This window comes from Myotis myotis, unplaced genomic scaffold, assembly GCF_014108235.1.
Source record: "Myotis myotis isolate mMyoMyo1 unplaced genomic scaffold, mMyoMyo1.p scaffold_m19_p_8, whole genome shotgun sequence".
NCBI classification, from domain to species: Eukaryota; Metazoa; Chordata; class Mammalia; order Chiroptera; family Vespertilionidae; genus Myotis; species Myotis myotis.
The window spans coordinates 57,692,393-57,836,571 of NW_023416390.1; the positions used below are offsets into that span (position 1 = coordinate 57,692,393).

At 38.6% G+C, this 144,179-nt stretch overlaps 1 protein-coding gene across 4 annotated transcripts; it reads left to right on the plus strand.

Annotated features, from left to right (window-relative positions):
• The first annotated feature begins 32,580 nt into the window (after nucleotides 1-32,580).
• LOC118661540 (cytohesin 1 interacting protein) lies at nucleotides 32,581-104,023 on the plus strand. Of its 4 annotated transcripts, XM_036319642.1 has the most exons (9): nucleotides 32,581-32,651; nucleotides 34,022-34,139; nucleotides 82,279-82,328; nucleotides 82,549-82,603; nucleotides 86,969-87,071; nucleotides 87,288-87,381; nucleotides 90,538-90,607; nucleotides 97,972-98,038; nucleotides 100,930-104,023. In XM_036319642.1, exons 2-9 carry the CDS (start codon nucleotides 34,137-34,139, stop codon nucleotides 101,391-101,393), a joined length of 906 nt encoding a protein of 301 aa, XP_036175535.1. In that variant the 5' UTR covers nucleotides 32,581-32,651; nucleotides 34,022-34,136; the 3' UTR covers nucleotides 101,394-104,023. The 4 variants fall into 4 exon arrangements, with proteins under 4 accessions (XP_036175535.1, XP_036175536.1, XP_036175534.1 ...); XM_036319643.1 differs by lacking the exon at nucleotides 32,581-32,651 and having other exon boundaries at nucleotides 33,982-34,139; XM_036319640.1 differs by lacking the exons at nucleotides 32,581-32,651; nucleotides 34,022-34,139 and adding an exon at nucleotides 74,458-74,724.
• The last annotated feature ends 40,156 nt before the right edge of the window (nucleotides 104,024-144,179 follow it).

A 144,179-nucleotide genomic window follows, 5' to 3' on the forward strand; every position in this document is an offset into this window, starting at 1 on the left:
CAGAGTTAGCTAGCTTCTTACTGCCCTTCTAATTCCAACAGTATTTCTCTTCCTGTGCCAAAACTTCTTTCATGATGGTATTTGTGGTTTAGTGACACAAGACAAATTGAGGTTTTTTTTGTTTGTTTGCAGAATCATAATGGATCTGCATGAACTCTTAGGACAATACCCATTGATGTTTTTTCCATTGAGCTGTCAGAGTCACCCTATTTGTTAGACAAGTACTAATGTTTTCTAAAAACATGCAGAGGTAAATCAAACATAAAGATCCATTGTCAGAAGATGTCTTTAAGATGCATTTCAGAGGTCCCTATCACTTTTGTGCATACACATTTAGAAGGAAAAGAGCAGAAAAGGAAGAGGAAACTAGGAAATACCTTGAAAAAAATTAAGAAACCCTTAAATGAAGTATAACAACCAAATTCCATAGAGGGTATCAGTAAGTATAAATAAACATTTCCTACCCTTTCTAAATGAGTGAGTGAGTGGGTGCAGAAGAAGGCTCATGATAATATTGCCTGTATTCTACTTCCTGTGGCGATACTAGTAGAAGTGATGAATTCTGAAAAATACATAGAACATTAAATATTTCCTACAAATCTATAATTCTGTTTTGGTGAAGGAATTTGGTGAAGTTTAACATGGTATCTTCTATTGTCCTAAAATACTATTTTCTAAACTCTGTTCCTTAGAACACTCTTCTACTGAGATGATCCAAGACCAGAAGGATTGTTTGATAGATTCTTAGAATGTGATTCCGCACATTAGTGTGTCGTGTGCTTTGATGGGTCTAGCAGTAAAGAAATGTTACTTGGATTTCTTTAGAATGGATTTCCCAAATTATTTGACCATGGAACCTTTTTATTAAGAGGAGGGCAAACCTTTTATTACTCCACATTTCAATGTTCTACAAATCACAGCTTGGGTAACAGTGTCTGAAAAAAAACAAATATATATAATTTTTTTTCACATAGACAACACTGCAGTGCTTATAATTTACTTATCTGTGGACATATGTTACTGAACCCTTCTTCATTTGACTGGGATGATATATCAAAGCCAAAAACCTGGCAGCTGTAATGTGTATATACTTTCACTCTCACTCACCCATTCCTTAAATAATGTGGGGCATCCCATATCTTCCTTGCCAATATTGGGCCCAATAGGGAAATTAAAAGATAGATAGGTTCTGCCCTCAGGGATTTTAAACTCTAACTTGAGAATGGGAACAGACATGTAGAAGTGTGGAGGAAGAAAGCAAATTGACAAATAAATATAGCACAAAGTAGGATGTTTTGAGTTCTATATGACAAGATGATTTGACTTCCACATGACAAATTAGGATGTTTTCAATTCTGTATGGCAAAGTAGGATGTTTTGAGTTCCATATGACAAATTACTTTCAATTTGCAATACAGGTAGAAACATCTTTACTTGGCTATTCCAGACAATCTAAATAATATGTGAACTTTTAAAAATTGCATATGTGAAGGATTTTTTAAAAAGCTTATGTGAAGGGAGTAATCTTGCTCATGCTTGTTACCTTCATTTCTCATAGATTGTTTCTGCATATATGAGAATGAAATTATTTATTTACTATGGTTGTACTATAGTTTCAAATAAATGAGGATAACATTTTCTGTTTTACTCACTTATGTTGGGTGAATATACTTACGTAATTTTTAAGAAAGGCTGTTTTAACCTCTCCATTTTCCTTGTCATTATGTTTATAATTTATTTGAGTGTGTCCAAATATAATTTCAGGTTTTTATTGGTTCAACTTTCAATTCAGAAAAATCTGTACATTTTGAGATTTTTTTTGTTTTTATGTTGGCTAACTAGAACTCCTAACTCAATAGTTTTATATTTTAATTACCAAGTACATTATTTTTAAGAAAGGGGGTAGATTAACAAAAATGATTAGAAAAATTAAAAGTTCTAATTTTTCTTAATTCTCAAAATTATAAATAGAAAATGCTCACTTAAAAATAAGGTAAAGTTTAGAACATTAAGCAAATTTACTGTATATATATATCTATGCTATAAAACTTTGTTTTTTGTTTTTGATGGAGTCTTATTGTGTAATATTTATTTCTTTTGAACTGTGTTAAAAACAAAAAATATTGATCTTTGATTCAAAGTGTCATTGTTCTTTGCTCCTTTTAAATATTTTGTCTTTGAGTATAATATAAAGCTTGAGAAAATGCTATTTATGAAATTTCAGTACTGTATAAAATAGTGAAGGAATATATATATGCAGCATCACTCCCTTAAAGTAAGGGAAACAATATTTGTTGACAATTATTTTAGCATGAACTTGTTGCCTTATAATCTTTGCGTGTAATTGGGTACAGACTCGTGTGCTTTCTTCTATGTCTAAAATATTTGGCATGTAACATCAAAAATTCTTAATTTTTGTTCTGACTTGAAAGTTAAGTGAAATATGACTGTGTCATGCACTATTTTAGGTGTAGCACTTGCTTTTCGTCTTTATACTTTCAATTAACTTTGCATTTTAAATTCCATGATTGTATGAAAATAGTATCCTGATTGCAGTGTCTGAAGACTTAAAAATCAGGTTTTAATTTAAAATGAAGATCTTTAATAGATTCATTAGAAGTCCCATAATAATTTAGTATTGCTTTTACTTTAGTAGAATGATTAAACAAAACAAAGGAAAACTGCTGTGCTGGAATTTTACCACCATGTGACTTATCGGGGGCAGAGAAAACTCAGGGCTATCTTTGAATTTACACAACAGGATGAGGGCACCTACTAGCAAATCATCTGAGAGCAGGGAGCCCACATTTGCCATTATACAAAATCCAGCGTAAAATTGCTTGGCAGGGAATAGTGTTTGGTTAATTATTTAAAATAAATATGGAAATGTATTTTGTTTAAATAAATGTATTTAAAATATGGATATTTTATTTCCCACCAGGAAGTTAAGAAAGTGGACGTAGAGTATCAAATGAATACAGTTGATGGCAATTGATGTTTTCAATATTCGTTCCTTTAAAGAAATTTACAAATATACCATTTTAATTTACTTGGAATGTTTGAGAATTAGTATCTTAAAATGTTATTGTTGTGCTCTTTGGAGATATTCTAAGTATCATTTTTCTTGGGAAACATACTACTTTTATGTGTGACAATGCTTTGCATTAGCCCTCCATAAACTAAGACCTAATGTGGACTTTATGTCCTATTTAGTGAAGAGCATAATCTTCCTGCTCCTGAGGGCTTTTACTAAACAGAAAAAATGTCAGTTGGAAAATGAGAAAATTAATCAAAGAGCTAATGTTAAAAAAATTCTATAATACAGGCAGTTTTAAAAAACATTTCAATGCAAATTTTCAGATATTTGACTTTCTTTTTTCCCCACTAGATTTTCTTTTACATTTCATTCTTTTTCTCACCTCCTTTTCCCCTCACTGTCTTCCAAAATTAGGTTTAGTCTCTAATTAAAAAACCCCACACTAGTTATTATTTAATTTAATCATCCCAGTACTTATTCTAATGATGGAGAATCTATCGCTGGTCTAAATTATTACAGATGTGTCACAGACAAAAACAAAACCAGAACTTGCGAATCATAAAGGATGTAAAAGATTTTCTAATTCAATTCCCATATTTTTATAAATGAAGAAACCAAGGATCAGAGATGCTATTTATTAGCAGAACTGAGAGCCCAGTAGGGACACCCACCATGGTGCCCTACTATATCCAACATTTATAAATGAAAAAATAACGTGCATCTAAACCTACCTTGAATGTGCCATTTGATAGTGATGATCAAATCTTACTCTTTATTTCTGCTGAAATAATTTGCTCACTCATGGTGAGGTCGGTGAGTAAAACAAAAATGGGCTAAGGAAGAGTTTTAAATAGCTAGGTAGTGCTGAATAAATTTTAGGAATTGTGAGAACATGGAGTTTCTTAGTGCAAGTAATGATAAGAGATGCTTCATAACTCTCTTTTTCTCTCCTTTCTCTAGGATTGCTGTTTCTCTTTATGCATTGGAATGGGAGTGAAAGATGATTTGGTAGTTGAATTTGAGACAATATTGATAGCATATTATCTTACTTCTCTCCTAGTTTCTCATTAGTTTATCTTTGGTATTCATCTTTTTTTATTACATTAAAAATTTGTATTTCCTCAATTCTAAACACTCTGTAATTCCTGTTCTAGTAGTTCTAGCTCCTGCCAGATTGCTGCAAAATATTAAATTCTAGTTCATTTCCACAATGACTAGTGTCAAGCTCTTCTACTCTTTTGATCCTAGACTGGAGAAAATTATTCAAACTTAATCTGAGTTTCAGGTTTTAAAATGTCCTAAAAACAGAAAGTGAGATTCAGATCTCAAAAAAGGGATTTTGGATTGCTTTTCAAAGTACTAACATTAATTATACTTTTGGTAGTGTGACTTTTCTTGTGCCTAAGAGCACCAAACTTCTTGACAAGATTTTACTTTCCCATACCCACATGTGAGAGGTTGCATCTCATGCTTTCTCTAATAATGTTTCACTCGGCCTGATGAAGAGGGTGTTTGTTAAAGGCGGAGTGACTTTCTTTTACACTTTAAAGAAGACTATCAGTCTACTTATATTCTAGCTTTCAGCTAACATAATAAGGAATGTGTCTACAGGTGCCTTAATGCTAAAGTCCACTTAAGAAATAGTGACTTGAGCAGAGAATGTGAAATCTATGTCCCATAATGTGATTGCTAATGTTATTTCTGCATACCATTGCTTGTTTTGCTTTGGCCATCTTTTAAAGTTAAGCTATTATACCATATGGTTTAAATACAATATTATATTGAAATTTGGTAGTAATCCCCATTTTAATATCTCTCTAATGAGGACTGCCAGGGTACTTCTTAATTTAGTTGGGAGAGTATCTCATCCTAGATTTTAATATTTTCAGATAGGACTATATTTTCTTATTATTGGTCCATGTTATCCTACACAAAGTTTTCCTCTCTAGATCTAGTAGTTTTGACTGCAAGATGCTTACCCTGGGTTACATGCACCTGAATGGTAAAAGAGCCACTAGGAATCTGAGTGTATTGGGAAATTAGCCCATGCTGATGCCACCGGAACCAGCTGGGCCTGTGTGCTCTGCACACACACTCTCAGGGGCAGGTAGGGGCTGAAATCCAACCTGCAACTGGCTCCTCAACTCAGAAATAGTTCTATATTTTTCAGAAAAGGGCCCTGCTTATACATCTTCAGAAAATGAGAATGAAAATTTCTAAGTGGTTTTGGCATCTGCAAACACAATAGAGAACTGAGAGGAAAAAAGACATTAGATTTTCATCCTAATATTCCCAAGACAGCAAAAGACAGTGTATGATTTACTCTGTTGATTAAGATTTTCAACTCAGACATTCTGCACCAAAATACATGGACCCTAATTTTGATATCTGTGAGTTTTCATTCCATTTGCAAACATATTCATTGACTTTGCCTATAAAGGGGCAATTACATGCCTAAGTTCTGATTAGTGCAGGTATAGAATGAGACTTACCAATGTCCCCATTTCCTCCAGTAGGCTAAATACAAGCAATTAGATTTTTTTAAAAAAATCCAACTATTTTTTCCCCTTTATATAAAGTAAGGACATCTGAGCCAAAATATTAAATTCCAGTTCATTTCCACAATGACTAGTGCCAAGCTCTTCTACTCTTTTGATCCTAGACTGGAGAAAATTATTCAAACTTAATCTGAGTTTCAGGTTTTAAAATGTCCTAAAAACAGAAAATGAGATTCAGATCTCAAAAAAAGGGATTTTGGATTGCCTTTCAAAGTACTAATACTAATTATACTTTTGGTAGTGTGACTTTTCTTGTACCTAAGAGCACATTACAAATGTCAAAACCATTGCAGTTTGACACTGTGAAACATGCCTTGAACTCTTGAACTACTGTGAAAAAAAAGCACTGTTGTAAAGACTTATTGTAAGCTAGCTGATGTTCTTAAGTGTGTAACATATAGTATCTTTTAACAGGCCCAAGTGAACGTATATAAGAAATATGAAGAAATAGGTCTTGAAATGAAAATTGGGCAATAAATGGTGGCAAAAAGTATGCAGGTGGCAATTTTAATCGTTGCAATTAATTGTTGAAGCTGAAGAGAATTCCAAAGAGAAATGAATGATATTCAGGTGTTTCATGGATTTCTAGTCTGTGGAAATATGTATTTTTTTGTTTAGAAATAATATTATTTTAAATTTAGAAAGAACTCAGTGATAGCCTTCATACCAAAATGTTTAGCTTTACTAACAGCAAATCATAAAGTATTTATTTTAAAGCTTTTTAAATATAACTTTTAGCTGCTTCCTGATGTAAATACTTATTGGCCTAAATGTTATATTTTTATGTATGCATTTTCTGAAAGTTTATTGTTTTGTAAAGTGGCAAAGATAATAAATTAAGCACTCCTTGCACTTGTTTCTGTGAACCATATAGAGCTCTATTTTAAATAAAATGAAAATGTGTCATCTTTTGGTTTCTATGAAATTATGTTCTATCATTTAAAAATTATATGTACATTTGCATGCATTATAGGGAGGGGGTTTGGAAAATTGAAGAGTTGGCCCTTGAACTTGGCGTCCTTCCTTCCCGGCAGAGACACTTTCTTCTTCAACAGCCCCTTCTCTAGAGGGCACGTAGGATAATAGATTTTGTTTGATTTTTCTTGTATAGTAACCATTCTTTGCATTTATTTAAGCATTTATTCAAAGGCTCCTGGGTTGGCCTGCTCTCAAGTCTAAAATAGTTTCTTTTACACTTAAATTTCTAAATAATCACTCGTTCTACCAGTGCCTTAGGCACAGGGAACCTGACCCCCTCTCTGCCTTCATTTCAGGTTTCCCCCTACCTCCAGCCCCAACTGCTTTCCTGCCTCTTTCTGTCACTGAACTTGCCATGCATGTGCCTGTCCAGGGGATTTGCTCTATTTCCTCGGCCTGGAATATTCTTCCTCTGGATATTTGTATGTTACCTCTTGTCACCCTTACTCGATAGAGTAGCACCCTTTGTCACTCACTATCCATTAATCTGCTTTCTTTTCCTTTATAGCACTTTGTATTAACTATTTTATCATATATCTTTTAGTATATATTATCACAGGGACTAAAGCCTTGAGCACTAGAATTAGGAGTTTTGCACAGTCAAAAATACTCTGTGCTACTCATGGCCCTCCACCTCTTCCCCCAAAAGTCTGTAATAAACCTTAAGAGAGAATTATAAACCCAACCAAGAATAGCTTAGCCAAATTTCTAGTGGCTTTTCCAGAATAACATTATGAGAAGATTAGGTTGTTTGGTTTATATTTTCAACCCTACAATGATTCTCTCCGCCCCCTCCCCAGCCCTCTGGAACTTAGCGTAAGAGAGAGGGAGCACAGTGTTGGTTTTACTTTTGGTATGGGTTCTTCAGTTCTTTCCTCCCACCCCCAACCCCCATTTGGGGGCAGTTCTGTTATTGTGTTCTCATAATCTTGCATTAAGTGGGTACGAACCAGATTCACAAGCCAGATATTCTTGCTCAATAGTCCTGAGGTCAGGTTCTCATCTGGCTGCATTTAGCTTCTTCTTGGGGTTGTAGGGAAAGGGCAAATATTTACTTCATGTCAATCTAGATTGTGAAATTTATGCATGAAATAAAACAAATGCTGTAGATTCAGCAATACCACTAGTAGTGTTTTTTTTTTCCCCTTCAGTTGTAATAACTTTTCAGCATTTTGATTAACACTAAAGTGCAGAAGTTGGTGAACATCACATTGTTGACATAGTTTACCTATGAATGAAGTTGAAATTGAAGTTACTTTTGTCCCCTTAGGATGACTCCTAGAGATTGAGGGAATCACCAAGTCCAGGCTGTTTTACAGTGTGTCCTAAAGTGAGATTTTTAAGAATACTTGAAAGAATAAGAATTGAAGGGGGAAGAAGGAGGACATATATAATACTTTCAACAATAAAGATTTAATTAAAAGAAGAATACTGTCTGACTTTTAGAGGAACTATACATACGGTGCGGTTAAGAATAGTTATTAAAACTTTTATTTGACTACCTTCTCTAAAATTTATTTAATGAGAAACATTTTTCAATAGAGAATTTTTTTGTTAGCACTATATCTAACAAAATTGTAATTACAATCACTTGTTTTATTGTGAAAACAGATTAAAATTCTTTTCCCCTCAAATATTAACCAATAGATCTTTATCAAATATTGCTACTAAGTGCTTAGTATAACCGTCATTGCCGGTGGTGCTAACAATAATCTCCCGCATTTAAGAAGATAATCTATTTAGGAAGACAAGTCATAGGGAAGAAATTATTAAGGCTGATTGTGAGTACAGATATTGGGGTATGAGTTAGGTTGGAAGATTCAAGAAAATGAACAAGTTGAAGTTGCAGGTTAGGAAAGATTTTTATAAGTGTTATGTAGACAGAAAAGAAGTCCCTGATAAGAAAAATGTAAGAATGCTCATGGCAGTGAGTAACCTATAGGACTAGAATGGAGGGTTTTTATAAGGTTCAGATTATAGCATTTGAATTTAATTTGCCTTTGAGGGAGACTAAAGATTTTACAGTAGCAATGATAATGTGAATTTGGTGTTTAATAAAGGCAGTAAAAGTTACCTTCTTAGAAGATTTATTAAAGAACCCTGAAGATTCTACCCTTACTTCCCCCCCCCCCCGCCGCCCCCCTCATTGGTGAATATTTGGAGATAGACAGCAAGTAAGGAATTTCAAGATGAGCTGTACATTGGGGTGAAGTAGGTGTCTTTCTATGGTGCTTTCCCCCTACATTCTAGTGTGTCTCAAAAGCAAAGCAAAATATATTCACAAGAAAGAGAAAAAAGAAATGAAAGATTATTAGATTATTAAATACATGACCCAGAGATTTTTAAAGCACACGCACACAGAGAAAAAAAAAATCATTTAAAAAGGTCTACCTCGTAATTCCATCTCCGCCTGAAGAAATTCCCAGGTGCCACTGAACTGTGCGCAGTAAATCTTAAATATAATCAAATTGGATTTAGAAATACTAATGGTGATTTCACAGAAGAACCCTTGCTTCAGCAACTTAGGAAATTACACTTGATTTTCTTTTGAGTGTTACTCAATTGTGCTTGAAATTGTTCATTTGAACTCTTCTAAACAAGAAGCAGGTGGTTCAATGTGGGTGCTATTTAACATTTACACAAAACATTCCAAACACAATGCACTTTTGCCCTTTGAATGTCATCCAGCGTTTGCTGTCCTTTTTTTGCCGGTCGATTTGACCTCACTGCATCCCTGAAAGGAGAATCAGTTCAAAAGTAGTTACCTGCTAGGGAGCATTAGACTATTTTTATAATCTTCCAGCTAAAGCTTTTAATGTGGCAACTGCTGGTTACTGAAGCATTTTAAGAAAAAGGAACTGCTGAGTTTGCCTTTAACTTTTAAATGGAGAAACACAAGGTGACACAATCACATGAGATATAAATGAACCAGAACAGGGAAATACAGCTTAGTTTTCTGCACGAGAGCGAAAGCAAGACTTTGCAAAAACACATTTCAATTCTATAACGCAATCTGGATCTTTGCTTTTACATAATACATGAACTAGTTCATGAAATCCACTTTTCTCTAAGTCAGCTTTTTTTTTTTTTTTTTTTTTTTTTTTTTTTTTTTTTACCAGAAACACATGGGTGATATTATGAACCTCTTACTGAGAATCCACTTGCTGCAAAGTAACTATTAAATACCCCAAATTTACAAACAGGTAGGAAGATGAATTTCAGAAATACACAGATGTGGCTACTTCTTTGTTTCTTTTTTCCTTTCTGAAATAAACTTTTGTAGAAGTAGGGTACATTCTCTGTCCCTATCTCCTCTCTGCCCACTCACTCCTCGATCCACCACAATTCACCTTTTGCTCTCATTGCCCCTCTAAACCTTGATTTCTCTACACTCACAAATGATATAGCCTAGTGCAAGGAGCATTTTACTCTTTTCTTATTTAGTCCCTCCAGGATTTTTGACACAGAGTGTCCTCTCCCAGAATGATTTTTTTTATTATTTCTGAAATACTACTTTCTTCTGGCTCTCTTCCTTATTCTCTTTTTCTCAGTGCTCTTCACCTATTTCCCTTCCTTCCTTCCTTCCTTCCTTCCTTCCTTCCTTCCTTCCTTCCTTCCTTCCTTCCTTCCTTCCTTCCTTCCGTGTGTGTCCCTAAAATGCTAATCTTTACCCAGGATTGTGTCTTTGGCTCTCTTCATCCTAAATTTCCCTTTTTGGTGACCTCATCCACTGTTTTGTCTTTGACAAAACTACATATTTGTTTCTGAGTTCTCTTCTAAGATCCAGTACTAATTTTCAATTGCTTCTTGATTTATCCACTTGAATGTATTATAGTTACTTCAGACTGGAATGTCAAAATGTACTTTTGTGTGTGTCTGACTTCTTTTGCTTAGATAATGTTTTTGAGATTCATTCATGTTGTTGGATGTGTCTGCAGCTTGTCTTTTTGTATTTCTGAGTAAAATTCTAATGTACTAACATGTTACAATTTGTTTTTATCAATCATTTGTTGGATTTTTCCAGTTTGAAGCTATTTTGAATAAATCTGCCACAACTATTCATGTATAGGTCTTTTATGGATATACATTTTCATTTCTCTTGAATAAACTAGGAGTGCAATTTCTAGGTCATATGGTAAGTGGCAAATTATTGTCCAAAGTATTTGAACCATTTTACACTCTTGCCATCAATGAGAGTAATAGTTGCTCCAATTTTTTTTATTTGAACCTTTCTAGTGGATATGTGTAGTGTCTCATTGTTATTTTAATTGCATTTTTTTGTGATGGCTAATGATATTTAGCTTCTTTTCCTGTGAATATTGACTCCTATACTGTGAAGTATATTAAAATGTTTTGCCTGTTTTTTATTGGTTTGTTTTCTTATTATTGAGTTGTACATATTCTTTATATATTCTAGATACAAATATTTTGTCAAATGAACTCATTAACTTATGTCCTTCAAGACTAACCTATGCTCATGCCTATGATCCCTCTTGTTCCACCCCCAAATCAAGTTGTACTGTTTCTACTTCCTTAGGCTATCTCTCTCTCCTCTCCAACTTTATGCCACCACTGTTTTAATTTGTTTCCACTCCTATATGTTTTCTCCCTTTCAGATAACATTAGCAATTGTTCTCAATAATAGATACGATGGCTCTAAATAATAAAAAAATAGGATGGGGCAAAACCTATTCTCCTTCTTTCCACTTATCAGATAGGAACAAGCAAGTTCTACATATTTGACCAATAGGTTCCTGGGAAAAAGAATATCTTCCCAGTGTTTTGCAGTATTTCCCCTTTGCAGATATGTTGTCCTGGCTATTGGAATCAGTCTCCTGAGCCCAAATCTAATTCTACTTACTCATAGTTTTGTCCTGAGTTGTCCATACTCTAAATGGTTTCTATCTTCTCCTATTTATTGAGATTTGATTTGTGGACCTGAATATGGTTTATCTTGGTGAGTGGTTTTCTGTGTGCACTTGAAAATATATGTATTCTGTGGTTTTTGTGTATTGTGTTCTATAAATATAAAGTCAAGTGGCTTAGTAGACTTTTTAAAAATATATTTTTATTGATTTCAGAGAGGAAGGGAGAGAGATAGAAACATCAATGATGAGAGAGAACCATTGATGGACTGCCTCCTGTACGCCCTTGACTGGAATTGAACCCAGGACCCTTTGGTCCACAGACTGACACTCTATCCACTGAGCCAAACCAGCGAGGCATTAGTAGACTTTTTAAGCCTTTTTGTCCTACCTGATTTCTCTGTCCTATCAATTACTGAAAGAAGTTAATTGTGGACTTGTTGGTTTCTTCTTTCACTCAATCAACTTTTGTTTACATATTTTGAAGTTCTGTTTCTTTGATGTATACGTTTGTAGATTTTATCTCTTTTTTTAAAAAAAATCCTCACCTGAGGGTATGTTTATTGATTTTTAGAGGGAGGAAGGGAGAAGAGAGAGGAAGAGAGAGAAATACCTATGTGAGAGAGAAACATCAATCAGTTGCTTCCTCTACACATCCCAACTGGAGATTGAACTCGCCAACCTAGGCACGTGCCCTGACCTGAAATCGAACCCTGAAACTTTTGGTGTTTGGGAAGATGCTCCAACTAACTTAGTCACCCAGCCAGGACAGATTTTATGTCTTCTTGATAATGAATCCCTTTATTCTTATGAGACGTCTGTTGTTATATCTCATAGTATTCTTATTCTGAAGTCTATTTTTTATGATATTAACAGAGATACTGCAGCTTTCTTATGGTTAGTTTTTGCATGGTATATATATTTGCATTCTTTACTTTCACATATCTGTGTCTTTATATTTAAAGTGGAGTTCTTAAAGATAGCTTATGGTTGAGTCTGATATTTTTATCCGGTCTGATAATCTTTGACTTATAAAAATTGGAGTGTGTAGACAATTTAATAATTATTATGTTTGATTTTAATTTCTGCCTTGCTATTTTCTGCATGTGTTTCAGCTGTTGTTTCCTTTTTGCTATTTTCTTATCTTATGTGGGATGAGTTCAGTATTTTCAGTATTCTAATTTATTTCCTCTATAACTTAATAGTGATATCTCTTTTCCTAGGGATTGTTCTAGGGTTTACAATATGAATTTTTTTATGATAAATGTTAACTTACCATAATCTACCTTCAAATACTATTGTGTCAGCTTATAAATAATATAAGAATTTTAGGAAATATATTTTTATTTTCTCCCTCCTGTCCTTGCTTTTATCATATAATTTACTTTTATATATGTGTAATTTCACAAAATATTGATCTAATTTTTACCATAAACTGTCAATTATATTTTAAATGATTAAATTAAACATTTTGTATGAGGACTATTCCCCCATTATATTTACTATATACAATGGTCTTTATTTATCTGTGTACTTTTGAGTTTTAATCTGATATTATTTTCTTCAGTCAGAAGATTTTCCTTTAATATTCCTTATATGCCTCAACCTTTGTGGTGGGGTTCAGGATCTGAAGGAGGAGCCGACGCATAAATGAAAATGCTATACAAGAAATATGAATTTAGGAGGCATTGGGGGCCAGGTGGAGCCTCTTTCTTAAAGAGACACACCAACTTCTGGCCTGGTCCACTATTTATTTACTTTAATACACATTTGCCCTTTAGCAATGCATACAGGCATATCAAAGGTAAAGTTTGGTAAACAGTAAAAGGATTATCAGGTTAGGGAATTTTCCTTGAGCCACCACTTCTCTCAACACTAACCATCTGTGCTTAGCATCAGACCTGCTAATGCACAAGGTCCATCGGCCTTCTGTGTTCCTTGGTGCACTCTCATGACAGTATCGGTAAGTGGTGGCTTCCTGCACTTATACAGTGCTCAATTTTCTCAGCTTTTGTCAATGTGAAAATACTTTCATTTTTGAAGAATATTTTTACTGGACATAGAATTCTAAATTAACAAGGTTTTGTTTTTTTTGTCAAACCTTTAAAGGTGTTGTTTCATCATCTTCTAACTTGTATTATTTCTGATAGGATCAATGGTAATTCACATCTTCCTTTGCTTGTATTGTACCCTTTGTTTGCTCTCCTAAGATTTTCCCTTTTCACAGGTTTTCAGCCATCTGATTTTAATGGACCTAGTGATTTTCTTTGTTTTTATTTTACTTTTGTTTTTATTGAACTTTTTGGATCAATGTGTGTATAGTCTTCATCAAATGTGGATATTTTCTCTGGCCCTTAAAATTTTTTCAGATTTTTTTCTAGCCCATGAACTATCTTCTCTTTTAAAGGAGCTTTAAATTCATGTATATTAGACAACTTGATAGTGTTATATTGTAACTGAGATTATATTCATTTTGTATACTTCTTTTCTTCTGTGCTTCTATTTGATTCATTTAGATTATGACTTCAAGTTCATTACTCCTTTCTTTGGCATTTTCCAATCTCCTGATATATGCTTATACTGAAGTTTTTACTTCAAATATTGTATTTTTTAGTTCTAGAAGTATCATTTGGATTCCTTTTGCATTCCTCTAGGTCTGTTTCTTTTAACTGCTTTTTCTCTTATTTATGGATTATATCTTACTTCTTATTTGCATGTCTAATAATCTTTTATTAGATGTTAGACATTGTAGATTACCTTATTAAGTGTCTGGATTTTATTTGTCATCCTTTCTGGAGTGTTAAAGTTAGATTTAGAAGGCATTTAAGTGGCTTGAAGAATAGTTTTATCCTTTCAAGTCTTATTTTTAAAACTTTGTTAGGGTAGGCCTAAAGTAGCCCAACTCTAGGGTTAATTTAATCACATTATAAATTGTGGCCTTCGTGAGATTTCAACTGAATACCCCAGATTTAAAATTTTTTTTTTAATATGTATTTTATTGATTTTTTACAGAGAGGAAGGGAGAGAGATAGAGAGTTAGAAACATCGATGAGAGAGAAACATCGATCAGCTGCCTCCTGCACATCTCCTACTGGGGATGTGCCCGAAACCCAGGTACATGCCCTTGACCGGAATCGAACCTGGGACCTTTCAGTCCACAGGCCGACGCTCTATCCACTGAGCCAAACCGGTTTCGGCTACCCCAGATTTAAATGAGATCTCTACAGTCTGCCTGGTCAGTACTCAAACATCTCCTAGTCCTGTGAGAACTCTGGGAATTTTCCAGTTTACAGCTACTCAAAAATTGTTCTTTGTCTTTTTTCATAAAGATTCACCTAAGTAAGCAGTAAATTTTGCTAAATGCTACTTAGCATTTAGCAGAAGACTCAAGGGTACCTCCATGCAAACTTTGGAGCCATTTCTCTGTGAAACTTGCTCCTGTTATGCGAATATGAGTTATCTTAGCTTTCGCAAACCCAACCTCTGTCTCCTTAACTCACTGAGACTACCATGCTTACCTTGGTTCCTCCTTTTGCCTTACAATCCTCCAGGAAGTGCTTCCAAGGAAAGATCCTGGACCAACGGTGGGATGCTGGTTTCATATATTTTCCTTGTTTTAGGGATTATATTCCTGTGTTTCCTATGGTTGTATGTCTGGAGACTATCATCTATCTATCTAACATTATATATAATATAAAATGTATAATATCCCATGTATATTTCACATATCTTTTTCACACTTAACCTGCAGCATTGCACATATATTTTGTTTATTTCAGATTTTTAACTATTTATAGCAGGAGGACAATTATTGTATTGAGAGTCTGTCTTGGATGGAAACAGAAATTTGTTTTTATTGTTAAAGCTTTTACTATATTATATTTGTTTTTCCAAAAAAACTTGGCTATTTATGTACTAGGTTTCTAAGACTCAATCAAGTTGAATGCATCAGCACAAGTATCTAAAATAAAATATTGGACACATTTAACTGATTATAATTTACTAATAATGTAAAAAGTTCCATGTATTTTCCTTGAAACTCTTTACAGAGAAACAGGCAATGAGAAAAAGATCAGAAGAGCTTCAAAATCATTTGCTCATATTGAGGAGTTGGTATAGACCAGTGATTTTCAACCTTTTTCATCTAATGGCACACATAAACTAAATTACAAAAATTCTGTGGCACACCAAAAAAATTTTTTTTGCCTTTCTGGCAAAAAATAGGTATAATTTTGATTGATTTACAACAATAAAATAACAATAATAGTAATTAGCTACCCTTTTTGTTCCAAAGTAACTTTAAAAAAAATCTGGTGCCTATACTTGTATATAAAGATTTCAGGTACCAAGAATTAAACAAGCAGATGCAACCTTATTATGCGGTGTTACCAATAAGATGCAACTCTACTCTATGACCTATATCTTTATGGTTCAATATAGGGCATTCATGCCGGATCCTATTGTTGCGTTGGCTGTTGTCATTTTTTGATTTGACAATGTAAGGGAAAAGAGGTCAGTGCCCCTGACTAAATAGTCAGGTACTGAATGTTTTAAAAATTCTTCTGTCACACTTGTCCCAAATCGCTGGTATAAACAGATGGTGGGAGATGTTGAATGATAATAGCTTTTTAGGGATGGATTACTTCTTAGCAGTGCAAAATCTCCAAAATACCTCCTGAAATGTTAAGTTTCATTATAGGCATAGTTTGAACATAATATTTTGTATGGCACCTAAATTACTTGCATCTTTAGTGTTATAGTTCTCTATGAATTTTGCAATTTTTACAAAACTCTAGAACAAAATCAGTATTATTCTAAATAAATATAGGTAATTATACATAATTTTGACACTTCTATCTTATTTCTAGCAGTTACTTTTTTTTTCCTCCTCTAGAATAGTGGGATTGGAGTACTAGGTGATGAACATGCTTCCTAATATGGCCCTAATGCTCCCCTTTATAACTATTACTTTTTCTTCTTTTCCTGATTGTGGGTATTCTTCCATTTTTCACTCTTTGTGCTCAAAAAGAAGCAGATAATGAGAATTGATTTAGAAACAGAAAATAATTTTGCTTCATTACTTTCTCCAAGGTTTGGTCACCTAGGTGCTCTGGCCAAAATAATCTAGCACAATTGACATGCAGCATTACAGGAAATAAGTCCATTTTCTAATAATATATTTGTAAAGCATTGTACTCTATGATATATACTACAGCATTAGTTCTTAATCATATTTTTCCTAGTATTTTAAGAATCTGATGGGTTCTATTCACATAAAAAAATTATACACACATATATATGAGATTTTTTCATTCAATTTAAGGCATCTTTAAAGACCATGAATTTACCCTATGTTAAGTTACTACTTTGGATGAGGATAGAAGGCAAATGTATGTTTTTCTTGAGGCAGGGAGCTGACATGTGTTGAGCATTTGTTTTTGTGTTTTATTTATTTATTTATTTATTTATTTATTTATTTATTTATTTATTTATATTTGTTTTACTTTAGCACCATTTATTAAGTGACCTCAGCTGTTATAGCTGCTATGTGTCATCATGTTTTTAAACATAAAATGCTCTTCCAATTCCTCCTGTCAAGGAAAGAAGGATTTTCCAAGGTGCATACCAGTAGAACAAGGGACTCAATGATGACAGCTTCAATGATGGTGCCATTCTGAGAGGAAGAGGGTCATGGCACATTCAACTGTGGCTTCCTGAGGTTTGACAAAGGAGGCTGTGGAGCATTTTCTCTCTCCATGTAAATTATTTCATTTAACTCTTTTGAGGTAGACTGTATTTTCTAAATATGGAGGCAATAATATTTTTAGTCTGACATGCTCTTCCAGAAACTTGCTATTGCTCCATCTGTGAAATATATTCCTCCCGCACTTGATCTTATGGGTCCTGTGTGACTGTCTCAATGAAAAGAATGTGGCGAAAGTGACATACGTGCCTTCTGAGGCTGAGTCACAAAAGGTAATACATCATATCCTGGCTCACTATTTCCCCCAAAATGTTCACTCTTGGAATTCAGCCACAAGTTGGAAGCTCGGGACACATGGAAAGATCATGTGTAGGTATTCTGGCCAAAGCCCCAGGAAAGATCTCAGCCAACAGCCAGTGTCAACCATCAGGCATGTGAGTTAAGAGGCCCTCAGATGATTCTGAGACTCATACATAGGTTTTAATTCTACCAACTGAGGTCCCAAACACATCATGGAGCAGAGACAAAATGTGAATTCAGTCCTCAGTCTTTGAGCTGTCCCTGATAAGGCTGAGGTAAGCAGAGATAAGCATCACCCAGAGTCTTCCTAAAATTGTGGATTTCTGAGCAAAATAAATATCAATCTTTTAGGCTGTTAAGTTTTAGGGTGGTTTATGGGCAGCTGTAGGAACCTGAAACACATTTTGATTTCAGGAGGTAAGTGCAGCCAAACTCAACCTAATACATGTGGTAGCAGCTTTAGGACCAGAAGGTAGGAGGAAATGAAAAGCATCTTTACAAGATGGTTATTGAAATCTTAAAGGGGTCAAAGAAACTATTAGAGGAAACTTCGTGGACCATTAGAAGGTTGTTGGTGAGGACTTTAAGAGAATAAAATGGTATTGAAAGCTAGAGGAGAGGGGACTCTTATGTAGTGATGGAAAGTTTAGCAACAATGTGTCCTGCAATAAGGTAGGAAATGAGAAATATACCTATTTCTGAGCTTAAAAGATTTGCAGAAAGAGGATTGAACGCGCATTGCTTTCTATCTGCTTCTAGCTTCCTGTAGTAAAATATAAGGAAGGGATATGAGCTAAAGATGGAAATGTTATATATAAAGTCTCCAAGACTTGCTGGGTTGGAAAAGAAAACTGTTTCTCATTCCCAGCCTCTCCAGATGGCAAATGATGCTAAAATTAAGATATGGCTTCTGAGTAGAGATCAAATCCAGAGTGCTGTCAGGAAAACATGTCTAAATATAAAACCTTTTGTTAAGGCCTCATAAAGTTTTAAAATAGTGCCTTATAGACCATGTCAAACAGACAAAAGGCCCTCCAAGGATCTTAAGGGGTGCTTCACAAATTCCTTTTATAAAACAATGGAGTTTCTAGGAATCTTAAGGTAGGTGCTCTTAAAGAGGGCTCAAGTTAGAAAGAGGCTTATCTCAATAGGATTTGGATATACTGTAGTTGTTTAACGGGGTGGATTTTAAATTGATTCATAAGAAACCCACAGAGTGTTTAAAGGAATTTTTCTCACCTTCTACTGAAAAGGATAGAAGAGACAGTACAAAACTAAAAGAGGTCTTTTTATTCCCCAAAGTCTATGAGCAGGTAGCAGATAAAGAAAACCACTCAACTGCAAAGATTACCTACATTTTATGGAATTGGAAAGATAAGTTAATGGGTTGAAAGAAGCCAAAAGGCAAAGAGCTAGGTAGAATCCCTAGGTAGTAGGGCTGAGCCCAAATCAAGGAACTGGCAATATGTACCTGTCTGTATTTAAGAATTGGTATGAACCAGTGATGGCTACGTTTCATCAGTTTTCCCTTTTTGAATGTGAATACATTTAATGATTATCCTCCATCTATCATATCTTTGCTTGTCAGGGGTTTGTGAAATATTTGAAAAATCTTTTTTAGTTCACAGATCTACATATAAAGAGGAACCACAACCAAAGAATTTCATCTGATTTAATGACAATTTCCTGGACCTCAAGCCTATGCCTGTAGAGCTTAGGAGATGGGTGATGGGGAAAAAATTAGTGTATTTTGCATGTGGAGTAAATGTGAATTCATGTGACCCCAAAGTGGATCGTGGCAGATTTTAGTTCTAAGAATAGCGGAAGCAATACTTTTGGTCCCAAATGCTCTTCCAGAATGTTGCCACTCCTTTATTAATAGAATTTATATTTCATCCCCTAAAACCTGTGTAGTTCATAGTGACTACCTCAAAGAATAGAATGCTTCAAAATTGATGCTGTGTGGCTTCTGAGGCAAAGAGCATATAATGAAATAGGGCTTCCAACTATGCATTCTCCTAAAAGCTTACCTTTGGAACCCCATATCTGAGGAAGCCCAAGATACTGGGAGAGATCACATATAGATTTTGGATGACAGTACCAGCTACGGTATCAGACAACACCCAGAAAAACTCCACACTTGTGAGTAACTAAGCCTTTACATGATTCTGCCCCCAGCCTTCAAGCTGCCCCAGTGACACAGAGTGGAACAAACAAGAGCTCTCCCTACCAGACTTTGATCAGATTATAGAATCAAGAATAAAATACATAAGCAAATTTTTAAGCCAATAAATTATGAGTGTTTAAAATAATACAGGAATAGATGACTCAAACAACCACCAAGAATATTGTAAGATAGGTATGCTTGTCTATTGCGCAGACAACGAAATATGCTAATGGCCACACAGAATGTAAGTGGCAGAGGTGAACTGTGGATGTGAGGGTATCTGAGTTCACAGTTTGAATTCTTTCCACTCCTTGACCCACTCCTGAAAGAGGGCTTAGGTGGACCAGAAAGACCACTAAGCGCTACCCTGAGAAGATTGAGCCCATAAGACGGAAGGTGGGATTGTAGCCTGCCAGAAGTAGAGGGCTTTTTTAAAAACAAAACACACTTTGAAGTAAAAAAAAAAAATCTATGGTCAAATTCTGTCCTTATATTTGTGAGCTTTGGTGCAACCTTGAGCAAGCTACATAATTTCTCTGTGTACAAGTTTCCTCAATCGAGAAATAATGATATATTATGTCTTGCAAAATAGTTATATTTTAATTTTTAGGTTATAATTTTAAATGGAAACAAGAGAAACTATTATTATTATCTTTATTTTTTAATATATTTTATTGAGTTTTTACAGAGAGGAAAGGAGAGAGATAGAGAGTTAGAAACATCGATGAGAGAGAAACATCGACCAGCTGCCTCCTGCACACTCCCCACTGGGGATGTGCCCGCAACCAAGGTACATGCCCTTGACCGGAATCGAACCTGGGACCTTTCAGTCCGCAGGCCGACGCTCTATCCACTGAGCCAAACCGGTTTCGGCTATTATTATTATCTTAATGTGGTCATGTGAAAGTCCTGCTCGATTATGAGTGGCACACATCCATTGCTCTCTGACCTCTGATCAGATGTCAACACTGAACTTGACCATTGTCCCTTTCTCTTTTGAAATCCTGCTGCCATCTTTTCCCCTAGTTTCAGACACTCACTGCCCTCAGGGCCTCTAGCTACCAGTTCCTCTACTCCTCAGAACAGCGCTTGACATCTCCTTCCCCTTCCACACTATTCTGCCTTGACTTTCAGCTAAAATTGATTATTTGTTTAATGACATTCAAGTGCAGATGAGCTTTACCCTATAAGAACTTTGACTTTAAAATAACAGCTTATTAACTACCATGAAATCTCTAATTGATAGAATTAGTGGGAGAGAGACTTTTGTTCAGAGAGTTCTTTGCCTACTCTTTCTTTCCTCCCACAATAAGCAAAAAATAGTCCTGAAAGCTACTTTGTAACTGCTCTGCACCCATTTTGGAAAACACTGTATAGGGTGGGGCAAAAGTAGGTTTATAATTGTTCATATGGGAAATAATACAATAATAATAATACAAGAATAAATTGTGTTTTGTGTACTCACAACTGTAAACTTAATTTTGCCCCACCTTGTATATCCCAACAGGGCCCAATATAAATGAATTTGTTGTCTTGGGAGAGAACTAAGGTTGGCATCAAAACACAAATCATGTGCAGCGTTGGTGGTATAGTGGTGAGCATAGCTGCCTTCCAAAATGCAAATCAACTTTTTTTAAAACTAGAGGCCCGGTGCATGGATTCATGCACCGGTGGGGTCCCTTGGCCTGGCCTTTGGGGATCGGGCCAAACCTGGCTCTCTGACATCCTCTGAGGGGTCCCAGATTGCGAGAGGATGGTTCTTGGGTGATGCACCCCAAAATCAGGCTCCCTTCTCTCTGGTTCTGGGTACATCACCTGAGAACCACAGCTGCCAAGTCACTACAGCTCGGCAGCTCCTGCATTGAGCATCTGCCCTCTGGTGGAAAGTGTGTGTCATAGCTACTGGATGGAGCATCTGCCCCCTGATGGCCATTGTGCATCATTGTTACCAATCGGCTGGTCATTTAGGCTTTTATATATTTAGATTGTGACTTTCTTCTACCTCTTACCCTCCTCAGATAGTGGACAGAGTTAGGCGGACAGAGTTAAGGATCCTTACATAGCAAGTGCTTGTTGTAGCTCTCATTTAATGCCATCACCTGCTTGTGTCTAACGGTCTGGATTAGTCAAAGTTTATTTTCTTAAAGATATACTCACTATTAGTGATGATTTGGAACCAGTGAGATAGAGAGAGAGAAAGAAAAGGGTAATCATGTTGTTCCTTTGACTATAGGTAACTTCATTCCATTTTGACTGACACTGAAGCATTCCTCTGTGCTCTGCTGTGGAAGCTCAAGAGGTAGAAATTACAGAGAATAAAGAGTATAACTATAATGTATTTTGAACAGGCATTTGATTAACTCTTTAGGAAATATGCAAATGAGATTTTTATAGCTCAGGATAAGGAGGGAGATGAAAAGAAATAGGAGTAGGTAGTACTTTTATCACATATGTTTGTATCCATCCATACAACCCCCCCATACATAAAATAAAACTTAAAATGCATAATTTGATAAATATAAAAATATTTTATAATAAAAATATTGAACAGCTTCCATTCAAACTTCTGGCTCTGTTTCTAGTCAAGATAGAATTGTCCATTTTATCACATTCTTTTTAGATTTATTATTTTGAATTTTCATTTTGTTCAAATGCTTTGTCTTATACTAATTAAACCTGCATTTTACCATGGTAGCCTTCCATTTTTCTTAGCCTCAATCCAGTTTCCTTGAACACTAATTTCTGTGTCCAGGGCTCATGTCTTTATTAATGTCACCATATGGTGCCAGTACCCATTCTAGTCTCAAAGTTCCTGTGTCTGGCTGTGTTTGGAATTTTCTGGGAAGCTTTTAAAAATTACACATTTCTAAAGTCTATACAGAGCTGCTGCATCATAATGTTTTTCATATCTGTCTCTTCCTTTCCATTCTCATTACTTTCACAAAGTCCAATCTCTATTAGCTGGCTTGTTGCAATGATGTATTAATTGGTGTCTCTAACTAGTCTCTTGTCTCCCCAAGAATGCCTTTGCCAGATTAATCTTCCTAAAATAGTACATCCCACAAGTTGTTTCAATGTTTAATAAACATTAATGGGTCCTTATCGCCCTCAAGAAACAATCAATTATCTTTAGTCTGACATTTAAGGCTTCTACAATTTATCTTCTACACACCTATTCAACATACTCAGTACTTATAGCAAATAAGTCTATGAATCTTTCTGTTTCAGTTTGGGCTGCATAAAGCAATCTTGTTATAAAATGCTTTAGGCTTAAAAAATAAACATGTGTTTTCAGTTTGGAGTGCTGAGAAGTCCAAGATTAAGGTGCTGGCAGATCCAGTATCTGGTCAGGGCCCTCTTTCTGGTTTGCAGATCCAGCCTTCTTGCAGCATCCTTATAAGGGCATTAATCCCATCATGGGGCTCTACTCTCATGATGTCACCTAGACCCAATCATCTTCCAAAGGCCCTATCTCCTAGTACTATTCCATTGGGTGTTAGGGCTTTGAGGGAGACATAAACAGTTGGTCCATAACACCTTTCTTCTTATTAAAAGGCATTCTTCCTATGATTTCTTTGAGATCATAAATTCTTTTAAATTTATGTTGAAATAATTTCTGACTTACAAAAAAGTTGCTAGTATAAACAATTCCTGATAACCCTTCACTCAGCTTCCCTGTTAACCATTTACCACATATTCTATATAATTCTCTCTCTCTCTGCCATATATAATATTTACATTCTCTAAACACAAGGATATTCTCTTAGATAACCAAAATAGGAAATTAACATGGATACAATACTACCCTCTAATCCACAGAAAATGAAAAGATAAGACACTAAATGGAAGAAAAGACTGGCAAAATATATATATCTGCAAAGGCATTGCATTGACAATATAAAAAGAACTTTTATAATTTAACTATAAGAAGATAAATGCTCCCCTCCCCACTGAGCCAAAAACTTGGACATCTCACAAAGAAGAGTGACAAATAGCCAATAAGCATAGGAGAAGGTACTCAATATTAAAAATGCAAGCCAAAGCCACAGTTAAGATAGTATTACACACTCAATAAAATGCCTAACAATACAAAGTCAATATAACAACCCCAAGTGTTACAAAAATATGGACGATTGGAGCTATCATGCTTATGGGTTATAAAATCATTCAATCACTTTGAAACTGTTTGGCAATTTATTACAAATATAAACGTAGATTTTTCCTATGATTTATCAATTCCACTCCTCTTTACTTATCTAAGGAAGATGCAAACATATGCTCACAAAAAGATTGTACAAAAACACTCATAATATTTTTATGTAGAAAACCCAATTAGTAGAAACCCCCCAAATGCCCAGGAATAGAAGAGTTCAATTGTAGTACAGCCATACAATGGTGTACTATTCACCATAAAAGGAGGCTTTATATAAGGAATCTCATAGACATGATGTTGAGAGCAAAAAGCAAGACAATTATATAAGGAATCTCATAGACATGGTGTTGAGAGCAAAAAGCAAGACACAAAAGAACAAAAGTTCTGTGATTTCATTTATAGTTCAAAACAGGCAAAAGTAATCTGCGGTGCTAGGTGGCAGTGCTTGCCATGGCAGAAAGAGTACTGACTGAAAAGGGTCATGAGAAATCATTCTGATGTGATGAAAATGTTCTATATCTTCCTTGGAATGTGGGATTTCCAGCTGTGTACGCCTGTCAGAGTTGCTTGGCTCCTGTGTATTTCACTGCATCGATTATACCTTAATAATAAGTGTAAAACAAAAGATGTGGGTGAGACCTGGCTGGACAGCTCAGTTGTTTAGAACATCATTCCAATAAGTCAAGTTTGCAAGTTTTATCCCCGTCGGGGCACATACAAGAATCAACCACTGAATGCATAAATAAGTGGAACAACAAATCTATTTCTCTTTCTTTCCCCTCCTCCAGCTCTGTTTCTCTCTTCCTCTCTTTAAAATCAATTTAAAAAAAATTGTGGGTGGGTGCAGTGGAACTCAGGTCCACTAGCAGTGAAACCACTAATGTCTCTAGATGGGAAGGCTTGAATGGGAACAGAAATCTCCAACATCTAGGAAGGAGAGTGAGTCCCCTACAGCAGGCCAGTAGGACACAGATAACAAGGGACACAGATAAACTTTGGTGAATTTGTAGGGATGGAGTCAGTGGAATAACCAGAATTCAATTATCCTCTGTCCCTTCTATCTCACCGCAGGGCTTGCCATTGGATGACCATTTAAAAAACCAGAGGGCATGGGAACTTTGCCTATGTAGTCCTTATAGGTCAGCTTCTCAGGACACAGAGTGGGGAGGAGAAGGAAGGAGATTGGGTCCAAAGGGGAAAACGGAAGATATTTGGCATACACTTTGTTTTTACACAGCTCCAAAGCGCATCACTTACTTGTATAATGGTGGCTTTGCCAAGATATTGTATACATTGAAGGGGCATAAATGGGTCGAGGGTATATGAAACAGAATAGAAGCTGCTTAGAAGTGAAAGTGAGCATATGATGGGATAAGGGACAGTGCAATTGTGGTAGGATCAATAGAATGAAGGGCCTGATAGAGTCAAAGGATGATTGGAGTTGGAGTATTAGAAGGGATTTTTGCGAATGAGACTATGGAAGGATTTAAGTTCATAGTAATAAAAGGTCAAGTATCTGTCCATGGCAATTAGTGGCTAAGGTGACATAAGAATAAAAAATAACTGAAGGAGAGGAAACAAAGTAACTAAGCAACCAGGATAATGGAAGGCTTATCTGTACCTATACTGAGAGCATCAAGAATTATTGCAGGATGCAGAGAGCTACAGAAAGATAGGAGTTAAAAGTGCCAAAAAATGATGAGAAATGGTGAGGGGGAGGGCAACAGATGACTGCACAAAGGAGAAAATGTGGGTGGCATAGTCTCTGAACTTGAGTCATCCTTGATACCTTTCTCTCTCAGCCCCCTGAGTCAACCAACGATTAAGTCCTGTCAATCTATTGCACCGCTCCAGTCACCAGCCATTTAAAAAAGTATTTCTCACTGTTTCAAAACATTTGTTTTCTAATTGGTCTTCCCGTAACTACTCTTGCCAGTCTGCTTTCTTTGCTGCAGACACAGTGAACTCTTCTCAGTAAATTTGATTATGTCATGCCATCTGCCTTATCTTCCTCTAATTCAGCACTTAAATATTTTTCAGTGGGTCTCTACTGCTTTTAAGATTAAGAGCAAAATCCTTCAGGCCTAAAAGGACCCAGATGATCTGGCCTCAGCTCTGCCTGTTTAGTCTTATCTAGCAATATATTCCTCTACCACCTCTCTGTGCACCAGTCACACTATTTCTTATCCTACCCTACTCCAGGGTCTTTGCATGTGTTGCTTGCTTGGTCTGGGATGCGCCCTCCTTTACCCCCGGGTGTTTCACCAGGTTAATTAGTATCATCAGTGAAAACTCAGTTCAAATATCACCTGCCTAAGGAAACCATTCCAAACATTTCCAAGACTGAGCCTATGCTATCTAGACCCTTCATATATGGAACAGTATGAGTGCTTCTTATGGGAGACGTTCAAAGGACAATCTTATAGGGGACATGTTTAAAATTTATGTTGGCTTCTCCTTTGTCTGGGGTTATGCTCAGCTGGTTGCTGGGATAGGAGGGACTAATTCACATGAGCAAGAGAATACACTTAAAAAAGTCACCAAAGAAGGCGGGTTAAATGGCATGGTTTTGGACAGTGTGTAACGTTAGCTGGCACTCCCTCAGATGCAGCCGTTAGAGCCTGATTCTGATTCCACTTTGAAGAATAAGAACTGGATTTTGAGCTGCATGCTTTGCTTCAATGTGAAACACATTCCACTGGATCTAGACCTGCAGGGGCGCTGCAGTGTAGGAAAAGTGCAGGGGCTCCAAGTAATGACACCACGTGGTAGCAAAAAGCACCAACAACAGTGGGCCAGTTTAGAGCTTGAAAACATACCGGTTCTGGTCATGTTTGCACAACTCCATAGATTTACTTTAAAAATTACTGAATTGTACACTTAGAGTGTGTGGATTTACTAGTGTACCTGGGTAAAGGAATGGAAGGTATCAAAAATGATATCAATTCTCATCCAGACTCTTCAGTCAATTATGTCAGAACCTTTGGGGGTAGGGCTTAGACACGATAGGCATTAAACGCTCCCCAGGAAAATTTAGCAACATCTAACAAAGATATATATATATATATATATTTGCCTTCTGACCCAGTAATCCTGTTTCTAGGAAGTTATTCTGAAGACACACACCTCCAGCAATACAAATCTCTCTCTCTCTCACACACACACACACACACACACACACACACACACACACAAACACAATGTTTTTTCATTGGAACATTGTAAATGCAAAATATAGGAAACCATCTGACCACCCATACACAGGAGAGTGGTTGACTAACTATGGTATGTGCACACAATAAAGAGTATATGTAGCTATAAAAAGAATGAGGAAAACCATTCCAAACCAACATATAGGGGTATCCAGGATCTACTTTGATGTGAAAAAAAAGAACAACACGAAGTGCCAAAATATGTCTATAGCATGGCTCTCTTCAAGTATAAATGACAGATATAAGAAAATAGGCATATATATGCTAATTTATGGAAAAAGGGATATGGCAAAGATAAGTTAGAAATGAATGTAATTGGTTATCCACAGAGGTGGGTGGGAGTGAGTGGAAAAAATGAAGAAGTGAGAATGGGTAGAAGGCATGAGTGGAGACATTTCTTTAAGCACATCTTTTTGTACAGTTCTGAGTTTTAGAATCAAATACTATTTCAGACATTAAAAAATAGATAAATAATATTAACCAGAATGTGTGGGAATGTAAACAGAATACAAATGGTAACCAATGAAACTAACTGTACTAGAAATGAATACCATAACCATAATAAATGGGATAAAAAAGAAAATGATAAACCTAGGCAATATTGGAAAACAATATTTTGAATATATTCTACAAGGCCCAAAACAACAAGACTGCACAAATAGTGCACACTTTTGAGTAAGTTTGCTTTTCACAGAGATATGTTTTAATAATTGTTTAAGTACCTTATGTATATTGCAAATTTGAGTGAATGAGTAAATAAATTGTATATAATCAGAGCCAATTTATCACTGGCAGAGAAAGGAGTTACAACTGAGGAAAGAGGGAGACTCTCTGAACTCTATGCATTAGAATGGAAGGTATCAGTTTTAATTACTTATATCTATCTATCTATCTCTCTATCTATCTACTTACACATCTCTACCTATTTGTATTATATCTCTATATATGTCTATAATACAAATAGATACAGATGTGCATGCATTTGTGTATATACACATGTATATAATGCCTCATTATATACATGTGTACATACTTAAAAGGCCTAGAAGCCTTTGACACCCCAGCAGCAATGAGTATACCCAATACCCAGAACTCATGTTCTAAGTACCACTTTCCAGTAAAAGGCTGAATCCAGGCCTGAGTACAGAAGCCCAGATTATCTTGTGATGCCAGAAAGTAAGTATTCAATAAATGATGGGAGCATATTAAAAAGATTAGACACCAATCTGTAGCAGCTCACAAGTGCCAAAGCTGGGGCAATTTGAGCAATAAAATAAACAATGATAATACTGGATTATAACCCATAGAATAAAATAAGTATCTGTGAGCCTGTAATGATAAAAATAGAAAATTGAATAAATAAATAAATAAATATAAGAGAAAGGACTGCTCTTCTTACCTCAGGTCTTTTCTCCTCACCAGGCTTGATTACTTCAACAGTAAAGAAAGGCCTTTGAAGTTTTGAGACATGATTTTCAAATTGTTTTAAAGTGCATGTTGTTGTTTTGATTACAATGAGTAGATTGTACCTGGTATGTTTGCCTATTTTTGTAGGCCTCTTTTCTTTAAAAGGAAATCTGTATATAGTGCCCAGAAGGATACATAAATAATACAGGTAAAAATTAAATTGCTTCCATCTGATTGGGGGAAGGGAGGGTTGAGGGAAGGGGAGTGAGTTGGGAAATGATGCAGAGCCTGACCAACCAGCCACTCTCCACCCAGATGCCAGCCAATTCTGGAAGCCTTCTGGTACCGATGACAAAGTTCTTGCCCGTAGTTTGAAACTCTAAAAGACTGCTACAATTTTTCTGCCACATTCAAAAGCACTGGTCAGTTTCTCTTTAATCATGATGAAAAATCAGATAAACGCCAAATGAAGAACATTCTACAAAACATTTGACTAACTGTAGCATTTATGCTTGCCCCTTCCATTTTGCATTTACCATGCTACAATCTGGACTAGAAGGAACCGGCTATATCTTTTAGATCTAAGGCCTAATGGTAAACCTTCACCTCATAGTTCACTTGCTAGGAATTCACTTGGTGAAAGTTTTATGATCACTGGGGCTGGGATCTCCAGAAACTTCCTGGAGGAGGTGCTTCTTGAGTTAGCCCTAGGGATGAAGACAGGATTTTAATTAGTGAGCATTGAGTCATTAACCCTTATTAGTGGGGGCTGTGCCCTGTGCCGGGATGACAGACCAAGGAGGCCAAGCAATGGGGAGCCATTAGGAGCTCTGAAGGACAGAGAAGGATAGCAGGTGCGGGCTGAGCTTAGATGGGGAACCCAAGACAGGGCATGTGAGTGTCAGCTGTGACCTGAGATGACCTAAAACCAGAAACAGAAATTCTTATGCTATATTTAAATTAATTCCCCAGTGTAGACTCCTCAGCAAGATATGCCAGAAAGATAATTGGAATTGGCTAGTGTCCAGGTATCTTCAAGATCAAGTGCAAACAAAACGTAGGCAGCTTCAAAAGCAAAGCTTTTCCTGGCATTTCCCAGGACATGCCACACACCCTTATTCTCAGCTCAAGCCCGCATCTTTTTTTCAGATCCAGGCGGGAAAAGGATGACTGCTGTAAAGTCAGAGCACTCCACCAGGTAGTCGCTCTGGTTGGGCTGGCAGCGCCAGCCAGCCGGCTGTTGGTGGGAGCATCCTGCCCTCTGCTGGATTTGGCAGAAAGAAGATTTTGCATTGCCTGCTAAGGAATTAATGAAGGGCGAAAGTTTGGAGTTTTATCTGAAAATAAACATTTGCTTGTATGTGGATCAGGTCTGATTAACCAGGGAATGCATCCCCTAAATGACACATGGATTCTTAGGGGATTCCCAGTATCCAGGAAAAAATATTTTTGTGGATCATATATATACTTCCCACTGAAGCGGGTGCAAAATATACAGAACCAGCATTTTTTAAAGAAATGTAAAGAATCAAAGCTGCATCTCTAATAATTGTTAAAGTAATCACATAGAATGATGTGATAGAAAAAACCTTGGGGTACTATTAGCTTGTGTTTATATATTATATATTATATATGTGTTTATATATTAATTCTGCAAGACTCTAAGTTTGCCTGAGACAAGGTTTCTTCATTTGTACAGTACTCTACCGACCATAACAGGAGACTATGAGGGTCAATGAGCTAATAATGCTTGTGAAAGAACTTCACCGCGCCCATTAAAAGTGTGAGGTTTAAACATACGCGCTGTGCATGGGACGCATATATACGGTGTACACAAGTTCATAAAAAGTACAGAGCAACATTGTTCAATTGCTGACTTTCTGAAAATTTTTTGGGGGGTAAATTTGGGAAACATATCAGTATTTCAACTTTAGAGAATGAAAGGAACCTTCCTAGACACATTGAAAGAAAGCAGGATGCCCTTAAAATAATTTTTGTAAGAGGCTCCAGAGACAGAGCAACTTTTTTACTGGGTAGTGTTTATCTTCGACTGCCTATCATTACGCTCTGTACAACCTGTAAGACCATCTATATTTTTCAGTTTCCAAAAGATAAAAACGGCGAACATGGAGTCTAAGGATAATCTTTCCTAGCAATCCAGTCCCTCCCTTTCCTCCTCTCCTCTTTGTTCTGGGCCCTACCCTATCCCTCCCTCTGTTCTCCTCCCTTCGGATTTGAAAGCAGAAATCAGAAGCCTCGGTTAGCATTGCCCTTGCTGTCAAGCTGAGCTGTTTCTTATCTCCTTTACCCATTCAGTAGGTCTACTGTTTTCAATGCTGTTATTACAATTGGAGTAGAATATGGTCCCAGCTCTTGAGCTATTGGCCATTCTAAAGGTGAAGAGCTCAATGACAATGGTGTTGATATTAATGTAATAGCTCTTTAATTTAAAAATAGATGTTTTAACTCAATAATTTATTGAATTGCCTTTATTCCCTTCCTTAGCAGCTCTGCTTAATAAAGAGGTTTTAAGCATCCCATTTGTGCTTCCATCTGCAGAGTCAACCCAAGTGCAACCCATCCCCTTGCCAGCCTCAGTAAGTGCTTTATTGATGCTCTGTAGAAAAGTCAACTTCAACGAAGATTTGAAACTAGACACTGAAGATACAAAGGAATAAAATGTGATTGCTCTACATTAAATATTCAGGCTTTCGTTAGATACCTATGTAAATAAATATGATAAGCTAGTGGTGTGGGAAATGGGAAGATGTCATCTGATCTTGAAGAATGAATACTTTTCCAGGTGGACAAACTGTGTGTGTGTGTGATTGTGTGTACCTGTGTGTGTGTGTGTGTGTGTGTGTGTGTGTCTTTGTGTGTGAGCGAGGGAGCAGCCTTCAAGGAAGAGAGTATCAAATAAGCCTGATATAGTAAAAATTATAAAATCTGTAGTGGCTAGAGTACTGGGGAGATGAGGCTGAGGCTAGCAATGTAGTTTGGGGCCAAATGAAGATGCTGTTTAACTGATAAGATATGGAGCTTGAATTTCACTGGTATGTATGTTAACCAATACACTTGAGTAGTGAATCAATATAATACTTCCATTTAATTTAGTCAGGGATGTGTTTATTAAAGAGGGAAGTTGAACTTTAGATGATGGTGTAATTTCCTAGGACTTTTAAAATATGTGCAAATTTCTGAGTGAAACTGTAGCAGCCTGGGTTGGGGTAGTGACTCCCAGAACATACTAGAATCCTTATTAACATCTTTAAAACATAATAGCTTAAATCTCTCTTGATTCATCAGAAAGTCATGCATTTTTAAAAAGCAGTCACCAGCCTGGTCCAGTTAATCGTAAATAAAATGTCTGGAGTCTGTTGCCTAAGGAGAAAGATGTAGAAATGGCATAAGTCACTTCCTGCACCTGACCTGTCATTTTGTCACAGAAAATAAAAAAGAGGCCAGGAAAAAGACCCCTGGATAAAGGCTCTCCACTTCACCAGACATAAGCATGTCTGATAAATCATTTTTTTAAAAGCCAGGTTATTTACGTAAACTGCTTGGCATGTTATTTCTGATCTTAACTCTCCTTGTCCAGCCTAGTAATTCCACAAACATTTCAAAGGGACAGGATTACTCACAATCAAGCTTTGTTTGTAGCATCTTAAAAGAAAGCACTTTCAAAATATTTTTTCTTCAGTGTGTTTGCTCAGCACTTAGCACATTATAGACATTCTAAAGAATAGGGCACATTCCATTAAACAATTAGGACCAAAATAAAGTGTAAATGAGTGTAGTAAGCAGTGTAGCCAAGTGCTTAGTACCCTGTCTAAGGGGTGAGCAAGTGGGCATGGCCTAGTGTGGGAGCCTGTAGGAGCACCGACCTTGTCTGTCATACTTGCTCTTTTAACTGCAGTATCCAGCACATAGTACGTGCTCAATAAATATCTGAGGAATTACAAAACAATGAATAGACTTGCTTTCCTAGTGTCTTTGCTTGCAATGGTTATCTGAAGGGCGTCATAAAGTAATAATTGCTCTATGACTACTTGGCCTCATGAGTTAATGTTTGCAAAGTGCTTTGAACTCCTTGGGAAAAAGAATGGTGTTTTTGTTGGCACCCTATCCTGTTTGCAGTGGCACAGACATTACTCCTCCTTCTCTTCCTCCAGCTGCCCATACTGTGCCCTCCCCCAGCTCCGTGCTGGGCCAGGATCTTCCAAAGGGCAGCCACATCGCTCTCACTGCCTTCTCCAGCCCTGCAGGACAGGTAAGGACAAAGTACACGCCAGACAGATTTCTTTCTCAAGAGACGCTGGGGAAATGGAATTTAGGAAGAGCTTAATGATGCTTAGAGGGACTGCTGTAGAGAGGAAGGAAGGTTCTTGGCCAGGCCTAGAAGAAGCTATTGGGACAGACAGGCTGATCTGTGAGGACACATCTAACTAAATCCTGGAGGAGAGGTAGAGGGTGTTATATGGGCGATTGTGAGGATGTGCCCAAACAGCTGGTCTCTAAAGTGCATATGGTTATACACCCCTAATACAAAACCTCGACTCTAACTGGCAGAAACTACTGCAGTTTTGTTAGAAGAAACTCCTAAGACAAGCCAGATTTCTTTCAAATGGGCAAACATTTTAACTACTGTGATTACATTCGCCACAGTTTTTAAAAAATATTTAATGATGGCACACAAAGGGGTTCTGTCTCGCAATAATCATAGGCTGCAAATTTTCCAATGTATTTATTACTATAAAAATTGCTTTTATTTTTAGGAACTTAATAGTTAAATAGTTTAAATATGATTTAGAAAAATAAAAGCTGTTTTTCTATTTAAAATGGCTGTTCTTTACGAACAAATTCAAGAAAAAAATTTTCCTTTTGAGGTTCTATTAGCTTTCAACGGATCATGCCTAAGAATTATTTCAAAGGAATGCGCAGAGAGCTGGTTACAGGCGTGGAATCATGCAAATGACTATCGGTGGCAGATCTTGCCTTTAAGGCAGGAACAGGTCCTATTTTCCACAACTTTGAAGTGACTTGTTTTCTAAACCAAATCATGAGGCTTTCTGTGTGTGGACTTTTTCACGATACATATTTATATGCTGGTTGCTATACATGTGGCAAATTTGCTGTTTCTATAAATTGTTTCTAGACTGGCAATGAATGTTTTGTGGACAAAAGCTAACATGGTTTTCTGTTAAAAAGATAGACCATGTAACTGGTGTCTATTCTGTACTTGCTATTAATCTGAAACCAAGATCAAGCACAGTGAAATTCGTAGTTAGATCATAGTAAGCAACATTGAAACTCTGAAAGATTAACATGCCCATAAAAACCACAGGTGAAACATTGATTTGGGAGTGACTCCAGATAAGAAATGGTTTATTTTTCCACTTGATTCATTAGAGAATGAGGAATCCTGATTTTCCCTCTGTATAGGGCTTGTGAATCACAAAGGCATTATTGAATTGTTGTTGCTTTTTTTTCTCTTTTATTTTAAGGTATTTGATACTAGACAGTTTGTCCAAGTCCTGCAATAAACACATGGGAGTGCCCGTGGAAAGGGGAGGAGGGCAGCGTGAGTTGGGGTGAGATCGAATTTCCTTTCCAGAAGGTCAGTGTCCTGTTGCATTGCAGGGCGCTGCAAACTCATTTAGCACAGAAGAGGCGAAACCTCATACCTTCTGGCTGGGTGACTAGGAATCACTGTCGGTGATTTGCCCACTCAATTCCATTTGCCAACTAAAGTTCTATGGTAAGTGTGGGTTTGAAACGTATGGGTTGATTCTCATTATGCATTACTGTTATTTTCTTTGATGTGGGGGAGTGGAGGACATGAACACGTTCTAGTGAGTATTGCATATTAAGAAGAATAAAATATTAATGGAATTATTGCTGGAAATTCATTATTCAAATGTTTCTTGAATAAGCTGGTTTAGCTTTTAGGGTCCCCCTCCCCAGTGTTCTGGACTTCCACTTGTGTTTTTATTGTAGTTATTCTTGTTACTAGGTCTCTTCTTACATCATAGCGTCAGTGAATTTAATAATGGGTATTTCTTCTATCAGGTCGTATATTGGGTTTGTGACAGCCAGACAATTTTTGGTAATAACCAGAAAGGTGTAATAAATACAGGCATGTGATATCATTGAAAGGAGAAGGGGAAAAAGACTGGTCAAGAAAGTGAAAGTTTCTTAGTAAAAGAAAAAAGAAGGAGTTGGTGAGAAGCCAAGTTTAAACTGGCTAAGCACTAGAGCTCAAACATGATGTTCTAATGAAGACAGCGTAAAGCAGCTCATGGAAATTTACTCTCTCTCGCTCTCGCTCTCGCTCTTGCTCTCTCTAGAATAGGTTTTTTCCTTATCTACAGCTACACTAGCATTTCTAAGACTAGAAATCCTGTCCTTTCAGTTCTGCATTACCTGCTAATAGACAATTGATAAATATTTATTGATCGAAAAGCTATCTCTTTTTGTAGCTGCTACCAAAAAAGGTCATCAAACTAATTGCTTTGATGTGCTTTCTATGAGATAGGCCAGAACTCAGCCAGAGGCAGCTGATACTTAATCAAATAAATTGCAGCCAAAGGTGAGCTGTGAGCTTATCACAGAGTATTTTCTCAAAGCCCTATCTTGTCAGAGTCACACTTTTGGGTTAGACCACCAGGGGTCAGCGCGTTATTTCCAGGAAAGTTTTATTAAAGGACACTTTCCGTGTCAAAGAAGAAAAACCAAAACAAAACAAACAAATAAACAAAAAACCTAGGGCTGTGGATCTCAAACTTTTAAGCATGAAAAGTGCTCAGGACTGGTTCCTGAGACTTATTGCTAGGGATTCTGATTCAAGAAGTTGGGGGAGAAGTGTCCCTGGGAATTTTTATTTTGTCAAAGCTGCAGGTGTTGGAGGACCTCACTTTTAGGAAAATGTGTGGGTTTTCTCTAGCTTGTTTATCTCATGAGAGGACTGTAGGCTTGGAGCCCACCAGGAGCCTGGCTCTCAGACTCAGATAAGCTTAGATGAAGAGGCAGGGTCTGTCACAGAGACCTGGGTTTGGATTCCCTGTGGCTTTGCACAAAGTACTTTTCTTTTCTAAGAGACAGGTTCCTCCTTTTTATTTTTATTTATTTATTTTTCTTTATTGTTGAAAGTATTAAAGGTGTCTCCTTTGTTGATTTGTTTTTCCCATTGACGCCCTCCATCCCGCAACCACCCCTCACAGACCTTCACAACCCTATTGTCTGTGTCCATGTCCTATATAATAAAAGGGTAATATGCAAATCAACTGAATGGGGGAACAACTGGTTGCTATGATGTGCTTTGACCACCAGGGGGCAGGTGCTCAACACAGGAGCTACCCCCTGGTGGTCAGTGTGCTCCCACAGGGGGAGTGCTGCTCAGCCAGAAGCTGGGCTGATAGCTGATGATCGGGTGGTGGTGGTGGGAGCCTCTCCTGCCTCCATGGCAATGCTAAGGATGTCCTACTGCCAGCTTAGGCCCACTCTCCGTGGGGAGTGGGCCTAAACCATCAGTCAGACATCCCCCGAGGGCTCCCAGACTGCAAAAGGGTGCAGGCTGGGCTGAGGGACCCCCACGCCCCTGAGTGCATGAATGTCGTTCACTGGGCCTCTAGTATGCATATAAGTTCCCAGGTTAATCACTCCCATCCACCACCCACCCATGCCTTCGCTCTGAGATTCATCAATCTGTTCCATGCTTCTATGTCTCTGGATCTATTTTGTTCATGAGTTTATTTTCTTTCTTAGATTCCACATATGAGTGAGATCATGTGATACTAATCTTTCTCTGGCATATTTTGCTTAGCATAATACTCTCCATGTCCATCCATGCTGAGAGGAGAACCATACTGCCTACCTCATGGTGTTTTGCCAGTGAAAATGGGGTTCTTCCATGATGTCACAAGAAGAGCATTTTAGGGACCCATGCACGGGAGGATGGGGTGTAGCGGTAAGATTTATTGAAGCTGTAGCAAACACAAAGGACCATCCCTGATGCTGGTGGTTTCATCCACCACCAGGTAGCTTAGCTCCATCCCGCTGTGGAAGAAGTCCAGCTTTGTCTTCATCAAGCCCAGAAAAAGGACCAGAGTCCAGAGATGTTGTCCCACTACCTGGCATCAGCAGGGCATATGAAGCTGTCGTAGTTCAGTTTAGTCCATGCCAAAGCTTAATTCAGCCCAGTCTCTGTCCCCACCCCTTTCTGGATAGCTTGGTCTCTGTTCCAGGCTGTGCTTGGCTGGTGCTGAGCTGTTGCATGGAAGCCTTTGCTTGGAGCCCTGCTTGGAGCCCATGCTTGGGTGTGTGTAGCTGCCAGGCCTGCATGGCTGCAACGGACCTGCATTTGAAACTGCGCAGCTACTATGGCGAGAGAACAAAACCACACAAACAGGCCAACAAGGAGGTGCTACTGAGGGGCCCTCGTTAAGCTTTGATTATAATACCTTAGGCTTGGGAAGGAGTAAACTTTCTTTCAAACTAACCAATCTCTTTCCTGCCTCTTGGCGGGCTTGTATTAGGTCCTCCCCCTATCCAATCCAGTCTTTTTTCCAGGTTAGATTCCTCCCCTTTTGGGTTGCCATCTTGGCTCCTACTGTACATGCACCCAGCAGAGGAATTTCCTCTTTATTATTTTCTCTCCCTGGGTAATCCTGGATAGTGGTTGGTCCTGCCCCCACAACCTGCTTTGGGGATTAAGTCCCCTTGTGGCAGGATGCGGTGGACCCTGGGAAGCCTGTGAATGTTATAGCTTCCTAGTAAGCCAGGCTTATGTCCGATTGAGCTCCCTAGTTTATTATACTTAATGTCTAATTCCCTTTGTTCCCTTACTTTATTAATAACCAGCTACCTATGCTAACAATGGGATTGAAAGAAATAATGCATACAAAGCACTTAGCGGAGTGATTGGCATATAATAAAGCACTTAGTAAATGGTAGCTCAAGGTGGGAAGAGAAGGGAAATGCCGGTGACAAGCCCTCTGTAGCTAGGAAAATGGTTGCAGACAGAGCCAAGGTGTGGCTAACCAGGAGGTTAGTTCTTGGATGTGGGGGTCCAAGGCCAGTGTCTGAACATAGGTCCTGGAACAGAAGATGAATATACATGAGGATGGGAGACATACTTTCTCACGATTACAGATTTTCCCCAAGAGTGGTAATGAACAACCCAGATGGCACAGTTAATTGGAATTATAATTGATTCCCAAATAGTATTTAAGTCAACAGTTTAATTGACTTTCCTCAGGAAAACTATAAGAACTTCTAAAAGGGAACAAAGTGGAATATATCAAATTTGGTGATTTGTTCATATCTGCCACCCACACTACGTGGAGTGACGAACGAAGAGAAAAACGATCGAAGGAGGAAGGGAACAGGGACCACGAATCAAATAGACTGCAATTAAATGAAATTTCCTTGTCTGGTAAATGTCAGGTTGTACTGAATCCGCTGGCTGGCTTGCATGTGGCTATTGCCAAGTGCTCTCCCAAGATGAAGCCTAAAGAGCAAAGGAAAGGGGGCTGACACCTTAGTTATCTGCCTTTCTTAAAAGACAAAGATGAAATTAGATGAAATTGAGCAGCACTTGAATGCTGCGACTGAAACAGCCAACAAGTGTATAGATGTGTGTGTGGGGCGGAGAGTGGGGGGGAAGGGGGAGAAGGGGGAGGGTATGAAGGATGAGTGGGGATGTAGTAGGATCAGACTGTCTTAGGCTAATCATGTAGCTTCTTTGGGCTTTCCTTTCCTAAGTCACCTTCTAGTCCTGAGACATTGTGGTAAGGTACTGAAAGTGGGCTGAATCCCAACCCTTTTGTATTTTTCTCCCTACACTAGGGTATCTAAGTTATTGCCAAATTCTAACTATTTTGAGGAATTTTATTTACCCAAACTGTGAATGTTTTAGTGCTATGGGTTTATATGTTTGTTGGTTTGCATAAACCCTGATTTTAACTTAAATAGATTTTTACCAGAGTTGTTCATTCTCTGGATAAATAACCATGATAATAGATGGCAATTTATATATATAAAAGTCTAAGCGACTGTTACGACCAGTTGACCAAACGACTGGTCAACCTGTTGCTATGATGTGCACTGACCACCAGGGGGAAGACACTCAACGCAGGAGCTGCCCCCTGGTGATAAGTGTGCTCCCACAGCCAACCTCCTGCAGTCTGTCCCCCTGACCTGGCCAGCCTCAATTGGCCCCGATTGGGACTGGGTGAGACAGACCTGATCAGCCCCGATCACCGGCCAGGCTGAGGAACCACACCCATGCACGAATTTGTGCACCAGGCCTCCAATAATAAATAAATGGTAAAGAAACAATGCTGATAATAGTAGCCACCATTTTCTGAGCACCTATCATTTGCTAGGTATTGTGGGGGTTAAAAAATATTAATGCTTTTTCTCCCACCTTCTACATTTTTCTGGTAGGGCTAATCATCAAATTAACAGAGGCAGATTAACAGGAGAAAATCAGTTTTAATATATGTGATATTGGTGGAAATGGAGTTCTTGGGAGAATGGGGTGTGGTGGAAAGCTTTATTGATGCTGTTAAATTGAGGGGGTTTTCCTGCAAGTTCCTTTCTCTGTCTGTTCCACCATGGAAAAAGTCTGATTTTGTCTTCAGCAGAGCCAGAATAAAAACCAGTATCCAAAGTTACTGTTCCATAGTAAAGTCATGCCCAGTCCAGCATCTGGCTAGCTTAGCTTGTGTTCCCAGCTGCAGTCATTTGTGTGAGGCGTCGACACAGCTTTAGGCCATGTAGCTGCTTAAGGCCACATGACTATGGAGAGAGAATATATGAACACATAGGCAAGTGCAGGTCACAGAGCCAGAGGAAAAGAGCACACAGGAGCAGGAGTGAGCAAGAGAGAGAGAGAACTCTTTGTCTCAGGATTTTAACCTTCCAAGATTTTGCACATTTTTGATGGGCTCCACTCCTAGCCAATCCATTGTTCCCCAGGCTAGATTGACAGGCAAGCACTTTCTCTATATCACCCTGACTTCACTGCACATGTACCCATCTCCCACTTTGTTCAATCTCTACCCCCAGTGATCTGCAGAGAATAGACTGGAGGTTCCCTGGGGAGCGTAAAGCTATAGCTTCGTGATGAAACTGCCCCGATGACCATGCTTATAATGTCTGGCCTTCCCTTCACCCTCTTCCTATTATTAATATTAATAAACTAGCTAACTATGACAATAACACATATACGTGGGGAATTCACATAAGCATGAAAATTCCAAAGACAGTGAGGCCACATGGGTATATAAGACATTTTGGACAAAGGAGAAAAGGAGGGGAATAGGGTCTTATTTCAGAAGTGAGAATGGGCAATTTACAGGCAGTTGAGGAATTGGGGGACATACATGCAAGAAATTTCTTACAAGGCAACTCAGAAGCAATGGGATACAGGGGGCATCTAGCTCATAAGCACCTGCCTGAAGCCTTCCTCTTTAACATACTTAATTCAAGTTAGTCTGAGGTGAACATCCTAAGATCCCGTTTCTGGAGCAATTTTTTCTATCTGAATCTCTTGGGCAGGAAAGTGGGGAGGATCAAAGTTTCCCTTTGAGTTCCGCTTCCCAACGAACAGCTTAAAAATCAACATGCCAAAATGGTGGCAAAATCTGTTTCCTCTCAGTAGTAGGTTTGCCACTTTTCATCGGCAATCCTCACACTAACCTTGTTAGGAGGCACTCTTGTGGCCCTTTTCCATGAGGATATTGAGAGGTCACAGAGGTAGCAAATAGCAGTCAGGATTTGAATCCAGCTTTTTCTAAATCCAACACCCATGTTTCTCCACCTCTAATAAGACATCAGTCTGCTGTGCTGAGTGCATTCATAGGAATAATCTTGTATAGTTTGCTCTTTAGTTCAGGGTCTCCTAACTATTAATCAAAATTACAACGTAATGTGTCCTCCTCCTTAACTTTTCACTTGTGACCACTTTAGTGGAACACTTTTTCCTAATGGAAATATCATATTATTTTGTTTGCTTTGAGTAATGAGTTTGCTGACTAGTCTGAACTTGCCTGGGGCTTATACATGAGAGTAACAATTATTTTTTCTCCTTCAATTACTTAAGCTTTGTCAAATTTCCCTTTCCTTAGGCAAATACAATAATCTTTTGGTCCTTTTTTTTTTTTTAACAAAAAAACTAATTCTGTGTTATAAAAACTCAATTTCAATCCATTTAAAACTATCCTAACTGACATCATAGGTTAGATGCAGGATTTGGGGATCAGAAGGAGAGGGGTGTGATATGTTCCCCTTTTGGCTATTACAGTTTGGGGAGATTTGGGACAGGGACAAAGGGGAAAAAAGGACAAGTCTCTCACATTTAATAGTCCTTCCTCTGTGTAAGATTTTGACTTTTTCCTGGTTCACATGGACTGGCAAGCTGAGGTCCTCAGTGGTTGGCATTTGCATGAGTTCTTAGCACCCTGGGGGCATCCCCAAGGCAGTCATGGATGTGGGAGATCCAGTCCAGAAAGATCTTATCCATGTGAACATCCCAGCCTCCTGCACCTGGGTCTGCTCATTCAGCAGCCTGCCCTCATGCATGGAAAATGGCAAGTTAACACCAACCCGGCCACTGTGCCTGAGTTCGCTCAGCCCATGGACAGAGGTTGTGAGTTGCCCCAATGGTTGTGACTTCTTTCCCATGTCTCTTTTTCTCCTTAATTCAGATGGGGACAGGGTAAGGCCACTGCATATCAGAGGTCAAAGCTGGAAAAGAAATAGTGGCATTCCCTTCCTACAGGCACCCCTCCTGGCTTTTAGATGGGCTCTCTTGGCAGCCCCCCAACCCCCATACTTGGCTCTGCTCTGGCTCGGTGGTGACAGGTGTGTCCTTCGGGGAGTGGATGAAAAACCTGCAGCATTGCTCTCTTCCACCCTCACCAAGGCCACCTCACAGTGTTGCTGATTTTCCACTTCTCTTCCCCGGTGCCATCTCCTTTTAGACTCCACCAGGGAAGGGAAGGGAAGGGCATGGTCTGGGTGACCATTGAGAGCAGCACAGCCTGCTCCCTGCCCCATAGTAAGTCTGAAAGAGGTGACAGTTTCAGCTGTTAGTTCTGTAGCTTCTTTACCCCAGTATTGGGGCCCTAATGCCTAATTCTGGGGTTACAGGAAAACTTGCACTTAATAGTCTGTTACACTTGTGCACTTTGGGAGGCAAAGTTAATTGATGTGAAATTTAAAACTTATTTGTGAGAGACACTGTTAAGATAATGAGAAGACATGCTGGGAGAAAATACTTGCAAACGATGTATCTGATCAAAGACGTATCTAAAACATATTTGCCAAAACTTGAAAGCAGCCACGGTGTCCTGAAGTAGGTGCATAGATAAACTGTGGTACCTACAAGCAATGGAATATTAGTCAGTACTAAAAATAAATGAGTTGTTAAGCCATGAAAAGACATGGAAGAACCTTAAATGCGTATTAGTAAGTGAAAGAAGTCCATTTTTAAAGGCTACATACTGTATGATTCCAACTTTATGGCATTCTAGAAAAGACAAAACTATGGACACAATCCAAAGAGTAGAGATTGCCAGGGGTTAGGGAGAAGGAGGGATGAACAGGCGGAGAGCAGATGTTTAGTGCAGTGTACATAATCTGTATATTACGATGGTGGATATTTCATTATACACTTGTCAAAACCCATGGATTGAACAACACCAAAAGTGCACCTGATGTTAACTATGGACTTGGGTGATTATGATGTGGCAGGGTAGGTTTTTTGATTAAAATGACTGATGTGGGATGGTGATAGTAGGAGGGGTTTTGCATGTGTAGGGGCAAGAGGTAGATGAAAACTTGGTACTTTATGGTCCATTTTTCTATAAACCTAAAACTGTTCTAAAAAGTAAAGTGCATTAGAAATTAATTTATATTAAAATATTATAAAAAGTCAAACATAGCCAAAATAGAGAAATCTATTTTCTAAATGGATAACAGATTGCTTTACTTTTTTGCCTGGGACCGAGTGATGTCTTGTTATATGACTCCATCCCTTGGACGGGGAATGTCTGTCAAATGATAGACATGGTTCGTTCTTCTGTCTCTTCTCTGTATTTTATACTCGTAGATAAAGATCCTGAGATGACTGGGCAGCAGCACAGGTGGGTGAGTAGAGAAACTTCTTCCTGGAAGCCTTCTCCTTGGTAATGTAGCTCCCTCAGGGCTGCACAGAATTCTGCATCACATTTACTGTTGTGAGAGATGCAACTCTGCGGTGACTCATTATTACCTAAAACACAGGAATCCCCAAAAGTTGTGATTCTGTCTTCTTAGAACACTCTTTTCTTTGTTCACAATTTTAGTCTGTCTTTAAACCAGGTAAAAGCAGCAGAGAAAGACAGAATTGTAGCTGGCAAGTTAGACATGGTATAGTTCTGAGAAATTTAACTACTTGAGCAAAACTGGCATTTGCCTATTATGTTATTCTTTCACATTTAGTTACAAACACCCATTCAGGGCCTTGGTCTCTCAGACTATCTTCATATCAAAACTAGAGGCCCGGTGCACGAATTCATGCACGGGTGGGGTCCCTTGGCTGGCTGGTGATAGAGGCCTATCAGGGTGCCAGTTGGCAAGGGGGAGGGGGGGAACTGCAGGAGGCTGGCCTCCATGATCAGGGCCTGGGGGGAAGGGCCGTAGGAGGTTGGCTGTGGGAGTTCACTGACCACCAGGGGGCAGCTCCTGCATTGAGCGTCTGCCCCCTGGTGGTCAGTGTGCATCATAGTGACTGGTCAATGGGTCGTTCTAGTGATTCCGGTCCTTCAGTCGTAATGTTCACTTAAGCTTTTATATATATAGATAAGAAGTTTTGCACAACTGATAAAGAGCTAATATTTGGTAATTTTCTAGCTAGATATAAAAAACGTATCTTTGGGAGATGGGTTATAAGTGATTTAAAGTTAAATTTATGCATTTTCTGAAAAGTGTTCTTATAATGGACATGCACTTTTTATTATCAGAAAAATAATATATTTTCATTTGTAAATGAAGGTTTCCTGAGAGAAAAACAAATAAAATATTTATGAAAAATTTTTTAAAGATAAGATTATAAAGACTTACCTTATTAATATAGGATAATGACAATAGTAGTAATAGTTAACTTTTCTGTGGCACTTTCTATGTGCCAAGCACTCTTCTAAGCTCTTTATTTTATTAACAAATTTTATCTTCACAGCAATCTCATGATTGAAGTAGTATTGGTATGACCATTAGACAGATTAGGAAACTGAGTCATAGAAAGGCCATGACTAGCTCATTGTTAGATAGCTAGTAAAGAGTAGATTTGAAATCTGAGAACATGCACCCTGGTTCCATAGTAGAATTCTTAATCACTCTACTGGGTGCAAAAGCCACAATAGTAAGAACAACATAGTACTAGCTAAAGATCAGAGCTATGAATGCAATAGAAGTAAATAGACTGTTCAGTTCCTGTAGAAATGGACCCTCAGAGACTCCCAAGCTTGGCCTGGGGTGAGAAGATAGCCAGCTAGAGAGGGCAGTGCTTCCATTTCAGTAGACTGGCCCTGGCCTTCACTTGCTTCTCCAACCTCCTCAGCTTCCCCCACTCCTACCTTGTCTTACACTGTGCACCTCTGCCCTGCACTCCACTCAGCCACCACTGCAGACAAGCGCTCCACCCTCCACCTTCATTTCCCCCACCACTGCAGCCACCGCCAGGCCTGTTGCATAGAGCCTACCTGTATGCCAATAAACAGCAGCTGAAATAAATGAATGAATGAATAAATAAATAAATAAATAAATAAATAAACAAATGAATATGCTGGCCATAGAAACTAGAATACAGAAAAGTTTAATAATGAATAAAACACCATAAGTCAATGAGCTAGGGCATGGGTAATTTTATAATGGTATTTGGGGAAATTTATTATTCAGATAAAAAAAAAATTCAGGTTAGTGCACCGCCCACCCCCCACCCCTCAAGTGAAAATAATTACCCACTTTTACTCCAAATAGATTAAGGAGTTAAATAGAAATAGCTAAGCCAAAATATCTTGGAAGAAATATAGATGAAGATTTCTCTGATCTCTGGATAGAAAAGGACTTTCTAAACTTATAAGCAATTAAAGAAATTACAGAAAAAAAGGTTGATGGAAAAAATAAAAAAATTCTGTATGTCATAAACAAAATGAAAAGATAACTAACACATTTGATAAATTGTGATTTTAAAAATACATATCTGTAAGAAAATCAAAGAAGAAACAGAAATGGTTAACAAATACAAAAAATACCCTATTTCGTAATACACAAAAGACAGATTTTCAAAAATCAAATAAAAAACAAAATTAAGGTAGTATTTCTCACAGAGCACATTTTAATAAAGATTTTTAACTGGTATTAAATAAAAATTGTCAGGCATTCTGTAGTATCAATGACTTAATATACAACCCTTTGGCCCTAACCAGTTTGGCTCAGTAGATAGAGCATCAGCCTGCGAACTCAAGGGTCCCAGGTTCGATTCTGGTCAAGGGCATGTACTTTGGTTGCAGGCACATCCCAGTAGGGGGTGTTCAGGAGGCAGTTGATCGATGTTTCTCTCTCATTGATGTTTCTAACTCTCTATCCCTCTCCCTTCCTCTCTGTAAAAAATCAATAAAATATATTTTAAAAAATATACAACCCCTTGGCCAATAACTTAGCAATATCTATCAAGAGCATTAAAAGCAGCCATATTTTTCAAAACAAAATTTTTTACATAAGGATTGATCCTACAAAAATGTTGACAAAGATTTATATTCAAATTTTCATCATACATTATTTCTAATGCTGAAATAACTTGATAGTTAATAAAATTGGATAAGTTGAATAACTAGAAAAGATGATATAGCTAGCTATAGGATGCACTATTATACCACAATTAAAATCATGTTGTGAATAGTTCTTAGTGAGAAAAGAAAATGCTTATTAGATAGCAGTTTAAGTGGTTCAATAAAGGATACATAATTATTTAAGCATAATTGTCTCATCTAGTTAAAATTAGTAACAATAAAAAAGGACTAGAAGGATCATGACAAGTTCACAATGGCTATTGGTTGGTGGTGGAGGGATATCAATATTTTACAAACTGCCTAAAACAAATAGATAATAATTGAGAAAAACTTATTTTGAGTAAGAAAAAGTGAATACAAGGGCTAGGTAGCTCAGCTGGTTAAATAATTGTCCTGATATGCCAAAGTTTCGGATTCGATTCCCAAGTCAGGGTATACACAAGAATCAACCAATGAATGCATAAATAAGAAAAAAGAAAAGAAAAGAAATACAGAGGACAATACAAAAACAAAATTAAAAAGTCAGATCATTGAAAATGGTGAGGAGCACATGGATATGATCTCATATCTGAAATTACAGCAGAGCCAGGATAGAGCTTAAAACAGATAAAAATATTACAGCAATTAATGCCTTGAACAGCACCTTGAAGGTGTTATGGTCAATAGAAAAACCTAAAATGACAGACCTTTGCTTCTTTCTCTACATTTGGGAAGAGATACCCCTGGTAAATGTTGATAAAACCTGTGTTTTTCTAAAACAAACCAGTTCCCTACCCAAACTCACATTTTTACAGATGTCACATGTCACCTCTAAAATATCTGCTTAAGATGTTTCAAAGGAATGAGTCTTGGAATTCAGTCCCTACCATTTTCTCCTTATTTTGAGTTATGAATTTTCCAATTCATACTACAGTATACATTTTGGGGAGTAGGGAAAGCAGCAGGAAAAGGAAAAGTAATTTATTAATTTGTGTTCTTTTTTTTTTTTTTTATAGTCGAAACATACAGAAGTTTCCAACTCTTCCTACCCTCATCTGAATTGCATTTCCTAAAATGTCTGAGAGGGGTTTGAAGCTCAAATTATTTTCTTTAAATACTTTCCTCCCCTGGGAATTTGGATGCATTTATCTCTCCCCTGTAGGCTCTGCTCCATCGCCAGGAGAATTTATGTCCCCACAGTTTTAGTTCTCATGTGGACCTCTTGTTTTAGAGTCGAGCCCTTACATACTTCTTCTCAGGGCACTGGATCCCTGGTCCACACGGTCAAGTTTACATGTTCAGTTTCCATCTTTTCATGCTGTGCCAGAGTAACATTTTTAGAATGCCATGGAATCATTGCATGAGTTCTTAGCACCCTTCCCTTTAGAAAGGGCCTTCCCTTTAGAAAGTTGGAATCATACAGTACGTAGACTTTAAAAATGGACTTCTTTCACTTACTGTTTACTCGCTTCCTGGCCTCCCTGGTACGAGCCGGCTTACCACCACCTAATCCCATACCCCAACAGTGAGTGACCTCGGGGAAGCACGATAGAAAATAACATTATTTTATTTCCTTCCTTTTCAGGAGATATCAATGTATTTTGGTTAAATCATGAACATAACTTTTATGTCTAATAAACTTGAACAAAGTGTAATTAAAGCTGTATTTTCCATTGAGTCATCATCTAACTGTTTTATGTAGAGAGGAGCATTTTTTTTTACCCCTCAGTCTCAGTAAGATTCCATGGGGTTCTCCATCCAACCAAGAGATGTGATTCTGGTTGTTGGCTCCACAAAGCACGATGTCACCGAGTCCCAGGGCATTAATCATCATGGCATTTGCATTGTTTTGCTGCTTTGCTCTGCTGAGCCAAGAGATGATGCATATGAATTCACACTCCTCCACACTTACCTTTCCTCTCCCATCTCCACTTTCTCTCTGAAGGCAGTTTTGGCTGCCACCAAATACTGTACCCCAAGTGCCAAATTTTCAAATGCAAATGGCGTTTTTCCCCATTTACAGGAACATCTTGTCACCTGGGCCAGTTCATCTTTCAGTGGGTACATACCTACTGGTAGTACAACACTGAGTTTGGCACTGCTCCACACGGTAAATATAGACGTCGCAACTAGAATTGTGTAACGCTCATGTAAAATTGGAAGGCCCATTGGTGGGCTCAAATGCCCCGGGGGTCACGAAGTCTCCTTAGTAGTGTGGAGCTGTATCAGCCTGGGATTTTGCTCTGCATCACATAAGCCCCCCTCTTCCCTTTTGGAAACCCTGTTGCTAAGAACCTCTGCTGTAAACATTGTCACCATTGCTTCTACCTCTGCATTCACTCATTCAGTTAGCAAATAGAGAGAGAACACCAACCATTGCCAGGCATTCTGCTAGGTGCTAGAGATACAAGCAAAAAAACGAAGAAAGAGAGCCTGCCTTGAGGGAGCTTACATTCTATTGGAAACTACAGAAAAGAGAGAGCCAATTACAATATGGGGGGACAAGAAAACCCCCTCGTGGTGTGGCAGGACATAGACCTCAAGAGGGGCACTTAGATCGGCCTTTGAAAAGGGTGGTCAGGGGAAGTTGCCTGAAGAAGCAGTCTAGAACCTGAAGGAGAGAGGCCTAAGGCTGGGTGGGTCTGATGCCTCATGGGAAGCACATGAATGATGCATGTAACACAAGCACACACTGGGATTCCAGAAGCCCCAGGATAACACAGCAGTAAATCACCCAAACCAAGCTTGGCCAGGCTCTGGCAAGCAATGAAAATCACTCATTTATGTTTCTGGTGGTGCTTTGGGTCATTAAATTTTTGAGGTGTGTTTTGTGTTACTTAATACAGGTTAAACATAAAAATATATAAATAGTGATTTCTTTTTATGAACAAAAATCCTGAATGTGCTTTGCTGGGTCCAGGGATACTTCTAGTATCTTACTGCAGATCTAACTTTCCTGGAGGTTGGCTCAAGGCCATAGAGTGCCCTCTGCGAATGGATCCACACTGTGAATAGCCTCCTTAGAGAGAATGTGTGTGGGCACGGCTGAAGTGATGATGCCATCTCTCCAGGATGCCTTCTGTAGGTTCTCCTTTGTTCTGCTCAGAGGCAAACTTCACTGACTCAGATTTCTTGAACCTTAGAATTCAAATGCCTTCCACAACCACTCTTTAATTTGATCAGCCTGTAATATCCCAGGTCTCAACTTGCTTCTCTCTTTTCATCATTCTTCTAATAGCATTCCAAATAGCTTCACTAATGACATTTTTACCTATAATCCTACTTCCACTTATACTACCACTTGTACTATTACTAATAATACCACTACTAACCACTATCACTACTTCTACTACTAGTACTGCTACTATTACCACTCCTATTCTTACTACTACTACTGCTATTGTAACTACTACTACTACTTCTATGGCTATTACAACTACTACTACTTTTACTGCTACCATTTCTCCTCCTCCTTCTCTTCCTCCTCTTTTACTTTCTTTTTCTCCTTTTACCACTACTACTAATGTGGGTGTGCTTTTTTAGTGACTATATTCTAGGCACTGTCCTAGGTATTTTTTCATATATCTTCACAACAACCCTGCACAGAGATATTATCTACATTTCACAGGTGAGTTTACTGAGGCTCAAAGAATTTAAGAAACTGAGTTCTGCTTTCTTCTTGTTTTGTCCTCACATGGTAAAGAGAGCAGAGAGAGAGGCAAGCCCTCTTGTGTTTTCTTATAAGGGCACTAATGCTATCTTTAGGGCCCCCCCCCTTATGACCTGATTACCTCTCAAAGGCCTCATATCCAAATATCACCACAGTGTGTATTAAGATACAATACATGTATTTTTGAGGGACACAGTCAAACGAAGGGTCTTCTTGAGGGCAGGTGGGTCCCATGTAGGAGAAACCAAGTCTGTCAGACTTCATAGTCAGTGAGTAGTGAGGAGGACAGAGTACTCCATCCTAGGGCAGAAGTGTCACTAGGCATTCGTTTTCTGTTTGTTTTGTTTTTGTTTGTACTATCTTCTGGGTATTTGTAGTTATGGGCTTAGAACCATTAATTCTTGGCACAAAAAATTTATCTTCAGTACTGTAGTTAAAACCACCCATCTTGGGGACAGAGAGGAAGGTGCTTGGAATATCAGATCAGCATTATTAACATCAGCAGTTCCTAAGGAACCCTGCAAATATACTGATGCTTTGGCATGCTCCAGAAGTTTTATTATTTTTTAAAAAACTCACCTTTTAGTGAAGCTATTAAAACTTATTATCAGATTCATAAAATAACAAAGAACATATAAAAACAAATTTAAATTTTTACTCTCTGTTACCTAAGGGGCTGTGTGTGTGTCTGTGTGTGTATACACACACACATACTTTGACAACAGTTAAGAAAGTGTAGACATGCCTTATCTGGAGGGAATAAAGTTAGAGCAGGTGTTGAATTAGTTTTAATAAGATCTTTGAAGAGGCACTTAGAGTGGTGGAGAGAGAGCTATGGCCTGAGAGATTAAGAATGGGAGGTGTATTTAGCCACAGGCCATGGGGTGGTAAGGCTCTGTTTCTTGTTGTTTTGGAATAAAGTAATGCCAACCTCAGTGCATTTCTCTTTTTCCCTTCACCTTCACTGAGATACAATTGACAAATAAAATTGTAAGATATTTAAAGTATACAATGTGATGGTTTGATAAATGTACACATTGTGAAATGATTCCCCTCATTTTGTTAATTAACACATGCGTCACCTCATAAGGTTACTTTCTTTTTTTTTTCCCGGTGAGGACATTTAAGTTCTATTTTCCTGGCAAATTTCAGCTGTACAATATGGTGTTATCAACTATACTTACATGTTATACATTATGTCCTCATACTTTATTCTTCTTATACTGAGTAGCCTTCTTGTTGAAGCAACTCTTTTGCTAATGGTTTGTGATCAAAGGCCACTATAAGGTAGCAAAGAGAATCATTGACTCAGTCTTTTCTGAACATGGCCTTCCACTTTCTTTTCCAGAATGTTTCTAGTCTAGACAGAGACAATGAAAACGAGGGAACGTGGCCTGGAAGAGGGCTGGAACTGACTGTTGCATCATATTATTCTGTGTACAATTATTTTTTCTGGTGGCTTTAACCAGGTTTCAGAAGTCCCAGCTAAGTGTTGTCATAAAATTGTTGTAGGTAATTTTTCCCCTTCAAGAGATAAGCATTTCTATACAGCTCATTAGGCATGCTTTATGCCCTATACAATTCTATCCAATGTATAAGTAGGAAATTCAAGTATGCAATTTGTGCACTTCATATTCATTACACTTCATATACACATTTGTTCATACTTACTACATAGTGAATCTTGGAATCAACAAGATTTTTCATCATGAAAAATTTTTATTGATTTTATTGGGGTGACATCTACACTAATAAAAGAGAAACATGCAAATTAACCATCACTCTGCCACTCTGGTACACCCACAAGACACACCCACCAGCCAATCAGTAGCGAGTATGCAAATTAAACAAACTAAGATGGCGGCAGCCATGGAGCTGGAGTGAGCAGGAGGCTTAGGTTTCCCCCAGCAATGGAGGAAGCCAAGCTTCCCGCCTTCGCTGGCTGGTCCTGGGCTCAGCTCAAAGCTACAAGGTTTCAATTATAGAAGATAAATAAATCCCAGATACCTGCTTCCAGCCCACCCTGGCCTCCACTCAAGAAGGCACTGAAAAAAAGAAAAAAAAAAGAAAAGAAAAAAAGGAGAGGCTGGGAGCTTGGGTCTCCAGGGGGCATGACCAGCCTAAAAACGGCCATCAGCCCCTCACCCAGGCTGGCCAGGCAACCCAGTGGGGACCCCCCACCCTGAAGGGGCTGTGGCCAGCCGCAATCAGCCATCAGCCCCTCACCCGGGCTGCCCACACCCCCATGGCGTGAGGGTCTCTGCTGGGAGGCTTGGCCAGCCTGCAAACAGCCCTCAGCCCCTCATCCAGGCTGGCCAGCCACTCCAGTGGAGAGTCCCACCCTGAAGGGGGTGTGGCCAGCCTGAAAATGGCCCTCAGTCCCTCACCCAGGCTGGCCAGGCACCCCAGCGGGGACCCCCACCCTGATCCGGGACAAACCAGCCGGCCCCCACCCATGCACTAGGGCAAACCAGTCAGCCCCCACCCAGGCACCAGGCCTCTATCCTATATAATAAAAGGGTAATATGTAAATTGACCCTAACAGCAGAACCACTGGGAATGACTGGTCACTATGACACACACTGACCACAAGGGGCAGACGCTCAATGCAGGAGCTGTCTCCTAGTGGTCAGTGCTTTCCCACAGGGGGAGCTCTGCTCAGCTACAAGCCAGGCTGATGGCTGCCAGCACAGAGGTGGTGGTGGTGGGAGCCTCTCCTGCCTCCTCAGCAGCGCTAAGGATGTCTGACTGCAGCTTAGGTCTGCTCCCTGCTGGCAAGTGGACATCCCCTGTGGACTCCCGGGCTGCCAGAGGGATGTCTGACTGCCAGCTTAGGCCTGATCCCCTGGGGAGCGGGCCTAAGCCACCAGGTGGACATCCCCTGAGGGGTCGCAGACTGTGAGAGGGCACAGGCCGGGCTGAGGTACCCCCCTGAGTGCACAAATTTTTGCACACTGGGCCTCTAGTTGGTTAATAAAATTGTACAGGTTTCAAGTGTACAATTCTATAATACACCATCTGTTCATTTTATGTTCACCACCCAAAGTGGAATAAGCAAGATTTTGTTTGTTGTTTAGTCAACCTCTTGGTTTATTCATTTTCACCCAGTTTATATCAATAGGCTAAATTTTAATAAAATTCATCAAGTTAGCTCTTGACCACATTTAGCATGATTCTTCTTGTCTTTGGAAGACTTTCATTTTGTCATTGTTGTTCAAGTCATTGTGAGTTTAAATAGATCTCTTATATTTGAGAGACTGGTATCATCTCTAAGTTTAAAAAGGGAAAATGGAGATGTAAGATTATTCCTAAAATGCCATAAATTTGGATGAGGTGAAATGCCTGGTACATAACAAAAAAAAGCCCCCACAAACATCAGGTCTAGCCACCTTTAAGGAGCTGAACTAGTTCACGTTTCTAAGATACTTGGGTAAATTAAACCAAACAGGAAAAAACAGAAGTTCCTGAGTCAGAGAGGAACTGCTCATTAGTCATTTGACTTTGCAAACAGAATGATGATGCCATTACCCTAAAATCTAAAAACTTAAGATAACTCATTGTCGATTATGAAAATCCTATGGCTATGCTCTTGCATCATGAATCCCATGAGCAACTGCCTTATCCATTTTTTAGATCACTCCAACCCTTCAGACCTCTAGAACTAGATCATGTTTTTACCAACTTTTTAGATGATGGGACACTTTGGGGAAGATAGCTTAACCTCATTCCATCTTTTGAATGATGTACCCCATTCTATATAATTTGAATGGGAAAACTATACATGGGAACAAATGGACAGACAAGTGTTCCTTTGACATAATAGAGACAGTGCTCAGTTTCTCAAAATGCAGGGACAAGGTAACATTACGTGCGAAAGCAAACACTGATCTCTTTGGCCTCCTGTGGATGGCAGCCATGTGTAATACGCAGACCACTGTCACGCCCAATGAAAACCATGAAGGGGAAGCAGAATGGAGAAGTAGGCATGAAGGTTTTAATTTAGTGGTCTTGTAGCATTTTGGAAAATATAAGTCAGTGTGGTATTTGCAGAAGTTCTCACAATGTTATCAAAGATGTCATATACCCTCTCTTGAAACATTACCTAAAAAATGCTGGTTTCTTTTAATCCTTAAATCTAGGGAGGAAAGAGAATGTTTCCCTTTCTAAAGCAACAGTCCACTTCTGCCCCCCTGGGTCTCTGGGTCCATATGCCATGCCAGTGCTCAGGAGCTTGGGATTTCTTAGATATTTTAATTAACATTTATTGAATACTTAGTATTTTTCAGGTACTTCTATAGCACTTTAATTTTCACAAAAAACCCTCTGAGGTTGGCACTATCTATATACGTATATAAAAGCCAAGCAACCAGAACAACCAGAATGACTAGAATGACTGGTCACTATGATGTGCACTGCAGTGGGCCAACTGGCCCAATGGGCATCGGGCAGGCCAGCCAACCTCCTGCAGCCCCTCCATCAAGCTGGCCCCATCCCCATTGGCCCCAATTGGGCCAGCCGGCCGTACCTCACCTGTGCACAGATTCATGCACCAGGCCTCTAGTTTTTTATACAGATACTAGAGGCCTGGTGCATGAAAATTCATGCAAATAGGGGGTCCCTCAGCCCAGCCTGTGCCCTCTCACAGTCTGGGACCCTTGGGGGATGCCCACCTGCTGGCTTAGGCCTGCTCTCCAAAAACAGATGATCTAAAAGAAATAATCATATCCTTGGGTAAGGATTTTTTAAAAAGGTAATGGTTGCATGAAAATTCACTGTCAGTGGGGTTGAGAAGACTGGGGGACTCCAGTGTCTGCCACCCCCCAGCTGAGCTGAGGGGACTGGGCACCACCATCTTGTGGCTGCGTGCACCACCATTTTGTGAGGTTGTGACAGTCAATTAGCATATTGCCTCTTTATGATATAGGACAAAAACAGGCACAGAGGGAGACAATGCACTGGTCTCAATAACTGGTATACTGTCCCCATAGGACACCTGAAGTAAGTCCTCATGTGGTACCTGCAGCATTTTTTTAGCTCTTTCCCTCTTAATCTATAATTATTTTAGAAACTTAAACTGATTTTGAAGTTACAGAAGTACATGTATAAGGTAAGGATTAAAACATACAAACAGGTAGACAGAATTCTTCCATTCCTTATACCCAAGGACTACTCCACAGAGGTGTAACTATTACCAGTTTATAATGTATTTAGAAATAATCTATGCATAAACCAGGCTATATACACATATGAATACATATTTATTTTAGCTTGTGGTTCTCTTAAGGATTTGTTACACCTTGACATATTATAGTCATTTTGTGAACGTGATTATTTCCCTGAATTGACCATAAGTTCTCTGAGTTCATGCTACATATACTGTTCTGCTTAGCTATTATTAAGTAACAAATGAGCCCAAGACTTAGTGGCTTTAACTAATGAGAACATTTATTTTGCTCAAAGACATGAAATTTGGATAGGGCTCAGTAGGAACATCTCATCTTTGTTTTACTAAGCATCTGTTGGTGGCTCAGAGACTGAAGGTTCAATCATTCACATTTGTGGTGTTCAATGCTGCTTTCAGGGGGACCTTGAGTGAGACAGCACCTAGCACACCTATGCATGGTCTGTCCATGTAGCTGCTTGGCTTCCGAAGAGCATGGTGACTGGATTCCAAGCATCCCAATGGAACTGGGCAGAAGCTCTATTGCCTTTTATAACTTACCCTTGGATGTCACATAGTCTTATTTCTGCAATGGTCACAGGCTTACTGAGAAATCCATAGGGAGAAGGTATATCCCAACTCTTAAAAAATCATATGGTAAGAAGAGCATGTGGGTTGGGCTATATTGATGAAGCCATCTTTAGAAAATACTATTTGCCACAGTATCTTTTCATCTTGGGCTCATCTCTCTACTGTCTAGCTTTGTATGGAGTAGATGCCCAATTAATGCCCAAAGACAATTAATTGTTGAATGAGGGTTAGGAGGAGGTGGCTCTCTGTACTGAGCTAGGATAACAAGGGAGGGGAGATGGGGCTCATGCTTGGGAAGACGCTACTGGGTATCTCAAAAACAAGATCCAGGATATAAAACCTCACTGGGCACAATTGCTAGGGGTGGATAGAAAAAGTGTTCCTAAGCTATTCCCTTGGGGTAGCTAGCAGATGCTTTGAGCTTTCTTCTCTGTCCAAGAGGTTTCTGAGAAGTGCCATTTTGATTGCAAAGGGGAAACGGGCTAGCACAATACTGGGTTTCATGTGAGCAGGTGCATTGAGACTGCATCTTCTAAGAACCACAGTCAGCACTAAAGCCCTACTCTTTTCTAGGGAAGCTCACCTGAATTGCTCACACGCCTTTATTGTGTGTTTGGCAGTGGGTTAAGTTAGTATGAAGGTGAAACTCTGGGTAGAAAAGATGAAGGTGGAGTGTGAACTTTGTGTGCTCTTAGATTTTATGGGCATACATATCATAGGTTCCTATCAGAGCAGGGCCTGAAAGGCTGATAGTATCGATGTTGGTCCTCTGGGTCTAAGACCAGGTCTCTAGCACCAGTGGAGGTTTGGTATAGAAGAATTCATCTCTTGGCCAAGCAAAGCAAAGTAAGCTATACATAAGGGAAGGGTGGGGACAGAAGGGAAGGTCCTATTCACAGGACTTGTCTCAGAACTCATTCCTGTTATGTCTTGTCTTTTTTTTCTGGTTTTGTTTCTCTTGTTTCCTGAGTCAGTTCTCAAGCTCCTCTGCTCACTAGACATTGATTGAAACACTTGTTCTCCTATGGCACTGCATCACTTAAACTTGATAACCCTTGCCATAGCCTGTGTGGCTCAGTTGGATGAACATTGTCCCATGCACCAAAAGGTCATTGGTTTGATTCCCTGTCAGGGCACATGCCCAGAGTTTCAGCCTCAATTCTCGGTAGGGGCCATGCAGGACACAGCCCATCAGTGTTTCACTCTCACATGTTTCTCTCTCTCTCTCTCTCTTCCTCTCCTTCCTCTTATTCTCTCTAAAATATCAATAAAAACATATTTAAAAAACACACACCTGATAACCCTGAATCAGACCAACTGGCCCAAGGAATAGTCTCCACCACACCTCACCCCGCCACGCTCGCTTACTGCAATGTGCATACTCTGTCTTCTTCCATCGGGTCTTACATGAGTCATTCGAGCTCCAACTGCTCTGCTTTTCTTCCCGTTTTGTCCTGATAGAGTTAGAGCAAACACTCATTAAGATTCAGTGATGATGTGTTTACAGAGCTTAGAACCAGAGATACAATTTTAAAAGTGCTTGTGTGCACGTCTTTTGCTAATATTTATGGCTACTTGTAGGAGCTTTCTGTCACATTGCCTATACTGACTTCTCCACCCAAGTGGGTATTCATAGTGTTTCTTAACTCCATTTTCCCTTTAGTTTAGTTTATTATTTTTAACATTTAGGCTGCTTTATTTTTATTTTTTTAAAAAAGATATTATTTTTTTTTTAAATATAACTTTATTGATTTCAGAGGGGGAGGGAGAGGGAGAGAGAGAGAAACATCAATGATGAGAGAGAATCATTGATTGGCTGCCTCCTGCATGCCCCCTACTGGAGATCAAGCCTGCAACCCAGGCATGTGCCCTTCATCAGAATCAAACCTGGGACCCTTCAGTCCGAAGGACAATGCTCTATCCATTTAGCCAAACTGGTTAGGGCACATTTAAACTACTTTAACTCATTACTTTTGAATAGGTCATTAAAGGTCAACCTTTAGTTGCATACCCAGCACTGTCCACATTCCTCCCCTTCTGATAAGATTAACTGGTAGAGTATGACGTCTTATGGGGGTTGCCCAAAATAGGAAGAGGTAGCAGCTGAAACATGACTTTCATGACAGCCTTTGGTGTTCAGGTCAGATTCTCTTACTGGACATTGGTCTGAAGGGTTGGTCAGACACTAAATTATCTAATCGAGTTCAAGGTGTACATTTAGTGTGACTTTCAGAACTGTTGTTTTTGGAAAGCTACAGAATCTTGGTATTTGTTAACCTGCCATTGTAAATGTTTTCTGTAGTGTGGAAGAAAGCAAATATAAGATTTTCCAATGTGGTTTAATTTTGGGGTCTTAGAGTTTGAACACGAGCTTGACTACTGTTGTCTCAGTGAAATAGCTTCCTTCCATCATTGCCCATGATATCATCATCCGTCTGTTGCCCAGGATGGTTCAGAATCATCAGCTCTGTCTCCCATTTCTCCTTATACCTAGGAGTCACCAAGTCCAATTGCTTAGCCATGTCCAGTGCTTCTGGTTTCTCTTCTTTCCTTTTCCCCTCTCCTCACTAACATTGCTTATTCATAAGTTTCTGGCATTAGTAAACTGTAGCTCTCTCCCCTACAATTACTTATAATCCACTGCCAAGTCAATTTTCCTAATTTTTTTTATTTAGTTCACTTATATGTCACTGCTAAAAATATTAGTGATTGCCCTGTGATTATTTTTAAAATTTAGTTTTATTATTTATTAAATTTTTGGGGTGACATTGGTTAATAAAATTATATAGGTTTTAAGTGTACAATTCTATGATACATCATCTGTATATTGATTTGCGTGCCCACCACCCAAACTCAAATCTTCTTCTGCCACCATACACCTGACCCTGGTGATTATTGAATCATGTCCAAGTTATTGAGAAAATAGGGACCCTTACCCATCCAGCCCCAAGAAGGTGCTTGGTAGTCATCTTTTACTTAATACCCCACCCTCCTGAAATACCAGCATTTTAAAATCAGTCTTTGATCAGTTATCTTTGTGTTCTCTCCTCTCCTTATACTCATTTCTATGTAAAATGTTTATTCTCCACTGGCTGCCATATCTAACTGTTGAAATTCTACTGATTCTCTAAACTTGTCTTCCTCCTTCAAAGGCAACTCTTGCCCCCATCCCATAGAAGAAATCAGTCTGTATTCTGTCTTCTTGAAGTGCTTTGTGAGATTTTTTTCTTTTTCCACTTTTAAAAAAATTTATCTTTATTGTTGAAAGCATTACATATGTCCTCCTTTTTCTCCCCATTGACCCTCTCTACTCAGAACCTGTCCCCCCGCCACCACCACCACTATTGTCTGTGTCCATGGGACATGCATATATGCATGTAAGTTCTTTGGTTATTCTCTCCCCTCCCCCACCCCACTCCCCACCCTGGCCTCTTTGTACTCTGTGGAAGTAGGCAGGCTGATCTCTTCCTAGACTCATGCAGGGCAGAGATGAGGTTTTAATAACTTCAGCATTGCTTTCCCTTAGCCCAGAGCCAGATATGTAGTAGGGCTTTAGTAATAGTTATTGTTTTGAATTTAATTTTTACAGATTCTCTCTGGGAAAAGGTTACATTTAACTCAAACCATTAATTCAAGGTTTTTTGTAAAGGGTGTAAAATTGGTGTGGTGAAAATGTATGATTGGTTTGGTGTCTAATTACTCTGATTATGTTTTCTAAATAAAAATATTTAAATGTGATTTATTATATTTAAGAGATATAATTGTTGAAGGACACTAGGACTCTTTTCTCAAAAATTGGAGCAGGAAGAGATTAACCAAAGAACTTATATGCATATATGTATAGCCCATGGGCAGACAATAGTGCGGGGCGGGGGAGGAGGGGTTGAAGGGGGACAGTAGGGGAGAAAAGGGTACGCTTGTGATATTTTCAACAATAAAGATACATTTTTAAAAATTTGATGTGCAGAGCTTGATCTGTGTATTAGAGCTTCTTAATTCTAACCGCCCTCATACACACAAATAGTAACACCAATGGTTGTTTACCCAATGTACTGCCATGAGAAATCTTTAAATATTTTGGTTTATATACCTATGCCTTTATTTTCCTCATCTTTTTTAGAGGTAAGCTCTATTATGTGGTACGTTTATGAGAAGTGAGACCACCAATGTGTCTTTCCATCTTCATTTGTACTAACAAGATCCAACTAAGGTATAAGCCAGTCTGAGAATTAGGGTCACAGAAATTTGGGTATTAAAGACATGAAACTGCTCTATTGAAAAAAAAATTGTTCTTCTTGTAATTTGTTGCCCCAAATTATTGTTCTTCTGTATTAAAAGTTGTAGTGTTCACAACTGATTCTCTTTGCACCCTGTAACAATATCTAGTTATCCTGTTTTCAGTTTTGAATACTGTCATTTTTCCATCACTACTTGCAGGTCATATATACCCCTTTTCTGGTGTTATTCATAATGGACCTGCTTTTCAGTCCTCACTACACATACAACTACTTCTTTTGGGCACAGATCTTCCTTTGAAGCCAGTGGGAGCTTTGTTGCAGATGAAATATGTGCAGGAAGGGAACCGTTTCCCACCTTCCTCTCTCTCTGACCCTTTCATCATGTGTAACAACGTTTTCCACTCCTCTGCAGATAAGAATCTCTTTGTGAATTTTCTATATTTAACACCAACTCTACTGTTAAGCAACATCAGCCATTCTCACCACATCCACCCAGATGAAAAGTGAGCAAAGACAATTAGGTTACTCTGGCAGGCACTGTGACCCGACAAACTGATAATTTTTTATAGTATCTTCCAGTCCCCGTAGATACAAACAATGTGTTCTCTTCTGCAAATGTTGGGAGGCAGAGTAAGGCAATTTTCTTTGTAGCACCTGTATTTTTAAAGAGAATCTGATATGTTTATTTTGTCCATGCATGCTTGGTCCTTTGCTTGACTTGTTAGAGCTAGAGGGGCGCTTGATGATTCTAAATTGTTATACACTCAGTGCTTATGTGCAGTCACTGGAATTCATCCAACCCTCTTTGCCTCTATGCCTTGCCTAACTTGGTCAAACTTCAGGAAAAGACACTCCACAAATTCCTTTGATGAGGCATGCTAGCGTTGAATGGTCTTTCCTTTCTGGATAGCACCACCTCAAGTAGTCACTTGAAGAACAATAACCAGCTTGTTCTTGTCTGGACCTCTGACGGTGTCAGTCATGTCCTCTTTTAGATAAAACACACGTCAGATCAGTCCTCATGCTCTGCCACACCCTGTCATTCAAGTCTTAGCTTCCTCCTGATTTCTTCTCTGAATCTCCTTCCAGGTACCCACAGTCTATGAAAGGCTAAAGTTGGGCTTTTCTTTACTCTGAAGTGTGTTCTCATATTTAACCTTTTTCTACATAAAATAAGCTCAGTGGGGGAAGTTTGCTTTTCACCAACCAGTTCAGCTCTACTTCTAGTTAAGAAATTCAGGGACCAGGAAGAGATACTCCTCTGACAAGTTTTAATGAAAGGACAGCCTTAGCCTTTAATTGGAGTGTTTTCATAAGCATGGATTGAACACTTGAGGCAGACAGTATATATTTTTAAATATTCAGTTATGAATTATTATGAATGATCTAAATGACCATTCCCCTGCCCAGTTCCCCAGAGTAATTTTGTTTTGGAGTCAATTTTTTTCTTCTAATTCATTTAGAATAATTATCTACATGTCCTTGTGTGTAAGATGAAGCAGAAGAAGGGGATTGTCCCAAGCATGTTTTTAACTCTACTCATATTTTTAAATTTTTGTGATTCTAGATAAACTTTGTTGTGGATATAAAGATGACTTGAAGGGATATTTAACAGAAAGACATGAATTGTACAGTTAATAAAATTTGGTTCAATAAATTTAATTTAAAAATTTGGAGTCAAATTCATCTTTCTCCCTCTGAGAGAGTCTTCACATAACTCACCTTCTCCTCCTGCTGCTTTCCTTCTCTTTCCCCCTTATTTTTCTCCTCTTTCTTCTTATGCTCTTCTTTCTTCTTCTTTCTTTCCATTTGATTCTTCAAGAGGAAAAAAAGACAATTTTTAAGGACGTTTATGTAATGACTTCTCCAAATTCCTATTGTAATGTAGACCGATATTGAACAAAAAAATCTGTGGCAATGTCCATGTGTGGCTTTTAAACTGTGCTATTTTTATGCTAAATTAACTTTGCAATTCCCTAGTTTCCCACCTGAGACAGCAAGGGCTCAGGAGAGAGAATATGTATTGGAGTGTGAGGTCCTTTCCATATCCATAATATTTTTCCTTCTCATGAGGAAAGGGCATGCTCATCCAGTGTGCACATTTAGTACAATGGATTTTTATTGCTTTAATATATTAATTTGATTTCCCATTGAAATTCCAGTTACAGTGATTGCCTCTGTATTCTATCTCCTCTTCTATCTTACCTCAAATAATCAAACACAAAAAAGTGTCTTATATTTAGAACAGACACAAAGAAAATCAGTATTTCATCTAGTGTTCTTTTATCTCGGACTTTTTTCAGATACCTATAGAATGAAACCTTTTTTTTTTTTTTTTTTAGCTTTCCTATAATTATGTTTTAATATTGAGGATTTTTTCTTGTCAGAGTATATTTCTAGCAATTTAGTAAAATGTTGTAAATCAGTCAGAGTCTTTAAAAAATTTGTCCTACCAAGACTGAAATACGTTCCTACATATTCATGTTTGAATTGATGGGTGGATGACAGCAGTAGGCAGAAGGATTGAGTACGAAACAATTCTGTGTCAGGCTTCAGAAATCTTAGCAATGTGATCTGTAGCAATGAAAAGGAGTAGGGAAAGAGCAAAAACAGAAATATGTATGAGAATTTGGTCTTAAGTAAGAAAATAGCAACAAAGAATTATTTTTAGTCGCTGGCCTGGTAGCTTTGTTTGTTAGCATGCCATCCTGATATGCCAACGTTGCATGTTCGATCCCCAGTCCGGACACATACAAAAAGTAACCAATGAATGCATCAATAAGTGGAACAACAAATTGATCTCTCTCTCTCTCTCTCTCTCTCTCTCTCTCTCCCCTTTCTTCTTTCTCTTAAATCAATAAAAATAAAAATTAAAAAAATTCTGTTTACTAAGGATGAGCAGAAAAATAGTAAGGTTAGAGAGCTGGAACTTTCGATATCATTATGGACAAATGAACTGATTATCTTAAATTTTGTCGAAAAGTTGTCTGTTATCTGGCATAAGTCATGTCGAAATTTTAGAGATTTCTTGAAAGACCATAAAACTGATGGAAAGGTTTGAAGGCTGAATTTATGACACAAGATGAAAAAAAGGCAAAGTGGTTTCTAAAAGGTAGCATGGTTTGATGGGAAGATCATTGGCCTGGGAAATAGAAAGCCTGTGACACATTTTACATTTGCTCCCAATGACCATGTGTCCCCAGGCAAGTTGCTTCAGTCCTTTGTGTCAAATTGTGCCTATCAGCAAAATGAAGGCATTATATTGGGTGATTATTAAGGTCCTTCAGCTCAAACTTTATAATAGCTTTTCATCTACTAGCAATATAGAATGAGAAAAAAAAATGTGCAGAGTATGGATCAAGTTCACCTTGGTAAGAAAAAAAGAAAATACTTTTTAAGCTAAGGATAAACCATTCAGAATTGGGGGAAATTTTATTTAATCTACACTGTTGACATTTGGGTTTAATTCTTATCTTCTTTTCCTTTTTTTTGCAAAGCCCATTGTATCTTGCTTATTCTAAGCAAGTGTTCAAATACCAGCTACATAAAAGAAAAACAAGTGTGTAAATGGAAAAATCAGTGCCAAGTACAATTTCTTCTAGGGAGTCCACTGGTTTCCTCTCAGCCTGCCCTACTTAAAAAAATAAAACCACAAAAACACCTGGTTTGCATGCCAATTTTGTGTGTTTCTTTGTAAACCTTGTTAGAGATTTTGCAAATAAGTAGAGAAAGAGGAAGAAAAATAAAAATGATAAAACTAAATAAAATTAACAGGTTGACAGTACTTAAAAGCAAAATAACACAGAATTGCATTCCTGTCTGCACCGAATCATTCAGGAGCCCATGGAATCAAGTAAAACATTAACTACGACTCACTTGGAGAATGACAAAGAGGACCTTGGGTTTGTTGAGCAAGGACTCGATGATCTTCCAAGTCCCATGCAGTCCAAGGTTCCAGGACATGATTCCTGCCCGCAGGGAAATCACATTTCAAGAGAGGAGGAAAAGGGAAATTTACACAAAGCCAAGGTAGTTCACCTGAAAATGACAAAAGCTATTTTACCTCCTAGTGTGTCTAACCACTCCCAGCATCCCATACACTGGGGAGTTCCCTGAATTAGCTTTTTCAGTTGCTTGAGAAAATGAACCATATCCCAAAAGCTAAACCATTAAGCAAAGGATAGCAAACAGCAAGTAAGGAATACAGTGGAGAGTGACAAGTGCATAATGGTATGCATTTATAAACTATTTGCTAGTTAAGGGAATTCAGAGGCACAAGTATAATAAGTCATCAGTTTGTAGTAATTGAAATACAAATCAAAGTTAATTGTAGTGAACACTATTGCTCATGTTATCTCTGCATTTCAGAAAGACTATTTTAAAAACATTTCTTTTTAAAAATCTGCTCTAAAAGCCAGCTAGGAAATTGACTCTCTCAGCCAGGGAGAGTTGGGAGTCAATAGCCTGGCCAAAAACAAAACAAAACAAAACAAACAAACAAAAAAACCCACCATGTTGCAAACCCTGTTTTCTGGAGTGAAGAGGGAAGGAAACGTTCCCTAGTAGGTTACGTAACTGGTGTGTGATATGCACAGAATGCTTTGCCAGGTGTGTGAGTGAGATAAAATAAGTGACAAACACACTTTGCCCTTATGCTAGCTATTATTCAGAAAGATGAAATACAGCAGCCTGAGAAAGACTTGGGAATATAACAATCTGCTTCCCAGGCAGTGAGTGGAGACCTCCCTGATGATGGAGTGGGATATCACATCATAGACAGGAGCGACAGATCGACACAACCTGGCTTTTCCTCCATTCAGTGTCTTAGCTAGTGGCTAGAAGCCAGTGAGTGACACATTTTCCTGTCTCTTCCTGTAGAATGGCATGTTTTCTCTTCCCTCTTTCCTGGAGAATGGTGGTGCTGCCTTTCTCTGACACTGCTAACCTAAAACTGTGGTGTTTAGGTGATTGCATGCACTCTGGCGTGCCTCCTCCCTATCCCCAAGAATATTTAACATTTGATCATTTCCACTTTGCACCTGTTCTACTTGGTCTGAACCAAGCAAGTTGGTCAGGGATAATGGCTGTTTTACCTTCTAGTGCAACCCTAAAGATGCCCCATGTCCGAAGTGTTCCACTGAATGCGCATGTGAAAGAGTTTGAAATAAAATTCTTAATGTCAGTCATTTTTATCTGCTTTTACCCCCTCTGTGTTACTCAGTCACTTCCATGTGACATCCAATTGACAGAAATATCTGCTCCCAAAATCATATTAATTTACTTGACATATATATTTTACTAAACCAAGATGTTATTTAAGCCCATGAGGGTCACAAATATATATAAAACGGGGTTCCCAGCCTAATAGGAGAATGCCATGCCCCAAAATAACTAAGATATATGGCAATGTGTTAAGGGATTAATGAGTGGGGTAGATACTAAACTGTATAGGAGTTCAGTAGTGGCAATGAGACATTCCAGCTGCTGTCAGGGAATGCCTCACAGAGCAGTTGGCCTTTGAGCTCAGGTCTTAACAATGGAGGGAATTTCAATGAACAGAAATTGGGGTGGGGGTTTTAGGAAGAAACAAAGGTGCAAAGGTTTGACAATGTCAGGCATATTCTCAGGAGGAAGGCTACTATATCTAGAAGCCTCTAAATCAATTTACTTAGATTAAAAGCTAAGACTAGAGAGTTAGGTATGAATTACATTATGGGTGATTTTGAATGCAAAACTAAGAAGTTTAAGTGTAATTCACTAGGCAGGACATATGGCATGATTAGATTGGAAGAGTTGGGTTGTCTGAATATAGGGAAACCAGTTGCCTGCAATTGTGTTGTGTTGAGGGCCATCCCTGGGGCTTGGAAGATGCAGGTGGTCATGGAAAGGAGGAGCCAGATGTGGGATGTTCTAGCGGCAGAAGGAACAAAACGTGAGGTCCAATCAAATAGAAAAAGAGAAGTCTGAGACAATAAGAAGGGAGGCTGTGCTCTGCCTGACAGGACTGGCTGGGCCAGCCTGGTTTAATGTGTGTCCACCTGGGGACATGGAGGGGGCTCTTCCGGGAGATGAGAGCCCTGACTGCATTTCTTCACTTCTGATGCACATCTTCCCACTTTATATTTCCGAAATTGGGATGCTCCTTACGACCTATGGGTACGTTTAATGTGGAAGTTTTTCTTAAAAAAGTAGTAGCTAGTAAATTAATGGTGCATGTTGCTGTGATGGCAACTTATCATCAAATAACTAAAGTATAAAATGTATATTATTATTATTTTTTTAAAATATATTTTATTGATTTTTTACAGAGAGGAAGGGAGAGAGATAGAGAGTTAGAAACATCGATGAGAGAGAAACATCGATCAGCTGCCTCCTGCACATCTCCCACTGGGGATGTGCCCGCAACCCAGGTACATGCCCTTGAGCGGAATCGAACCTGGGACCTTTCAGTCCACAGACCGACGCTCTATCCATTGAGCCAAACCGGTTTCGGCAAAATGTATATTATTATTGTATTAAGTTTTCCTTTCAAACTGCAAATTATTTTGTACAACTTACAATTAAGCCAAACAATCCAGTAAACATAAATTACATTTAAATATTAAAAACACAATAAATATTATTCATCAAACACCTGCATTGCCCAAAGTAAAGAATCACTAGGAGAATAAATCAACTTCCAGAGCTTTGGGCAGATTATGAATGTATTCATCAAATGCTTACGGAGCAGCTTTTATGAGAAAGTCACTCGTCAAAGTGCTAGAGGGATACGAAGATGAACGACAAAGAATTCTGTCTTGGGGTGGGAGTGGAGGAGGTGAGCTCACAATTTATTAAGGAGGAAAAGACAGGTACACATGATTTTAACAAGGCCCAATATGATCCATCATAAGAGAGAGCACCAAGACGTGCTTTGGAGGGTCTGAGGAGGTGATGCTCAGATCTGCTTGGAGGTATCAGGCGAGGCTTCATGAATGATGTGGCGTTTAAGCTGGGCCTGGGAGAATGGGTACGATGTCTACAGATAGAAGTGGAGCAGGTAAATCCAGATGAGCAATGTGTGTGGACAAAGGTAAGAGGTCGGAAAAGACCATGTGCATTCAGGAAACAACCGTCCAGGGGTGCTGGAGGGCAAAGTATGACTAATAATAATGATTACAGAAAGCATTTATTGAGCAATTACTAGGTGCTGAGTAGTGTTATGTTTTGCTTGGTGAGATGTAGTATAATTGGTCCTGTTTTATAACTAAGCACAGATTAGTTAATTTCCTTGGTCAAAAGCTCAGCTGAGCCAGTGTGCCTTGCTCCTTTCACAAGCAGCGTCCAGGGAAAGGCGCATGCACAGGGATATGCAGCTGTGGAAGGAGGCTGGACAGAGGTCAGGGAGGTGCTGTAAAGGAGTCTGAAATTTATTCTGTAGCTGAAATGACAGCATTCGCTGGACTTGGAAGATGATGGCACCACCCTTTTGGTGTGTATAATGGAATCGGATAATAATGGTCTTTAGAAATATAGTACCCAAGGAGTGTAGGTAATGTGTCCAATTATAGCATCCTATAGGTATCTTTTAAAACCCTTAAATTTTTATAAGACTTTACATTCTTAATTTTTATTTTGTTTTATATGTTATCTATTTTGATCCTTACAATGGTGTGGCATTTCTCCCTGTATATGGAGAAATGTACCCTAAATGGGCACTGACTTTGACAAACCCCTAGGGCTGGTAGGTGGTAGAGCTGGGGAAGGAAACAAGACCTGGGGTCTAGATCGATGCTCCTGTCTTTTACTCAATCCTCTGTTCCTTTTACTGGTTTTGTCTCAACTCCTCTTTGCAGTCAGAGGTGTGAATGGCCACACAAATGTTAATTGCTAGGTTCGCTCAACACTGGAGAGCAATGCTCCTAGGTAGAATTTTTGCCTGACAAAAGCAATGGACCATTCTCTGGTTGGCATAGGCAGGACCACATGGTCAAGTACTTGCCCAGGGAGGGAGTAGCTCCCGTACTTTTCCATTGGTGAGGGGGGAGCAGTCCTAGCTGGCTGCCTCTGGAAGCTCACATGGCAATTTCCCCAGGCCTCTGTGTTGGGAACGAGGCCGACTGTCAAACTACCTCAGGTTAAACCCTTCATTTTACGACCTTTTTGCTCCACCACCTCCCCAGCCCTCCCCAGTTTATTAGTAAAATAAACTGTGTACTGGGCTAAAGAGAAAGTATCACTGATTCCGAATTCAGCACAATTCTTTGTCATATACAGGGTATCCCCAAACATGCATACACTCTTTAACAGCTGATAGCTCAGTTGATATTTCCTTTTATTCATATTTAACCCATTGGAATTAGTAATTAGTCTAAGTGTGTATACATGTTTTGGGACATCCTGTATTTGTACATAAAATTTCAATACTTGTTATTTCAGACCTTCCACTGTGTTTTGAATCAATAACCAGACCAAAGAGGTGCTGAATAATCATCTATTCTTGAGATTGACAACACTTCCCACCTTTATTTTTGTCATAAGACCTCTAAATGTAAGGAAGAATGGATATTGGATGAGTTTCCTAGGGCTGCGATGACAAATTACTACAAATCTAGTATCTTAAAACAACACCCCTCTCCCCCCGCCTCCCCGCATTGTTCTAGAGGCCAGAAGTCTGAAATCAAGGTGTCAGCAGGGCCATGCTCCCTCTGAGTTTCAGGTAGACTCCTTCCTCATTTCTCCCCAGCTTCTAGTGGTGACCACCAACCCTTGGCGTCTCTTGGTGTGCCTCTGCAAAGCTTACAGTCAAAATCTGCCTGTCGTTACCTTGTGCTATTCTTGTGTGCCTATCAATATGGTGTTTTCCTCTTCTTATAAGGACACCAGTAATATATTATATTGGATTAGGGCTCCCCCTAAGACCTCAACTTGATTCCACCTGCAAAGGAAGGTCAAGATCATGGGTGTCAAGAATTAGGACTTCAACATATTTTGGGGGAGGCATAATTCAGGCCTTAACAGATAGAAACCAAATAACTAGCACTATTCCTTTTCTTAAGGTTAAATGTATACAGATCATATGACTTTATCTAGATTGTAAACTTCTTAGGGGTATGAGGAAGGACAGTGTGACCAGGATGTGGTATGATAGATCATAGGAATTACTAGTACATTCAGGACCTCAAACAATAGGCTAAGTAAAGAACTTGGATTTTATTCAAAGGCCAGGGGGAAATCACCTAGATAGCATGTGGGTGTTTTGTTGTTCCAAGTATTTACACAAAATTCCAGTTTCAAACAGGTTTCTTGCTTTCTAAGAAGTTACTTTCCAAAGTCCTGAAGCTCTTCCTAATTTTGTTGATGGCACTGCCCAGACCCATTGGGCAAGTCAGTAAAAGCTGATCACTGAGGGTGACGCAGGGTGTTAGCTAAGGGAAGTGGAAGGAGCACTGTCACTTGTTTATCTTAAATTTTGATGAAAGACTTGAATTTTGAAATGGAACTGTGTGTGTGGTGGGGGAGGGCAGGGGTAATAAATGGCTAATGAGAAAGAATTCAGCAGCTGAGAACTGCTATTTTAGAAACAGTGGATTTCAACAGAACGAACCAATGTCTTTTACCTCCATAAAATTAGTGGCCCATAATTGTGTTACTCTTCTTTGCTATACTATTTTGTGGACACGTCAGCAATCCTTTGAGGAGGAATTTTAATTGGTTGGAAGAAAATGACAGGGAGATCTGAAAGAATTACATAAGAGGATTTAAAAATCCCATTAAGCAAGATCTTTGGCTATAAACAAACACCAAACATCCAGTCGATAAACAAATAATTATCATTAGTAATCATAGAAAGAAGCATGAGGACCTATTATAAAAATGCAAGATAGTGCTATCAACAAAATGTAATTGGTTTTCAAAATGTTTTTGTGATTTATTGATACTTTTAAAGTTGACCAAATAATATATGAATGCACACTTATTATAAAAGGTTTGAACTATATGTAAAATAAATTTTGAAAGTCTTCCTTCACACTCCTCCCCTATCTTCCACAACTCCTCCAGAAGCAGCCACTTTTAACAGGTGGATGTAGATTTGTGTTGTCTTTTTTATCTATACATGTTAGTGTACATATACATATGTGATCTTCCTTTAAGAAGAAGGCATAAATGAGATCATATTATGCACATTGTTCTTCTCTCTTTTCCTTTACTTTGTCTTAAAGATCTTTATGAAAATAACTGTTTATTTATATTTCCTAGTGGATGCAGAGTATTCCATTGAATTACATTATTATAAGCTTTAGCCACTTCTCAATTGATATACATTTAAGAATCCAATTTTTCACAATTACAGTGCCACAGAAGAATTCTGTGCTGTTGTCTGCACATGTCAGAGTACTTCTGTAGGGTAAATTCTTAAAAGTAAAATTCCTGACATGCATGTTTTAAATTTCAATACTGTCCAATTACCCTACTAATAAAGTTTTATTGATTTATAGTTCTACAAAGTGCTAACATCCCATGTACTTGCAACTTCATCAACACTGGAAATCACCAATTTTTATTTTTTGTTTGTTTGGTGGACAAAAATGAGTGTCTAACTTGGTTCAAATTTCACTTTCCTGATTACTAATAAGTTCAAACATTATTTAATAAATGTATTAATGATTTCTATTTCTTCTTTAAAATACATTTTCATAGCTTTTGCTCATTTAAAAATACTTTTCTACAAAATATATTTAAGAACTATTTATATATTATGGTCTTTAATCAATTGTGTATTACAAATAATTTCTTGCTATCTGTCACTTAGCTTAAACCTATGATGTACATATAGCTTCTATTGACCAGAAGTTTTTAATCTTTATGTTGCTAATCATCTCTGGATATTTTTGTATTTTTAGGAAGACCATTTCCAACTTAATCTTACTAAAATATTATATAGTTTCTGTTATTATTTTATGTATTTAAAATTATGTTGGCATTTAACTCTTTAAGCCATATTGACTTGATTATTATAATAAATGACTATGACTTAATTTTTTCCAAGTAGGTGCTAACCCTATTTATCAAAAGGTCTATTCTTTTCCTAATGAGCTAAAATAACTTGGTGATATAGTAAATTTCTGAATAAGTATATATATATATATATATATATATATATATATATATATATATATATATATATGTTTTGTGTTTCTTTATTCATTTGACAATTTCCATTTATCAATACTATTTTTCTAACTTTTTCTTTAATCCTCATCTGAGGATATGTCTTTATTGATTTTAGAGAGAGAGGAAGGGAGAAAGAGAGAGAGAAACATCCATGTGAGAGAGAAACATCAGTTGGTTGCCTCCTGTATTCGCTCCAACCAGGGATAGAACCCTCAACCTTGGAATGTGCCTTGACTGGGAATCGAACAACACTCCAACCAAGTCACCCAGCTGGGGCTATTTGTCAATATCCTTTTACTGACTTATTCTACTTGATAATACAGTTCTAACTTTTGTAATATCTTTTGATGCCCAAGTAGGGTAGTTTTCTCAATGTCCATCCTCACCTCCATCCCCTACCATTATTATTTTCAAAAATTCTTCTTGGCTAGTCTTATGCACTTTCTTTTTCACATAAGTGTAAGAATATATATCAAATTTTATTAACCAACAAGCAAATAAACAAAACCGGCAGATATTTTGATTCACAGTACATTGAATATTTTAGAAAATTGGGGATAATAGACATCTTTCACAAGAAGGACTCTTCTCATGTGGGAAAGGATGTTTCTTTCCCATAGTCTGGACATCCCATAGAATGTTCTTCATAAAAATCTTAAAAACGGTAGTTAGGGCCCTGTCCGGGTAGCTCAAGTTGGTCAGAGTGTCGTCCCAATAAGCCCAAGTTACAGTTTTGATCCCTGATTAGGGCACATACAAAAATAAACTAATGAATACATAGGTAAGTGGAACAATTAGTGTTTTGCTCTCCCTCTCTCTCTCCTTACCTCTCTCTCTCTCTCTCAAATCAATATAAAAAAAGGGTTTAAAAATGCTTGCTAGGTTTATTCCTGTTTTATGACTTTTTGGTTATTTTGACAGTATTCCTTTCCTCTATTATTATAACTCCTTCCTTATCATCATTGTTGCTGTTTAAGAAATTTATTTATTTTTATATGGGTCCTTTGAATTCTACACTTAGAAAAACTGTCTTACTAAGTCTGTTCTTCAGGGGAGTGTCTTGGATATTCTAGTCATGCAATCATATTACCAACAAGCCTTACAGTTTTCTCTCTCTCCCTTTTCTTTCCCCCTTCCCCCCCGCCCCCCAAATTCTATACCTCTTATCTATGATATAGAACAAAACAGTGACAGGTGGTGAGGGTTATTGTCATCACTGCCTTCTCACTACTATAATGGAGACACATTTCAAAATTCAGGACAATATTTGGTGGGTGTTTCTGGCAGATAACTTTTATTATGTTAAAAATATTTCCTTCAATTCCTAGCTTACTTGGGATTGTTCAAAGCAAAGAAAAACATTTTTAAAAAGTAAAATTTTTAAAAATACAGTTAATGATGATTCTATGTGATAAATGCATGACATGAAAGTATCAAGACATTTAGTTTTACATCTAAAAGAAGGCTTGAAATTACATAAGTGGATTCCTGAAAAGCCAATCTAGATAATCTATTTAAGGTCCCAGATAAAGTCAGTTCTTAAGCTCTTGGATGATATTGTAATCTACTCATAGGTCATGATTTGACTGCATTAAACTTTAATAGTTCAGAAAATTGTTTCCTTGTATATGTGTTAACAATATATGGATATGATTTATTGCTAGCTATTATTTATATTCGGTTTAAAGCTGTGTGTGTATGCTGTTTTAAATATGTATGTCACCTCCCCAACCGAAGGACTATGCATGCATATAAGCATAACCAATGGACTCAAGACACTGGGAGGGAGGTGAGGGCATGTGCTGAGGGGTAGAGGAGGCTGGGGGGAAGGTCAAATGGAATAAATAAATAAATAAATAAATATGTATGTCACAACTCTAAACTAGTACTTGGTTTGTATCTACCTTGGGATTTCTAATACAGGGACTTCACAACCTCTGTTTCCTTATTGTCCTTTCCTGTGCTAGCTACTTTTCAGAGCCAATCCTGATCATAGAGTTTAGTTTACCTTTTTCTGAAAGACTACTCCTCTATGGGAATTTCTCTGAGAGTCCCAGTAATCCATCCTGAGTGGGGAAGATGGAGACACCCTTCCACCAGCCAGTCACTCAAATAAAGTGAGAAATAGGACAAGCAGTCATCCCAGTCTGTGGGCTCTCGGGGATAATTGAGTCTACCTTATACAAATTCAAACATAAAATATTCAAATATTATCTCCATGACTTTACCCTATTTCCTACATGAGTCCAGGTAGCTAAATAAAGGTTTTTCTGTGGAAATAAAGGCAAAAAGCCAAAATAAACAGAATAAGCAAACCACAAAACAAAACCTTGTAATATTCCAGGAAACTGAATAAAGTCTTCTTATGCAAATAAAGGCAAACAGCCAAACCAAAATGAACAAAAACTCAATAACTATCATAAAATCAGAAGGACAGAGAGGCATCCTTATTTTTTGAGTAACCACTGACTCCCACGTCTACCCTAATGAATAGATGAGTCGGGCTAATGGTAATCCAGAAACTTCAGACACTGGCTCTGACTGCTTTGCAAGCATACCTTGGTGAATGACAGCTAAGATTTTCACATGCATTTTAGCCTTTAAACCAAGCATGTCAAACTTGAAGGCTAATGTGGGCCAAATAAAGGAGGCATGTGGCCCGCAGGCCACGAGTTTGACATGCTTGCTTTAGCCAGCGGTTCTCAACCTGTGGGTAGCGACCCTTTCACAGGGGTCACCTAAGACCATCGAGAAACACATATATAATTACATATTGTTTTTGTGATTAATCACTATGCATTAATTATGTTCAGTTTGTAACAATGAAATTGGGGGTCACCACAACATGAGGAACTGTATTAAAGTGTCGTGGCATTAGGAAGGTTGAGAACCACTGCTAGACTATATGGTGGATGAGGCCATGAGGTGCATTTGGTAATGGATAGGGCAGCTCATAGAGCATTAAGAATCGTTTTTCTTTAAAGTTTTTCCTTTAAATTCTTATTACTGTACACAAAAAACTCCATGGTAATTCTTTACTTTTACAAAGTGATATGTGTGGACTATTTTATCTATTCCTCACTAAAAATTTTTATTTTAGAATGTGGAAACTGAGGTTCAGAGAGTGTATTAGTTAGCTCACACTAATACCATCTGTAATAATAAAAGCGTAATATGCTAATTAGACTGGACATCCTTCCGGACGACCTTCCAGATGAAGCCCGGGCTGCAAGGCAAGCCTGGGTCCCGGATGCCTGCCTGAGGCTGGAGGGAAGCTGGTGCTGGAAGGAAGGCCTACTCTTTCACGAATTTCGTGCATCGGGCCTCTAGTAATACCATAATGACAATTACCATATCCTGGGTGGTATCGACTTTGGCAATTAACTATGCCAATGATAAAGCACTGCTCACTCTGAAGATTTTACTATTTTTACATTTCACAGGTTCTGCTTGAGCAGAATTCACCTTGCCTTCCATTTTAGTTGAAAGACTTCCTAAATTCTACTGTTGACCCTCAAAATGATTTCAAAAATCGTAGTTGACTTTTTAGACTATGTAAAACTTCTCTTTTTTTTTTAATTTTTGTTTTGATTCTTCGTTCTATTTCCATCCCTTGCTCCTCCTCTGAAACCAGTTCTCTCAAAACACATGTCCCCAGCCCCGGCCGGAAAAAGCATGTGGTCTTGACTACTTCACCATGGTGCCCTTGACCCACATGCACATGCAGGGGCCATTGGCAACATTCTTGTGCCACTTTGGTTGGCCTGTCACCTTACTGCCCTCTCCATTCCTCCCAAGGCCCACTTGCTGATGCTGCAGCAACGTCCACTCTAAAATATAGCCAATTCTGTGCTCTACGTGTGCCGGTCTTCCCCTGCCCTTGTTCCTTGTAAAGATGGTGGATAATGTTAGCCAGGGCAGCGTAGTTAAAGGACAACCAGGAGAATGCTGAACGGTTACAGTCCACGTGGCACATATAATGTCTTTCTGATGAACATTAATGGGTTGCGGTGTACTTTGGGGAAAGTACATTACAAGGACTTTGCGAGAGAACATTATGACCGGACCTTGTAATTCTTGCTTATACTCACGGGAACTGAATGTTCGCACATCCTGGCTTTTACATCGCCTTGCTCATATCAAATAGGAAAATGGATGGGAAACAAATGGCAGAACTTGGGAAAATTTTTCTTCCTTTAAAAAAAAAAAAAAAAGGCAGATGGTGTTTTGAACACAACTTGTCAGAGAACATGAACGCATAAGAGTCCTGGCTGTTTGAAGGGGGGAGAAATAAGTTGGTTCTTTTTTCGTGGTAAAAAGTAGCTATAGGTTTCTCTCAGGAGCACAAAGAAAAAAGCCACTGAGAAATGGGAGTGAACTGCAAGATAGGGTTTCTGTAACAAGTACCTCAAACCACAGAAGTCACATGGGCTCTTTCTGCTTTGCTACTTCTGATTACTTGTCAGAGGCTTATACTTTTAGCTTCCCCCATCCTGCAAGGCCATTCAGCCATGTGCCAGCTGGAGTGATCTCTGCGCACAATGTCTTTACCAAGGCTCATGCACCAGAGCAGCAATGGCAATTTGGTGGACGGCTGTGCTGGCCCAGCATGCGGCTCATACTGCCTACTCACAGGCAGCTTTTCCATGGATGACAATAGGCGGATTCAAATGCTGGCCGACACTGTGGCCACTTTGCCTCGGGGACGAAAGCAGGTACGATGGCTATTTTGTAACTTTTAGAGGGTTCATGTTCTCTTGAGAGCAGAGTGATATGTCTGTCCGGCTTCATACTGAAATTGTTATTTTAGAGGCTTCTAAGAGAACGAGTGAGGAAGGAGGAGAGGAGCCCAGACAGTACTAGTATATTGTCCAAAAATTTAAGATCATAACAAAACTTCCTTTGTTATGGCAAAACTTAAGAGAAGATTTCTTTTCTCATTTGGAGAGGTGTCAAATCTTCATCAAATTTGAAGATGCTATTTATAGACATGGCCCATTTGAGAATTCTTGATTCTCCCCCCCACACCCACCGTGTGTGTCCCATTGATTCTTTCCCCTCCAGCCTCACTCCCAGTCTTAGATAGTCGTTTCAGTTCATAATTAAATGAGAGTGCTTTTTTGGAGGACAAGTTTCGTGGACTGAATTATCTTCAGCTTTGAGGCATGGGCACATGCCTCATGCTCTGGAAAATATTTGTATTAGATAAGTGAGTGCAGATTGCACAACAGTCCAGTCACTTAAGAGCTGTGGGATCTTGGACAAGTCACTTGCCTCCCTAAGATTCAGGTTTCTTTTTCCTAAAGTGACGATAATAATAGAACCACCCCATGCGGCTCTTCAGCTGCTTAAGTGAGAAATATGCAGCGCTTAACACCGAGACTGAAATGCAGTATATGCTCAATAATTATGCTATTATTTTTATTTTTACTGCAAAGTATTTCCCCAGAGAGGGAAACACATTAGGAAAAATCCCATGTTTAACTGGATTTATTATAAACATTTTTTATTCTTTGACTTCCAATTAAAAAAAAATTAAAACCATAACACTGCTTTAGTTATTTAACCTGCTATAATGCCCTAAGTACATATCTGAATTTAGCCATAAGAGTTGTGCAGAAAATACTTACAATTGTTTTAGAGCATAAAATTTGCCCTTAAATGTTGCAAATGTATCATGTTCTCCATGTAAGCCTTTTGGAATTAGAGAGTAGAACATAGTGGGAGTCATGATCTTTTCTCAGTGATGTATGTAGCTGATTCCTTGGGATTTTTCACAATGAAGATAAGGGTATCATTTGCCATGGTTTGGATTATCAATTTTTTCAATGCAAAAGTGCTTTTATGATGTTAAATTTAACATAATGATGAGCATGTCCATCAATTTACTACCTGTATGAAAAAAAAGCAACTATTGGAAGTACCAAAATCTTCATTTAGTTTTCAGAAAAAGAACAGTATAGGAGGTATAATAGACGAGAAGAACATGTTTCCTGTCCTTATTGGGTTTACAATGAAGCAGGAGAATGAGTAGGTGTTATACAAAGTAAACAGCATAAATACTTGAATCCAAATACTATGTGTTTTTGAATACAACTTTGAAGGAGAGATATTCCAGATGTTGGAATTCCAGAACAAAGGAATAATTACTGCTGAAGCACAGATCTTGGGGTCTTCAGGGAATGTTTAGGGAAGGACACATTATTGGGTCAGGAGGACCTAGTGTCTGTGTGGGAGGTGAGGAGAGACCTCAGAGATGGGCTGCTTTGCAAAACACTTGGACACTCCCCCTGAGGCAGCAGCAATCTGAGCAGCACAGGGAGCCATTGAGTGTGTCTGAGCAGCAGAGGGACTTAGGAATCTTATTCTGGAAATGTGGTCTGTGGATAAGTGGATAGAGACTAGTGGTGAGGGAGCAACTCTTGCACTCGTTGGAGAAAGAAGAAATGGAGGGAATGGAGAGGAGACCCAAAGTTTTGAGTACCAAAGGCAATGAAGATGGAAGAGGGACCTTTGGATTTTAAGCCTGAGTGAAGACAGCATGAACTGTAAAAGGGCAATCAGTAGGAGGTTACTGGAAGAAGAGAAGGATTTCAGGATATGAGATGCACACAAGTATGTGTATATGTTTACATGTGTATAATATATATACTTACACATATATTCTCACCCAAATAAATTTATTTGTATGTTCTCATCTTTTCTAGGTCTTTTCTTCTCCCTTTTCTCATGGTCCTTCCTCCTAGTCAAATAGCTTTTTCTTACTGTTATGAGAATTACCTTAAAAAAAAAAGGCAAGACAAAACTCTTGTACATAATACTTTTGATTCTATACAACTATCATCAATGAGACTTGTTGCAAGTTAATCCCAGCATTACACAATTTTCCAAAAGGAGGTCCATTTCCTTGAACTGGTTTTTAGAGAATAATCACCCACTTGGCTCTGACTGGATTGTAGGCAACAAGATCTCTGGGAGGCCACCACAAGAGCAGGTGTTTCTCTGCCCGCTGTTATTTTCAACCCTCCCAGGGTTGACGTCAACAATTCACACTTCTCGTTATTGTTGGCTTTGGTTTCTGCAAAGCCGTATCTGGTTAGCCTGTAGTTTCAGATGCATCTTCAGAATCATTTGGGTGTTTACACTCAGAATTGCTTAAAAAAGATTTCTGTGTGTGCAAATTTATCTCATTACCTGTATATGAAAGAGGTGACAGACACCCCGGTGCAGTTCCTACTTCTATTTCTGAATACAGTGTTAGGGGGAAAAATACCTACAATGGAAAACACTGTAGGAAGGAGACTGGGGACCGTAAGGCAAATCTTTAGAAATGTTGGAATGCCCAAGCACTAGGGTTGCTCCTCGAAAACAGTTTTTACCAAATGCTGTAGTGAGGCCAGGGGCCTGACCTGTGAGAAGCTTGAATATGCACTAGTGGTGCACACACTGAACCCCTTGGCCTGCTTTTCCCTTGGTTGTCCAATGACAGTTGACCCTTGAACTACGTGGGGGTTAAGGGTGCTAACGGTTGAATATTGGTGTATAAGTTTTGATCCCCAAATCTTAATTATTAAAGAGCCTACTATTGATAAGAAGCCTTACTGAGAGCATAAACAGTTGATTAACACATCTCTTTTTTTCTTTTTTTTAATTAAATCTTTATTGTTCAGATTATTACAGTTGTTGCCCCTTTTTCCCCCCATAACTCCCCTCCACCCAGTTCCCACGCCACCCTCCGCCCTCACTCCCCACCCACTGTCCTCATCCATAGGTGCATGATTTTTGTCCAGTTTCTTCCCGCATCCCCCACACCCCTTTCCCCCAAGAATAGTCAGTCCATTCCCTTTCTATGTCCCTGATTCTATTATAATCACCAGTTCATTCTGTTCGTCAGATTATTCACTTGATTTTCAGATTCACTTGTTGATAGATGTGTGTTTGTTGTTCAAAATTGATTAACACATCTCTTGTTGTAAGTTATATGTATTATATAATGTATTCTTATAATAAAGTAAGCTAGAGAAATATTAAAAAATATAAGGAAAAGAAAATACATTTACACTATTTATTTTAAAAATCCACATATAATGGGCCTGCACAGTTCAAACCCATGTTGTTCGAGGTCAATTGTATTACTAAACAGACAACTTCCGGGAGGGTGATTTTACTTAAAACTTCAGATACGGACTATTGTGCTCAACTCTGTAATGCGTGTATTTCTGGGATGGGTCCTGCCCGTGAGGAGCTTTTACATTATTTGTGGCTGCACACCCATCTGTTACCAAAACTCCCAAGTGCTACTCCTAACTTGGAGGTATTTTGCTCATTGAATGAATCATTTTAGGTAGAAAACTGTTAATTTCACCACAAAAGAATTGGAAAAATCTTCTCTGATCCATATTGTTGCATGCTGGGAGCCAAGTTCCAAAAGTTCTTCCTGAGAAAAGGGATTGTTGAGCTCACCATGAGACTTTCCTGGGGAGCTGCCACCCTCTTTGGGTTCCTTAAGGGCACTTACAAGTCAAACAATTGAGTTCAATGCCTTTATTTCCCTGTAGCGTAGAGTCATCTGCACAGCCTTGGTATCCCAAGAATCCTGCTTTCAAAGGGAAAAGCAAGCAAGCTGTATTCATGCAAGAACTGGGGCGAGTGAGGCAGGGGACAGGAAAGGGCGCAGAGCACATGATTTGGAACTTTGGAAACAGACGAACAAACAAACAAACAAAAGCACTCCTCACCTATGCATGAGTGCCTCCCCTCTCTCTCCTCCCTCAATGCTTTCAGGAAGTGAGTACACAGCGGGGACCAGACCAGGAAGTAGCGCTCTGTTACTTAACAGCAGGAGTGGCTACAGTACTGACCTTTGAGCTCCTCTGAGCCTGACAGGCAATCTGACTGAGCTACGGCTCATGGCTCATTCCTCTTCTGCAAGCTGACAGCTGGAGCATTTGGTCTTGGTTTCCCACTAATAAGGGACATTGTAAATCACTGTCCAGCAGGAAAAATTACATCTTGAATATTAACGCCTGATTGTTAAGTCATCTGACTAAAACCAAAAGAAGAGGGATCATAAACCCAAGCCCAGGCATCTCTGCCTTAGTGGCTAGCAAGGGTTAAAGAGCTATGTGTACTCGGCAGTCGCGACTGAATTGCCAAATTGCTAAACCTAGCGTTCTCATATTAGATAATGTGTAATAAAAGACAGCTGTTGCCAGCATATGCTGTTCATTCCGCACCAGCGCCTCATTCATGAGTTTTGGTGCCGTCGCCACCACCCTGAGAAAAGACTCCGGAGGGCAGGCTGGGAGTAGAGACTCCTCTAGTTAGGTCCTAGAACAGGGTTGCTCACATTGGGAAAGGGCTGCAGGGAACACTTTTTCCCGAGTGTCAGACCTCTAATAAGACCTTAGGCAGACTTCTTCTCACTGAGGCAGGTAGCTTGGGGTGAGAGCAAGTTTGAACCCTGAGAACATTCCTTTCCACATCACGTGCGTCTGACAGCCCTGATCAAAAGCAAGTAGTCTTTGTGCCAAGAAGTGGCATGGGTCAGGGAATTTGATGGTGCCACTATATTTAAATTGTTTTTCTTATTTAAATGTTAGGTCCCTAAAACAGGCTCCCCACTAACCCAGAGTGGAAACTAATTTATAATTTGGCTTAGTCTGATTTTTGGGCATGTCACTGATAACCCAAATCAGTCAGTCCACAGGAGCTGAGTACCCGCTATGCCTCTAACATTGTCCTAGGCAAAAATGTTCATTTTCAATGAGTCAATTAGCTAGATGGAAAGGGTAGCAGGAGAGAGGTGGGGAAATTTCCTTCTCTTATTACACATAATATGAGAACACTAGGTTTAGCAATTTGGTGATTCAATTGAGACTGCTGAGTACCCAAAGTTCTTTAACCCCTTGCTAGCCACTAATAGAAAGATGCCTGGGGTTGAGTTTATGATCCCTCTTCTTTAGGTCTTGGAGTTGTCGTGTAGATTTAAAAAATCTTAGATTTGATCTATCTAGAATGATTTTTTTTTATTTAGAAGGTAGGATGAGGGTGGACCAGATGAAATCTTGAGGTTCCTATCAATGCTATGACTAATCTGCTAACTAAAAGCAAGAGTCATATTTTTAAATATAAACCCTGGTTATGATTATAGATAACATAGATATGGCCTCCCTAAGTAATTTACAACTTGAAAGAGGATAAAAAAGCCAATGAGGCCGAAACCGGTTTGGCTCAGTGGATAGAGCGTCGGCCTGCGGACTGAGAGGTCCCAGGTTCGATTCCGGTCAGGGGCATGTACCTGGGTTGCGGGCATATCCCCAGTAGGAGATGTGCGGGAGGCAGCTGATCGATGTTTCTCTCTCATCGATGTTTCTAACTCTCTATCTCTCTCCCTTCCTCTCTGTAAAAAATCAATAAAATATATTTTTTAAAAAAAGCCAATGAGATGCAAATAATAAAAACAGATTAAGAAAATGAGAGAAACAATGTAAGGGAAAGATTGAGAAAGCTCGGGAATATCGTTTCCTGCTCTCTTCCACCAGAAGTTCGCCTACTACACAGCTTAATGGTCCCCACTCTTCTTATTGATACTTCCCAGGACAAAATCAGGCTGAAATAAACCATGCACATTGTTGTAGCTCTTCCACAGTCAGTCTTTATAAGTTGCAAATAAATACTTTGCAGCAACTCAAGACAATCTTTTTGTGTCTGAGCCTTTCTATTGCTACTACAGGATGATATAAATGATTTGAGGTTCAGAACTGACGCAAAAGAAAGATGTAATTAATTTACATCAACTCGGTGGGAAGAAACCAGCGCTCCATTACATTAACTTTACTGACCAGCAGCCAAACTCTGCCCTAATACTGAGTGTTCCAGAAAATGTGTCAGAATGTTGGCATCCGGTACTAGGTAATTCCAGTTCCTTACAGGGCTGTGGGCTTCTCTCCTAACAAATGCCTTAATGAGGGTTTCTTTTGTGCATTAATTCCTTCTATGAGTTTTTCTCCTTCCAGTTTTTCTTCTCTATTTTATTTGTGTTTGTTTAGACTCAGTATGCATTGATCTCCTGACAATTTATGTTAGGTTGACAGCGAAACATCATGGGTAAGCTTGGAGCATGAATGTTTATGTGTAGGGCCCCAGGACCAACACTTGAGAAAAGGCTAATTAACATTTGTTAATTCCTCAACAAATAAACAAAACACACACAGAAACTCATTTTGATCACTTAGAAAAACACCTAAAAATCTAGATGCTTGCCTTAACCGGTTTGGCTCAGTGGATAAAGTGTCAGCCTGTGGACCGAAGGGTCCCAGGTTCGATTCCAGTCAAGGGCACATGCCCAGGTTGTGGGCTCGATCCCCAGTGGGGGGCGTGCAGAAGGCAGCCAATCAATGATTCTCTCTCATCATTGATGTTTCTATCTCTCTCTCTCTCGCCCTTCCTCTCTGAAATCAATAAAAATACATTTTAAAAAAATCTAGATGCCACCTTTTGTCAGCTTTTCCTCAATTGACAATGGTTGAATGTATTTTGGAATTTTATGTGTATATGATCTTCTTCCAAAACATAAAGTGAAGGTGATATTCTTTATGCCATTTAGACCATTCCGAGGTTCCCTTTTCTTCCTTGGCTGGAAATCTCACTGCACTCTTCCAAAACTATTACAAAAATAAATCATAAACAGAATTGAGGTTTTGAGTGTTTGGCTTTACCTGGGTTATATTTCTGCATATGAATCGGTTCTTAAGAGCATACTTTAACCTGCTTTTAAAAAGTAACATTTTGAAGTAACTATTACTATAAACGCAGTCATTTCATCAGCATCTCCAAAAACGATTAAGTATTTGGGTTTTGCATGCCGTTCTCTGGGTGCTGTTTTTCTTTGGATTTCAGTGTGATTAATCTCTATGGTTAATCTCTCAGAGTCTATTTTTAATTGCTATGGTTAATCTCTCTGAGTCTATTTTTAATACAGATTAGATATGAAGTTCTTTTTGGGAAGCTTTGGAGTTTTGCCACATTACATTGACTCTTGCCACAGTGTATTATTATCAGAGCTTTTTTAAATCTTTTAAAAAGAATGCTTGGGCCTCCCTTTGCCAGCTCTCCTGTGCTACCACTAAGGAATGGAAATTACTGCCTTTACCTTCTTTGAGCTGAGCCAAAGAAGGTAATAAAAAGCAAAGTTCTTTGTGATTTAAAACATTTACAGATGTGTCTTAAGGACCTTTTGGTAATGGTGTGTTTGTTGTATTTTTCAGCTTGCTTTGACGAGATCAAGTTCTTTAGGTGATTTTGCCTGGTCTCAAAGGTAAAGAGATTTATTTGTTTTTTTGGTCTCTCATCAACATATTTAGGAACACAGCTCTCCAGACTTATTTACACACACACACAGTTACAATACTACAATTTACATAAATGTCAGCTATTTTAAATTGTGGCTGTTTTTCATTTTCAATAAGTATGTGACAAATATGATACTTTGATCTTTATGCATCATTTTTAAAACTTTTTTAAATATTTTATTACAGAAAGCTTGTTACTGTGGAGAAGCAGGATAATGGAACATTTGGATTTGAAATTCAGGTGGGCAGTTTTCAAACTTTTCATAAAGATAGTGGCACTAGTAGTGTCATGATATTTGCAAAGTAAGAATGAAGTAGAGAATGATGGAGACTCTGATTTTTATTCAATGTGTAGTTATCTTGGTAGTTCTTTAGTGTCTTTGGGACGATCTAGGAAAGAAAACATTGAAACACATAAAATAAAACCCCTGAGACTTGCTCAACTCTTTGTTCTTAGTTGCTTCAGTCTCCATGAAAGCCTGAGACTGATCAGAAATGCTTGATGTCATCCAGGTCTTTTTATTTTATCTTTATTGTTGAAAGTATTACATATGTTCCATGGCAAGTCTTAACTAAGAGAGAGAAATAATCTTCATAGATGTGTATTTTGAATATTTGCCTGTCTGCTGTCTTTGCCTAATGATTTTTATACTACATGTCAGATTTTAAATCTATACTTTGATATTTAAGAAATCCTTGAAAACATATATGCTTGTATATATGGACTGCATTCATGTATAATTCTTACTACATTTTGGAAAAAAATTATTTTATGACAAATTTGCCCTTTTATATTAATGATGAGACTTTGTAATTATTTGAAATACTTAAAAACATTGCTCTATTTGCATAGTGCTTCGTAACCTGGGAAATTTTTAAAACAGTCTATAAACTTCCATGTAATAGCCAAAGAATTTCAGTTCTTATTTGTTGTCTGCTTTTTAAATGGCCATATTTGTAAAGATGATGAGTTTGGGCAAATGAAGTCTAATGCAATTAAGTACAGTAGTAGCTTAAGTATTAGCAGTGTGTATTTTTCCATTACACTTTTGTGGTTCTTTTAGATGTATTTTGCACAATCATATTCTTATACTGCACATCATCTTTTAGGTTTTAGCTTTGGTGCTGCTTTCAGAAAACGTTGGTGACTTTCCACAATTGGAAAGTCAGCGTGTATTTTAAGATAAGGAACAGGAAGCTGCTAAGTAAAGCATGCTTTATGAATAAAGAAACAAAATGGAACTCTATCTTCAATGAACATAGAGCGGCGGTAGGAGAACAGAAGATACCTTCTGTTTTCTGACCTCTTCTATTTTAAAATTTGGGGAAATCTATAATTCTTCCATCAGTACTATGCTTCTAAAAGCAGTACTATGCTTTCTCCCCATTCACACAAAACAACCCCTGATCTATTGCAGAGACTGTACGTTTTGTGATTGCTTTTTTTAAATGAGAATTATGCACAAGGATGTGCAGCCATTGCTACTGAAAGCAGGATCAGTGGTTGCTCACATACCCTTATTTAAAGTGACAAATAGGAATTTTTTTCTCATGCTTCTATGACATGTCACTGCCCCCCATCTGTCTCCCCCATACCATAAACACACATTCCACGTGGAGCAAGGGTCACTAATAGATCACATCCTACAGCACCATGAACCTTTGTAGCTCAACATGAGCTAATGGCTTCACTTCTGAACTGGAGCACCTATGTGTTATCTCGGTACTGCAGGAACTCACTCCTCTGGACATTCTTTTTGGGTGTATGCTTTCCATTACCAGCTCCCTGCGGTGTCTCTTCTCTAGTACTTACAATATTTGCATATTCATTGAATAGAGGAAATGCCATGGGAACTTTCTGAAGACCAGACAGAACCTCATGTGCTCATAATGTTAACACCTATGTGGGTCCTGGTCTACCAAGGGAAGGGGTGGTTAGAAGAGAACAACCTCACTGTCCTCTCTGGTTTTCCATGGGTTGCCACTCATATGCTGCTAGTGAGGATCATAGAGTATGATAGAAGCACGGACTTTAGATTCAGGTACACCTGCCTCGTGGGGGTTTTAGGAATTTCAAATGAAATAACACATACAAAATACTTAGTAATGTGTCTGTACCAGTAGAAGATCAGCAAATGACAAGTGTTAGAATGAAGGTCATTGGGTATGAGAAAGGGCAATGTGACTTTTGTGTCTCTAAGGATTGGTTTTGCTATTAAATGTGAAAGCAGAAGACAGAGAGAGAGAGAAAGAGAGAGAGAGAGAGAGGTATACAACTAGTTATTTCTTCCTATAACTTTGGGGCCTCTGCCTTTTCTTTCCTATCTCTAACCCACAAATTTTATAGCAGTTGGCAAACATTTCTCCTTCCCTGCACTTATTTTTCATCCCTGGACCTGGAGGGCACATTTTCACTGCTAATAGAGTTGGTATAACAGTGGTTTCCAAATGGAGTGTCTGTTATAGCTATAGTTCTTGTACCAGAAAGGTCTGGGCTGGAAAGGTCTGGCTGTGGCAAGACTTCCTGGCAGAAAAACTGTTAAAGGGTGTCTTAGAGAGATGGGAAATATATTATGTGACCTCTAAAAGTCCCTTTTACCTTAAGATATGGGGATTCTAAATGCCTTCTTGAGTGACTAGAACCTTACATTTTAACAAAGTCAAATTTCTAGAAGTTGCTTGCACATGACTACCTTCTGGTTCTAGAGCTTGTAAGTCTGTAAAATAAGAAGGAATGAGCCATGGCCAGTGTGACTCAGTTGGTTAAGCATAGTCACTGGTTTGATTCCCAGTCAGGGCACATACCCAAATTGCAGGTTTGATGCCCAGTAGGGGTGCGTATGGGAGACAAACAATTGATGTCACTCTCACATCAATGTTTCTCACTCTCTCCCTCCCTCTTCATTCCTCTCTTTTTAAAATCAATAAAAATAACAACATATTTTTTTTTTAATGAGAAGGATCCTGCTAGTGTGGCTCAGTGGTTGAATATCAACCCATGAACCAGGAGGTCACTGGTTTGATTCCCACTCAGGGCACATGCCTGAGTTGCAGGCTCAATCCCCAGTAGGGGGCATGCAGGAAATAGTCAACTGATGTTTCCATCACTCTATCCTTTTTCCTTCCTCTTTCCTTAAAAAATCAATAAAAACATATTAAAATATAAGAAGGAATACTCATCAGATATTAATTCCTTCATAAAGAGGCAGAACTGGAATGTGGTTTAATTTTAGGAATCAGAATGGTGATTTTGAGTCTAAATGGAGCTAGACCCCATAATTTACCTGTGTTGGGCTATAAGTCATCTAGCAAACATGTATGCAGTGCTCTTGGTATAATTTAAAAAACAAAAACAACCTGCTCTTGCCAAATTGAGGCAAGATGTGAAGCATAACGTTTTCTGATTTGGTTGGGTGACTAATGAACCAGTGATTATTCAAGACAGGTGTACCAGCAAGTCCTCAGAAATGAAGGTGGCTGAGTCAATTATAGTACTTTTGAATGAATGCAGGGCAGATTGTCATTATTTGCAGAACCCTAATGTAAAATAATTATTGTTGGCATAGCTCCATTGCTGGACATGGACTATTTTGTCGTCTCCTGTAGCAAGTATTTTAGCATGGGAGATCCTCAGGGACATCTTTCTCTTTGATATTGGCCACCATTTTTTTTAATCCCATTTGGGAAATGAGAAACTTAATTTTCCTCAAGAAATATGCCATAATGAGAGCATCAGGTGGTCTCTTAGGCCTGAAAATATAAAAGCTTGAGCCAGTATTATCCCACTTTTTTTCTCTAGGCAGGTTTTTTTTAATGAATGGGGTTGGTTGAAGATTATCTGGTAGGATTGCAAAATTGGTCTATTTCGGTGGTTGGCAAACTGCGGCTCGCGAGCCACATGCGGCTCTTTGGCCCCTTGAGTGTGGCTCTTCCACAAAATACCGACTTCTGTGCATGGGCCACAAGTTCCAATTGCACTGTATGTGCGCGCCCGCACGTGGTATTTTGTGGGAGAGCCACACTCAAGAGGCCAAAGAGTCGCATGTGGCTCGCGAGCCACAGTTTGCCGACCACCAGTGGCTCATCCACCACTCGTGAGCCACATGCGGCTCTTTGGCCCCTTGAGTGTGGCAGTTCCACAAAATACCATGTGCGGGCGCACACCTGCAGTGCGATTGAAACTTCGTGGCCCATGCGCAGAAGTCGGTTTTCGGCCTGGGCGAGTCTATTTTGAAGAAGGGGTGTTAGAAGAAGTGGGGTATGTTTGCTGAGGTCAACCCCTCAGATTGAGGACGTTTTTAGCAAAGGCCAGTTTAGGAGTACCCTAATTAAGTTAATAACAATGTACCTACCTATATAGTTTAAGTTTAAAAAATTTGGCTCTCAAAAGAAATTTCAATCATTGTACTGTTGATATTTGGCTCTGTTGACTAATGAGTTTGCCGACCACAGGTCTATTTGATTCAGTTTATATTCAGGAAAGCCTTTCCAAATTGTTCTTTGCATCTACCATTATACCACTTACACAACTGACACCATTTTATTTTTTGGCAAATAGATTTTGAGTTTTTGTAATAGTAATTATGTCTCACTTGAATTTTTGCAGACTTACAGGCTCCAGAACCAGAACACCTGCACCTCAGAGCTGTGCACTCTGATCTGCAAAATCCAGGAGGACAGCCCAGCGCACTGTGCTGGCCTGCAAGCCGGTAACTTACAGCTTTGCTCATGTTAAGAATTATTTAAATAGCAAGAAGAGAAAACTTTTTGATAGTGAAGGTCAGGACAGTATTGTTGCTTTGGATTTTCTTAGTGCCTTTATGTTGCTAAGGTTTGAGGCTTGCTTGTTTTTCTTCGTTTGCATGTCAGGAAGGATTATTTAACCAATCACATTAACACTCATTTTTTTTCTTGGCATCTCCTAGGTGATATCCTTGCAAATATCAATGGTGTGGGCACAGAAGGCTTTACCCACAAGCAAGTTGTTGACCTGATCAGATCGTCAGGAAACCTGCTAACGTAACTATCCATCTGCTTCCCATGGGGCTTCAGAAATGTTACAGTCTCTCATAATGCCTGTTGAGTGAATGAATAGACTTATTGTTCAGGTTCCTAAGAAGGGAGGCAGTGCACCATAGCTTTGGAACTGGATACAGACATTTTTATCAGTTCCTTTTGTTTCTCAAGGTTTCCTCAAACTTGAACATGTTGTCAACATCTGAAGTCAGAGGACATCGATAGCCCAAACATCCAAGTGGGAGGGAGAGTATTTTAAAAAATAACATTAAATTCAATTAAATTGGCACTCCTTTTCTTTGGATAGACAAAAAATGATCCAATTTCCATGGCTGATATGAACTTGTGGTTAGAACAAACAAAAGGTCAGAATGGTTGAGTTTTTCATTTTATACCACAAGCCAATAGTTTTTCTCATCGAGTGTTCCATTTGGAAGGAAGAACCAAGTCTGACAGCCCTCCCCACCCTGCACACACACACACACACACACACACACACACACACACACACATGCGTGCGCACTCACCCCTGCTACTATTTCAGACTTAATAATGGGGCACTGGTCTCCCCTATTGGAGATTTATTTTTTCAACTATACCATCCCTAGTACCTAATAAAACTTTAGTATTTAGTTAAAAGATGGATTTCACTCGTTTGTTAAAATGGTATTTCTTGAGCAAATATTATGTTTCCAGCACTGTGATAGGCTCAGGGGAGATGGAAGGAGATGGATAAGAAAAACCTGCAAAAATAAATAATGTTGATATTGCAATTATCCATAATTGCTATGAAGCAAGTACAATAAGGTATGGGTTAGAACATTGAGTAAGAGGGCTGATACTTTAGCCTAGGTGTTTAAAATGGCCCTCTCTGAAGAGGTGGACTTTGAGCTGAGACTTAAATGAAGAGAAGGATGATTATATGAATTCTTCATGAGAGAGCATTTAAGGTAAAGAGAGAGGTCTCTAAGTAGTCAAAATGGGCTTGGCACATCCAAGGAAGAGAAAGAAAGCCAGTGTAATTCGTGGTTGGTGATTTAGGGGGAATATAATAAGGGATGAAGGTAGGGAGTTGAGCCCTGGACAGTGTGCTCAGTGGTTAGATAGTTGGCTCATATATTGAAGTTTCATGGATTCGATTCCTGGTCAAGGGTTGCAAGTTTGGTCCCTGGCCCCTGTTGGGGCTTGTGCCAGAGGCAACCAATGGATATGTCACTCTCACATCTCTCTCTCTCTTTCTCTTTCTCTCTCTCTCTCTCTCTCTCTCTCTCTCTCTCTTTTTCTCTCTCCCTCTCTCTCTCTCTTTCTCTTCATCTCCCTTTTCCCCTCCCTCCCTTCTACTCTCTCTAAAAATCAATGGGAAAGATTTCTTTGGGTGCAGATTAACAACAACAAAGACAGGGAGTTGGTCTGGGGGCAGAGTATGGGTCTATCAACCAGGCTAGGTAGTTTAGGATTTATTATGATTATGTTAGATCCTATATTTTCTCATTTCTTCTTCAGAGCCACCTCATGAGGTTAGTTTTATTCCTATTTATAGGTGAAGTGACTGAGACTGAAACGAGGTTTAGTTAAGATCAACCATCTAGTAAGTCACAGGGCTGGGATTTGACCACCTGCTCCGGATGCCAAGATCTCTTCTTTTCAGCCACAGCACAGCTGCTCATTGTAAGCTGCCAATAGAAAATCCACTGGCTACTCTTCAGTGATTGTGGTCTAAAACTTCAAAGGATGTTTTGGGTGTGTCTAGTAGTTTTGGAAGATGACTGCTGGTGATAGAGGACTGAGTCCAACTACCGGCATTTTCTCTTGGACTGTATATGGTTTCTGCCTTGCAGATTCAAGCTTCTCTTTACCTGAACTCATAGGATCCACAGAGTTGGAATCAGTCTTCTATCAGCACCAGAAGATTGTTCTTAACTAAACCTAATGTAAGCGTCAGGAGATATCTAAGGAGTAATGGCTGGAGACAGTGGGAAAGTCAGAGATCAGGAAAATGATAGTCTATACTAATACTGAAGAGAGCAGCCAATCTAGGCCTGAGGTTTTTCCCATAGACATCTGTTGCTTGGGCAGGTCAGATTGACATTAAAAATCCCAATGGAACAGATTTGCAGGGATCCTCACCATTGCTCACAATCAAGACTGCTCTAATGAGGAAGCAGATAATGTCTTGGCTTGCTATCATTTCATTATCTTGGGTATTATGCTATTAGAAATTGAGGAAAATTGATCTCCACATTTAATGCTTATATTTTACCATGCCTTGAAAAATTCTTGCATCTTTAGAGAGTTATAGAAGGAATTTGAACCAATACTTTAAAAATGTTTAGGTGTGTGACTCACACATAAAATTTATCTTATTCAGATTGATGGCTTAACAGTGAAAATAAAGGCCTTAACTTGTGCCCACAAAACAAATCAAATCACTCAGGATAGAACAAGTCTTTTTATTTTTAGAAAGGTATAGGGAGAAAGAACACTATTAAGTAGATAATTCTAGGATTGAAGTGTGTGAGCTTAAAAGGTTTTGAGATGAGAGAGTCATATGAAGGTTACTAACTGATAGTAGTTCTGGTTTTCTTTGTTCTCGTTCCAAAGTGAAGACAATTTACAGATGTAAAAGCTCCTGACATGTTAGTGAGGAAAAGATTTTTTCCCTTCAAGGAATAGCATGTTGATGCCACTGTTTGAAATTCTTATTGTTATTCTTATTGCTTGCTATTCTTATTGCTATATTCCTCATGCTTAGCATGGTGTCCAAAGTCTGGTACATAGTAGATGTCCAATAAATATTCACTAAATGGATGAGGTGATTCAGCCAGACCCCACAAGAATAGATTCTAGTAGAGAACAACCACCATCCTCATACAGGGGCTTCTATAAAATGAGCTACAATTGACAAATTCACCAAATTCTTTCAGTCACCCTCTGCAGGGGAGGTTTTTTTTGCTTGTTTGTTTCCCCCATTTTCTTTCTCTGAATGTTGTTAGAAGATTTGAAGTAGGTCCAGATACTTATAGTGCCAGGAGAATCTTAACGTTTATGTTGCGTTTTAAGGAGCCTGAGTTTAAATTGTAGTGCTTCATAAGGATGGTACTTGTTTGAATGAATCACTCATGCTCTTCTCCTCCCCTCCGTTTTTTTTTCTTAAAACAGGATAGAGACTCTTAATGGAACAGCAATTCTCAAGAGAGCCGAGCTTGAAGCAAAGCTGCAAATTTTAAAGGTAATTTAATTTAATACAGTGAGGAACATTTTTCATCCTTGAATGTGTGAGTGGTAGGATGAAGATCTATTTGAGGAATTGAGATAGCCCTTGAGGATGAAATGTCATGATGAGTCTAAACTGCTGAGTTATCAAGAGACAGACAATTGGCTTTGCAGGCATATTAAATTTCACAAACCAGCGCAAATCATTTCCTCCCTCTTTCTGTGTGTCTATGAGGCTCAGAAAGGCAACAGGAAGGCACATCAATTGAAGAACATTTCATTAATGCACTTTTCTCTCTTGATTTACATTTTGTGTGGGGTAGGTGAGGGGGAACAAAGAAGGAGGAGCTGGTCTCTGTCATTTTCCCAAGTGCTGTGTGTGTGTGTGTGTGTTGGTGTGTGTGTGTGTGTGTGCAGAGGGCCTGGAAGTTTTGCTTCCTATTGTCTTCCTCTGTGTCCTTCCATTCTGCCTCATTCTTACCACAAAAATAATCTCCCTGTACTCCTTTGGCTGTCCTTGAATCTGCTTTCACTGGCAAGCACACAATCAACTTTGAAGAGGAAAAAATAAAGCTTTGAGGAGAAGTGCATAGTGTAGGATGTTCAGTGAAAATTTTCTGGTATGGCTCTTTGAAGGTCTTAAAGTCTTAGTAGACTGGAGGGGTTCTGCCAGGCCATGAAGTTCAGACCTCACTCATGTGTACCTGGGTCAGAGCCCTGCAGACCCCGGCCCGGTTCCAAGGACTCTGTATCCCGGGGCTGCAGCCCCTCTGAGCAAGGATCGCAGGGTTTGCTGTAGACAGGTTGCTCACTTGGGTTTTGTATAGCGATAGCTGCCATTTATTAGTTTTCTTTATGAAGTATGCACTTCTAAATTATTGAGCCCATTAATTACTATTCATCAGTATTAACTCCATTGAGGATGGAGTTACTATACAGTATTTATATTTAATCTTGTATTCACTTCCCCCACATCTAATTAATCAACAAGACCTGTTTTCTTCTTTGTCAACATCTTGCTATTTTGCTTATACCTATTATTTTTTTAAATCAATTTGTAAAATTCTTTGGGGAAAATTTTCGTTTAGATTTTCATAGAAATTGAATTGCATATATAGAATAAATAAAATCAATTGACATCTTTATAGTTTTTACTTTTCTTATTTCAAACACAGTTTAATGATTGGAGGTAAAGGGACAAAACTTTATCTACAAAAAAATTATAACTATACAGAAAAATCTAAGGAAATCTATAAACATTTTATTAAAATAAAGAGAGATCATCAAGACTATTGTATTTAAAAACCAGTAACAATAAGTTAAAAATCTTTTAATATTAAAATATTATATTTATTAAGAAAGAAAAATTAGAAGGTACTTAAGAATAAATATAGCATATATATATAATTGCATGAATAAATTATAAAATGTTTTTGAAATAAATAAAAGATTCTATAAATCTTTGTTAGATTTATTATTTTATAATTTATGATTTTGTTTCTATAGTTTCTTTACTTAAAATTAATATTTTGATTGAGATTTAAGTATAGATATGTAAAATAACATTTTCTATGCTATTGCTATATTCAAACAACTTGCTAAACTGTATAATTTCTAATAAATTATCTATAGATATTTGGAGGCTTGCTATAAAGATAATAACTATCTGTTAAGAATGACATTTAGTTCTTTTTCTTAGTAACTAGGGCCTGCAATATAATGGTGAATAGAAACTGTAATTGTAGAAATCCTTGTTTTGTTCTTGACTTTAAAAAGGGAATTTTTTGCCTCTTTCATGTTAGCAATGAGCTATCTCTATGAATATACTTTTTAGGTTAAAGAGGCTCCCTTCTATACCAAGTTTGCTGGTAGTTTTATAGGGCTTGTATATTAAACTTTACCAAATATCTGTTTTTGCATGTGTTAAGATGGTCATCTCATTTTTTTTATTTAAAAAAAATATGGTGAATATGGTGAATGACATTTAAAGGTTTTCTAATGTAAAGCCACCCTTGAATTTCTAAAACAAACCCAATCTGATCCATAATTTATAATCTTTTTTATAAACTTATAGATTTGATTTGCTAACATTTTCTTAAGGATATCTGAAGGTAGCTTCACTTTCAGATAGAATGGCCTGTATTTTTCCTCCCTTACTCTGTCTTTAGTTTTGGTATCACATTTACTGGCCTCCTAGTGTGAGCTAGGGAATATGTTCCCTTTTTGTTCTCTGTAGAATATTTGTAACACTATCTGAACCATCAGGGCTGGAAGTTTTTTTTTTTGGTGGGAATACTTTTAAATTGTTTCAGTTTCTTTATTAGTTATAAAATTACGTAAGCTTTCTGTTTTATGGGGTGTTGTGGTTTTTCTGGAGCCAATTTTGTCAAATTATCTTTTTGTTAATAAAGTCTAAATAATTGCATGAAGTTTTTAATAAAATTCTATTTTTGTTTTTTTTTTTTTCTTTTCTATCACAACTGATTAGGTCCTCATTTTTATTTGTACTACTTTCTATGCCTTCTCATCTTTTTATTTCTTGGTAACTCTCTCTAGAGGATTGTTGAGTCTTTTAAAAAACAGTATTTCAATTTGTGCCAATTTTTTATCTTTTGCTGATTGCTTTTCAGCTGTTCTTTTGTCTTTACCAATCTAAAGTTTCACCTCAATGTGACTGCATATGGATTCATTTCTAAATATATACTGCATAGAGCTTAGAACTTCAGTGCCCTTTGCATCTAAACACTGGTGACTGTCTTTAGTTTTAGAAAACTATCAGCTTGATACCTTTGAATAGATAGTTGACCCTTGAACAACATGGATTTGAACTGCATGGATTCACTTACACATGGATTATTTTTCATCTTATAATCAGGCTGTGTAAACTTATGGCATCAGAAATACAGCACAGTACATTAAACTTATTTTAGCTTCCTTATGATTTTCTTAACATTTTTTTTTCGAGTTTACTTTATTGTGAGAATACAGTATATGATACATATAACATACAAAGTAAGTGTTAATCGACTGTTTATATTATTGGAAAGGCTTCCAGTCAATAGTAGACGATCAGTAATTAAGTTTGGGGTGTCAAACGTTATATGGTTATACGCAGATGCTTTATTGTGTAAAGGTGGGGGGGCTCCCGCATTATTCAAGGGTCAGCTTACCTTTTTAGACTGTCCCCAGAATTATCTTGTGGAGTTCCTTATGTTTGAGTCCCTTGATTTACCTTCCAGGCTGCCTATCTGCCCTTTCATATTTTGTATTCCTTTATCTTTTTTATGTTCTTTTTTAATTCCTTAGTAATAGTTTCAGTAATGTTGTCTGTGTTCAGTACAGAATGTGTTCTTTCTATTAAAAGTTATCTTTTTATTTTCAAATAGCTCTTTTTTTATGTAGATCAGTTCTTGTTCCTTTTTGTTTCAAATGTCTTCTTCTTATTAACATTGATACCATTCAACTCTCAGGAGATTATAAATATTCTCATTTTAAAGTCTTTTTGGACACTTTCTATTTTCATTTTTGCCGGGAGCCGGTCCATGCTTGCTGTTTCAAGGGACCTGGCATATATGGCATACTGTTCTTAATATGTTTGCTCACCTTCTTGGCACTATGTGTTTTAACCAAGGTCTCTGAGAAAGGTTGTTTCCCCAGGTAGGGATTTTCCCCTGAAGTTAGGGAGGGAATAAAACCTCTTAACTAGTGCCAGGTGGGTAATTAATCACTTTAACTACGAACAATCATGCTTAAGCTACATAATCTTTACTCCCTGGAATGGAGATAAGAAATGCCCTAACCTTTGTAGTAGAGATTGATAGGATTGAATCAACTGGTATAAATACAGATGTAACAAGACAGCAAGAGACAGAACTTAGAAGACAGAACTTAGAATACGGAACCAAGAGAGACGGAACCTAGGCACAGAACCTACACAGAACGTTCTCTAGAGACAGAAGAATTTCGCTGGAGAGAACATGGCAAAAGTTCCCGGACAGAAACTGGCCTCAGAACCTAGAGACAGAACCTAGCGAGAGAACATGGCAAAAGATCCTGGACAGAAACTGGCCTCAGAACCTAGAGACAGAACCTAGCGAGAGAACATGGCAAAAGATCCTGGACTGAACCTGACTACAGAAATTGGCAAGAGAACCTGACTAGAACCTGGTGACTGAACCTGGCTGGAGAACCTGGACAGAACCTGGCTGGAGAAACTAGCAAGACAACATGGACATAGAACCTGGCTGGAGATCCTAACCAGAACTTCGCTGGAGATCCAGAGCAGAACCTCTCTGGAGATCCAGACCAGAACTTGGCTGGAGATCCTGGCTAGAGATCCTGGCTAGGCTGCTGATCAACTGAACGCTGTCTCCATGTCATTCCTTCTTCGCCGACTCCATCCACACCTTTGGGGACCCCTGGACCTGCTGGGGTTGGACTCCGGCACATTTTACTTGGAGAGAATCCATATACTGATGATCAGTTTTATTGTCCTTGTTACTAAACTTCAGCAGGTGTTTTGAAGTTTAGATTGCCCACTTCCCTTGCATGGTGGCCTCTCCCTTCTGCTCAGTGTGATAGTTGGGCGGTTGCCTCCATGATACATATCAACCCAGAGCCAGGCCTGGCAGCTAAGATGTCTTCCCTGGAGGGTCAGTGTGCTGCTTGGCTCGGGTCATGAGGCTGCGTTTATGTACTCCTGCCCCGCCAGGTGCAAGCTCTACGTGAGCCATCGCCACCATTAGACCCTTTCCCCAGCCTCCTTTGCATGGTGCTGGAGCTTCCGCCAAGGTTCTTTTCTCAAGTAGGAAACTGGTCTCTGTCCTGTGCCACATAAGTATATTTAAACTATGTATCACCATAAGATCCACGTTCCTAGTGGCCTCTTTCTGTTTCTTCAGGTCCAGCAGGACTTTGGGTTCATTCCTGCTTACTTCTTGCATGTCTGTTCCTTTTCTAATCTTGAAATGTTAAAATTTCCAGTTCATCTCTTGAGCCAGAAGTTTCTTTGGTATGACCTATAACCAGGGCCAGGCTGTCTTCCCCTTCACAGAACGACATTTAGTATGTAAGGGTGCATTCTGTTTCCTCAAAGACTCTGTGTTTTCAGGGATTCCCTTTCTCATGACCTATGATTCACAGTTTAACTGAAAATAGTACATCCAATGGGCTAGGGGGGGAATTACTTTTTAATCTAGTTCCGTCATTGACTGGGTTTGTAGCCCTTGGGAAATATTTTGCTGTATTGAACCTTTATTTTCTAATCTGGGACATTTTTGGACACTTAGGAAAATTAAATAGCAAGTTATCCATGAAAGCACTATAGAGTAGTAAAGTGCCATGGAAATAGTTAACTTACATGTGTGTCTCATGTAGACTGAAAACATTAGAAATATGTCCAATCCAAAATATTTAATCTGTGATAGTTGAATATTGTTTCAGGGAGCTGTTAGTTTACATGTCCACCCAACCAGTATTTATTGAGCTGTTGCTATACCAGGCACTGACCTGGGCATAGTGAGGGGATGTGGCCCAGTATAGTTAAATCTCCCATGTGCTTTTTCTCCTAATGGTGAAAGATTAAATTGGTGCAAATATACAACTGGAATGTTAATAGCAGCCAGAAACAGACTCTGAGGAAAATAGAGAAGCTTAGATATAAACTAAAAACTCTTAGTCACTTTGACGTATCTGCTCTTTACACTGGTATTTCCTTGGTTTAAGTGATGACATACTTAGATGACTGGGCCAGATCAACAGATTAGATATTTTAAAACCTTTATTTTTTTTTAAAACAAATTCAGTATGTAGCAAGCCTTGACTTTGTATTTCTGGATAAGTAGGTGCAGATATACAACTTCCTCTTCTCTCTACTTAGTTGACTATCAAGCCAGCCTCATGCTCCCCTATTAGACTCTATTCCTTTACAGGAGATAAGCCTTTTTAAGAAAGAAGAAAGGGGTTGGTATATAGGCCAGATATTTTTAGTTCTACTATACTCCTTGGGTCCCTAATTCTGACCTCCATGTGACTGATGAAAGGTGTGCACAGATAACAGCTGGGATTCAGGTAGCCCAGCAGTCTTATAGCCATATGGACTATATTATAATACAGAGAGAACAAGAACTTGATGGGGTCAGGTATTTTATGGCTTGAATTTATTGCTTGCAATATTATATTTGCAACCACAGGATTGCTGCTAAATATTATCAGGGATTGGAAAATCCTGCCCAGTGATTGTTTAGTCCCAGAATTCAGGAACCAGCCATTTTCCCTTAAGCATTAATGACATGCTTGTATTTTATTATTTTCTTTCCTTTAGACTTTCCCCTTTCAAATGTACTTCTTTTTCTCTTCATTTTTAGACTTTATCTGACCTTCCCAGGTTGCATCAATTGAAGGACCCTTTCCCACTAGGTGTCCGGAGGCAAAGCTGAGCTGTGCCTGCCTGCTGGGCTGGCTGTGGGGCCCTGAAATGGCAAAGGAAAGGGTTGGGTAGAGAACAAAGAGCAGGAGAGAGAATGAGCCTTTGGTGGTACCTTGCCAGATGCTTTTTGCCTGGTTGGCTTTCAATTCCCATCCCCTCAGCCCAGTAATGCGTTAGTCCAAGCCTCCCCTGCCAACTTGATCATCACATCAGCCACTCCATTCCCACGCTGGGCCACTGCTCTCAGGTGCTGGGCAGCAGGGGAAGGAAGCAGTTGAGAAGTCAGGGTGCTGTGCAATGTTTAAGTTTAGCCTTCCAAGGAAGCCTCTTAGAACAGGTAGACTTCCTCTCTATGGTGTAGAAAATAAAAAAGCTGTCCAGCAGAAAAGACAGCTTTTTATTTTCTAAAAAGTTTTAGTGCTCCAGGCTTAAAAAATGATGATGGTATTTATCATTAACAATTACTACAATCTAGTCACTGTTCTAATCACTTTACATCTATTAACTCATTTAAGCTTCATGACAATCCCAGTGTTTAGGTTCTATTATTATCTACATCCTGCATATGAGAGAATCTTAGAATGAAAGTCCCTGTCTAAACAGATACTAAATGGACACAAACCTAAGCAATCTGGTTCTATAATATTTATTTAAAATAAAAATATACAAATGTCATTGTTTCTATTGTCTATTGTTTTTATTGTTTCTATTGTTTTCATTGTTCCAATTGAAATGATGTCATGGTTTCAACTTCTTGGTGCTACTCAATTATTTATTGAGAAAGTAGTTTTCCCAATATCTGCCTTTTATACAGAAAAACATCTTTCAAATGAGCAAGAGAGGTTGTTAGTGCCAGAAAGAAAATAAAAATCTAAAGACAAATCTCAACACTCAGAAGTAAATTGTATTTCACTGAGGTTTCCTAATATTGGCACTTTTTTCTTTTTTCTCAGCAAACCTTGAAGAAGAAATGGGTGGAGTTCAGAACTCTGCAGTTACAGGAACAGCGCCTGCTTCATGGTAAATGTGATTTCCTGTTCAGAAACCACACTAACATTTCACCCTTTTAGTATTTCTGCCTCTAAGTTGCATTAAGATTATCATCATTATAAGAAAAAAATTGTGCAGCATGGATAATGAATACCAGTTTGTATTTCTTTGGAGTGACCTATGTATTTGGAGGAGGGATAAGTCAAGTCACATCCCTCCTTCATACACATAACACATATGCACATCAAAGCATGCAGATATGCTCCTGCATGCACATGCTTGCAAGAGGCACCTGGAGATTTTAGAAGAGCAGTAGGAATGATGGCCTGATTTCAGCAGATGAGTGAAATTCCTGAGAACGTCCATGGCTCAGGGGCTGTGTGGTTCCCAGAAACTACTGAGGCTGGAATGGTAGCACACTTTGTGTGTAGAGCTCCTAACACTTGTTCAAATTGTATAGGTTACATTAATGCAGAGATATTCTCCTTCATGACCACTAAGACTGAAATGTGAATGATCATAATAATAGTAACGTGGTTCTTGACATTGTGTACCTTCTAAAGGGAAGGGATGAGTTTAAAATTTGTCAACTTGAGATTTGCTATGTGACTAGTGTGGCCTGAAGAAGAACTTGTATGTATAAATAATTCATTGAAACCACTAGCAGAGTGGGTGTGAAAGATAGATTATATTTCTTTCAAATAATACTAAGTTTAAAGTCTCTATTTATAACCTAGATATGTCAAAAGTGATAACCTCTTTACAGAAAAAAGGTACATTTAATTTTTAATTAGGCACTTAACTTATGGCTTAGAAATTACGTTGAAGTTGTTTTTTGATAAAAAGTTTGTATGAGTTACTTCTATTTTTTATATATTTAACTTAATATTTTTTTAAAATTCATAACAGATTTTTTGGGGGCCTGAAGATTACTAGCAAGACAGGTACAAAATTTAGCTACCTTTTAGGTTTCTGTAGACCTGAAGATTCGGGAAACCTTTGCCTTCACTTTTGGAGCATTCTGGAGTAGAGATGGGCTTTGTTCTGGGATTCTGTAGCAATGGCCTTGTGGAGACAAGGTCCTTAGGTAAGAATGAAGGAGACTGAATCCTCATAAGGTCATTGTTGTACAAATTTTTTGAGAGTTGAACGAGTTTTTTTTTTTACTTTTTCTAGACCTAGAATAAATATTCAGGGCATGAAATTCTATAAAGCAATTGCTCTCTAATCAAAGCATTGCAAAATGAAATAAAGTAGGTTGTATTAGCAAAAAGAAAAGAATTATGATTAATCACTCACTGAGGGCTGGCCATACTTAACCTTACAGATCAAAAGGAAAAATAAACAGTCTCCTTTTATATTGTCAACAAAGGACAAAGCAGCAGTAGAAATAATGCAAAGTGAAACCATTTTTGAATGTCAATGTTCTTTTTCTTTTATAAAAAATCTTTTAAAATATGTATTTTCATTCATTTCAGAGAGAAAGGGAGAGGGAGAGAGAGATAGAAACATCAATGATGAGAGAGAATCATTGATTGACTGCCTCCTGCAATCATTGATTGACTGCCCGCCCCCCCCACGCCACCCCCCCCCCCCAGCCCCCGGGGATTGAGCATGCAACCCAGGCCTGTGCCCTTGACCAGGAATTGAACCCTGACCTTCTGGTTCATAGGTCGATGCTCAACTACTGAGCCATGCCAGCTAGGCTTTCTTGTTTTTCTTGAAGTACTTACCATCTAATTACAGTTATCCCTTGGCATCCATGGGAGATCATTTCTAGGACACACCCTGTGGATACCAAAATTCAAGATGCCCAAGTGTATTCCATAAAATGCCATAGTATTTTCATACAACTTGTATTTACATGTAAGGCTACCAAATGGTATGCTATCTTTCACTTCATTCATGTGGATTCAGTGTAGTGCTCGGTGCCATGGCAAATTCAAGTTTTGCTCTTTGAAACTTTCTGGAATTATTATTATTTTTCTCAAATATTTTAGATCAGTGATTGGTTGAAACTAGGGGGCTGGACGTATGTCTTTCTCAGGCTGGTATTACAGATAATCTGCTTTCTTTTTGCATTATACCAGCTAGAATAGAAGTAAGGGGGGTGGGGCAGGATATTGGTCTGTGATTCCAATTTGAGTTTGGGGACCCCAGATGTCGGTTATAAAAGGTTGATGAAAAACTCAGCTAAGCAGATAAAACTCAATTCCTTCAAATGAATTGTTACTTATTTGAGGACAGGGCTATTTTCTGGGCACAGTACCATTTCAGAGCACTTAAGTATTATAGCATTCTAATATGAAACTTGGAATATTGAGACTCGACAATATCCTTTTTGCCTTAAATACCTTTGACTTCTCTATAATGAGCCTACAGGTGCAGGTTTTATAACTGTGTTTCCCCTACACATCAAATAATGTTATTGTAAATTTATAATCATGAAAAAGGACAGTAGTTAAACATAAGAGGAACTAAATGGAGAAAATCTATAAGACAGCATTTCTCCAAGTATATTCCTTAAAGTCCCATTTCTTTATCAAGTTTTTAATAAAAGATTACAGGGTCACTTCAGTTTAAAAATGATCCTTTCAAAAGTTCTCAAGTCATGCAGGCATGCTGTCAAATGAATAGAACTTGTTCTCATATGAAGAATCTGGTTTAAATGTATTTAATCTAGCCTTACCCTTTTCATGACCATCAACCCTTTTACATGGCAGGTAGGCCATGGGCAACTAACTTGGGAAATCATACTATAGGTTTATCAAATTACCTTATAACCAGTCATTTATTCACGCAAGTCAAGACTCAATGAAAAATATTATTTACCCTTGGAAGAGAAATTTTGGTGTATTTACTTGTAGGGAGTGATGGTGCTTAGATCCATTCCACAGTAGACTTTGTTTTCTGCATTCTAGGTGATGCAGCTAACTGCCCAAGTTTGGAAAACATGGACATAGATGAATCAATTTTGTTTGGAACCCTGCCCGGGGCAGGTTCAGCCCTCCCGGACCGGAATCGATTATCCAGTGAGAGCAGCTGTAAGAGCTGGCTGAGCTCCATGACAATGGACAGCGAGGACGGCTACCAGACATGTGTGTCTGAGGACTCGAGCAAGGGAGCCTTCAGCAGGCAGACAAGCACCGATGATGAGTGCTTTGTCCTCAAGGATGGGGACGATTTTCTGAAGAAGTCATCTTCCAGGAACCGGAGCATCAGTACTGCCAGCAGTGGGTCCATGTCTCCCATGTGGGAGAGCAACTTCTCAAGCATGTTTGGGACTCTACCCCGAAAAAGCAGAAGGGGGAGCGTCCGGAAACAACTCTTGAAATTCATCCCTGGCCTTCACCGCCCTGTGGAAGAGGAAGAGAGTCGCTTCTGAGGGGTTGCGATGCCCCTTCCTATGAGCTTATTTCATAAATACCTTCTGGACTTGTTTAGATCAACTCCACCCAGCTTAGTGGGAAAGTGCAAATGAATTGCAAAACTGACATCCCATTTTAGGCAATAGTGACCTTTATTTAAAGTTTTTCTATCGTGTTTTTTTTTTTTTTTTCTGCATCTTAATGTTTTAACTAGAACAGCTGAAGTTCTAAGCAGACAGCAAGGAAATAAAGTTGTAAGTTAGATAATATAACAAAAGAACACAAATGCTTGCTCATGTTAATGCTGCCTGTGAAGGCAAGAGTAATATTTATTTTGTAGATTATCCATGTGAAAAATTGAGAACTTTGGAGTCCAGTGTAAATAAGAAAGTGACAATATAATTATTTGGAATACCTTCTGTAGGTAAATAAGTAGGTATCAAAACGTTATGTTAACTTAAGCTCAGAAACCTTTGGGGAGGCTTAAAAATAGGCAATTTTGAATGTTTCTATTGAAATCTCTGAAGGATTATAAACAAAGATGACCATCAGCCATTTTTCACATCTACAGTGACAGTCAAGTGGGAAATGTAAGATTTAATATGAGGGTTTAAGCTTCCTGAGATCCATGGAAAGATATTGTCTAAGGTGGGTACTGAGGAAGATTATAATAAGTTTGGTGGTTTTTTGTTTTTTGTTTTTTTTTAGGCAGCCTAAACAAAATGGGTGGAAATGTTATTCTTACTTGATTCATTTTTTATTCTATCTAAATATTGAACTGGCAAGATTTTATAGCTTTGTAATTTTTTTAAACAAATCTAAAATGTGAAAAACTAGATTCAGGAAGAGGATTTTCCTCCTGTAGATTTTTTCCATATCACTCCTTACATTATGTTATATATTTTAAATAGTTATTGCCTCGGCACTCTTGAGCCTATTAGTTATGTTAGTATCATATTATGTCTAGCCACTCAATAGCATTTTTTTTCAATGCCTATTAAAGTCCATAATTTTTCTGTTCTGGTGATACAGCTGCTCACTGCCTCTATTCTAGAGTAAATAACCCTGGCAATATAATAACTAGCCCTTACTGATTTGAGTGTGTGTGTGTGTGTGTGTGTGTGTGTGTGTGTTTGGGAGAAATAGAGTCATTTGATAGTTGACTTTAAGTGGAAAATCTACACTCAAATAAACTGAGGGAAGAATGAATCATTTGAGAAAAAAATAGAGAAGAGGGTTAGAAAGCCTGTAGGTTAAGAACAAAATAATAAAATAAAAGTGATCTCTAATTGAGACCTGCTCTCTATTAATTCTTTGAACTCAGAAGCATCCAGTGGGCTCTACTTGAGAATCACTCATACGAAAAGCAGAGTGCAGCATGTTTCACAGAGACAATAGCTATCCTGCCTACAATTACAGACTGCCTAGTAGGTTAAAAATGGTTTCTGTGCGATCCCTGACATAACCCTGGAGATAGGTGTTAAGCATGCCCTCAGAAGCAAAAATTTGCAGACATCCCCATAGGCAGTGGCAGGGCTGAAGTTGGAAGCCAGTTCTTCCTGTCTCTCGCCTATCATTATAGTCTCCCTAGATGTCGTTTACCCTTTTTGCTGGTTCTGTGTAGTTATTTTATCACCACAAGCCACAGGAGGATATACTCTCCCTCCAAGAATACATAAACCATGCAATTGTAGCTACTGCATGGAAAAAGAGACTGGTTTTGGTAAATAGGAAAACAAACACCTATTTAGGGTGATTGTCCTGGTCTGCATTAGCAAGTTTTCAGATATAGGCACATTTCTAACTGCATGGTTAGCAATACATTTATTTTCAACCAGGGCTAGCAAATGGGCTGTGATTCAACTGATAGAGCTTACTTCTTATCATGGACTAGAATTATCCTGTCAGAGATCTGCTTACACAAATGCATTTCCTGTGAATCCTATTTCACAGAGTTCAGCAGAAGGAAATACCACATTTATTTGAGGAAAGATGACTTTAGTCTTCTGTGATGTGAGCAATGTTTTGAGAACCACCATGGGTCATCTGGGAAAGCAGACCACAGGTCATTTACTTTTCTTGTGGCTTTAAGTGTTCAGTGTAGTGCAATTCTTCCTTCTTACAGTCACCAACCCCTCACAAAAGGCCCAGGGAAGGAACAGAGAGTCACACTGTTGTCTGTGATAAGATGGACTAGAGTCAAGAGTCAGTTATGTTCTGGAAAAAAAGAAAAGCACTTTATAACCAGAATACAGGAAGGGAGGGTATGACATGTGTGTTCACAAGTTGTAAGAAAACTAGCTGTTGTTCAGTGGAAATGTGGGTAATAGCTTTTCAGACTGAGTGTGACCTTAGGAGGGCTTTAGATTTCATTTCCCTGCTTAGATGCAAGATGACTCACTTTGATGTAATTTACTAAGAAAATGGTTGAAAAGTGCTTTTTTAAACTCCAAACTTGTCAAATATGTAATATTGGTGATTAGCATTAATTGACAATTTGTTATGAAAATGTATTTGCAAGTATGCACTGATAAACCATAATTTGAATCAAGCATACTGGGAATTTCATTGTTATGTGATTAAAGTAACATCACCATGTCAAAAAGTTAGAAATTATATTTTTGAAATAAAACTTTATTTTCACTTTCTACTTTGTAACACCTTTATATCTTAGTTGCATGATGCAAACAGTATTAAAAATTCTAGTTTGTACTAAAGAAATCAAACATGGACACAGTTTATGTGTTCTGATTATAAAGTATAAGTATTTATGGACGTATGTAATCTAAGTACTAGTAAATAATACATAACTATCAAATCCTTCAGATCACAAAATTATTGGTACTTTATATCCATTTTCTACAGAACTATGGGCAATAAAATAAAAAATTGATAATTTTTTGAAATAAAGGATGCCATTATTCAGTGTCAGAACTTTTTCTCTATCCCTACCTAATTTCTTTCCTTACCTACTTTAAATGAAATAAATGGCTGTTGTGAGTGTAAACTTTTAAAAATCTGGGATGAACACTTGACACCTCTTAAGGTTCCTAAAAGACATTACCTACTAATTGAGGCTTTGCACTTGTACTAGTTTTCTGTTCTTTAACAAATTACTACAAACTTGGGGGCTTAAAACATATTTATCATCTCAAAGTTTCTGAAGGTCAGAAGTCTGGGCAAAGCGTAGTTGGGTCTGCTCAGTGTCTCACAAGGTTGCAATCAAAGTGTCACCCAGAATGGAGTTCTTGCCCGGAGGCTGCACTGGGAAAGGATTTACTACCAAGTTCCCCCAGGTTGTTGTCAGATTCAGTTCCTTGAGGGCATAAGATTCATAGCAGCTTGCCTATTAAAAACCAACAATGGAAACAAAGACTGAAGCAAAAGACAGAGTCTTAAATAATGGAGTGCAAGCACAAGGGTGGCATCCCCTCACTTTTTCCATGCACTGAACAGAACTGCAGAGGGACATCCCATCAACTGCTATATTCTCTTCCTTAGACACAGTCACAGGACCCACCCACCCCCCAGAAGCAGGGATATGCAAAGGCAGGAACATCCGGAGGTGGAGATCAGTGTGCTACCTTAGAGTCTTCACAGAACCATTCAGGAGGACACAGATTTGACAATACAAAGATAATGAGTTTCTCCAAAATATTTCGAGTAAAAATAAGTGGTGAATGTTACCATTGTTAATTTTTCTATAAATAAATGGTAAGATTAAAGATCCTTGAAGTTAAAGAACCTGGTCAAGATTGTATTACTAGCCAAAAAGCTGAGGAGGAAACTGAAACCAGATCTATTACTAACTTCTTAACTTTGTCCAGAGGTGCATGAAATGATAGATTATTTTTTATTATTATTGTTATTATATTGTTATTGATTTCAGAGAGGAAGAGAGAGAGAGATAGAAACATCAATGATGAGAGAGAATCATCCATTGCTGCTTCCTGCATGCCCCGTACTTGGGGCATGTGCCCTGATCAAGAATCAAAACCTGACCTCCTGGTTCATAGGTCGATGCTCAACCATTGAGCCAAGCTGGCTGGGCTGATAGAAAATTTTAAAAGAATATTAAAAAGTGAACTTAAATGGTTACTTGCTTTCCAATTTGCTGGGGGAGTCTGAATGTATTTAAATGAATTCAGTGATTGGCATGCTAACTTTATCATTTCTATATTGGTGCATCTTTATGAGCAGAGGATAAATATTCTACAGAAAAACAAAACAATTCATAATCAAAGTTACAAAGCACAAAAGAAAGGAACAATGATGAGCAGAGGTCAGGAGATATCACAAACAGCAGAATTGTCATATGAAAAAATAAAACAGTTTGAACAAATATAAAACATGTATCTCTCAGGAAGAGGACAACTTAATAAAGAATATCTTCAAGAAGCCTACAGCTAAGCCCTCCTGACATGGTTCAGCAGGTTGGATGTCATCCCATGCACCAAGAGGTTGCCAGTTCCATTCCCAGTCAGTCCCATTCCCATGCCAGTGTTGCAGGTTTGGTCCCCAATAGGATGCATGCAGGAGACAGCCAATTGATATTTCTCTCTCTCCCTCTCCCTTTCTCTCTCTCTAAAAAAATCAATAAAACATTTAAAAATAAACAAAAAATATAACTAATATCATAGCAGTAAGAAATTAGATGCTTTCTCCCTAAGGATATCCTCTCACTATTTCTATTCACCATTGTACTAAAAGTCCTAGCCAGTACACCAAGACAAGGAAAGAAAGGGAAAGGTATACAAATTGGGAAGGAAGAAATGAAACTGTGTGTGTTTGCAAATGACACGGTTATCTATGTGGAACATCCCAAAGAATCAACAACAGAAATCCTGAAACTAATAAGTGAATATAGTAAGGTCACAGGATACAAATCCTATGTAATAAGAGAGGCATATGCTAATTAGCCCAGATATGCTAATTAGTCACGACCAGTATGCAAATTGACCATCACTCCAACACACAAGATGGCCACCCCCATGTGGTCAAAGATGGCCACCACAAGATGGCCTAGAGAGGAGGGCAGTTGGCAGGGACCAGGCCTGCAGGGGAGGGCAGTTGGAGGGGGACCAAGCCTGCAGGGGAGGGCAGTTGGGGGGGGACAAGGCCAGTAGGGGAGGGCAGTTGGGGAGACTAGGCCTGCATGGGAGGGCAGTTGGGGGGACCGGGCCTAAAGGGGCAGTCGTACATCCCTCGAAGGGTCCCAGATTAGAGAAGGTGCAGGCTTGGCTGAGGGACACACACACACACACACACACACACACTTGTGCATGAATTTCATGCACCTGGCCTCTAGTTATTATATAAAAGTCAATTGATTTCTTATACACTAACAATGAACAACTAAGATTTGAAATTAAACAAATAATGCCATTTATCCCTAAAATGAAAAAGATATAAACCTAACAAAAATATATGCAGAATCTATATAGGGAAAACTCTAAAACTCTGATGAAAAAATACAAGAACATCTAAATAAACAGAGATACTCTGTGTTCATGGATAAGAAGACTCAGTAGTGCTAAGATGTAAGTTCTTCTTAACTTATATAATAGATTTAGTATAGATTAAATGAAATTTCCAGCAAACTGTTCTGTAGACATTGACAAACTGCTTCTAAATCTTATACGGAAAGGCAAAAGACCTAGAATAGCTGATGTAAAATTGGAGGAAGAGGAGGGGGAGAAGAAAGAGTAAGAGGATGTTGGAGAAATCATATACCCAAATTTCTAGACTTTTAATCTACAATAATTAGGACAACATGGTATTGGCAAAAGAGTAGATATATAGATCAATGAAACAATAGAGTGCTCAGAAACAGACCCACATAAATATAGTCAGTCACTGACCTTTGACAAAGGAGCAAAGACAGTTAAATGGAGAAAGGACAGTGTTTGCAACAAATGTTTCTGGAACAATTGGACATCCATATGCAAAACTTTACACATTTTGCAAAATTAACTCAAAATTGCATCATAGACTTATATATGTAAAACATAAAATTATAAAACTTCTAGAAGATAATATAGGAAAAAGTCTAGATGAATTTGGTGATGAATTTTTAAATACACCAAAAGTATGATTTATGAAAGAAAAAGTTGATACATTGGATTTATTAAAATTAAAACTTCTGTTTTGAGAAAGATGCTGTTAAGAGAATCAAAAGACAAGTCATAGACTAAGAGGAAATATTTACAAAACACATATTTGTACAAAAGGATTTGTATTTAAACTATAAAAAGAGCTTTTAAAATAAAAAATATAAGAACACAAACAACCCACTTAAAACATGTTCAAAAGACCTGAAAAAACAGCTCAAAAGATGGTATATAGATGGCAAATACCTGCATTAAAAGAGTTCAGTATCATTTGTCATTTGGGATTTTAAAATTAAGACAAGGATGAGATATTACTACATGGCTATTGGCTAACTAAAATCTAAACAAACAAACAAACAAACAATCAAACAAACAAATGTGAATACCAATTGCTGGCAAAAATGTCAGGCAACAGCAATGATTTTCATTGCTGGTAGGAATGTAAAAATGCTACAGCCACTTTGAAAGAGAGTTTGGCAGTTTTTTTTTACAAAGCCATGTGGTCCATATGATACAACAATCACCCTCTTAGGTATTTACCTGACTGATTTGAAAACTTATGTCCACACAAAACCCACACACAAATATATGTAACAGCTTTATTCATAATCACCCAATATTGGAAGCAACAAAAATGTCCTATAATAGGTTAGTGGATAAACAAACTGTGGTATATCCATACAATTGATGATTATTTAACCATTAAGAAATGAGCAATCAATCAAGCCAGGCAAAGACATGACAAATCTTACATTATTATTGCTAAGTTTAAAAAGCTAGTTTGAAAGGGCCACATATTATATGATTGTATGATTCCATTTTCATGACATTCTGGAAGAGGCAATATTATAGAATAGCAAAAAGTGGTCCTATGGATTTGAGGGTAGGGTGGAGTAGTGTGTGTGTGTGTGTGTGTGTGTGTGTGTGTGTGTGTGTGTGTGTGTAAAAGTTTAAATAGAACACTGGTGAGTTTTACAGAGTTATTTTAGTTTGCTTGGGCTACAGAAACAAAATATCACAGACTGGGTGATATTTTTTTCTCACAATTTTGGAAACTAACTGCCTAGCAGAGTCTTGGACGTAGGAATAGCCATTTGAGGACAAAGTAGCCATTTGCAAGCCAGGAAGAGAGCTCTCACCAGGAACCAAACCCAGCTTAATCCTCAATCTTGGACTGGGACTGGAACCAGCATCCAGAACTGGAAGAAAATAAGTTTTTGTTGTTTAAGCCAACCAGTCTATGGAATTTTGTTATGGCAGCAGGAGCAGGCTAAGACAAGAGTGGTAAAACTATTCTGTATAATATTGTAATTGTGGATACATGAACCTATGCATTTGTCAAAACCTATAGAACTTTATAGCACAAAAAATGACACTTACTGTATGCAAATTATGAAAGCAAATTTAGGAAGTTGGGGGAATCCCAGGATAGAAAGCAGACGTGACAAAACAATCTAACTGTATTACTAATTACGCAACAACCTACTTAAGAAAGTGGGAGGAAAAGGGGCTGATCTACATAACTTTGAAAATGATTATAATCTGTCAAATTAAACACAAACATTGTGCAAGCACAATGTTTGTTTTCCATGGGGTTCCAGTTAACCATTCTGGTCCTGCTATACATGTACTAGTATATTGGAACTGAACTGTTGATAAATGAATGGCTGGTTATGGGAGCCTGGTTTTTACTGTTGGAGTGGGAGTTTACAGATAAGCAAGCAAGGGAAGAGGCTAGTAATCCATGTGTAAAAGGATTAGAGTTAAAAACATCAGTGTACACTCAATATTAGCTTAATACAGATTATATAGAAAATATTTATAGATATGTTACACTGATGGGATAGTATACACACATATATGAACTTGCTTTCTCACCTGAGAGATCCTGGGAGTAATGAAACCTTAGTAGTAATGAGCACATCTAACGCCAAGATTTTGGTTTCTAATTCCATTCTTCAATGAAAGAAACCAGGCTTCCTTGGACAAATAACTGATTCTATGACTGGTACAGAAAATGTACCAGAAGAGCTTGGAGTATTTTGTAGTGCCATAATATAAGGAAATTTTTAAAAACAGAAACAAAGCAAAATCTCACAATCATGGTATAGTGAAGGGACACAGAAGCCAGTTGAATGAGCTTCCAGTGGCCAAGTATGCAACAGTTTGAGCAATAAATAAATAAATAAATAAAGGAGTATTATATTGTAATCCAAAAGATAACATAAATATCCATGCATGACCCCATCCATACTAATATAAATAGATGACAATAAATAATAAATGGGGTGAAAAGACAAATTTCCTTTGCAGAACAATTCCAAGGAAGTTACCAGATATATAGATATTGCACCCTTAAGGAGATGGAGCATAACTCCCCATTCCATTAAGCATGGTGACTACCTTCCATGGAGTGCAGCATAGAAAGTGAAGAAAAGAGGTAACTCCACAGTGGGGACAACTAGCAAACACTGCTTTAGCCAGGTGATCAAGGTCAACATCAATAGTGACAGGTCATGTTGATAACATGTATGCTTGATATGATGTAGTGAGAATGGCATTTTATCTCTATAGTCTTCCTCCCAAAACTCATAACTTGAGTCTAATAATAAGAAAATATCAGACAAATCACAATTAAGAGATATTCTACAAAATACGAACCAATGCTTCTTAAAACTGTCAAAGCCATCAAAATAAGTAGAATCTGGGAACTGTTATAGCCAAGAAAAGCCTAGCTAGACATGATGACTAAATATAATATAGTGTCCTGAAAGGCATACCGGAACACAAAAGAATATTAGGTAAAAAAATACCCATGCAGGACTTAATAAATTCTTAATAAAGCATGGACTTTAGCTAACAGTAATGTATCAATATTTTTTCATTAATTATAACAAATGTGCCATATTAATATAATATGTGCAAGGTATATGAAAATCTCTATACTATCAGTACAATTTTCTGTAAATCTATAACTTTTCTAAAAATTAAAGATTATTAAAATTAAGGACATTGAAGTTGATTAAAGATAGAATAAAAATAAGGACTAGAAACCATAGTGGAGCAAAAATTATTAACATAAATTAGAAGGATTTAAATACATATAATACATTTTCATTCTATAAACATTTTCTTTGAAATTAAATTTTAATGATGCGTGGAACAGCATATAGAAATGCTTCTCAGCACATAGATACTGAGAAAATTTGTGAACTTAAAGATATAGAAAATTACCTTAATGTGGGGGGGGGGGAGAGAGAGAGAGAGAGAGAGAGAGAGAGAGAGAGAGAGAGAGAGAAAGTATTAAAACAAGTGAAGAAAATGGAGAGGAGAATGAAAAGGTTATATATATATATATATATATATATATATATATATATATATATATTGAACATTCTTAAAGGATGAAAGATGATAACGTGTATGGGTCTGATCCTTACTAGCTGTACTTGAAGATACAGTTGTCATTTCCTCACCACAGTGTGCAACACTTTTAGTTTAGTTTTAAAACTACAGACAGAGCCACTGATTCAAAACAGGATGTGGGTGAATAGTCATGTATAAAGCTCACTGGCCTAGACATGAGCTAAGAAAGTGGTTCTGAAACAACAGTCTTCAGACAACACCGGCTGGCTGCATAAGAATCACCTAAGAGACATTAATATGCAGATCCCGGGTATTGAGCAAAGACCATCAGTTAAGGCTACTTGCCTTGTGGTGAAGTCTCCTTCGTGAGGTTTTCCTGTTAGTGGACCTTATTAAGGACAATCTCAATTCATCAGAGGTCTTAAAAATCCAGTTTTAGAGTTTAAAGAGAGTGATTGGTGTTCATTTCTGGCTTCTAAACTCTTGTGCAAAGGTGTCCAGCTCTGCATACAAGGACATCAGTTGTTCACTGATGAAAGGTCCTGTTGTATCTTTACAACTAGGCTAGTAGGTTGCCATGTGTGTTTCATTTAGCTAATTGAAGAGTCACATTAGTGATTCTTTCCTTAACAACAAAATAAGTTGTAGTCTCCATTTCTAGACTTGGAGAAATTTGTCATAATTTTACATGCCTTTAATATGCGTGTATATCTACAGATATACTAGTATATGTACTTCCTATATAATAAAGAGCTAATATGCTAATTAGACTGGATGGTGGAATGACCTTCCAGAACGACCAGTGGGTGGGGCCGCGTGGTCACGGGGCAGCCAGGGCCATGAGACAGCTGGGGCTGCCAGGGCCGAGCCCCTTGCACAAATTTTGTGCATTGGGCCTCTAGTATATACATAAATGCATACACACACATTTGTATATCTACACATCTATGCATCTATGCAGCTTCTCTTCACTGATTTTCCCTTGAATCTGCTGCTTCTATTGTATCTTTCTCCCTGTCTAAGCAATCAATCTTCTTGGAAAAGTGCTCCACCCATTTACCGTCTCCACTTTCTTCTAATTCAATCACTCGTTGGATCATGCCCCATCACTCAAGCATAAAACATTCTTGTCATTGTCAACCTTCTAAAGAACAACGCCATGACTTTTTATTAAATCTTGTCTTCTTCAACCTCTTTGCAATATTTGGTATCTGCGATAAGACTATTTTCTTTATGAAATACTCTATTCCTGCCTTCTTGATTATTCCTTTTCTAATTCGTCTGTGGCCACCTAAATAGAGACATTCCTTAAGTTCTTTCCTTAACACAAAATAAGTTGTAGTCTCCATTTCTGTCACCTACTCTCTCCTTGACCCTCCCTACACTCTTTTCTTCAGGACTCTCAGCTTCAAATATCATGTCTGTGTACCTCAGCCATTTTTCCAGACCAGAATTCCTTGCTCCTAATCCAATTTTCTGATCCTATCTCTCACTGTCTCTCCTATATACTTTGGATATCAATTGTTTGAATAAACAAACTTTTCGGTCTCTATGATTACAAAGAGTAAAGAGATACATAAATGAGTGGTGTGGGCCAGGGAAAGACAAATCATTTCGTAATAGACACGCAGCCTCAGTGTAAGGACAGGAATGAGAGGTGGCAGCAAAGGAGAGCGCATGGCCAGAAGGCCAGCTGCTACTCAGCTCCGGGTTTTTTGGTCTTTATTTTTAATTGAGTTGTACATAGTCCCCTGGTGTCTAAATGTAGATAACTAAATTTTAAAGTTTAGAAAATACAGTGCAAGGCTAAGAAAATATACATTCCAGCCATATTTAACCCAATGCCAACCAGCTTGCAACTTCTGACCTAAACCTCAGTTATTGAAGAAATGCCCTGCACAATCCATTCTCTAACTCCAGATTCTACCTATTCCCACTCACCCTACTCAATGGCCAAATTAATCTTTCAAAGGCTAAAGTGAACTGCAGATCATGTTATTTCCCACAGAATATATTCCATTATTGATCAAAGTGAGCATTAAAACCTTAGCAGAGCTCTAAATGCTTGCTTCAAGATAGTCATAATCTTCTTTTCCAGCTTTATTTTTTCCCGCTTCCCTACATGTATATCAAATTTTTGAATAAACAAACTTTTCTGTCTCTATGATTACAAAGATTAAGGAGAACACATAAATGTGTATGGGGGACAGGGAAAGACAAATCATTTTATAATAGACACTCAGCCTCAGTGTAAGGACAAGAGTGAGTGGTGGCACCAAGTTAATTCACATTTGGTGTGGCCATGCATCTCTACTTCCTCAAGTTGAGGTGTATGCTATTCAAGGTTTGGTTGTATTTATTTATTTATTTATTTATTTACTAGAGGCCTGGTGCATGAAATTTGTGCACTGGGGATGAGGGGTGTCCTTCAGTCCAGCCTGTACCCTCTTCAATCTGGGACCCCTCGGGGGATGTCTGCCTGCTGGTTTAGGCTCAATCCCTGCCGATTACTCCTAACTGCTCGCCTGCCTGCCTGCCTGATCACCCCCTACCTGCTCCCCTGCTTGTCCGATCACCCCCAACTGCCCTCCCCTGTGGGTCTGGTAACCCCCAACTGCCCTCCCCTGTCAGCCATCTTGTGACAATGTGGGGTCAGTCACCTTGTGACAAAGTGGGGGAGGCCATCTTGTGACATTGTGGGGCGGCCATCTTGTGACAATGTGGGGGTGGCCATCTTGTGACCACGTAGGGCTTGGAGGCGGCAATCTTGTAATGCGAGGGCGTGAGGGTCAATTTGCATATTACCTCTTTATTATATAGGATTTATTTATTTATTTATTTATTTATTTACTTATATTTTATTGATTTCAGAGTGGAAGGGAGAGGGAGAAAAAGATAGAAACATCAATGATGGGAGAGAATCATTGATTGGCTGATTCCTGCACACACACCCCACCACCCCCACTGGGGATTGAGCCTACAACCTAGGCATGTGCCCTGACCTAAATCCAACTGTGACCTCCTGGTTTATAGGTCAATGCTCAACCACTGAGTCATGCCAGCCAGGTGAGGCTTGGTTGTTTTTATTTGCAACTGTACTTGTGACTTAAAAATTGTTGCTGAAATTGGGCAATATGATATAAAAGATTAGACGAAATTAATAAAAATCCAACATTCTGCACTTAGATTGCTTCCTAAGAATCTGTCATTTCTTTCACTTTTAAGAAACTGGGACTGGATATTTTGGATAAGTTTCTATACAAAAATGATGACCTTGGAATTCCAATTAGTGGACCCATAGTCAAAAAAGAGTGCTTAAACTTAGGCCACAATGTTGGTGAATGAATCTGCACCTGTATATTTTAGGTTAAAATAAAATGTGTTCAGGTAAATAGCATCTTTAAGTTTATTTGGTTTAATAGACTTCATAGATTTATTGACTACTAGAGGCCCAGAGCACAAAAATTTGTGCACTAGGGGGTAGTGGGTCCCTCAGCCCGGCCTGTGCCCTCTCTCAGTCTGGGATCCCTCGGGGGTGAACACTTGCTGCTTAGGCCTGCTCCCTGGGGGATTGGGCCTAAGATGGCAACCAGACATCCCTCTGGCAGCCCGGCAGCCCTAGGGGGATGTCCATTTGCCAGTGGGGAGCAGACCTAAGCTGCAGTCAGACATCCTTAGTGCTACTGAGGAGGCAGGAGAGGCTCCCACCACCACTGCTGTACTGGCAACCATCAGCCTGACTTGTGGCTGAGCAGAGCTCCCCCATGTGGGAGTGCCCTGACCACCAGAGGGCAGCTCCTGCATTGAGCATCTGCCTTCTTGTGGTCAGTGTGTGTCATAGTGACCAGTCATTCCCAGTCTTTCTGCTGTTAAGGTCAGTTTGCATATTACCCTTTTACTATATAGGATAGAGGCCTGGTGCATGGGTGGGGGCCGGCTGGTTTGCCCTGAATGGTGTCCCAGATCAGGGTGGGGGGTCCCGCTGGGGTGCCTGGCCAGCCTGGGTGAGGGACTGATGGCTGTTTTCAGCTGGTCACACCCCCTTCAGGGTGGGGGTCCCCACTGGGGTGCCTGGCCAGCCTGGGTGAGGGGCTGAGGGCCGTTTTCAGGCTGGCAGGTGACTGAAACTCCCAGCCTCTTTTTTTTCTTTTTTTTAATTCTGGGATTTATTTACCTTCTATAGCTGTCACTGGAGCTAAGAGCCGGCTCCAGCTCTGAGGACCGGCTCCAGCTCTGAGGCGGTGGCTTGTTGAAAGCAGGTATCTGGGGTTTGTTTAGCTTCTATAATTGAAACATTGTTGCTTCCAGAGCTCAGAGCCGGGCCTCGCAGGCGGGGAAGCTTGGCTTCCTCCATCACTGGAGCAAGCAAGCCTCATGTTCGCTTCAGCTGCGTGGCTGCTGGACGCCATCTTTTGGCAGTTAATTTGCATATCCTGCTGATTAGCCAATGGGAAGTATAGTGGAGGTATGGTCAATTACCATGTTTGTCTATTATTAGATAGGATGTGTCAAAATTATCTTGTATTATATTTAATATTTTGCAGCCTCATTCCATCCTCAAGCTTTCTTGACATTATTGTTTTGTTTATGCTGTTCCCCGGGTCTATATATATATCCCCTTCTCATTCTAATTTTTTGAAATTGAATCCAATATTATAAATTGACTCAAATGCCATACTCTCCAGCACCCCTTATACTTGTAATTGCAAACATACATATACATGCGTGGCCATTCCCACACCCACAGTTTTCCTCTTGACTTGTCCACCTTAATATGAGTTCTCCATCCTTTACCTATTCTTGGTCTTTAGGCTTCTGTTTCTTAATAGCACTGGTTATATTCCTCATTGTTATGCTGTATAGTCATTTGTGTTCTTATGCCTCTAAACATACTACATTTTCTGAAGACAGATTTGTTTATTTAATCATCTATGTTTCCCATAGTACCTAGTGTTGTACGTGCACATGGGCAGTATTGAGACTCACTTGCTTTGTTGTGTCCCCAAATCCTCTCTTCTCTTACTTGAGATCAAATAATGCTGACTGGCCAGCTCCCCTGGGTGCCCAACCCAGTTGGTAAACAGAAATTTTTTAAAATATATTTTATTGATTTCAGAAAGGAAGATAGAAGGAGAGAGAGAGATAGAAAGATCAATGATGAGAGAGAATCATTGATTGGCTGCTTCCTTCATCCCCCCTAATGGGGATTGAGCCCACAACCCTGGCATGTGTCCTGACCAGGACTCAAACCGTGTCCTCCAGGTTCATTTGACACTCAACTACCGAGCCACTCCGTTCAGGCGGTAATCAGAGGTTTCGAATGGATTGTATTTAAACACAGCAGGTCCTTGAATGACATTGTTTAGGTCCTTGAATGACATTGTTTTATTCAATGTCATCTTGTTATAATGTTGATCAGAAAAAAAATTGATTTACAGCAGGGGCCACTGTCTCTATGGAGTTTGTAGTATGCCCCATGTTGTAGAGATTTTTTGGCTTGCCTATATAGTCCCAGTTTGAGTATTGGTGTGTGTGTGCCCCGCTGTCCAGGTGGGTCCCTGCCTGTCACTCTGAGCTGCCGGGATAGCCACCTGCGACCCTGAACTGGAATAAGCAGGTTGGAAAAGCATCAGTATCTTACTTGTTTTATTAATTTTTCTTAAACGTATGCATAGCTCACATCTATTTCAATATTCAATGTTAGAAGTATTAATATCAGGAGTGTGTTAGGTCTTAATTTACAAGTTTGGTGATGTCTTGTGACCAGAAACATACTGTGGGAACTTGGCTCTTGTTTATATCAATTAGCCTCTGGGAAACTGGTTTCCTTATTTTTTGTTTCATTTAAAGTCACAGTTTCCAAGGACCTATCGACGACATTAAGTGAGGACTCACTGTACTCCATTCAAGAGACTTAGACTGGTTCAGAATTTGCAGGCCAGTGTAACAAATGAGTTTCTTCCCTCTCTGTCATCAGAGGTGGCACATGGACCAACCCTTGGAAAAAAGATACACTGAATTTAGAAATGGTATATTGGCAGGCCAGTGCTGAGTTGATGTTCATTGCTTTTAGAAAAATCTTTGCATTTTTAGGTGTTTAAATGTTGCAATAGTATCTATGCTGATTTCACAATTATACGAATTATAAAAAAAAAAAAAAGTCCATGTACTTTACTTCTGTGTAATTGGAGATTTTCTTATTATTACTATTTGAGGGGGGAAAATTTCACATTCAAAATGGTCCAAAAGATAAACACTTTTGCCTTAAAATATTTTTTAAATATTGTGTATGCATCACTAAGCATAGAAGAGACAAAAACTTGGTTATCATGTTAGACAGTAATAGAAATATGTGTGCCCTTTGGGCTTATTTTGGAAACAAAAAAGAATTTGAAAGTGTCATGTTTATGGGAGCAGAATCCCCTTGTGAGGTGCCAGGACAGGGAACATGCTTAACAGCAGCCTCCTTTGAATGCCCTCAAAGAAGAAAGGTTATGTGCCTAGCAGTGACAAAATAATTTTTATGTTTTTATTAAATCAAATTTAAAATGTTCCTGGTTTAGTCTTATTTCCTCAGATATATTGTTAACACTTTAGTGAGTTTTCTTATAGGCCTTTGGTCATTTATATGTTAACTAGAGGCCTGGTGCACGAAAATTAGTGCACTCAGGGGGTCCCTCAGCCCGGCCTGTGCCCTCTTACAGTCAGGGATCCCTCTGGGAATGTCCACCTGCCAACCCAGGAGCCCTCAGGGATGTCCGACTGTGGCTGAAGCCACTCCCTGTGGCCACCTCTGCAGAAGGCATGGTGCTGGGACCAGGACCATGCAGCCCCCTCTCCCACTGCCTCTGCGGAAAAGGGGGCGCTGGGACCACCATGGCTGGCCTGGCAACGCAGGCTTGCTGCCCCCCCCCACCCCCCCACCCACTGGTTGCTCTGGCAAGTTGTTCTGGAAGGTCGTTCCGCCATCCAGTCTAATTAGCATGTTAGCTCTTTATTATATAGGATTGTACTTTTAATACTGAAGTCTTTAATATATCTATATTAACTGAATTATACCAGATGTGATATCAGCTATTTGAAGTTTTAAATTTCAATAGAAGTGTATTTTCTGAGCCTTTGATATATGAAAGTGTTTGCTTTCTTAGGTGAATGCTGTACTGGTAGCATGGTGCATTGTGGGATCACAGTCCTTTCTCAAGATGGTAATAAATATTATTTGTTTTTTGGTTTATACTTCTGCAGGTAAACAATCCATAGGCAGTTGGTTCCTCTTGAGAAGGGTTTTTGAAACACCTGTCCTTAAAATTAAAAATTCTGCCTATAAATCAGACCAGGAGTATGAGTAGCAAATGTTTTAATTAAACTTGTCTAAATTGATATTTTGACCTTAAACATTTCATCTTCTTTTTTTTTTTAATCACAATAATGGCTTGCTTCTGTTTTTTTTTGTGTGCTTATTGCCTCTGCTCCATCTTCTTTTTCTCTTTTCCTTACATTCCCACCTCTATAAGTTTAAAAATCTGATTATTCTCTTCTTCAACTCTTTTTACCTTTTCCCTCCTGATTTCTCTCTTTTTTTTTTTTTCATTTTTTGCCTTGTTTATAAAGGTGTTCCTTTACAAATCAAGAACTCTTTTTCCTTTCAGCAATCCACTTATTTTTGTAAAATTTGGAATCAGGTTTTTAATATCTAAAACCTTAAAAATTTTAATGCTATCACCTTGAAATTAGTAATTATATTTTAAATTTTTTTCTTCTAATTAGCATAACAACGTGATCTTAATAAGAGTCCCCTGTTCATTGTGATTGCCCTTGCTCATGTTAATGATTTCCTGATTATCTCATTCCTTGTCTGCTAGTTGCGGATATCCAGTCACCCCACCCCACTCCATCCTGTCTATCCCATTTGAAGTTTAAGGTTATCCAAACTTTTCAGTACTGGTGAAGGTCCTTACTCTTAACTGAATCACCCTACTTTCCCTCACTGTGACCCTGTGGACTATCAAGGTAAAACTAGCCTTAGGATCAATCCTAGTAGTGTTTGCTCTTTTTTAATTTTCTTCACCTTTAACTAATTCTTGACAATTTCTTCATATTTTCTTTCAGCTGTGTCTAATCTCCTATTTAATACACGCACCAAATGTTTAATTTCAATCCTTATGATCTCTAAATGTTCTACTTGGTTCTTTTTAAAATTTTCATTATTTCTTATTACTATTTCATTCCTTGCTCATTTTAAAAAAAATCAATCTTTTATTTTTAAAAGTACCCAGTATATAACTATGTTATATTCTGTATCTAATTGTTCCTCTTCATGGAGTCCCTTCTCAGAGTTCATAATCCCATTAATTTCGTAAAAGCATAGAGTGGTATAGCTTAATTTTCTTTTGTTAGCTCACTGTTTAACTTAATTTTTCTTGTCCTTTAATTTATTAACAATTTTTTGCAGCTTCTGGTTGAGGGTCTCACGTTGGAATCTTAGTTTATTAATTAGCCTTCTTGAATGAGGAGATTAATGTGCACCTGTGCTTTGATTAAGAACAGTTGGACAAGCACCACTGGCTGGAGCTGGGGCCATGGACAGCTTCAGATCAGAATGTTGCCTCACAAGTCCTCATCAACTCAACATTGTTTCCTGACCTCACAGCCCATTTCATGTTAGGGGAGCAGGTGAACTCATCAGAGGTTACCTTGGGTTACAGTAGAGCCTCTTGGTTTACCGTAGTTTTAAAAGTGATCATTCTGGATTTATTTCTGCTCAGTTGCATTTGTCTTTATATGCAAGTCTGGGCTTTGTTTCCCTTTTATTTTTCTCCTCATGTTACCTCCAGGTGGTGTTTTGAGGTCAAATACTCAGCTTCTGTGGTAGTTCCTACTATGCTATTTACAAAGTGTTGGCTTTGACATTTTCACAGCTATACACCAAGCCTTTCGTGGCCTGCCATGTCCCTATTCCTCCTTATTCTGTATAAAATGCCATTGGAAGAGTTTTTAGTGATACTCTGGCTTACTTTTAGACATAAAAGTGTATAACTTTCTTTCTCAATTTGGGCCACATTTTACTGAATTGCCAGATTTTGTGTGTGTGTCCCATGATTTTTTGTTTGTATGCTTGTTTTGTAGTTCTTTTCTGAACTTGTAATCTTCTTCCCCATTTAAAAAAATTTCAGTACTTTGCATAGATTGCATGGAAAAGCATAATATAAATACGCCTTTAATTTTACATAGTTTTCTGAAATTCCAAACCAAACAATTTAAAAAGAATAAGGCTGAATGCAAGGGCTGCTTCTTATTCAATGTAAGCCTATGGGTAGTCCTTTGATGTGGTGTGATAGGAGATGCCATCTAAGGTGGCCAATCTGAACAGCCAAGCAAGATATAGAGTGCATACACCATTAACTTGTTCCCAGATAAATATTTTTAGCAGAATCTCCCCCCAGCCCCCACCCTCATTACTTCTAGAATAAAAAAGTGACACCTTGCATTTTTGTTTCTATCCAAGAAAAATCTTATAGAGATTTTTAGGTACAAAACACTATATAAGCCTGCACGAATATACTCCTCTCTCATAGAACTTAGATACTAATTTATATGGAGGGTCGAGTTTGAGCCAATGGACAAATCCAAGCAATATTCACCACCACCAACCAGAGCGCTTTAACAGTATGCACTTAGTTTGAGGTCTTTCCAGGAAGCTTCTCTGTCCTGTCGTTATTGCAACATGATGCTCCCTGAGGACACTGTTGGGTAGAGTCACACATTTTTATTTAGCATTTATGTAATGTTTACTATGTATGCTCTAGCACGCTTCAAACTCTTACACATGATATTTCATATCTGCTCATCGAACTCTTAGAATCAGTTATATCATTACTCCCATTTTTCATATGAGGAGACTTTGGCTCACTGAGGTTATATGTCTTGCACAAGGTACACATAGCTAGTAAAGTGTGACATTAATCCAATTTTCTGATTAAAAGTTTGGGTTTTTAGTCACATAACTCTGGAATCAAATCCTGCACCTTTTTTCTAACTTTGTGATGTTGTACAAGATATGACTTGTACATTTATATGACTAAATTTCAGTTTCTTCAGCCATACATGCGGGCGATAGTAACATCTACCTGTGGAGATCTGTGAGGATTAAATGGAAAAGTTATGTATAGAGTTTAGCACAATGCCTAGCACATAGTAAGCACTCCAATAAATGCCAGCTATAAAGACAATACATAATTCATATCTTCATTGAAAGCAAGAGGTTACATCAGAGGAGGGAATGCCTGCAAATCAATCCAACAGTTTATTGAAATTCATGCCTAGTGATATTTGCAAGTGGAAAAGAAAATGGAATAGTTTTCTTTATAAATTCACTTGAAAAAATAGGAAGCCCAAATGGAGACTTTTATGGGCTCGTTAAGAAACTGACAATAAGAGAAACTAAGATGGTGGCATAGATAAACACCGGGAAATTGCCGCCTCCCACAACAATTGAAAAATACCGCAAAGGACAGAGCAGGCATCATCCAGAACAACAGGAAGCCTGGCTGAGTGTAAATTTTACAACTAGAAGGAAGGAAAAGCACACTGAGAGCCAGAGGAGCTGCGGAGGTGAAGTGCAGAGGTACGGTGGCTCGCGCGTGCGCGGAAAGGGGGTGGCACCTGAGGACGCGGCTGTTTTTTTGAATCACAAGCTCCCGACTGCTCTGAACTCTGGTTCCGGGAAGTCTCTGGGGACCCAGGACTCATACGGGGAGAAGCTGGACTGTTGGGCAGCGGGCGAACTTGAGTGCGGCTTTCCCTCAGAGGTGCTTGCAGCAATTATCAGGTCACTGAGACACGCGACTCCTTAGGAGAATCAGCCATAGCTGCTTGCTTCGCCACCCTTTGACTCCCTGAGACCCCGCCCCACCCAGGCTGCGGCAGAGGCTTTTGCATGTGAGTGTACCTAACTGCAGCCGAACCAGGCAGACCCGGAACTTCCAAGAGAAGGCCCAAGGCCCCGCAGCGGCTTGCATTGCTTCACAGCTGAGCCTCCTCGTGGCTCCTGCTGTGTGGCCTCAGGCAGAGGCTGAATTAGCACCTCCTTAGATCCAGGAGCCACTGTACCCATTGGTCAGAGGGGGACCATCCAGATTGCAACTCCTCAGATCCATAAGGGACACACTCAGGGAGCAGACTCAGTGAGCACCAAAGCCCCACTGAAGCAAGTCTTGCCCCAGAAGGGTGTCTTCAGCACAGAAGTTCTCCCACCTCAGACACAGCTGATTCTCACAGCCAGTTGGCCTGGAGGTCAATTCCTCCCAGTGATCCTACAACAACCAAGGCACCAAGAGTGCATCAAGAGTGTCCACCTCAGGTAACTGGGGAGGCTGAGCCACTGAACCCTACAGGACACCTGGCACGCAGGGCCACTCTATCAACACAGGGAAGCAGCCAAAATGCGGAGACAAAGAAACAGGTCACAAATAACAGAAATGGAGGAACGCAAACGACTGGATATAGAGTTCAAGGCCACGTTTATAAGGTTTTTCAAGAATTTTATGGAAACCGCTGATAAATTTAATGAATCCCTCAATAAGTATAGTGAGACCATGGAAGACATGAAAAAGGACCAACTAGAAATTAAGCATACACTGACTGAAATAAAGAATAATTTACAGAGATCCAGCAGCAGACAAGAGGATCCCAAGAATCAAGTCAAAGATTTGAAATACAAAGAAACAAAAAATACCCAACCGAAAAAGAAAAAAGAAAAGAGATTCCAAAAATATGAAGATAGTGTAAGGAACCTCTGGGACAACTTCAAGCGCACCAACATTAGAATTATAGGGGTACCAGAAGGAGAGAGAGGGCAAGATATTGAAAACCTTTTTGAAGAAATAATGACAGAAAACTTCCCCTACCTGGTGAAAGAAATGGACTTACAAGTCCAGGAAGCGCAGAGAACCCCAAACAAAAGGAATCCAAAGAGGACCACACCAAGACACATCATAATTAAAATGCCAAGAGCAAAAGATAAGGAGAGAATCTTAAAAGCAGCAAGAGAAAGACAGTCAGTTACCTACAAGGGAGTACCCATACGACTGTCAGCTGATTTCTCAACAGAAACCATGCAGGCCAGAAGAGAGTGGCAAGAAATATTCAAAGTGATGAATAGCAAGAACCTGCAACCAAGATTACTTTATCCAGCAAAGCTATCATTCAGAATAGAAGGTCAGATAAAGAGCTTCACGGATAAGAAAAAGCTAAAGGAGTTCACCACCACCAAACCAGCATTATATGAAATGCTGAAAGGTATTCTTTAAGAAGAGGAAGAAGAAAAAGGAACTCTTACCATTTGCCACAGCATGGATGGAACTGGAGAGCGGATAAATACCACATGATCTCACGCATTTGTGGAATATAATGAACAACATAAACTGATGAACAAGGACTGATCCAGAGACGGAGAGGCATTGATTGGACTGTCGGGCCTTGGAGGGAAGCTAGGGGAGGGTAGGGGTAAGGGAGAAAGATCAACCAAAGGACTTATATGCAAGCATATAGGCCTAACCAATGGACATGGACAACGGGGGGGTGAGGGCATGAGCGGGGCGGGGGGGGGGGGTAGAGGGTAACGTGGGGACAAGGACACATATGTAATATCTTAATCAATAAAAAATATATTAAAAAAAAGAAACTGACAATAAATTGTGAGACTATATCCCATATCATACTGCTCCTTTTGAAGAGTTCAATCTCATAAAGCAGCAGTTCTCAACCTTCTGGCCCTTTAAATACAGTTCCTCATGTTGTGACCCAAGCATAAAATTATTTTTCGTTGCTACTTCATAACTGTAATGTTGCTACTATTATGAATCATAATGTAAATATCTGATATGCAGGATGGGCTTAGGTGATCCCTGTGAAAGGGTCGTTCGACCACCAAAGGGGTCGTGACCCACAGGTTGAGAACCGCTGTCATAAAGTATGGCTAATCAGCAGGAGGCTGCAATTGGTGAGTGGAAATGTTCGGGCAGAAGCTCATGAGATCTCCCAGTGTTGTTAATGAGTGGAGTGAAGTAGTTGAGAGCTTGGACTTTGCAACCAGATGATGGTGTTGTCTGTCTTATGATTGTACAATCTTGGCCTATTTCCTTGTCTTTTAATTGTAGCTCAAAATGTTGCATCCTCACAGAGTTGTTGGATGATGAAATAAGATCCTTAATGTAAACTCTCAGTGTAGTGCCTGGTCCATAATAAAGATTCAATAAGTGTTAATTATGCTTGAAACTGCCACACTGCATCACCTAATCCCCCAAACTCTTGAAAGTTGGGAAGTTATTTTATTAACTCTCAAATTTCTCTTTATCAATAAGCTTACTTGAGTTTCTATAACTCAGACTATTTCTTTCCTATTTAAAAAAATTTTCAATTACAGTTGACATACAGTATTATATTACTAATTATATTATATTACTAATATTGTATGTCAGACCATTACTTTCCAAATAATAAAATTTACCTTAAATAAATCCATATTTATTGCTCTTCTGTAGAAACTCTGATCCTTTCTCTAAAAGTGTTTTTGAGAGAGAAGAAATTTCCTGTCTTGCCAGCCTCTTACTTTATTTCTTTTATCCCTAAGCCTGTAAAAAAGGGCAAGTTTCCCATTATCTTCTGTCCCGAGCTTCTAAGGCAACAAGAAGTGTACTTGTGTAAAAAAGCAGTTATTTCATTGCCACCTAGTAAAATGGCTCAATGTAATTACACAGGAGGCTGCAGTATTTAAAAAGAAAAGAAATATGGAATTATTTTCATTCTCTTATTTATTGAATTAGAGGCTCAATGCATGAAATTCATGCAATGGCCTTGGCCCCCACCCGTCGTGGCTTTCTCTGGAAGGAAGGACATCCAGAAGGACATCTTGTCTAATTAGCATATTAGGCTTTTATTATTATAGATAGAATCCGATTGCCATTAAATACAAAGTGTTAAAGTTTTGCTACCGATACCGGTAATGGCATTGTGAACTAGATGTGAAAGTCCTCTAGATATTATCTACCACAGGTCAGGTACTTCAAAGGTGCTGTTTTATTTATGTTTTACAACAGCTTCATGAGATTAATTTTTGAATCATAACTTTACAGTTAAGGACATTGAGGCTCAGAAAGGAGAAATAACTGGCCCAAGATTACCTGGTTGGTAAGTGATAGAATATCGCTACAAACATGTAATTTTTTACTAAGATCCTCTGCACCTTTTTTTTCTAATATCATGTGGCTTTCTAATAAAGCAGCATAGATACATGAATTAAACTATAATGCATGATTTTGCTTTTGATATTATTTTTTCCAGATTTGTACAATCATCCATATACACTAGTTCTTTTTCTTCCATTAATGGAAAATATTGTTTCTACAGGGGCTCACTGGTACTTGCTGATTACCAATAAAAAAGGAAAACTTATTCTCTGCTTTCATATCACCAAAAATAATGTGTCCCTCCCTCCAAACCCATTATCCAATTTACCTTGGCAATTTTACCATGAAAAGTTCTATATAAATACTTAGTGAAGCAAGACCTCCAATTTTAACTCAAGTACCACTTTGTTTTATTTATTCATGTTGACAAAATATCTTCTGTGTTTGAAAATGAATTTTAAAAAGTTTAGAGCTCTGAAACTTTAAATTTCTTATGCTCTGAATTCCGTAGCTAAAAGGAACTATTTCTTGTAATGAGCTGGTAAATTTGAATGTGTAAAATTACCTTGAGACTTATAGAAGTAAAGCTATAAATAAAGAAGTAAATAAAGAAGTAAATAAAATTTTCTGCAACCCAAGTCTACTTTTATGGTGTTTCTATTGAAATGCCCTTGCATCATTTATCAGGCTATGAATCTAGATTTACCAAAATACCAAGGACCATGAAGTTCAAGGCAGAAACTTTCCACAGAAGGCCTTGTGTAATCATATTTGTACTTCAAGGACTTAGACTGAGATCCCATACTATTTTTCTACTAAGAATAAAGTGTTCTGGACATTATCTCTATAATACAAATACAGGTCGTGGACCTGTTCTCTTCATTGTTACTGTTCACCTTCATAAATGCAAAAGCTTTGACAAACATAACATTTATTTCAAATTCAAATTACAAAGAACCCAGGCCTTTGCATTGCCTGGCAGCCTGATACACAGTTCCTAGATTAGCCAACAAAGAGGATGAAGCAAATGAGGGGAAAGGCTTGAAATGCAGTGTTGGGAGCCCAGATTTTTTTTAGAGTTTTTATTTCAGCATTTCATAATATTTGCTTCCCTCAACTCCTCTTTCACTTAAGAGAACTAACTTATTAAACCAAGAGATTAGACTCAGATTTTTCCCCCCACTGAGCAGCTCATTGGAAGACTTCTAAATATGGTTCCCTCAAGTACTCAGTTTAAATTTTTCTATTAACAAAGACACGTTATCAGTCTTGGCCACCTTTTGAACTCACTCAGTTCAAAACTTCCTCAGTTCAAAAGTACACAGGAGCTGATGATTAGAAATGAACTTTCTTTGATTTTCCAGGCGTGTTTAAGGCTTTTCCCCTTTATTCCTTTCATCCTCTTTGATTCTACATTTTTCACTTTTATTTTGTTTTCTTTTCTTTTTGTCCAGATTTATGCTGACCAAATTTTATTGAAATTACATAATAGGGTTGTGGTGCTTAATGAAATATTGTGCAAAATTTAGTCTTATATATACTTCAAAGACAGAAGTAGGATAACCTGTTGAAATAGAGGAAGGAGGCGGAAAATTTCACAAACCCAGAATCCCCGGTCTTCCTACATTGATCACAGAGCCAGACAGTATTTACTTTAGTTTCTGTGGAGGTCTCCCAGCCCATTGTTCTGTAATTCTCTAATATCTAGTAGATGATTCCTCATTCTCATAGAGTGTCCATGTAATAGAATGGCCATGTAACAGAATGGACACTCTGTTTTTAATATCAACTTTAACTCTTACCATGCAATGCAGAGACCAGTATAAAATGAATTGAGAAATAAAGTACAGAAATTGCTGCCTTGATTCTTCCTTTTCATTTCATGTCACATAAAAAAAAAGATAACCCTTGGCTTTACCTCCAAAATATAACCTGAATCTGACCACCTCTCACAATCACCATTTCTTCTCCCCTCCTGCCCGCAACAGTACTCCAAGTCATCAGCTGTTTTTGTCTATATTACTGAATGTTTCAAAGCCTAGATAATTTCCCCACTTCCATTCCCATCTGCTGAATAACCTAAGTGAGCTCCTAAAATGTAAATTAGACCCTATCATCTATTTCTAAAAACTCTCCAATTGCTTCTTCCCATTGAATTTCAACGAAAATCAAATTCCTCATCTCGATTCACGGTTCAGGTGTCCTTGTAGAATCTGGCTGTTGTCTATCACACTGACCACATTTCCAGCCACATCTGATTGCCATGCTGCAGCCTCTTCCTTAAACACGTCGTGCTCATCATTGTGGTTCCCTTGGCTTTAACCATCCTTCCTTCCAGTGTTCTAGTGGCAGGCTCTCACCACTCCGTTTTTCACTTCTTAGAGCCTGCCACAGTCACCCGATCTAACTAAGTTCTTCCTCATCCCATCTGTGTTGCTTTTCTTTATTTTATTACCCAGTTTCTTTTCTTTATAACACATTTCCATCTAGAATTATCTGTTAATTTATTGGCATGTTTACTGTCTGCCTTCCTAACACAGAAGTGGGGGTTTGCGAGAGCAGGATACTCATCTGTCTTGCTGACTGCAGTGTCTTTCAGCCCTGGGAACAATGCCTGGTCCACTGTAGATGTTCAATAAATGTTGAATAAATGAGTGAATGCCTAAAGAGAGTCATGCATTGAGGGAAAAAAAGATGCAAGGCATCTCTTACCTATGGCTTAGTCACAATAGAAAGGTTGGTCTCAAACACATGTATTGTTATGAACATAAAGGTATTTAAATAACTCGCCCACTTGTTATTTTAGTAACCAAGACTTTATTGCAGCTTCCCAGCTACTCAGTGAAATGATTCCCAGAGACTAAAATGTAGTACATTAAGATAAACATTAACAAAAAAAAAGGCATAGATGCGTGTATGACAAAAACCACACAGGAAACCTATTTTTAGTGATATGTCACGTGATCTTAATTATTATCTCTGCTTATGCTAAAGAACAAAAAATGACAGTCTCTTGGGTTTTCCCCCTAAGATTTATTGAATAAGTTGTAACTCAATTTGCCTGTAGAGCTTAATATAAAATATAGAACAATTGGTGATTCTATACTTATGAATCATTAAGGGGAATCAAATGATAGAAATGTGGGGAAGGGAGAGATGAGAATCAAGACAGCACCTCTGGTTGGTACTAAGTTCATCACCTAGAAGGATGCCTGAGTTTTTGCCCCTTTGAAAATTGCTGATTTTCTTCTGAGCACCAAATAAATTCTCTGTAGTTCCTTGGGAGAAATTGCCTTGTTCACATAAGATACTGAGGCTCTGTGATTTCATTTCTGGATTATGCCTAAGGATATTACAGAAATTTTTCCAATGTCTAGAGAATTGTAATACTTATTATAAAATTTGATTTCCATACCCTGAAAGTCAGGTGATTGACTCTCTATTTTTCAAATGAGGAAATGGAATCTCTGAGATTCAAATAATGCTTAAATTCAGCAAGAGCCAGGGTGGAATATGTAAAATCAATTCTTGTGTCTGTGTATATTTATATCTTATTCTCATTTCTCCTTTTTTTTGGTCTCAAATGTTAATAAAGGATCTGGATTATAGGCTTATATTGAAAGAAGTAATATTATGTTCAATTTTGCTCTGTACTAAATATGATGCCAGTCATCCCATTATATCCTGAGACCTAAGAGTTAGTTTATCCATATGAAGAAAAACACTGGCTTCGAGTTATGCTCTAATGTAATAGAAAACTACTACTGCAAGGGATTATTGAGGAGATCTTATTTAACTTCTCATAGAAAATGGCAGCACCTTCTAAAGCATTCCTATGAGTGGCGGTATTGGATAGGCCTTCAAAGTGTCTGCCATTTATAGCCTCTCTTAAGAGCTTGTTCCACACAGGTTGCAGTGTTGACTATCATGTAGACATCACTCTGGTCCCAGCTGAGCCAATGTGGCTGGGTAGCTGTCCAAAAGGCAGTTACCTGGAGAATGCAATCTGTAAGACAGCCTCATGAGAGAACTATGACAGCAATGCACTGTACTAGAGGCTAACAGGCCAATCCAAGAAGATGATCTCCAAGGAGGTTTTAAGGTAAGTCATAGAGGAAAATCATCAGATAGCAGAGACGTCAGAAGTCAAACAACAGAGAAAGGAACTAGTGAGGAGAAGCCATGGGACAGGTTTGCTTGCCCTGAAACATAAGAGGCCATGAGTAGGTGAAGCCATGAGAAGGAAAGAAATTAGAGTCCCAGGGGTGGGCAAACTTTTTGACTCGAGGGCCACAATGGGTTCTTAAACTGGACCGGAGGGCCGGAACAAAAGCATGGATGGAGTGTTTGTGTGAACTAATATAAATTCAAAGTAAACATCATTACATAAAAGGGTACGGTCTTTTTTTTCAATAGTTTTATTCATTTCAAACGGGCCGGACGCGGCCCGCGGGCCGTAGTTTGCCCACGGCTGAATTAGATGGTTGTGGGACAGGTCAAAGCAGGTAGAGGAGCAAAGAGGAGAAGCACAGTCATGAGCACAATGACTCATGTTGCTGTGTTTGGTCAACAGAACAGTTATTTGATAACCAAAGATAATATTAAATTGTGGACATCAGTAAATAAACTTCTATTTCTTTTTTAAACACAGCTGTGAGGTTTCTGAGACTGCTGTTTTCACTAATGAATTTTCAGAGTGAACTCTTTTAAGTGAGGTAGCTGGAAAACTGCCCCTGTTTCTTGGCAAGTTCTAAGACACTATCTAATCAGCCGCCTCTTTCATCAGCCCATCTTCTTCTGAGACAGCTTATTGAATCATTTCATTATGTTACACCTAAACTTAATTGCTTATAACTATCATTTGTTAGTCCTAGTTCGGGACTCTAGAAAAACACCAATTAAATCTACACCATTATCCTTATGACAATCTTTTAACTACCACATCTTAGCAACCCCAGAACTTCAGCCACAAAATTACATCAATTAAAATATCCCCAAACTCCCCAGTAATGTCATATGACATAGTTCACACACTTTCAACTTCATTGTCTATGTCTGGCTCTCCTTTAAGTTGTAAACATTCTATTTCAAGGTTTCATCTAGAGCAGTAGTTCTCAACCTTGGCTGCATATTAGAATCACCTGGGAATCTTTTTAAAATCCTGATTTTTGGGCCTCATCCTCCAGAAATTCTGTTTCTTTGTTATGGCGTGAGGCCACAACATTAGTAACAAAGAAACAGAATTTCCGGAGGATGAGGCCCAGAAATCAGGATTTTAAAAAGATTCCCAGGTGATCCTAATGTGCAGCCAAGGTTGAGAACCACTGATCTAGAGCCAAACATTCATCTTCACCTCCCTTGATATAGACACTATACCTCTATTAATGTAGCCTAGAATTTCATAAACTTTTAACTTTGTCATCATCTTTTGACTCATGGTAGTTCTTCTCTTGAGCATTTTAAAAGACACTGTGGGACTGAATTTTGTTCTTGCATAATCAGGCTTTTAAAATATCAAATGCCAGATTTAAATTTATCTCTATTAAATTTAGTCTTATTGGTTTAGCTCTACATATTATAACTTTTTGCTGTCTTTCCCAAAATGCTTCCCATGGAACATTCATGTGCTCATGAAGATAGTAAGAACACACACACTCCTCATAATGTTATAAGTCTGAGAAGTTTAGGGTTAAAAGAGGCTACCCTGGTATTGTTTCTTCGTAGTTAGAGCACCAGCCCAAGCACTGAAGGGTCTCAGGCTTGATTTCCGGTCAAAGGCAAGTACCTGGGTTTCAGGTTTGCTTCCTACACCCAATTGGGGTGCCTGCATGGGGCAACTAGTCATTGTGTCTCTCTCACATCAATGTTTCTTTCTCTCCCCCTCCCTTCCACTCTCTCTGAAAAGAAATGGAAAAAATATGTTCAGGTGAGGATTACTCCTCTCCTCCCTCCAAAAAAAGAGACAAAAAGATTTATATCTGCATGATCTCTCAGCACCTAATCTCTAAAGATAGAAATAGGATAAACTATTCTTCAAAATTTTTTTGACCACGTAACTATTTTTGTAGAATATCTATCAACATTTGCAGGAACACAACTGTCTTTGTGACCTCAGGGATATTATGAATATTCTAGAATCATGGCCTCTTAACTCAAAGAGATAATAATATTTATCTTGTAAGGTCAGTCATTATGACTATTAAAGGAGGAGATGTATTCTACCCATAGAACGGGCACAGCATTTCCTCTTTTGTATTCTCCTTTAAGATCTGTAGTTTACTGTTTATGACTTTTATTGATATATAGTCTTATTTAGTCATCTGAATAAAAAAAAAGTATGTGGTCCTAACAGTTTGGCTCAGTGGATAGAGTGTCGGCATGCGGACTGAAGGGTTCCAGGTTCGATTCCGGTCAAGGGCATGTACCTGGGTTGCGGGCACATCCCCAGAAGGAGGTGTGCAGGAGGCAGCTGATGGATGTTTCTCTCTCATCGATGTTTCTAACTCTCTATCCCTCTCTCTTCCTCTCTGTAAAAAATCAATAAAATATATATTTTTTAAAAGAATGTGTTTGTCTTTAATATTTCACTGGAATTACCAGACATCTTATCTGATTCTCTATTCTTCACAGTATGCACTTTTATCTAGAAGTATTTTCATTTCTATTAAAATATCAAATTAAAATTCCACTTTGTTATCTAGTTTCAGTTCAATTCAACAGCTGTTTCTTGGGAATTCTTGCCAAACATGTTGATGCTGGCCTTCGTTGCCATGCATCGTGAGTCATCATGCACCTCTCCGTCCCCTTTCTCACTTCCCTGAGTGCCATTGCTTTGGGTTCAGATTTTCTTTCACCCTCTCAACCCAACCTCTAAATCAGACACACAGCTCTTGCCTACTGAGATGAGTTGCTATTTGCAATAAAATAATTCTTTCAATTGAGAAAATCTCAAAGTGACTTTGGATGACATTTGCACAACTTTTTCAGTTTTTTTGTTTTGTTTATTTCTTCCTATTTTGCCTCTGGTAGAAATTGGAAAAAAAGCATTAAATAAACACCTGGAAATAAGACAGAGGGACTAGAAACATGCCTGCAACTTCTCTGTTTTGCTGGATCCTGTCTTTACATACAAGTAGAAGTGCTGCCCTGAGTCTCCCCACCAGGTATCTAGGGCAGTCCCAGCTGCCTCTTTCAGCTGTGGCATGCGGTGACCCAGAAAAGAGCGAGGTGGCTAAGGGCAGGAAGCCAGTGTGAGGGGAAGTGTGGCCAAGCCAGCACAACTGCTTCAAAATAACTCCTAATTATTTGGAATATTACAATCCATTTTACTTTATTTTGTTCTTGCATTCCCCAACCTTCTTCAGATAATAATCCATGGAAAGTGCTATGTTAGGAACTTGTGTGTATGGGCAAAGTTCCTGACATTTCTCTGAGCCCACCCTTTCCTCTCCTTTGGGAATCTGTAGTCCCCAGTCTGGGAGTCAGGGCTCTGGAGAATTTTATGTGCGCACAACACCCGTCAGCCCTTCACCTGCCAGGTGGTGGGTGCAGATCATCCAGGTCTTCCTCAAGCATAGGCAGGGAATTAGTACCCCCTCCTTTTCATGCCTCACCGTTTCCTTTACCACTTTAAAGCAGCCTTGTTTCTTCAATCCTAAAGAAAGAAGCTGTGCTAGACTCTTAATTTTATACCCATGAACAGACATGGTTTTGAGAAATAACTGATGTGTGTGTGTGTGTGTGTGTGTGTGTGTGTGTGTTTGAATTATGTTGGCAAAATTTTGAGGAGACAGAATTAATCTTTAGCATCCTCTTCTACTCCTAATTTTCTCCATAAAGTGCAGGCCCATCCAGATTTGTCCTCCCTTTCTTTGCAAGATCCCAACCTGCTCCTCTCTCCCTTTAGTCGTAGGATTCTTTCCCTCTATGTTTAGTCATAGGATTCTTTCCCTCTGTATGGTGACATAGAAATTAATGGGTTAATCAAATAAATTTCTTCCTGTGACCCAAAATATTTGCACTCATATTATCACTGCACTACTTTCTGTCACGGTGATTCTGGCAAGCCTCTCAATAATTCTGGGCCTCAGTTTTCTCATCTGTAAAATGAGGGCATTGCACTAGAATGACTTCAAAGGTGCCCTGCAAAGCAAAGCTAAACTTTAGGTAGCCTAGGTAGTCTATGTATCTAAGGAGACAGACATTTCCTTCCCTCACAAGTGTGCCATTTATTTCTTAGAGCGTGAGGCTCAAAGCCAGGTAGCCTCGGTTCTCAACCTCACTTCTTATTAAATGATGTTGTTATATCTGTCAAGGCTCAGCCAGGATAATAGAAACCACTGTGAGGAACATAGTGGCTCCCTAGGACTTAGAGCCACTGCTGTCTCTTCAGAGAGATGTGGAAGCCTGTTCTCTACGAAGCTGAGGAGTGGTAGTAGTAAGCTGCCCCCCTAAATGAGAATAATAATGGTGGAAAGCTATCATCAGCGAACAGCCAGCCAGCTCAGCCTTCAGAAGGTTCAGAAATCGAGGCGCCCATGAGCAACCTTGCATGCCAGACAGATGCCAGAATTTCAGATTCTAGCCAATTGTGTTTTGTGGGCAGTCATCCTTGTTGCTCTTTTGAAAGCACCTAGAGACCAAGAGTCAGAAGCAAAGGAAAAGCAGAGTGCTAGTTGAGAGGGTTACATCTGCTGGAAGAAGGAGCTAATCAAATGGAACTGGTTCAGCTCTACTTACCCAGCTTCCAAGGCAGAGGATTTTATTTTATTTTCCCCATTTGACATAGGTTCTCTTTATTTATTTTTTAAATTTATCGTTGCTGTTGAAAGTATTACAGACATTTCCTCCCTCCCTCCCCCATTCACCTCCTCCTCCCTGCTCCCACCCCTGAGGATTTTAAATCTAACTGTAGACAGCCTTTCTCTGCAGCCTTTGGTTTTTCCTTTTAGATATTTTAATTGTAAATAATGCTTCTCATGAATATTGAGACATGGCCCACGATGAGGTTCCTGGAAACATTTGCATTCCATGTGTCTCAGGACTTTGAGAAACCTTTGTGATGAGAATATAGAGGTGCCAGTTTCCTTTTCTTATTGGTTGTATAGGATTTAGGTATTTCAGACATTAAAATGTCAGGAGTCCAAAAGTAGACTATGAATGTAGGTGAGATCTCTGAAGAGAAACATCAAAAGGTCTCACCTTCTGACTGTTGATAAAGGCTCTCTTTATACGATATGTATTGTCATGGTGATGGGTAGCAGGGACTGGATTGGGAAAGGCTTAGAGAAGACATTAAAGTGTAGTAAAAGAGCTGGTAAATACAAACTTTGGAGGAAAATATACTTCCTGGATCTAGTCTTGGACATCACACAGCCTACGTACAGGGTACTGGCAGACATTATAGAACCAACAAATAGCTACAGGTTCTGTGAGTTAGACTGTTGTACTCTACATCATCTGAGCTATAACTTCAAATTTGAGAGTGGGAGTTAGGTATAAAAATTGTGTTGTAGTTAATATCTGAGGTACTTTGAGAAGAGTTGGGAGTGCTCTGATATCTTAAACACAAACTTCCTGATACACCTAAATGTCAATTTAACACATCTGAATATTGAGTTAGCAACAATTGTGCACTCAGTACTCCAATTGTTACTGTAGGGCATGCAGAGGAGGTAGGGTATGATCCTAACTTAAGAAGATAAAAATCAGATATCAAAGGCCAGTTGCATCTTTATCATTTATGTGTGAATCTTTTAAAAATTCTACATAATAAGCTTCGGGAAACAGGCTTAGGAATCTGTAACTATGCACCAATTTTTCCAGGAATTATTTTTATAGTACTAATTCATACAAATAAAACTTCATTGATAATATCAGTATAATACATTAAAAAGGTATACAGAATATTTTTTTCCAATCTTTTATATACTAAATTCATAATTTTTGCCAAACTTTAACTCACTTATACTAGTTTTTTTTAAATTAATTTTATTTATTGGTTTTAGAGAAAGAGGAATGGGGGGAGAGAGATAGAGAGAGAGAGAGAGAGAGAGAGAGAGAGAGAGAGAGAGAGAGATTTCTTGTTCCACTTATTTATGAATTCATTGGTTGATTCTTGTACACGCCCTGACCGAGGGGGAATGAACCCACAACCTTGGCGTACTGGGGCAACACTGTAACATGGCCAAGGCTCTGCTAGGTTTTGTTTATTTAATAGAAATCAATTTTATTTTTGTTTAAAACACTTGAAAAACAATGAGTCATTGAGAAAATGTTGCTTGTTATAAAAAGAAGGTAAGAAAACATATGTACAGTTAAAACAAAATAATGTGATTAAATTCTAGACAAATGCTGTTACCTCCTAAAAGGAGGCCTGTGACCTATTGTCCCTTTGTTTCAAAGGGAGATTAACAAGAAAGGTGGGGAACCGTACTAGCACCAAACATTTTCTCCTTTACATACTTAGAAGGATTAAAAGAGAAGTGCAATATTTTTACTATGTGATTTAGTGTTATTTAATACATGTACAATAGCCATCTAAAATCATCATGTTTCACACTCTGGAATTCACTGTTCTGAGGTTCCAAGATCAAGTTGATGTATTGTATTTCATTTACTCTTACAAGAACATTATGCGGTTGGTGTTAACAGCATACTCACTTATTTACGCAATTTTACAGATGTGGAAGCAAAGGCACAAACAGATTAAAAGACACACAACCTCCGTCCCACCTTTTGTCTGTGTTAGGTACAGACACAAGCCCAGATTTTTGAAAACCAAACCCCTTTTCCATTATACAATCAACATATAATATTATACTATACACTATTGTTATATTATACATTACCCAACTATCATCTCAAACTTCTTTCTCCTCCCCCAGCTTCATTTAGATATAATTGACTATAACATTGTGCAAGGGTTAAGGGGCACATCTTGTTGATTTGATACACTTATGCATTGCAAAACGATTACAACCATAGTGTTAGCTAACACCTATATCATGTCACATAATTACCATTTCTTTTTTGTAGTGAGGATATTTAAGATTCACTCTCTTATCATCTTTCAAGTACATAACACAGTATTATTAACTATAGTTACCATGCTGTACATTAGACCCCCCAGAACTTATTCATCTTACAACTGGAGATTTGACCTCTTTGACCAGCATCTCCCCATAACCCCCAGTTCCCCAGCCCCTGACACCTACCATGTTACTCTCTGTTTCTATGAGTTTGGCTTTTTAAGATTCCACATGTAAGTGATATTATGCAGTATTTGTCTTTCTCTGTCTGACTTTTTTTTAAAGCTCTTTATTGTTAAATATCTATCTATATATAAAAGGCTAAGCAAGCGTTATGACCGTATGACCATTTGACTGGTGACTATGAATGTACTGACCACCAGGGTGCAGATGCTCAAAGCAGGAGCTGCCCCCTGGTGGTCAGTGCGCTACCATAGCCAACCTCCCACGGTCCCTCCCCCGGGCTGGCCAGCCTTAATCGGCCCTGGGACTGGGCGAGATGGCCCTCATGGGCCCCAATTACCAGCCAGGACAAGGGACCCCACCCATGCATGAATTCATGCACTGGGCCTCTAGTCTCAAATAAGTCAATGGAAATTATCAAATATTTTTTTCTTCAAGAAACAGGGCATTTATTTTCCTCATTTCAGTACCCTGATGATAAGCATTTTATTAACTAGAGAGGTATTTGGCATCTCCTCATGGTTTGTTTCAACATGGGTCTTGATTAGTAAGTAAATTTTATTCATCTGCATTTGTATATAGTGTAATAGATATATGGAGAAAAAAGAGATTTTTGTTGCCGGTAGAAATGGAGTTCTTCCACAGAGTCACAAGAAAAGCATTTTGGGGACCATGCATGGGAAAATGAGGTGTAGTGGTAAGAGTTATTGAAGCTGGAGCAACACAAAGGACTGTCCACAGGTGCCCAAAATCTGCGTCTCATCCATGGCCAGGTGGTTCAGCTCCGTTCTGCTGTGGAAAAAGTCCAGTCTAGAAGAAGGGACAGGGTCCAGAAATTCTGTGCTATCAGTTCAGTCTATGCAAGGCTTAGTCTAGTTCAGTGTCTTTCTCAGTTCGGTTAGTTTAGTTTCTGTCCACAGCTGCACTCTGGCCAGCACTGCCTTTGCTGTACCTCAGCCTGGGCTTGGACCTGGGTTTGGAACCCGCGCTTGGGCCTGCACAGCTGCTAGGCATGCATGACTGCTACAGAGAGAGAATGCACCAACCAAGGGGCAAACTAACGTGTGTTATTGAGCAAGAGGCCTTTGTTAAGCTTTGATTATATTATATTGGGCTTTCAAAGTGACCAATCTCTTTTCCAATCCTTCATGGGTTTTTCATGGGCCCTCACCCTAACCAATCTGTTTTGTTCCTCGATTAGACACCTCCCCTTTCTGGTCACCATCTTGGCTTCTACTTGACATGTGCCCAGCAGAGGAATTTCCCCTTTATTGTTTATTCCACCCCCTCATAGTCCGGGTGAGTGGGCTGGTTGTACCCAAGGGAGATTGAAAAGCTGGTCCTTCCTCCCTACATGGGGACACGGAGGGGTGGTAATCCCCTTGGCAGGGCAGTGTGGCTGTCCTCTGGACTGTGTGGAGCTGTAGCTTCTGATATAATTAAGCTTAGCCAGTTTTTCCCTTCTATTTTATTAATATCTAGCTACTTGTGCTAAGAATTTGACATGGGTGGCAGTAGACAAAATCAACTGAATCCTCCAATGAGCTCAGATTTAGAGCGATGGAAATAAGAGCTCCTAATGTTGAAAAATGTAAAGTGGCAGCAGAGAAAGAAGCAAAGATCCAAAGATCAGATTTAGAAAGGCTGAGGTTGAAAATGGGTTGAACTTATGATAAAACCAAGGGTGATCAAAAGATCTTAGTAACATTAAGGACAAGAATATGATCATCAAATGAACAAGCTTAAGAGTAGGGGGTTATTTCACAATTAGGTTATTCCACCCCCTCATAGTCTGGGTGAGTGGACATATCCTAGGGTGTAAATAAGGACAGTTATATGTCAAGAAATTTGAAGGATAAAGGGAAAAATGGAAGATAGGAAAATGCAAAAGTAGATTCACATTTTAAAAAGAGGAACCAAAGAAGATTATATTCTGCCATTCCAGAATAGTGAACTCTAAATGAATGTTGGGCAAGGTTCCAGAATGAATTATTAAAGAGATGATTCATAAAATCTTAGAAAGGGATTAAGCAAAAGTTCACTATTCATGACAGAATAACATCATTTTCTTCTTTAGCCAGAAACATTGTCTGTTCTATGAGTATGTCTGATATTCAATAGGCATATTGAAATTGCTTTCATGCCCTAACCTGTTTGGCTCAGTGGATAGAGCATCAACCTGTGGACTCGAGGGTCCCAGGTTTGATTCCTGTCAAGGGCATGTACCTTGGTTGTGGGCACATAAACAGTAGGAGTGTGCAGGAGGCAGCTGATCGATGTTTTTCTCTCATCAATATTTCTAACTCCCTCTCTGTAAAAAAATCAATAAAATATATTTTAAGAAAAGAATTGCTTTCATAAAGTTTCTGGGGAAAGGATTCAATGCAATGATCAATAGCCTATTGCAAGAAGTTTCATATGTGCATGAACAGGGATGCTTGATAGAATGATATCATACAAAAAGGAGATTCTTATGTTGCCTCATAAGATACTTCCATATTTAACATTTCTTGCATGACAGGTCTATTGGTGACAAATTCCCTCGATTTTTGTTTGTCTGATTAAAGTCTTTATTTCATTTTCACTTTTGAAGGATAATTTCATAGGATATAGAATTCTAAGTTGGTGGAGTTTTTTTTCTTTCAATCCTCTTGATATTTCTCTCTTCTCTTTTGTGGGGGCTGAAAAAAAAAAAAACCTAAAAGTTTTCCTACCTTCTAAGTTCTTTTAGCTGGCTAAAAATTCAAATGACATGTAACAGATTAAGAGGAAAAAAATCAGATTTTAATTTGTATACACAGGGAATTCACATAAGCATGAAAAGTGAGGATTTGTGGAAAGGAGGGGGGCCTGAAAGCTGTCTTCAACTATTTGAAGGATTGTTAGAACACAGACTAGACTTGTTCTGTGTGACTCCACAGAGTTCATTCAAGAACAACTAATGTGTCTGTATGATACATAGGAACATTGTATAGAGAGTAAATCCTATGAGTTCTCATTGCAAGGGAAAACATTTTTCCTTTTTTCTTTCTTTTCTGTTTATTATATTTATATGAGAAAATAGATTTTAGTTGAACCTATTGTGGTAATCATTTCACAATATATGTAAATCAAACCACCATACTGTCCACTTTAAATTTATACAGTGATATATGTCAATTATTTCTCAATGAAACTGGGAAAAAAATGTATCATTGAGAAACTCCACTCTACTTTCTACTTGTTATGGGCTAAATAATGGCTCCCAAAGATGTCCATGTTCACATCCTCCAAACCGGTGAATATATTACCTTACAAGGCAAAAGGGACTTTGCAGAAGTGATTAAATTAAGGATGCTGAGGTGGATTGTCTGAGTTATCCAGGTATACCTGAAATAATCACAGAGATCCTTATAAAAGGGATGCAAAAGAGCAGAGAAAGAGAATATGCTAAGACTTTTGGGATTACTAGGACCTCTCCATCTCTCCAGTCTCTGTGAACCTTGACTTTTAGTAAGGAAGGGTTCAAATTCTAAATTAGAAATGCAGATAAGTGTAAAGATCATTGCAAGTCTATCCATGAACACCAGACTAAAGAATGTTAACAGTGTGTGAAATTGAACATGGGGATTCTGAAAAGTAAAAGAAGTTGAGACCATCCTATTTAGGATAAAGTAAAAAAAAAAAAAAGATTGGAAGCGTTAAAAGGTGTCATGTGACTGATATATTTGTTACCTGATCCCCTGTGTCTTCCATTAAATGGAAATGCCATACAGGAAACTTGGCCCTTATTTTGAACAACAACTGTTTAGCCCACGTGACTGATTGGGTAGTGAATATTACTATGCTTTTAATAAAGGGTGGATTTGTGTTTAAGAGCAGAGGCTCTGAGCCTGTCTTTCTTGGTTCAGATTGTGGCTCCTGGCTCTGTCCCTTCCTAGATGGTTGACTTTGGCAAGTTACGTAAACTTTTTCTGTTCCTCACTGTTCTTACCTGTAAAATGATGACAACAGGAGTTACCTATCTCAAAGGGCTGTTGGGAAGATTAAAGGGAGAGTGTATTAAAAACTCTTTGACCAATCTTGGTGTATAATAAGTGTTAGTGTGTGTGTTGGTTATTATTATTATTCCTGTTACTCCCAAAAGTTTATTTGTCCCAAGGCTTTAAGTTCTTAAGTAATATGAATAATAATAAAAAAAAGTTTTGTCCTCCAAGAGAGCTGCTACCCTTTCCTTCCCCTTGTTTAGGCATGAGCTGGAAGTTAGGAAGCACAGTATTGCTTATGAGACAGTGTACCAGACTCACGCAGGTTCTTATTGATAATGCACATTCTGTGTCTCAACCAAAAACAAACTATCTGTGAGTGTGGTCTAGAAACCTGTTTGCTGTAAATGGGTATCCAGAAGATTCAAGGCCAACTGAAGTTTGAAGACAACTGAGTAAAGCAAACAAAACCCTACTTTTGCTTATCACAGCAATAGGTCCATTTCTTGAGCATATAGTAGACACCCGCCACTAAGCTCTCTAAATTGGATCTTATTTAACCCTCACAAGGGTCCTCGGAGGGCAGGTTCTATCAGATTTAAAATTTTCAGGTCAGAAATTATGGCTTTCATGGGTTCAATGACTTGCAACCCCTCCATATGAGGAGTATATTAGCAAGAGCATTTTCTACAGCCGGGAGGATGGTGAAAAACAGAACATTGAGAATAAACATCCGAGGGGCCATAGAGCTGTGTTCATTTACTTCCTAACTTAAACGCCGCCTATCTGCCAGTAGGTGGCGTCTTCTAAATCATACCGCAATCCTACACTAGGAAAAACAACACTTAGATCCTGAATCCCTCATTTTTTTAATTTAAATAGATAGAAATGGATTTATAAAGAAAGGATGAAAAATGGGGTTGGAGATGTGTTCAAATGAATTTTCCTGTCACGTTCTAATGCCAGAAACTTCCGTTGCCAACTCAAATCAAATTTATACAACATAAACTTTGAATGAGGTACTCTTGTCACTATAGAAGTACAAAAATGAGCCACACAAAGTTTGCAAGGACCTGACAATACATTAATAGCATTATTGCTATTGCTCAGATCTCACTATGTGTCAGACACTGTAAGTGGTTGATTCTCATGTATATTGTCCTGAAATTTAACAAAAACCTCCATGAGAAAGACATTCATTCTCCCAACGCTCAAAGACTCTGAAAAATAAATAATTTGCCCAAGTTCATACAGCTTTTCAGTGGCAGGACTGAAATTTAAATCAGGGTCTTTTCATTACGACATAAGCTTTTCTGGTAGTGAGGTAAGACAATTGCCTAAATATGCAAGGCAACCGGAAACAACATAAATTGCTAAGAGGCTCAAAGAAAAGTACAAGTAGAGCCTTTGGGTAAAAGTGTCATAAAATACTTCCTAGTGGATGTAATACTTGAGATAGGGCTTGACACAGGGCTCTGGCTTTGGAAGAGAGAGTGAGGAGGATGCTAAGTGCTCTGCTCTGAGGAGGCAGGTGTTCCAGATATGGGGGAAAGAATAAGCCAAGAAATGGACACAGGAAATTATGTTTGGTATTAAGGAATAGTTCTCTATGGAAGGGTGAAAAAAGAACTGGGCACTGTGGGTTGGTAAACCTGAAAAGTAGCTGGATCATGTTATAAGGAGTTTATACTTAATAGACAACAATGGGTCAATGGGCAAAAGCTGAGTTTTTTTTTTCATTTATTTGTTTTCTGGTGTGTGTGTGTGTGTGTGTGTGTGTGTGTGTGTGTGTGTGTGTAGGATATTATGGCAAATATAGAATATTTTTAAATTAATTTTGATTGAATGTTTACTATGACTAGATAATGTACTATGTGATTTACCAATATTATCCAATTTGGAGGTGGGAGACAAGAGGTTTAGAGATGAGTTGGGAGACTGGGTTGAAGACTATTACATTAGCCCACATGAGCAATTCTGAGAAGCTAAATTTACTTTACTGTGGGGACTTCATTGAGTCCATGTACTGCTCTGCTCCCACGTGTCTCTGAGTTGCACAGCTCCTGAAGTACATTTCCTGTCTGGCTTCAAGTTCTTGGAGGTGAGTAAGCTAATCAATAAATAGAGCTTTAAAGTCATAGCTCTCTTCATCTAAAGGTCAGTGGTAGGGCTGTCCAATATTCCTTTCTTGGATTCAACACAAAGGCTTTACAAGAGCTTCTAATATACCTACGGATTTATCTCACGCCCTGAGAGCATTCGAATTTTCCTGCTTTCCGTCAGACAGTGTGCTGAGCAAGTTACCAGAGGATCCTAGGAGGAACGGCATTTTTTCATGATCACATCACTCTCACCTTCTTGCAAAATCAGAGACAACTTGTTTTTTTTTCTTTGTTCCTTAAGGAAAAATGTGTTTAATTATTTTGTTGCATTTCTCCGCTGAAAAACAACACGTTGCCTTAAATTCCTGGTGACGTTCAAAATGAGAGGCTGCTGACAGTGACATTACTTTCAAGCAGTCCTGCTTCCCCAGGAGGATCATAAAATGTTTTCAAACTACCAAAGAGCATGTGTGCATATATGATTCAAAATTCCCTCTCTGCGGTTTTATAAACACCTGCACAAATTCCATTTCTATGTAGCTGACACAGAGTCTCCGTGAACAGAGAAACCATTCTTTCCATTAAAATGTACTAAGAAAAATCCCACTGTAAGTAGACAGAATTATAATTGCTTAGCTTAAAGCTCCAGTGAGCCCAGCTCATTGGGGGCACTCCCTTGCGCATCTGGGAGATCAGACTCTCTAAATTATGACCAAGAGAGGGAAATGATTTCATTTTGCGGGGATTCCCCCTTCCTTATCTGTGCGCTTGCTCTGCAATGATCTCATACATGATTCATTCTCTACTGCATGGATTCATGTGAAGAGGAATCTACGGATCACTGTCTACAGTCACCCTGCTATTTCACACTCTCTTAGGATCAGTTTCCACCAAGTCAATGCACTGGGGTGTTTGTAGTGGCCATAGGCTAATCACACACTAATCCCTATCCAAGGTAAGGAAGATGAAACCATGGTACTCACCCAAAGTGTGTGTTATTAGATAGAACAGATGCCACCATTGTTTGCAGTGACATCCTACAACAAGCCATTCTAAAGGATGCCAATCAAAGACTGCAGGTTTTCTGGGGACAACAGGAAGGATAGGACCGAGGCCACATTAGATCTAAACTCCATGTATGTGCACCAATCTCAAGAGTAGGCATGTCACAGCCTCCGCATTGCCTTCTACTGAGTAAATAGAACCTTTCAGTTACCAAACTCCACCAGTCTGGCCTCAGAAATAAAATTTCAGAGTCTGGCTTGTTAAGAAAAAAAAACATGCATATGTAGATGAGATATGCCCTGTTCTTTCAGGAGACGTTCTTTCTCAAATAATAATAAAAATAATACATAGTCTTCATGGAAGAGCAATGGCAAGCGGCGAGAACTCGCTCGTGCCTGATTGTGAAACTGACCATCGTTGCTCTAAACAGTCCCCTTAAGTCTTGATTTAGACCATTTCCTACTCAAGACTGAATTTTAGGAGATTTGGTAGAAAAATATCAGATGCTTTAGTGTTTGTAATTTTCTTACAGTTTTTTTGTAAACTGCTACAAGTGCCAGTCAAACTTGTGTCAGAAAGATGAGAGAGAAGCTAATACAACTTGATTGTGAGAAGCATTTTTGGCCAGTAAGAAGCAATTCAAGATAGTTGAGTATCAAAATTATATGCCCCTCAATGGTTGAAAGAGCTGAATTTTCTGCCCCTAGCCAGTCAATGAAAATGAAGTCAGAGACAGGATAATTAGTGTATTAGTCTCCAATTACTGCACTGACAGATTACCACACTTTTAATGACTTGAACAGTACAAATTAATATTTTCGGTTCTGGAGGTTTGAAGTCTAAAATCAAGGTGTTG

What these genes read in the sequence shown, in the direction of transcription:
- LOC118661540 (XM_036319640.1), top strand. Translation starts at nt 74,551, where the DNA reads ATGTCTTTACCAAGGCTCATGCACCAGAGCAGCAATGGCAATTTGGTG. An exon ending in TGCCTCGGGGACGAAAGCAG is followed by an intron (nt 74,725 to 82,278) that starts GTACGATGGCTA and finishes TGTATTTTTCAG; the next exon opens with CTTGCTTTGACGAGATCAAG. An exon ending in CATTTGGATTTGAAATTCAG is followed by an intron (nt 82,604 to 86,968) that starts GTGGGCAGTTTT and finishes GAATTTTTGCAG; the next exon opens with ACTTACAGGCTCCAGAACCA.